This window comes from Callospermophilus lateralis, chromosome 3, assembly GCF_048772815.1.
Source record: "Callospermophilus lateralis isolate mCalLat2 chromosome 3, mCalLat2.hap1, whole genome shotgun sequence".
In the NCBI taxonomy this organism is placed as follows: Eukaryota; Metazoa; Chordata; class Mammalia; order Rodentia; family Sciuridae; genus Callospermophilus; species Callospermophilus lateralis.
Window position 1 is genome coordinate 67,735,945 of NC_135307.1, and position 144,179 is coordinate 67,880,123.

Below are 144,179 nucleotides of genomic sequence, written 5' to 3' on the forward strand. Positions count from 1 at the left end.
AACTTCTATATTTAGTTTCATTAGTTATTTAATATGCATATTAAATGTCTCTGGCTATGTCATGATTTACTATGATATGAAAACTCCTAAGGGCATAGATGATGTCTGCTTCATTGACTTTTTAGAGCAACCAGAAAAATGCCACAAACAAGTAGATTTTTAATCCATTTGCATGCTTTTGTTGCAGATTGGAATATAAACTACGTTCTATACTCACAAAAATTATTCCATTCTTATTTTAACCTTTTAAGACCAGAAATCTAATGGCACATTTCCACTAGAACAATACGTACAGTACAAACACATAAACATTGCTTTATTTTAAGTTAAAAATATTAATACTAATTGACTTTCTATAGTAAAAATTTTGCCAATGTAGAAAATGTGAAAACTACTAAAAAGCATATGGAAAAAATGAAAATTCATATTTTTTTCCTATACGAATCATTTAAAAATGTTATTAATAATATCTACTACTTAACTAATTTTAAGGCTTTCAAAAATTGTTCTCACTGTGATTTTCATCTTCCATTTAGGTTCCCATGTTCTTTCCAGAAAGCATTAATGTTTTTTTATTTTTCAAAGTATTGAAGCACATGGTAAATTCAAGGAAAAAGTTTGCCATGAGCTGCTGGTAATTTCTCCCTGCTTTAAAGGAAACTTTGAAAAGTTACCATGAAGGAAAAGTTAATCCATCATGTCCCGCTGCATTTGTTCTCTCAAAACCAGGTGAACTACCTCTGACTCTTTCCCTAGGATTATGTCACCCACCAGGGCAACTTTCTGTTTCAGTAGGTGATGTGAAGAAACAAAACAACACCCTTTAAGTTAATCAGTTGTGGAAAATAGAGACTGGCTTTATATTCCATGGCTTTGATGTGCTTAGTAGTTCCTGTAAGGATCTGCCTCTCTTTTGTTGTGATTGACAAGACCTTTCCTATATATAAGAGCCACTGAGCAGCCCAGTAACAGAGGGGAGAGACATTGACCCAGAGCTAACTTCACCACTCATTACAACTTTCTAAAACCTTGGGTACAAGTGTCACCTCTAAGTGTCAGAAGAGTTGGCTCCAGCAAGATCAGGTAAGGGCCTCTCCACTTTGAGACTTCATTCCTCCCAATGGGAAGCCTAGAGAAACTACATGGTGACAGGTGGGATCTGGAAGAACAGATTTGGAAGTGCAGTCCATTTTAAGCAATAGGACATGGGGGAATTCTGTAAATGGCTTTTCCACCCTCACTTTAACATCCACATAGGTTCTGTCTTATGGGCCAAGCATGAAGGGCCCTTTCTGGTTACTAGACCACAGGAAACCATCCTAGTCTATCCTAGAGGATCATCCAGATATCCTATCCAGAGAGGATAGACTTGACAGCAGATTGGGCTCATTTTTAAATACTCCAGTGCTTTCTGCATTTGAATTAATTTTGAATCACAACGAGGTGCTTGTTAGAGCAGAAGCATAGAGCAGAGGCAATTTGTTGCCAAGTAGGACACATTTTTATGAATGGCCATCAAGACAGGTGCCTGGTTTCATAAAATCTTCTGCATATCCACGTTGTGTGATGGGTTGAATTAGTAACAACATGTGCAGGGCCTGCTTTTATTACTTATCTATTTCCCAATCATTCCCCATGCATGACACCAAAATTAAAATTTTGATCAAAGCATATAGCATGGGACCCAAATACCCTGGACCATCATAAAAATAACTTATGTGTATTCATGTATTATGTCAAGATATGCAATTCCTTTGTTGTTATTCATGTTTGGTGTTCATTTTGAAGAGACAAATTTCTTTAACATACAAGTCAACTCCAGCACTTGGGTTGCAGTAAGGAAAAGTCTTAGAATGCATGTCTAGGATTGGATATCCAGAAAGGTCCAGGGAATCTATACTGACTCCGTTACAGAGAACTCTGGGCACCTGTCTTGGAGTCTGTAGGTGCTTACTATTTCTTGGCCCATTTTTCCTGAAATGCTAAGAGCAAGGTCCCTTTGATAGCAGCCAACGTGTTCGTGGCTGCCCCACGGAGGGCAGCTGGATTTGTTAAACTTGATTTCTTTTCCTCTTGGGAGGAACAGCATGAAGCTGGCATACCTGTTCCTTGGTGCCACAGCCCTCCTGCTCCTGTGTGGCTGTGGCTCTGTCCTCAGCACCTCCAGTGGGGACCTGCGTACCTTTGTGGGCTGTGCTGTGAGGGAGTTTACTTTCCTGGCCAAGAAGCCGGGCTGCAGGGGCCTTCGGATCACCACGGATGCCTGCTGGGGTCGCTGTGAGACCTGGGAGGTAGGTGGTTCAGCTCGTGACCGCTCAGGCCTGATTCTAAAACAGTGTTCCCCGCTTCAGTGATTGGAGGTAGAACCGGGTCATCTGCCCTCTTCTTACAGCATCTTGTAAAGCTGATCAGGAAAGCATGATGTCGCCCCCGTAACACAGCATTGATAAGATTCATAGCTTTATTTGTGGTCTCAGGGAAGTAAAAATGTGCTCCTATTTCACCCATTTTACAAATCACAAGGAGGGATTGAAGGGATGAGAGGCTCCAAAGTCACGAGGAGAGTCACCGCAGGTTGGGAATAAATTGTTGTCTCCAGCCTGTGACCCAGTCTCCTCCCTGTATTCCTTCATTTGTGATAAAGTCAGCCATTTGCCAAGAAAGAGGCCCTAAGCTGTGGGGCAGGTGAGGGCTGGTCCCAGGCCTCTCCTTCAGTGCTGCCTCCATAGCCCTGTTCCCCTCTGTTCCCTGGGGCCCTCAGGGATCATCACAGACACATCTATGAATCCCTTTTATATTCAATTAGAACTGGCCTTTCAATTCAAATGGGGATAAAAATCTCAAATTAAAATCCTACTGGACTCAGATGAGGAGCTGGTTAAAGGGGTGAAGAGAAGAGGGCTATCGAGCACCCATCAAATCACACCACACAGTGATTAGCTGAGTCTTCTTACCAAGGCCCACATTGGCAACTGAAGGAGTACCAGCTCTGATCTGGTCACCCCCAGCTCTGAAGCTTTAATGACCACCCCCTGCTGTCAATTCAGTCACCAACTTTCAAGGTCCAGCAATACGGCATCTGCCTGCTTTCCCAGAGACTACATGTATTCTTAGGTTTGGCTTTGTCAGGCTGATTTTTAAATGTTTTATTAAACAACCTTCATAAAATCTCATCTTGATCCTTTTCTCATATCCCTTCTCATTTCCAACTGTCATATTATCATATTTATTCCTCAGTGCTGAACTCTAGTGCCAACTTCTTCTCTGAGCCTTGTCTGGCTCCGTGGCAAGTCCTTGACTCTATTCTACCTTTTGTTTGACTTCTTCCCCCACCACACACATGATTTTAAGTGTTTTTAAGGACAGAAGTTCATGGTTGCAACTTTCATAGCTTTGCCCAAGTACCATGCATGGGTGAGGCATTCAATAAATATTTCTTGATCAGAAGGGACTGACCTCTTCCTAGAGGTATCTGTTCTCTGATCTAATGGAAGTCAGCTTTGAAGCATGTGAGCACCACCCAAGGACTCTTCCTTTAGGAAAAACAGGCATTTTTCAGGGACTCAGAGAGCAAACTGCTATTGCTTAAATAAAATTATGACCCTTTGAATGGAATCGGGTTATGATGCAGAAATCTACAAATTAAATGAAACTACCCCATCAAATTGGCTTCATCTTTGCATCATTCAGGAGCTTAAGACCTAATAGCCAAGTGAAAATTCAGTTTTTCTAAGTAACTGTTGCCATCAAATGAACTCAGGGAACTTGGGCACCTTCTCATGTGCAGGGCTTAGCCTGGCAGTGCCACCTTTGGATCACTGCTTGTCCCTGGGCTATTGGCCATTCTTTGTGTACCATATCCTCAGACTCCTGTTTCTCTGCATTCAACCCATCCTCTCTTCTCTCACATGTTGGCAACTGTCTTTAGCTGGATCATGGTCACCCCCAGGAGGTTGGGGACTGTGCTCTCACTGGAGAAATGGAAGCACCAAGACAAAGAAAGGAGAGTGTCCCTAATTTTAGCTAACTTTTGTTTGTGCCTTTACTGTGTTAGGAAAATGGAGGTTACCTAGGGAAATAAATACAGATATGAGATTCATTTTCCTAGCAACCGGAGGTTTCTGAGATAAAAAGCACTGTTTGTTTGTTGTTTGGTTTTTGGTAGCCGTATTGGGAACATGTCTGAATTTAAGGATGTTCATGATAACAAAGTGACTGAACTTGCTTTTGAAGTGAAGCTATTGGTGCAAATAGTGATTTCTTATGACCTGGATTTAGAATTGCCCAATTTAGCAAAAGGAAAGCAAAACAAAACCAAAACCAAAAAATGAATCAACTAACCCAAAATACTCACCAATTTCTGCCCCCCAAAAAACAACCCCCCAAACCCCAGAGTGAGACCAAACAAAAAAACCAGGAAACCCAGATAAATTTGAATTTCAGATAAAACAACAAATACTATTTTTAGTATAAGTTTGTCCCAAATATTGCTTGGGAAGATTTATACTAAAGGATTAATTATCCGATATACAAGGTAGCTGTGTGTCTGGTCTGCTCATGTTCCTAGAATACTGAGGGTAAGAGGACACAGAGTAAATGGAAGAAGGTAGGAGAAAATGTCCCAGGACAAATTTAGCTCTTCTACATGATCATTGTTAAAGGCAAGGTTGTTATTTTCATCATCATGCAAGGACTTCATCTTGGGCCTGTCCATCTATCATCTGTGTATCTATCATCAATCTATGTACTCATCCATCTATCCATCCATTCATCCATTCACATTACCATTACACTTACAAGTGAAGACACTGTCCTTTGACAGGTTGTTATTATTTTTTGCCATGACTTCTAATGACAGAAACAGAGTGCATTTATGGAACACTTACCTGTGCTAGGTTCATATCATCTCACCTTATCTCTATAACAGTCCCATGAGGCGGATGTCTTGTTTCACAGATGGGAATGCTGGGACTTCAAGGAGTTTAGTTGATTTCTCAAGGTCTCCAACAAATTGTAGATCTGGCAATCAAGCTTGACAGGTCTGCCTACATGACTCAAGATTTTTTTCCCCTTGACCTTTTTTCCCCCCATGCATACACACACACACACACACACACACACACACACACACACACACACATTTTCAACCTGTGACACTGGGGATTGAACCCTGGGCCTTGTGCATGCTAGGCATGCACTCTACCACTGAGCCACACCCCCAGCCCTTTTTGTTTTATTTTGGGATAGGAGGTATTGCTAAATTGCCTTGTTAGCCTTGAACTTTTGATCTTCCTGTTTTAGCTTCTTGAATAGATGAGGACCAGAAATGGTGTTTTTTTCCATATTTAGTTTTGGTATATTATAATTATAATTATACATAATAGGGCTACTACTTGTTACATATTTGTACGTGCACATGATGTAAGGGTTGGAGATTTTTAACTATTATCTTGTGCTGAGTTTTCTCTGGCCTATATGCTCTGTTGATCAAAACTGTCTTTGAATTCAAGGTTAATACAAGGTGAAGGAAGGAAGTGAGTCCTTTGCTTATCAGAGTGGCCCAGAGAACATTCAGGAAACTGCCTGGCATTTTTCTTTTGCTGACTCTACAACAGTTAGGAGAACCTCCCAGGTACCTGCCTACGTACCATAGGGAGCAAATAGGCAGGAATCCCTATCCTAAGAGAGCCTACTCTCTAGAGCAGGAGAAATGTCATACAAAGGAATAAAATACCTGAGATGTCATGTAAGGAGACAAAGCAGGAAGGGGAAGAGGAAGCTCTAGGGTGTGGAGGGGGATGTTACAGTTTTAAATAGCATGGTCAGGAAAGGCTTCCCTGAGAGGGTGGCATTTGAACAAAACCCCAAGGAGCAAATCCTATGGCAGAATGTTCCAGACACAGGCAAGAGCAAATGCAAAGACCCTCACTGGGACTGTTCCTGGTTGGGTTGGGGAATGATAGAGCCCACTGTGGCTGGAGCCTAGTGAGGAAGCCAGCAAGGTGGGACTGTCACAGAAGGTGTAGGGAAGACCGATGTAGGTGCTGGCAGGAGATCCCAGTTCTCTGGATTTTACTAACTGAGATGGGAAGTGAGTGGGGCTTTGAGTGGGTGGGAGTGGGGTGTGAGGCCATGTCTGATGTTTCAGGAGGATCACTTGGGTGCTGTTACAGGGTTACAGTGGAAGAAGGGACACTATAGCAGCTATACATTGATCAAGAGTATTCATTTACTAAATATTCACCTAGCACTTTCTGTGTGCTGTAGATTCTTCCAGGAGCTCAGGATATGGCAGTGAACAAAATCGGCTTCCTGCTTTCAGGAGTTTTCTTTGTACTGGGGGGAGGCAGAGCAATAAGTAAACAAATAAAAACCAAGCTGATGTCTGGTAATGACAAATGGTACCAAGGAAATGAAATAGGATGGTATGTTTATGGGTTCTCTCTTTTCTTCCTATGGGGACAGAAACCCATTCTGGAACCCCCCTACATTGAAGCCTATCATCGCGTCTGTACCTACAACGAGACCAAGCAGGTGACCGTCAAGCTGCCTAACTGTGCCCCTGGAGTTGACCCCTTCTACACCTACCCTGTGGCTGTCCGCTGTGACTGCGGGGCCTGCTCCACTGCCACCACGGAGTGTGAGACCATCTGAAGCTACGAGGTCTGCAGGATGCAGCTGGTGGCCTCAAGCCTCACAGACCTACCTGCATGGGTGACACAGGCAGCTCTACCCCTGGCTTCATTCAAGGACTGTTTAATCTGACCATACCTGTGGAGGTGGTTACCTGTCTTCCTTGGCTTAGGCACAAGGCCTGGATGCAGTATACTTACATTGAAAATGCAAAACAATATTTGTTCCTTTACCAGAATTAATTTCTCTAGTTCATATACCTACAAATTAGTTTTTCTTTGCCTTGAGTCTTGGAACATAGTTTGTATATCACAATCATCTTTAAGTCTTATGTTCTGTTTAACCACTGACCTTTGACTAGATTTAGGAAGAAAAGGCTAGAAGTTATCAAAACCAATGCATAACTAGTCTTCACTATCCAAAAAGAAAGTTTTCTTAGAGAAAAATGTTCCAATTCCTTTTTAAATGAGCAATTATCTACCTAGGAAACAGACTGCTCAGATTGATAAATAGCAGGGAATTGATCAAGAGAAGAGCTCAAAGAAGGTTGGATTTGGCTTATTCTTTTCCCCAGAAACATTCCTTAAGTTCCTGTAAGATCCTTACTATAAAGAGCCTACTTTGTGATTTAAAAAAAATTCTAGAAAAAATATATAGCTAGAAGCTATCATTAGGTATAAAAACTTCTGAAACTCATGTTTTTGGATGTGATGTTCTCCCAAAGTGGTGGTGAGATGGTCATTTACAAATATTCTTCCTTCCTTAGCACATTTTAAATTTAAATTGTAAATTATTAAATTCAGAAATCTTACATTTGTAGGGGTAAAACTGCACTGTGGGCTCAGACGAGAAAAGTCTGTGATTGTCTAGCTCTTGCCTTCACCAAAATCTTAAAGCAGCTGGTTCTGTGACTTTTCTTAAACTCCAATTTTATTCAAACGTCTTTCATTCTGTCATTTTGGGGGTTGAATTTAACCTTGTTCACTTTTCATAATATGCCGAGAAAATCGATATTAATGCCAATAAAGCGCATTCTCTGTCTTTTGAATTCATACAGATTTTCAGTAAAAGTCTTTTTAGCTTTGACTCTGCTTGCTCTAACATTACAAAGAATGCTTCGAAGGAACTATGAGGTTTTTCACTGAAGTGTTAATTTCGGATTTCATGGTCAGTTAGGGCCACAGAGAGATGACTCTGGGTATGCCAAAGGTAGTACAATATGCAGCCCTGGAATACAGTGCTCTGGTGTCCACTGTAGCCCTTTAAACCATGAGTCTTCTCGAAAAACGAACCAATGAATCCCCATGAAAATCAGTGGATTTTGAGATTGATGGTCAAGCACCAGGATGTGGGAGTGAACGTCTGAGAACCAAGGGCTCATGCACAATTCACCCCAACCCTTTTTGGTAGCAAAGGAAGTCACTACATAAAGAGGAGTCCAGCCGGGTGCAGTGGTGCACACCTGTAATCCCAGCAGCTCAGGAGGCTGGGGCAGGAGGATCACAAGTTCAAAGCCAGCCTCAGCAACTTAGTGAGGCCCTAAGCAATTCAGTGAGACCCTGTCTCTAAGTAAAATACAAAAAAGGGCTGGGGATGTGGCTCAGTGGTTGAGTGCCCCAAGTTCAATCCCTAGTATCCGCCCCCCACTGTCCCCTGCCAAAAAAGGGAGTCGAGTGCTGTGGTCTTTGCTGGGACCATGGGTGATGATTGGGAGCAACATGGGACGGCACCACTCAAGTGTTTTCAATCCATCTCTTGGAAGCTCCTTTAGGATTTTCTGAGTCTTGTCAGAATTTGAGAAAAGATGACTGCAGCATCGGTGAGTGTCCTGGAGGACATAAGGCATGGGATGTGCAGGAGAATTTAATGAAGAGGCTGTTTATCAGTGTGTGGGCAGAGTAAGGGAACCACAGCAGGGCGAGGCACTTGTGGCTTGGAAGCACTGGGCAACCCTAGGCTGAAGGAATGAGAGAAGGAGCGGTGGTCACACTCCAGGGAGAATGACAGAGAGGGACCCCTGATATAATATGAGACTTTTTTTTTTGTTTTCTATTTTTTATTGGTGCACTCTAATTATACAAAATAGTGAGACTCGATGTGGCCTGTGTGTTCATGTACACAACACAATTGCAGGTCATTGCAGACCCACCTTGCTTGGGGACCATAAAGGGCCCCTGTCTGAAGAGGGTGTTTTTCATGATGACATTTGCCCTTCTCAAATGCTGCCCCCACTTTCCCTATTTTCCCCACCCCCATTCCTTCCTGGACTCTCCTTGTTTCTTTTCTATTTTCCTGAGGTCCCTTTTATTCCCCTTTTTCTCTCCAGTGGAAGCATCTTTTCTCAAATTCTGAACAACCTCAGAAAATCCTAAAGAAGGTTCCTGGAGATGGGTTGAACTTGAGCGGTGCCATCCCATATGAGAGAAAGCATATGACCCTCGAATTCCTGAGTCTAGCTTATTTGCTTAACATAATCCTCTTCCATTCCATCCACTTTCCTGCAAATAACATAATTTTGGTTTTTTTAGGTCTACATAAGTTTTGTGTATATATATCCCACATTTTCTTTTGCATTCATCTGTTGATGGATGTCTAGGTTGGTTTCATAGTTTGGCTATTGTGAACTGCACAGCTATAAATGTACATATGTATACATTGCTATAATATACTGATTTTAATTCTTTTGGATTAATACTAAGGGGCAGTATAGCTGGATCAAATGGCGGTTTCATGCCTCGTCTTTTGAGGACCCTCCATACTGATTTCCTTAGTGGTTGTATTAACTTACAGTCCCACTAACAGTGTGTAAGTTTGTTTTCTCCTACAACATCAGCATTTATTATTTGTATTCTTCATTATTATGGCTCATTTATTAAAAAGACTGAATCTGCCACCCTGGATGAGCTCCTGCACTTATCACATGGTCCTAGTAGGGAAGGAAAGGTGCCCAGAGACCTGGAATGGGGACAGCTAGGTGGATGTGTTGAGGTTTCCTTGTGGAAGGGGCTCACCTGCTCTTCCTTGGAGACCATAAGGGTCCCCCATCTGAGGAAGATGTTTTAGGAGGTGATGCCTGCCCTTCTCAAAAACTGTCTATGGTCCCCTGCCGCAGTCTGGCTGGGCACAATTCAGTAGCCACTTGTCAAAAGAAACGAACTTTATTTTTAGAACCACACACACCAAACAAAACAGCTCCTCAGGAAAAACACTCAGCCCAACTGCCACCACCGGCTTCCCACAAGCCACTCCCTCCACCACCAGCCTCTCCACCTCCCACAATCCTCCTGCTCTTGAGGCCGATTGGCTGGGTCACATGGGCGGAGCCAAAAAAGTCCCCCAATGAGCAGCTCCGTGGCCTGAAAGGGCAGGGAAACAGCCCAATGAGCATCACCGCAGAGGAGCCAATCAGCTAGATGTTGCTGGGGCCGCTGTGAGCCAATCATCAGCTGGTAGTCTGAAAGTTTGCTGGGGCCCCTTCAACTGTGGCTCTCAACAGTCCCCGCTGTTCCAGATGAATAATTAGCGTCTAGTCTCAGGGCGATCAGGCTGGGGAAAGGCTCGCCTTGTGAGGAAAGAAGGAGCTTCTCCACAGAAGGAGCTTGAGGATGTCACAGTGTAACCAGGAGGAATTGGCGGATGCCCTTGGCCATGGATCTTGAGAGCGCACCATGGGGATTGGGGAGGAGGTGGCACAGTCCGTGGCTGGATGAGAGGAGTTTACCCGTAGGGTGTGCCCTCAGCATTTCCCATCATTGGAAGGTTGCAGGACCTTGTCCCAATGTGCTGTTGGAATGGGTCCTTCAAACCTGGGGAAATGGTGGCTGGCATTAACGAAGATGTCTGAGGTGTACTGGAAGAGTATTGGGGAACAGAAGGGGGTCTGCTGGAATGGATTTATTGCAGCTGGCCATGTTCACTGGGAAGGTTCCGAGAACTCGCCCTTCAGTAGAACAGAAGGAACATCCCAGCGGCGGTGCTGAATTGGAGGGCGGTCCCCTGGTGGCTCTTCTCTGTAGCCTGGGGCTGGTGCTGGGGAAGCTGCCAGGGAACTGGGCTTCCTGGTGTCGGCAGAGGTGATGGGGTTCTGGGATAGCAGAGACCACGGGTGACAAGTGGCCGTAGGAGGCAAAGTGGACCTAATTGCTGTAGCAGGCAGCAGGGCTACAATGCAAACCAGAGCTCTGTGACCTGCAGGTTGTGTGGTCCGTGGTGCTCCTAGTCTGTGCCATTCAAAAAACTTTGATAGTAAATATGCTTCATAACCAGAAAAGTTATTAATGAAAAAAGAGGGAAATATCTGTCAGGATTTATATGAGTGCTGGACTTGAATGTCTTCCAAAGGCCCTCTTCGCTCTTCGTTTCTTCTTTCTGCTTTCCCTTCTACAACTTTCTCTCATTTCTGCAAATATTTATTAAGTGTAATTTTGTGCAAAGCACTGGAAAATAAAGATATAAATATCATTATTATTTATGGAACCCCTACTGTAAGCAGGACCCTTTATACTAATTCTTTATTCTTTGTCAACCATACTAGTAAACACTGTTATTTTTTTTTACCATTTTATGAAGGATGAAACCAAAGCCCAGAGAGGTCAAGTAACTTGCTCAAAGTAACACAGCTAAACACTAGCACATGTCAGGTTTCTCTGACCAAGAACCGAACCTTTTCCACTACAGCATGTTGGTTTTTTTTGGAATGCTTCTTCCAAGTCATTCCTGCTTGGGGAAGTCTTGGAACGTATTGATGTTTGATGATCTCACACCATTGATTAGCATTCCTTCAGTCCTTCCTGAAGGCAAGGTTGGGTTGTTCTATGAGGATTGGAATTTTTCTCTGGTTTCTTCTATAACCTCTAGGAAGATGCTGTTTTGCTGAGCACAAATCAAATGTTACAACAGAAGGCAATAAGCACAGAAGCAGAGGCTCAAGGGGGACTCAGAGACGAGGGTGGTGGGCTCTGTGCTTTTGCCCAGGCAGTGTGAAAACTGGGGGGCAGTGGTGGTACAGGCCTGTTAGGATGGCTCTAGATAAACTGTCAGTAACTCCTTATTCTGAAAATATGTTTATTTGTAGTTGATGAAAGGTAAGGAGTGTATGTGTGTAGGGGGGTCTTCCTGGATTTTTTCTTTCTGTGAGACTGTTTTTGAATGGAGAATATAAATTTTCATAGCTGATTCTATTTCTGATTTGATTAGATCCATTACCTGAAGTGGTGATTCACACTTCCCTTCTTCCGTGGGTTAGGAGACAAATGAGCCACTAAAAAAGTACCAAATTCTTCTGCAGTGGCCCAATTAACTCTTCAGCTAAATATATATATATATATATATATATATATATATATATATATATATATATATATATATAAATAAAATCTAGGGGCACTCATCCACTGAGCCACAGGCCCAGCCCTATTTTGTATTTTACTTAGAGACAGGGTCTTACTGAGTTGCTTAGTGCCTCGCTTTTGTGAGGTTGGTTTTGAACTCAGGATCTCCTGCCTCAGCCTCCTAAACCGCTGGGATTATAGGCGTGTGCCACCACACCCAGCCAGATTACTTAGATTCTTAATGTAATAAAATCATTTCGGACATAACAATTGAACTGTATATCTAACTGAAAATAATCTAGTCTTGATGAGAAAAGTTATATTCATAAAATTTTCCACAAGGACTGTTTTCTTCATCCAAGAGACTCTTTCTTCAAAATACTGTGTGCCTTATCTTTTTGGGCTCTGTTCTTTGGAGCATGGAGCAAACTATTAAGAGGTAACTTTTAAACCATTCTTTAGCAAACTCTTCGAATTTTATTTTCTGTTGCAAGTTTCTACTGGCGAAACAGTCTCCTGGATTACAAGAATCAAGTTCCTCAGTTGCAAGATGAATCTTCTGGCATTTCTTTTACAGAACAATCTCCCTTTGGTTTAAGGAGTGGAATTATTTGGAATCGTGAACGGGGAAGTTGGGAAGGCTTGGTGGCTCGATCCTGGAGGGTCTGAAGGAGGGGCCAAGGCCCTCTGAGCAGGTGGTATCTAGAGACAGGAGCAAGAAATAGAGAACAGACAAAGGAGCTAGGGGGGCGGGGGCAGGTGCAGGGCGCTGTAATTGACAACGCCAGGCAGACTTGTCTCCCTCGAGAAGGAATTTAGAGGGATCATTCTATTCTCTTCCAGGTCCTCATTATCAGAAGGAAAGTGAAACTTTCCCAGACTTGTTGGCTTTATTTTTGTCCCTAAGTTCCTCCAGCTGTACCATTTCTTTCATGCACTGAATAATTAAATTTTAAAAAAAGGTGGCTTCCTGACACACAGGATAAGTTATATGCTTTGGCCTTGATTGTGAGCCACTGTGACTTTTGGAAAATCATGTCAAGCCAAAGACAAACAACTTGCCCCCTCCCCAAACCCAGACAGACATTTTCCAGGGGACCAAAAAAACATCTTGCTCTAACCAGAATATTAATAATACCAAAAGCCATCATGGTAATTTTTTTTTTTTTTTTGGTGATGTTGAAGAGAGGATTACAACCAAAGAATAAATGTGAATATCCCCAAGCCACAAATACAATTGAATGATTTGAAAGGACATTTATTAACTGAAAACAAACCCTATATATATATAATAAAAGATACTGTTATCGCTGTTATCTTGAGGAAGTGTACACCAGGATTTTGCACTTGAAATGGGAATTTAATCCTGTTAGCTTTCAATTTCTTTCTGAATGAAATGTGTGAACAGGTGTCATGCTTTCTTGGCTTTCCTGTGTTATATATGGAAAGGTCCCAAAGATGTCCCTGGGTGGAGAGGAGAGCCATCAAAGTCAAGTGACCTGAGCTTCCAGGCTGTTCTGACCCCCCCCCCCATCTTCCATTTCTTCTTGGATTCTGCACATTACAATGAAAATATGTTGGGGCACAGATTTTACTGAGTGGAATTAAAGCGTCCAGCATTGTAAAATACTTTGGAAATGTTTTTAAGAGGAAGATTTTGTTCCGTTTTGGGGTCCAGCTTTTTAGAAACAAAGTCCAATTGAAATGTGCAATTCAGCATTGACAACAGCTCAGCCAACTTCAGGACAAAGCTGAAAGGGGAAGGGACCATAAATCCACTCACACCAGGCTCCACGCTTTAAAGCTGCAGATGAGGGAGAAGGAACGAGAGGGCCCTGATGGGCAGGAGGGGGCGGTGCTTCTCTTTTTCAAGCTTGATCATTCCAATGTGTTTCATTCAGTAGAAACCTTCCTATTGAAAAGAAGGGAGGCTTTCAGATAGCTCAGACTGGGACTTCACTGTCACAGCGAAGGGACTAGGAATCAAACTCTTAAAAATTACAAGTAAAAGGATTCTTGAAGAGAAATCAAGGCTGATGAGAGTTTTCTCCCTTTCCTAGTTTCTCACGTAGAGGCTAAAAGGGACTTTCCTCTGTGGCCTGGGGAAGGAAGGGTGGAAGGGGGAGGCATGTGTCCTGCCAGGCCGTGGAAGGACGTGCAGTCCCTGGCGTAAGAAGTGCTTTTTGGCAGTTTGCATCAGTGGTCACAGGCAGGAAACCAGGGATCCATTTGCAGTAATGGAGAAATAATCTTTGGTTAAGATCCCCCAATTTTTGGCTTTGATCAAAGCTTTGTTGAGAATGTCGGCTGCTTTGAGTAGCCAAGCTGCTCCTAGAGGTAAAAGGTATCCTGTTCAAAAGCTCCTCAGGTGAGGGATCCTCCCAGGACATAGGTAGGTTCCCCATTGCGTAGGGCTTGAAGGAGGACCCCTGATTGCGAGCACTAAAGTGGGGTCTCTGTCACAGTCTGAAGGGAAGCCTGCTGCAGAGGGGGAGGCGGGCAGCCCTTCCCAGAGGGGGCTGTCCCTTAGTGACGTCGCCATCTCAGGGCTGTCAGGTCCTCCTTCTGAGATCGAATCACTGACATCCTAGCCAGAGAATTAACTAGGTAGGCCTTTTGCGTAGGAAGTGGTCACTCTTGTACTCTTGCTGATTTGTCTGAAGGTAGCTGTGATTTGCATTCAGAATTTCTTTGGCAATAAGGAGATTGAAAAAAAAAACATAGGCTTCAGTGGGCTTGTGTGTGTGTGTGTGTGTGTGTGTGTGTGTGTGTGTGAGATTTTTTAAGAACTCTGTACAGCATGGTCCACAGTGATGCTTAGTGAAGACATGTTGAGTAAGGGAATAGATTCTGGTCTGTGCTTAAGGTGATAGAGAGGGGAGTCTACAGAATGGGTCTCTGCTCTCTCCAGAGGATAGGTCCTTTGTCCCGATCTGAAATTTAGAGCTCCATGTCCTAACCAAATGAAGACAGAAACTTTGCTAAATGTTTTATGCCTTAGAAATTTGTTTCATGTTTATTTTGTAAATTTATAATCTCATGTGGTATGAATCTTATTTCTTCAGGAAAAGTGATTTTAGAGGACATTTTTTTTTTTCCTCTTTCCCTTGTAAACACCCCCAAAGACTTTCAGAACAGAAATACTTTAGATTTAGCAGATCTTTCAAACCAGATGCTGCTTTTCTGCTCAATTCTAAAATATGCATCTTCCTTTACTGCAGCTGGGTAGCACATGACAAGAAAAAGAAAGGACTTCTGACAGCCCTTTCATTCATCCAAGAAATGAAAATGACTCAATATTAATTTAGGGGATACCCACATAGCTCTACTCAGAAATTGTCTCTTTTCCCTCCAAAGAACTAACAAACTGAAGACTGCCTTGTGCAGGGTCCAGGGAAGCTAAGCGTGATAAGCAAGGTTGTTGACTATAGGAACCTTCTCCTCGTGGTGCCCTAGACATTACCTTTGCCTGAGAGGCTAAGTTGACGGGGTCTTCATCAGGCAGCTCTGTGTTTGGATGTAGAGACTAATGATGAACTTGACTTTCTCATAGACCAGTTTTAATGTGCATACAAATTACTGGGTCTTATTAAAATGCAGAGTCTGATTAGGTAGGTCTAGACTAGGCCTGAGATTGTATGGCCCTAAGTGCCTCCAGATGATGCTGATGCTCCTGGGCCCCGGACCACACTCTGAGAAGCAAGAGGCCAGACACCTTCCCATTCTATAAGAAGCCTGTAGAAAGCAGTTTACTCAAGTGATCGCCGGAGACACCTTCAAATGACTCACAAATGAGAGTAGGAAAAAGACTATTTAATGATTTGAGAATCAGAACATGACACAAAATAAACTGCAAGGTTAAAGAGTACATGAAATAACATTCCATTAATAATGACCAAGGTACATAGAATAGCTGTTACATAAGACGCAGATTGTAGGAACACCAGCCTGCGAGCGGATCAGCTGTCCTTCCCTTGACGGTAGAGATTACATTGAGTAGAACACGAACTGTTACAGTTGGGAAAAACTCTGCCAAGATGTACTTAAACAGTAATTTCTATTGACTCAGAGAGAAAGACAGTGTAACCAGGTGATGAGAATGTAGAATTCATTAACTTTCTTGCCTGTTAACTCTTTGAGGACAAAAGAGTCTGCTTAAAAAAAAAAATTAAACAACGCTAGGTAGAGGTAATTTTAGATGTGTATTTACAAAGCTGCCCCAAACATGCAGCTCTACTCAGAAGCCGTCTCTCCACCCTCCACCCCTCAAAGAACTCACAAACTGAAGACTGCCTTGTACAGGGTCCCAGGGAAGCTAAGTGTGACTATGGGAACCTTCTCCTCCTGATGCCCCAGACATGACATCCCCTATAACCCTGATCAGATCCTATTCAGCAAACTGTGTTACTGAGAGACTTGGAGGACATAGCTAAAAATACAACAGAATTACTCCAGCTGTGCCTCCACAAAGCTTCTGAGCCACAGCAGAACTCATAGAACAAAATAAAACTTCCAGGGTAGGATGCGTTTAAAACACACATGGACCAAAGCAACCCTGATTCTTGACATCATATCCCCCATAAGGGAGAAGAAATATATTGTGACCAAAATCAATCATGCAGTTTTTACTCTAATTTCCTGTAGTGGAATTTCAAAGGCAAAAACTGTTGGTGACTTGCACCCCACCATTTCACAGATGAGTCAAACTCTCTTTGACTCTTTGTTTCCTTGACTCCAAGGGACACCCAAAGAGCACAGCGGAGCCCCTGATGGCTGAAGTGATGCTGAAGATAGAGCTTGGTGCTCTGGTCTTTGTTGGCCATTGAAGCACCATAAATTATTGCTTTATCATATGCGATTGCACTGTGCCTATTAAATACAATCTTTCTTTTGGAAATACTCCATTGAAGATGCATAAATACTATTCACACAAGGAACTGTCTTTCCAGATATTCCAAAGTCACCCTTTTCAGATTTTAAGTCATGTTCAAGCTCAGGAAAACTTTCATTTGTTCAATCTTATTTCTTGATTTTCCTTTACTGCATGTTCTATATAAACAGAGATGGTGAGAGGCTGAGCTCCCATCCTGCTATTAAAGACCCAAAGGACATTGTCCAGAATTTCACTCATCTGTAGTGAATCATGAGTGGAATCCCCTAGGATTGTGACCCGAGGAGCCCTGGTGATCATGAAGTGCTCTTCACAATCATAGTCCATTCCTCCCTCTGCCTCTAGAGACCAGGCAGAAAGAAGTCAACCACTCTCCAGGAGGATTCTCAGGTGTGTGTTCTGCCTTGTGTTTGGTTGGGGCTTCCTCTCCATCCTGTTACCTTTTTCTAAAATTCCTAACTTCTTTCCTAAGAAACTCAGTTTTCCATGATCTTCTCTTTTCCTTTCTGTTTCTACGGGTCCTGGAAACAACACTATCTTGTGCAGTTTTCTTACGGATACCTGGACAGCCTACTCAGTGACTCTCCAAACAGCTGGTGCCCTCTGGTTCTCTCTGTTGAGAGTGAATGCAGATTTCAAATCCTGGCAGCTAAACAAGGGTGGGTTTTAAAAATGAACATATAACTGGTTAGATAAAAATCTCCAGCATGATGTCAAGTATGCTTTTAAAACAAACCCTCAATTTGGAATCTCTTTGGTGTCATGAATGAGTTTGCATTTATGAATGTCATAGGGCATCTGGGGATGCTTGCCTCAAGTTAAATATATATTTTTTTCTTTTAAAAAAATTTTTATTTGTTCTTTTTAGTTACATGACAGTAAATGTATTTATTCTTGAAGATGCTCAACTTTAAACATTGACCAATTTTTTGTTGGATTCAAATTTTGGATTTAGCTTTCTTTATTTTCTCCTAAAATTGTGAGTGTAATTGTGAGTGTTCTTTTGCTACCATTCTAATACTATTTTCCTATTGGGGGTCTAATGAACATTGTGTGTGGTTGCGCCCACTTCTCTGATGGATTGCACATCTTCCAAAAGATACTTTGCGTATCATAAACAGACATATTGCCATCAAAATCTCAGTACCAAAGCCTTCTTGCCACATGTGTATGACTTACTTTTGACCTCCCAGTTTGGTGCTTCCTAGTTTAATGTTGCTGTAGTTCTCACCTTTAGTAATTGTCTAACTTTTCTTGGCAGAAATCAGACCAGACTTCTTATGTGGACCATGGTTTTGACTTGTGTCTTAGTCCTTCTGTATTTTTGAAATAGCCTAAGGAGTCCATTAATTCCATCAACCAACCAATCAAACATCTGAATGAAAAAAAATCTGTCAAACCCGAAGCAATGGCACATGCCTGTAAACTCAGCAGCTTGGGAGGCTGAGGCAGGAGGATCTCAAGTTCAAAGCCAGCTCAGCAACTTAGCAAGGCTCAGTGGTTAAGTGCCCCTGAGTTCAATCTCAGTCTCCGCGCCCCCCCCCGCCAAAAAAAAAATCTGTCAAACTATTGATTGAACCATTAGATTGGGATTACATTCCTGATTACCCTGGATTCCAGGCATATTAGAGAATAGACTGAATTCTTGTCTATAGTTTTTTAGTAGTTTGATGGCTTATGTTATTTATAGTGGCTTAACTATAAGAAGTTGTGTGTTCAAAATGTATCTGGAGAGTAACCTTAAAGATTTCATCTTCTACTATTATTTTCTTAGCTTGCTTGAATAAAGTACTGTCAAATGCATTCCATACAGTGTAAAATCTATCACATTGGATGCTACCTTCTAGATGTCTTTATAAATTTTGTAATTATTATTAATAATATGAATATTTATATGGTCAAAAAATGTGTCTGAGATCTGTAGGATAAATGATATAACTCCAATGATGTGCCTACAGAACTCCAACTTAATGTGTGTGTTAATGAATCAACTGAGGCTCAAGGGCACTGGATGGGAAGCAGAAGAGCCACGATCTGTGCTGGCTCTGCCACAACACACCTCTCTTAGCCCATTGCAGTAGAGTTTCTCATCTGTGCAGGAAGGACTGGACTACAGTTTCTGAGGCCTTTTCTAGCTCTGAAAGGTTAAGACTCTGTCCTCACATGGAGATCAGCGGCCATTTGTTGACTTTGGGAGACAGCGTGGACCATTAAAGATCCTTCTTCGGATTTCTATGTCTTTTTATATTTGTGGTTTCAGAGCATTCCATTTGATCTTACAGCAGACACCACTTTCTAGTGAAATGAATTAGGTCTTGCCATAAAAGAGGGAATGAATGACTGATTTGGTGGGATGCTAACTTACTTGGGTTGCTTTGTTCTACTTGGTAATTGACTCCTAAGGCCTCTTGAAGGAGTCTGTATTCCATTCCAACACCAATAGTCTCTCTGTCCAGGCTCCGGCTCTGTGTGACAGTGATCTTCCCACTGTGAACACTTTCATCCCAGTGGCCCACTAAGGAGGTGATGACCTGGGGAGCTATGTGCCTGTGCACACATCTGGAAAATTCTCTCTGGTGGAGCTAATGTACTGCTTTCAATTTTTCATCCACATCAATGAGAAGTAAGGAGTGGCCTTTTAGCAAGATGTAGTGATGCAATAATGTAACAAAACTGACTAACAACACTTCCTTTATTACAGGGCTAAATGCTCATTATTGTTTGTAAAGGATGAACTCATAACCTCTGCAGCTATAGTTCATACATGGTTGATTTCCATTTAAAAGGCAGAAAGTCCTCATGTTCTCTAAATGTCAAGCTTTGACTTACAAAGCTTCTGTTTCCTTTTAGGTGGTGTGTGTGTGTGTGTGTGTGTGTGTGTGTAAGAAAATGCTAGCAATTAGATGGGAGAAAAGAAAAATAGCACTTGCAATGTGGAAGAAAGGAAAACACATTTCAGAAATTCTAAACCAACTAACCAATTAACCAATAAAAACAAAAGACTGAAGGGGTATCATGAAAGGTCTTAAGAGAAAAGACTCATAATACAATTCTTTTCTATGTGGTTCTTCTAGGAGCAGAAGGGACAGAAACACTGGATTTTTTCAACAGCTTGAATATGAAAAAAAATTTGACATATTTCATACTGCAAAAACAGGCTTCGCTTATGCAATAATATAAAATGATCAAGTGACTACCTGGGTTATTCCAGGGCACAAGTAGAAATAAGACTAATTAGAAGGCATCTTATTCTCTAATTAAAAGGGAGGAAGTAGCTCCCTGTGACGCAAGAATTTCTGGATGTTTGGAATTGTCATATAGGAAGGTCACAAGATCCCCCTACTGTGAGCTTTTTCTTCTCCTAAGCCAAAGTCCTTGGAATGCATCATTTGGAAAAAGGATTCAGAGCTTGGTATTCACAAACCTGGTTCCTAGACAAACGTTTAGAATAATGAATATGGAGAGAGAGAGGCAGTAATTTACTGCCTGCTGTAACTGGAAAATGTCATTTAAATGGAACAGGATCGTCCATAGTGCAAGCTAGAAACACCTTCGGTCTGTCTAAGCAAGTGGAAAAATCGAGGCACTTTGCTTGAACCAGGAGATTTTTGGAACACTTGCTTTTTCATGTCCAATGTCCAGCTCTTTCTTTTAGGTCAGGTTATGACTGGGAAGAACAAAGGAATTGGGCACAGGAGAAAGTGTAAAATCAAGGAGGAAAAGAACATGCAATGGTGGAGGGGAGCAGGAAGCAGGGAAGTCCATTTTGCTTAATATTTGAAAAGATGGGTTCTGCCATACTCTTCCTTCATGCCATTTGGAGGGAAAGCAGAATTACTTCTTTCTTAACTCAGTTCATTTTTAGTTTGCCCTGGCTGGCAATAGTAGGTGGAAAAAAGCAGGTCACTTATCAAGGTAAGCCCTTTTACAGTGAATTTTTGGCCAAAATGTGGATCTGCAAAATAATTCAGATGGTGTGTGTGAGTGTGTCTTTTTTTTTCTTCAAAAGGTATTGCTCTGTAAATTTTTGAAAAGTTTTAAAGTTCTCTTATAATCAGGCATTCAGAGGTACATGTTGGTTCCAATGACTTTGGTAGAAACATGCTGAAAATAGAAGCGAACTTCAACCATCTTGTCTTTAGGCTGCTTTGGTATGGATTTGTAAGGCCTGAGTGAATTGAAAAAATCAGGAAATTTCTTGAAATAATGCAAAAGGAATGTAACACACATGGGTAGAACAGCAGATTCAGAAGAAAACGTTGTTTTTTTTTAATATTCCCGAGTTTTGTAAAAGATGTAAGGCCACCAATACGGGAACTGAGCTCCTCCTCTCCCATCAGCTTTGAGCTTGTGGGAGGGGCAGGTGAAGGGCGAGATGGCCCTAGACTGTTGCCCACGAGTTCAGCAGCGACACTGTCTGAAATCCGGCTCCGCTTTAACGTCAGGGGTGCGGCGTGGGTGCTTCTGGCCCGGGCGGGGGACGGGGGACCGGGGACGTGGCAGTAGGTTGACTGGGAGGCTGTGCTGGGGAGCTCACGGGTGGGGCGGCCTTGGTGCGAGGGGATTCATTTCTGGTCCCGCCCTCCTTTTTGGCTGGAGCTGGGTGGCAGAGATGGGCTGCTGTTGCCCCCTTGGGTCGGGTGGAGGCGAGTCTCCAGCAGCTTCAGATGATGGAACAGCAGCCGTGACATTCTGAGCAGCGGTTCTTCTTTTTCTTGGGGTGGAAAATGGTGAGGATGGCTTCATCAAAAACCGCTTTGAGACCCTTCTGAGTCAGGGCTGAGCATTCCAAGTAGCACTGTGCTCCGATCTTAAATACAAAAAGAGAGACAGGCCTGAGCAGGAAGAAAAGAAGGGCAAAGCTCTGTGGGTCAACCCTCTGCCCAGCCAGGCCTTACCTCTGCCCCCCCCACCCCCCACGAACAGCCTGGGGATTGTTCTGGATTATGTTTTTTTTTTTTTTCCTCTGCATTTCAATTTGCATCTGCAATCCTAATCTTTTTTTATTTTTCTATTTTTTTTTATAGTCTTGCATTAACAATAAATGGTTGTGGATCGTTTTTGGGAAACAATAATTCTGAAAATGATCTACCAACATTTTTTCCTAACAGGAAAATATAATAGGAGAGGATTTGAAACTGTGATATGATTTAAATGTATGTTGTGAACAACAGGACCACAAGATATTGTTTTTAGCACCCTCTCTTTTGCTTGCAGTGTGGAAGTCAAGTTCAAGTGAAATGATGAAGTAAAGCAGAATCAACCTGGCTGACAAGAGTGCATAGGATTTCTAGGTCATCCTTGATTAAAATACTTTGGATAAGCTATCAAGAAGGTAATATCTGATTGGCATTATCATTTGGTTTCAACATACTTTAAAAATATTTTAAGAATTTAAAAAATGTTTTAAAAATTTAAATTTTAATAAATTAAAATATATAAAAATATTTTAAAAAAATAATAAGATACATTTGCTGAGGGAGACATCTTCCTCATTAGTGCATGGTCTGTATATGTAAATAGTGAGTGTTTGGTACTTGTTTGGGGCTTTACTTGAAAACTTTGTAATGATGTCATTCCATGGTGTATTTCATAATCACAAAATTCCTATGAGAAACAGACATTCAGGCCAAAGCTATAGATTCTCATTAAGAAAATCACAGGCCATGAAGACCAGGTTTGGCAGTCAGCCTCAATGTAGGAGACCTGAGATAGAAATGGCTCACAAGCTCAGAATGAGCCAACAACATGATGTGGGCCTCTTATTATTAAGGACATCTGGAGAAATACATGTGTTAGTTTTTGCTTCACATTAGGAGACCACCTTTGAAAAAAATTAAAGCAGATTCAAGAAGAGGTTGACTGGATGGCAAGTTCCTGGAAACTGTAGCTGATAAATGGCTAAATGGGGCAGCAAAATCATAGGTCTATTAGGACCAATAATTTACATAAGTGAGGAAATCAGGGCTGGTGTGAGGCAATAGGGGCAAGTGGGGACTATGGTGGACTGACTGTAAAGTACACGTCCCCTCTAGGGCAGCCAGTCTTATTCTGCTGCCATGTGAGGATGTTGGGTGATGGTTGCCCATTTTTGTATTTTTCAAGAGGAGTTAGAAATTGGGAATTTTATTATTTTATTTTGGTGCTAGGGTCTTAATCTCAGGGTCTCATACATGCAAGGCCAGCACTCTGCCATAAATCCATAACTCTAGCACCTACATTTTTATTTAATATTTACCAATTTTTAAAACCTTCTGTGTGCTTCTGATATGGGATGTATTTGACTGTTACCAGCAGTGTGTGAACTAAAGAAAAACAGAGGGAATGGGAACAGCCCCAGGAAGGTAAAATGAATCGTTTAAGGGATTCAATTAGAAAGTGAAAAATTAGACCTAAACTCTGGGTCTCTTGATATGTGTTCTTTTCCTTGTTCCATGACCGTAACTGTAACCCTTATGGCTCAGCTCTGCAAGAAGCTGGTCAAGTTGACACTTAGTGAACCAGGTTGCTCTCTTATTTGAAAGGCCACAGCTATAGAGACTGAGAATGAAATGATTTTTTTTTTTTTTAAAGAGAGAGTGAGAGAGGGAGAGAGAGAATTTTAATATTTATTTTTTAGTTATCGGCGGACACAACATCTTTGTTTGTATGTGGTGCTGAGGATCGAACCCGGGCCGCACGCATGCCAGGCGAGCGTGCTACCGCTTGAGCCACATCCCCAGCCCCAAATAATTTTGTTTTGATTGGGTCCAGAAACTATTTCCTAATGTCTCTAATAGATATTAGTCACTGTTGAACCAAATAAAAATACCAAAAGCATGGTATTGAAATCATCAATGGAAAGCCTATTTTATGGCTTTCAATCGGCCTTTAGATTAGGAAAAAACTTTTTAAGAAAATAAATAAAAATAGTAGGGTACAAAAGGGGAATAAAGAGTGAAGAAAATTTTAATTTTAATTGAAAAAATTTAATTTTAATAATGTCAACTTTTTGGGGGGCAGGGTGAATTGTGTCCGTATTTGATATGCTAATTGGTTAAGATGGAAATTCAACCAATGTGCAAACTGAGTTATTGCTTGTAATGGGACAGCTTGTGTCAGTCATGCTGAAAAAATACCTAGAAAGTGCTGTGGTGACGTTCTATCTGGGAAACCTCCCCACTAATGATCACAAGCCTTAGTCTGATTCTGGAAATTTCAGGAGAGCCTGGTTGAGCCAGGTTTACACCGAGGGTCCTGCAAGATAGGCAGGGAACTCTGTCCTCTGTCCCCATGGTGCTGTGGATAAGCTTGTTAGAGTTTGCCTTTGATGATGCAGGAGGAGCCCAAACTTGTCTCTCCCAATTCCAACTTTACTGAAGATAATGAAACAGTAGATAAAGACATTATTGTGTAACAAGGTTAACATAACATCAGGCTGTACGGATAGTTCCAGGAAAAGTAGCCAAGAGATTTGGGGTGTGATTTGGGAAGTATGTGTGAGAAACAGAACCCAGTTATGAGGTAAGTACTGTTACCACGTTTCAAGGACTCTGAGGGTCAGAGAGAAGAATTCATTCTGGTTCAGGGAAAAGGCAGAGCCCCTGTTAGAGGGATTGCGGGGAGGAAAAATAATGTATGTTCTCAAAGGTGTGAAATGGAAAGCTGGCTCATGGAAAAGTCACAGCAGTGACTTCATCTGTTTCTTGGTACAAAATGATCCACTCAGTCAAATATGTAGAATCCATCTGTAAGTGCTCAGGGTCTTGTTTAGATGCACATATTAACAGTCTGGAGCATGCTTTACCAAACTGACATGTTTTCAAGAAAAAGGTGGAGATTGAGGATATCAACAGAGAGAACCCTTTTCTGATACTTTTACAGTGGTTAAAGCTTATTGTTTCAAAAGCTGGGAAACATGCCACAGAGGTACAGAAGATCCAAGAGTCTGACAAGAAGGAATTAAACAACAACAACAAGCCCACTGATGACCCTAATGACTATTCAAGTGAAAACCACTCATTCTTCTGGATCGTCCTGGTGTCTGTGGGGTATGTAGTAGTGTGGGATTGAAAGTAACTGGAAGAGATAAAAGCAGAGAGGCCTTCCCAGCGGTCTGAAGGGCTGCACTGATTTAACAGCCATAGCCTGCTGACCCAGAGCTTGGGGAACATGACTGCATTTCACCACCACGAGAACTTTACAAGGCAGGTCTGTCACCACCCTCATGATACAGGGTCTTGTTTAGATCCACATGTTAGCAATCTGGAGCATGCTTTACCAAACTGACATGTTTTCAAGAAAAGGGTGGAGATGAAGGTATAGCCCGGAGAACTGATGTCCAGAGAAGTTAAGTACCTGTTTATGTCCATACAACTACGAAAGGGCAGAAATTAGCCTTTGTCCATTTTCTGAGCCAGAATCTTAACCACTCAGCTTTGGGGATTGTGGTAGATTGAAGGGTACATACCTTGTCTGACTATTTAAAAGTTTCAGTTGATGAGGAAATACTGGTCCAGAGTTGCCAGGCATTCTGAAAGTTTTTTTTTTTTTTTTAAAGAAGCCAAAACAACATATATTTATGCAAAGTTTCCAAAGTGATTAAATATTGGCCCCTGGATTGCATTAAAAGTACCCATGGGGCTGATCAAGATATTTGTGGGTGAAATTTGGCCCATCAGTTGCCACTTTGCTCTTTGTGCTTTAAAGGATACCTTGCAAGGTACTGGTCTGGAATTTTTGTCTCCTGTCCCCTAATTTTGTCTACTGCACGAACTTATCCTTCATGAAACCTGACAGAGATGTCAACTGCTTCAAGAAATCCTGAATCCTCCTTCTCTGAATGTCAGTCACTCCCTGCTCTCTGTTGCTTTAGAATTTGCATTCACGTGTCTCCTCCTCTTCCAGCCTGTGGGCCTCAGGCGTTCAGATACCAGTGGTGAGGTGTTGGCCTTGGAAGACCGCAGGGCAAGCAGGAAGGCAGGAGCTGTGACTCCTCCATTCAGGAGGAAGGTATAAGGACTCCAGTTGATTAACATTGACTGAACATTGTTGTAGCATTTTTTTTTTTCTGCTTTAAATTCTACCTGTGTGTATCAGAAACCCAACAGGTAACAGGTATGACATTAGACTGACAATAAGAACAAAAGATACCAGGGGAGGACCATGGCAGGAGAAGGCAAAAAGGGGCCAAAGGGAATAAAGAAAAATAGGAACATGTCAAGAAATACCTCAGGGAGTCTGAACTTAGAAAATCCTGCTTAGGTTGTATGGAATGGAACTGAGAAAGAGAACACATGGAGTTACCATAATCTTAGAGCTAATGTGTAACATAACACGAGGCACATAGTAGGTGTTTAATCAATTATTATTGAAAAAATCTGGTAGTAAAATGGACCTTTGCGCATGTGTAGGCTGAAACTTAAGAGACACAATAATTGAAAGACAAGGAAGGATAGAACAAGTTAAAGGGTAACAAGGAATGTTTATTAGAAATTGATGCAAAATATTTATGTGAACGTGGTTGGCTTTGGAGTGTGAAGGATGGCAAATACGGATGGTATGAAAACATCCTTTAAAAATAAAATGCCCTTTGGGACCAAAAAGAGATGATGGATGAAAAACACCAAACAAAAAGAATCAGGTATGAGAACTCTGAATTCGCAAAGCATTTTAAGTTTTGAGGAGAGTACTGCACAGTGAAATCAGAGTCTTCTGCACAAGAAGACAGACGCCCCAAACTCAGGGTTTCGTGTCAGGCTCTAGGAAGGAGGCGGAAGAGACCGAGGTTAAAGCACTGCCCCACGCCCCAGCGCTGCGGCCTCCTAGCTGGGCGCTTCCCTCTCTGAGCCTCAGTTTCCTCCAGGCAAGTAGAGATAATAACACACACACCTCGGGGGGTGACTGTGAGGATTAATTAAGATGAAGCCTGTGACTCGCTTGGCACGTGGCCCAGTGCATGATAAACACTCCATAAACACTAGCTGTTACCATAAACTATTTGACAGAAGAGTCAAAGAGTAGAAAAACTTAAAGCATCTCTATAATTACACGGATTGTGATGAAACAAGTTAAGATCTCGCTTGGTTTTCTTCTAAATTGGGTTTTGTAAGCTAAACACGATTCTCTCTGTACCTGAGAGCAGTTGCTAGGAGAAGCTGGCAGAAGGCGATAGAGTGGTGAGCTCAGCCATTGTTTCTGAAATAAGTCGGAGATGAGATGGGAGGTTTTGGAGCGACTTCTTTTCAGAGTGAAGAAACAACTCGGCAAGTGAGAAGTGGGGCTAGGCAGCTGACAGGACGAAGGTGGAAGACAGGCTCAGAGGCAGGGAGCAAGGAGACCAACCTCCTGCAGGGAGCTGGTGCTGAGCCGCTGGGGACCTCCTGCTACGAACCCACCCAGTTTTTATGGGGCTATGTATTCACACGTGTTAATGAGAACATTTGAAGCCGAATGTTTAGGGAAAAGGTAGCAGAACCTATCCATACTTATTTTCCCAGAAGAAAAGTAAATGGTTGAAGAATGGACAGTTTACACAGGGTCAGGTGCACAGGTGACAATGTCCCCAGAGCTGGATTAGAATCTTTTTCTTTTTTGGAACCAGGGTTGAACCCAGGAGCATTTAACCACTGAGTTACATCCTCAGTGCTCCCCCCCCACCCCCCCACCCCGCCTTTTTGTATTTTATTTAGAGACAGGGTCTCACTGAATTGCTTAAGGCCTTGGTAAGTTGCTGAGTTTGGCTCTGAACTCACGATCCTCCTGTCTCAGCCTCCTGAGCCACTGGGATTACATGCGTGTGCCACTAGGATTTCTGACTTTGTTAGGATGAATGGTGTGAATCAAACACACTTGTCTCTCTAAGACACTATTTCCTCACCTGTAATACGAGAGGAACACTGTCCACTAAAGAGAGTGTGCAGTGAGGTAGAATTTGTGAAATGTTCAGCATCCTAAGAGCTCTGAGTGGCTGGTCCTGGTGACATTGATATGACCGTGCAGGAGTGGGACTTCACATGTTCATGAGACATTTTCATGCATTGCACCATAAAAACACAATTTTCTTTAATTTGCTTCTAGTTAAGTGTATCACATTCCTTTTTGGTGCCTATAAACAAGGTTTAATATGAGAAATGTGTACATTTTTATCGATGAAGAACTCTCATTCTCCACTAGCTTAGAGAGGGTGATGAACTGCTGGGGGCATGTATCTAGAAGGGTTAGTTACTTACAAAGTAAAACAGAAAAATTTAAAGCCTCCTACTTGGGTTGATGAGTTTGAGACTAAATCATCGAGGAAGGGATTCAAATGATGGAAATGTGATTTACAAGCTTTCTCTTGCACAAAGTAATTCCGTTCTCTTGTGTCTATTTTACTGGCTGCTTTGCATACATCTTGGTGATAATGGAGAGGTAGAGATTTGGTGTCTGGCAAATACTTGCTGAAGCATTTCTCCCAACAAAATCACTCCACATTTCAAGACTGAAAAAAGGTCTATGAAAATAGTTCAGCTCTGGGTAAGTTGCCTTTTGGTTGAGCAACTGCTTAGGTTCCCCAACTAGTTACTTTTTGGTGTATGTTATTTTTTCCCAGACGCTGTTGCAACACAACCCAGCCTTTCTAAGTGGCTACTCATTATATAATGAGAAATATTGTATAAATATAACCTGAATCTAAGTCTCTTCCAAGAAAAATCACAAAATACCGTGCAAAGGGTCATTTAGATGAGTTATGTTGATAATAAGCAGTGAGATTTACAAACAGACATCTAATGACTCCCTTTAATTCATTCTAAATATGACAACTATTTTGTAGGATAATCTCTTTTTAGAGGTTGCTAAATCAAAATGGTAAGTGCTTTGGCTGTTTAAATTCACAAAGTTTCTGTCTTAATGAAAAACAGACAATACTGGCTGACAAGAACACTAACCAAATGGCCCCTCCAGTCTTTCTAGAACAGAGGGGAGGATACAGAGCAGAGAGAGGATTCTAAACATGCTGCAGTTTGAAGCACACCCTTATGGAGCCTGCCCATCCCAAAGCACACACCCTGCTCTTTTCTAGTAACCACTTAAAGCTGAATTAAAAATGAACAGTACCGCTTTTGCAAGTTTCACTCCATGCTCGTAAGTGAGCGGCTTCTCCTTCATATATAGCAGGCGGGCCAAGGTTTTGGGGTCATCGCGGAGATCAATCTGGCAAAACACACATGAGACAAAGTCATTCATTTTTTCAGGGCCTGCCAAATACTTTAAACTCTGCCAACATAGTTTCTTTCTCCTGAACATCTTTGAAGTTGCTGAATTTTCTTTAAGAAAGCACGTGTGTGTGCCCAGGTTAGGTGGAAAAGTTAGAGTGATCTGCACTCGGCCACACCTGGATGTCCTTACACTTGCTCCTTCAGAGCAGTTGCTCTGAGTGCAGTGGCCTATTCCAGTGATACTCGTGTCTAGTGATTTTGAAATTGTGTGTTTATTTGCAGTTTCCACTGATAGGACATACAAGAACCAGACCCTTTTGTTACCTTTCAGGGATGATTTATCAGATCCCAATTTCTATTACTCATTATTTAATAGCCTATTTCCTGACACTGTTTTTTGCTTTTCCATATCAAATATTCACCCTCAAATGGATGAAGATTTGCTGCCTCTTTGACTCTTCTAGCAAATATGACTGCCCGCTCAAGAAGGCAGGTCCCCAGGACGAGTTTCCAAAGGGTTAATGAAGCATCTTTTCAAAAGCAGAACTGCCTTGAAGGGAGCATTTGTTAGGTTTAATAGTTTAATAAAGTATTTTGGTTCCTTTAAATTTTGCTGTGGCTGGGGTTGTGGCTCAGTGGTAGAGTGCTTGCCTGGCACATGTGAGGCACTGGGTTCGATTCTCAGCACCACATAAAAATAAATAAATAAGTAAAATAAAGGTATATCAACATCTAAAAAAACACTAAAAACAACAACAACAACAACAACAACAAAAACAAACGATTGTCTTTCAGAGCAGAAGCATCAATTGTGTGCCAGGATCTGTGGATAAATGAATCTTTTACTTTGTCTCTGTTCAAATAAACACATATACTCTGTATCGGTCCATGTCTTCCTTAGGCGATGTTTTTCTTTATGGTTTTTTAAACATTTTTCTTTGTTAAGCAGAATGTAAAGTGAGAAATAGAAAGAAACAGCATAAGAAACGGAAAACCATAAAGTCCCCAGAGTCATTACATTCCTATGACTTTGGAATAGTAATTTAGATTTTGAGAAAGCAAAAAACAAAATCCTTTTAAAAGTACAAAAACTCAGGACAGGGGTTGAGGTTGTGGCTCAGAGGTAGAGCGCTCGCCTAGCATGCATGAGGCACTGGGCTCGATCCTCAGCACCACATAAAAATAAAATTAAGATATTGTGTCCAACTAAAAAATAAATATTAAAAAAAATCAGGACCATCTTTGATCCATTTGTGCAACTGACTCAGAAATTCAAACTATGCAACTTCATTAGCTTTCAAAATACTTTAAAGGTCTTTAGAGTCCAGAAAGGTCTGGCATGTGTGTTTTAGCTTCATTTCTAAGATCTGAAAGATCAAGGGATTTAAAGACAATAAAGTCATGAATTTCTATCTCCCATTTCAAGGAATTCTGTCATAATGTACTTATTTGGATTGCCAGGGTCATTTTGACACCCACACCTATTTTGAATTTTAAAACAATTGTGGATTTTAGCTGCAAAAGTATTAGATATGTGCAGTTACTGCCCTTGTTTTATTACTCTGATTCAGGGCTGGAGAAATGTCTATTAAAAAAATACTTTGTTATTAAAAAACAGATTATTTTTTAAAGAACATATTAAAACAGTGCTTCATATTAAATAGTTGTTCTCTTTTCAACTCCAAGTCTTTACTCATGCACACTTTAAGAACTTCCATTCACATGAGGGACATGTCCCGAGACCCTCTCCCTCAGTGTTTGGTAGAACACAATGTTGGTGATGTAACTAAAGGGTCTTTTCTTCTTGCAGCCCACCCACTCTGCCATCACCCGCATCTTAACCTGGGTCCCTATGAGGACGTAAGGCACATGAGGCATGCAGTCCTTCAGCTCCGGCACCCATTCCTCCTGGACATTGTGGTAAGAGGCAGGATTTACAACCGAGAAGCAGATCAAAAACACATCGGTGTTGGGGTAGGAGAGCGGCCTCAGCTGATTATAGTCCTCCTGCGGGAAGAGCAGATGAGAGTGTGTCCAGCTGTAAAGGTCACAAGTGGCTCCTGGGAATGATACCGTGAAGATTCTACTACAGGCACTGTGATCCCCCTCCTCCCGGCTCTGGTCTGGTGGTCTCTATATTACTAGGAATACAGGAACCACTGGACAGGAGAACACCTTTTTGTTGTAGACAGAGATTTATATTGACCTCATTTAAGATGAGTTTAAAAAATGTTTTAGCAGCTTTACTGAGATATGATTTACCTATCACAAAGTTCATCCACTTATTTCTCACCATTTTTTTTTTTTTTTGGTATCGGAGATTGAACTCAGGGGGCATCCAGCTGCATTCAGATCTGGCTCTTAATTGTGACCACACTATTGCTACAGCTCAGAATTTTAAGTGACAGAATAGGCATTTTCTTAAACTCCGTTATCTAGGAATCAGTTCTTGAGGGATCTAAGTGGTAGACCATGGGGTATGTTGTGTATTTGATAGCTGCATCTGCTCAAAACTACCACACGATGGCAGCAGACACTGTATTTTAAAACCTCAAAGCCTAAAATCCAAACAAAACACCGTTGGGAGAAATGTCTAAAGTAGGTTAGGTAGGAGCAAATAACAGGTCTGAAAGAATCATGTTTATTTGGTTCTTTACTCAGCAGCTACCAGATACATTATGCTTACATTATGCAAAAGTTAAAGACCAGGGTTCGCTGGGCTAAGTGTAGGCGGGAAGGTGAGAGAAGTGTGTTTCTGATCCGAGGAAACCTTAGTCCTGTTGCATGATTCCATGTAACATGGTTTGTTGTCACTGAACGTGTAGCACTGTCAGGGATGCTATATGAACTATACACGGCAAGTGAGAACTAGCAATTGAGTTGGGAAAAGAAATGCATGAATCATCCCATTTATGTGAAATGGGGTGCACTTTTGCTTGCCTTTTGTTAGCTAGTCTGATAATGTTCTAATTGACTGAATTGGAAAAATCCAATGTCAAGGCTGCAGAATGACACCTTAGACATGAGTTAGTGCAGTGGTTTCCAAATTGTGGTCCCCCTGACCAGCAGCCTGGGCGTCATTGGGAGATGATTGGCATGCTTTCTCAGGCCTCATCCAGTCCTCCTGAAGATGAAGCTGGGGGAGAAGCTGCTGTACCTGGGTCATAAGTTGCAGAAGCACAGGTTACTGCTATCCCCACCCACCACCCCTGCCAATTTTATAGTTTCAGAAACTAAGGACTCACGCATTGAATGATTTAACAGGACTACAGAACCAAAATACTTTCTGAGAAGGCTTTACCTGGGCTGGTAGGGGCTGGTCCTAGGCAATGGCTATGAAACATGGTAGGTGTTCAGGATTGATAAAAGGAAGTGTTCCCTTGGGACTGGGGGGTTTGGTGGTGGGAGGTTGGGGTTTTGAACTGATGCCAGATGAGAGCTGGAATGATTTTTGTGATGGAGCACACTTTGACCCTAGGTTGGATGATCACATGGAAAGATGATGTCAAGGGACTCTGAGAAGGGGTTGAATGGTCCAGCTGTTATTAAGGTCCCTTCTCATATTGAAATTGAGAATGAAAGATAGGTTCTTGTGAGCTTCTGAAAGAGACAATGTTTTAACCTGCAAGAGTCACTTGATGGGGCTTTGGAGGGCTAAAGTGGGCAAAGGGATGGGGGATTTTGGGCTTTTGAGTGTTTTTTACCCAACTTTACCCCATGAGCAAGAGAGTGTCCAGTGTGAAGGTGTACCTGATGCTCTGAGGTGGGGCGGGTGGGGGGCTATGGATGATTATTTAAAAAGTTCAGAAGAAGCCTCAGCAGCAGATAGGCTAAACACTTGGGTCCTAAAAATGTTTGAAAATAACTGCATCAAGGTGGTACAGGTGGTGGATTAGTGAGGCACTTCTCTGACTCTACACACATTTGAATCACCTGAGGTCCTTGTTAAGGTTCAGGTTCTTATTTGGTAGCAGGTCTGGAGTAAAGCCCACAGATTTGCATTTCTAACAAGTCTTTGGGTGATGCCCATGCTGCTGGTCCAGGGACCACACTTTGAGTAGCAAGAAGAGTTGCGCTGAGCCCGGCTCCCTGGCCAAGACTCACATTAAACAATTGGGAAGAGAATTCCACTTCCAATTCTTTGTGGGTTTTAGTGACATTTACTCTGGATTTTATCAGCAGCATCTCATTTTCATATTCTCCCATAAGGGAGGCTTGGTTTAGAAAACCTGGGCATGCTGTGTATGGGCTGGGTGCATAGGATGGTGCTGAAGGGCATAAGCTGTGGAAACAAATTCTCCAGGTTCACATGCCTACCCTGCCTGTGACTATGATGTGGTCTTGGGTAAGTTCTGCCTCAGTTTCCTTATCAGTCAATGTGAATGATCATAGTGTTGGCCTCATAGGGTTGTTGTGAGAACAAAGTGTGTTAATATCTGTATGCTACTTGGAATGGTGTCTTGAGCATGGTAAGCACTTTAATGACTGAGTAAAACAGTCCATCCTCCATCCATGTCAACAACAGCTGCAGTTCTTGGCGCTGTTTTCCTACCCTCACTGGATACCAGGGCTGACTCTGAATTGACTTTTTCTGAACTGAGTAGTAATGAGATCCAAATGTTTGTAAACTCTGCGTCTCTCCGTCAACTTCCCTCCAGTTTCATTTTTCATAGTTTGTGGAGAAGTAAGATCTGGTCCTCAGGTTACTTTTACCAATAACCTGTCATGTGGGCTAACTGCTCCCTAATCCTCCGAATGCATCCTTCTAGAAACTGCAGTAAATGCCTGTGGCAAGGAAGTTTGAGTTGCTTATTGAGGGAAAAACATTTATTCTGAGATTTCAGGCAAACTTTCCATAGAGGGTTGAGGTCAGATCCCGTGCTCCAGATGGCTCCATGGGGTCAGCCAATAGCTAAGAGAAAGGCCTGTGTGTGTCCAAGTGGACCTTGGGTTGCCATTAATGAACCCCAGCTGTATTTCCCTCCTGCTGGCCTGTGGGCTTCTTCAGCCCTCAGGGGAAAGAGGAGCTTCAGAAATCAGATTCTGGTTGAGAAGTGCGGCCTCTAGTCCTGGGTGAGTGAGGCTCTGGGCCGATGGCTTCCCGTTCCCACAATTACTGGTGGTAGCACCGCATGCAGCCCCTACTGTGTGAGGCTGGTATGCAGAAAACTCCCGGATTTACCCTGCTGGGAAGCTTGGTGCCTGCCTAGGCTGACAGCAGGCTGCCCCCCACCCCGCCCCCCTCCTGATACAAGGAGATGCTCATTTGCTTCTGGCAGTGCTGCTACCTGCCACTTTTGCAAGTGCTGTCTTTGAGATATTTCCATCCTGGAGTTTGGCCCGAGAGGCCACAGTCTGAGCAGGGTGTGCTCACATTGCTTATCTGGATGGGGGCCCACTGAGAGGGATGCAAGGCATCTTGGTACCGTTGCTGGCTCCAGCTCTAGGTGACCCACCGTGGGTGGGTCTGAAGCCTGACCTAGGAAAGACCCCTCTCCCAGTTTGGCATTCCTCAGGCTGTGAAAGCCCAGGGTTTGCTTCCTCTCTCCCCTTGATCTCTCACGACATCCTCTAAACAAAATGGTCTGCCTAGAGCACATCATGGAAGTCAGCTCTGGCACTCTTTCTGTAGCAGAGTGCAAGATCTGAGCTCTAGAAATCCTTTTCAGAGAGATTTTCAGCAACACACTGCAAGAGGCATGTGCTGTGCAGGACAAGTTGGCCCGACCTAAATAGATTTGACTGGAGGATTGGCCTTATCCCTCCCTAGCATGATCTGTGGGGTAAATCCCCCCACTTCATTGTCTAACCTAATGTTTGGAATCCTACCCAACAGATGAACCAGAGTTCTGAAGACTCTTTATCTTCAAAAGGCTCTGCTCAAAGTCCAAATGTTAGCTTGTTTCAGGGGGTTGAGGAGGCAGCGGCCACGTGCTGACAGCGTCTGTGTGTTGACTTCGTTATAAAATGTCTTTATCAAGTGCTCGGCTGAACTGTGAAGGGGCAGGAGCGACTGGAGCCAGGGCTTTGCGGCAGCCATGCCTGAGGCAGGTGAGTACCTCAGCAGAGGGGGAACCAGGTCAAACGATTTTGTGCAAGGCTGACTTTGTGGGTAGAAGTAATGAGTTCCTGTCACTTTACCTCTCAGAACACATTTGCTTCTTAAGGTGTTTTTTGTCAACTCTGACCCATGCTTAGCTCAAGACAAAGACAAGGGGCACTGCTCTTTGGTTTATTCATGTAAGAAAATCTAATTATTCAAGCAAGATGGAACTCCATAGCCAGATTCACAGACTTATTTCATTTTTTGTGGTTCAGGGATTATCAATTGGTTTTGAGATCATCTCTCGTTCCTCATTAGTAACTGGCCAAGTGCGTAATCTTGAATTAGTTAGAGATTCCCTCGTCATGAGACCTCAGCAACATTCACTAGAATCTAACCAAGGGGGGGTGGATTATCCTACCTAGGACTGGGAATGGAACTTTTGGAACAATGCTTCTAAATTAAATTTGTTAAAAGCCTTCTTGGCTGTATTGTAGGATCACAGGAATCAACTTTGGGAATAGGGCTTCAACCACCAAAGACTTCAAGAGTAAGTGTTTTGCAGAGTTTAATGTGCATATAAAGTGAATTTTCAAATTCAGTGGACTGGGAGAAGTCCCAGAGTCTGCATTTCTAATATGCTGCTGGTGATGCTGATCTGCTGGTCAGTGGATCAAACTTTGGCAATTTTCTAGAACAGTGATTCTCAAAGTATGCTGTATGGATAGTACCAGTACCAGGAATCCTGCTATAAATGAGAATTTTTGGGACTTTACCTATAGAATCAGAAACTCTGGGGGTGGGTCCAATGTCTGGCTTTTTAACAAGCCCTATAGGTGACTTATTTGTGTTTTAGTTTGAGAACCACTGTTCTAGAAAATGACTGATTGGTTATCCTTCAATATAATATCCCAGTATTTGAAATCTACCAAAAGTTCTACCCTGTTTCTGGCCTCATCCTTTTGCTTAATACTCAAGTTCTTTCAGGCTTTCTTGAAGTTATCTTTTTAAAGGTCCTAATCATAGAATTTTTAGGTCTAGAAGGAAGCTTAAGAGCTATTCTGATTCCTTTTTCCTGTGCTTTATATCCTCTATAAACCTTGTCCCTTTCTGAGCTTTCAAAATAACCGGTGGAAAGCATTAAAGTCACAGTTAAGTTGAAGAAATATCTAGAACCCATTTGTTATTCTATTATCAGTATTTATCATTTCTGTGTCAAAGGTTTGGGCCAATCTACTTGCTTTGATTTGGAGTTTAATGATATTTTTACAATGTCTGATAGCTTTGACTCTTATACTAATAGTATTTTTAAAAAATTTATAAAGGACAAGAGCAGTGGGAAAAAATAATTAAACTCCACAAGAGCTTTTAAACAGAATTATTGGATTTGAAATTGCATGGAGGCCTAGAGAGGTGGTTCTTGGGGGCAATTAATGTACAGGAGCAAAAAATTGTCACAGAAAAAGGGGAAAATGGGATGGGTACCAGGGGCACAGAGGGCTTTGGAGAAAGCAAGGGAATCAGGTTTCAGAGTCATGAAATAATCCTCGTATTGAACTTTTCAAACTGGATTATATACATAAAATTTGACTACGAGCCTGGCATAGTGGCACAGGCCTGTCATCCCAGTGGCTTGGGAGACTGAGGCAGGAGGATCACAAGTTCAAAGCCAGCCTCAGCAACTTATTGAGGTCCTAAGCAACTCAGTGAGACCCTGTCTCTAAATAAGATACAAAAAAGGGCTGAGGATGTGGCTCGGTGGTCAAGTGTCCCTGATAAATTGGTATCCACCTCAACGATTGTGTGATTGGATTTCAGTTGGCAATTCCACCCCCCAAACAGTGCATCGCTGCAGTTGGAATGCTTTATGATGAGGAAACAACCTGTTCTGAGGTTCTTGGACTTTTGTGAAGAGGAGCCAAATTGATTTTTCCAGTTTAATGAAAACGTGGCGGGAGGGTAGGTAGGGGAGGTGGGCATCATTTTCTAGCTACGGCTCCTACTGTTGATGTGAGAGGTCACCTCCACTCCCATCTGTCCATGAGGGAAAATCAGATGCTCCTAGGAGCCCTGAGTCTGGTGCTAGATTTCCCAGGTCCCCGTCCTAGCCTGCACCACACCAGCCTTGGATGTCCCACATACCACCTTATACCGTGGTGCTTGCAGATGCACACAGAATTCCTCACAGAGATTTCACTTATTTATTTTCTAGCAGGGAGTTTTCAAGTGGAGCAAAATGACATAACTTCAGATAATCGTACAAAAAGGGCGAGGCAAATGCATAAGTAATCATTACCAGGAAACCCACAGTGGGAAATAACATGGTCAAATGTTTACTCCAAAGGACTTAAAATGTATGAATTTGGACAGACTGAACAACCCGCTGATTTTGACCTAAATCAGTGACCCGCAACATATGATAACAAGCTCTATCCAAGAATTTGGGCCACAGCCACCAACTGCTTATTACCTTCCCCTCCTCCAGCCTATGAACTCAGGGCATCAGAAACTTCATAAGGATGTGTGTGCGGGGCACAAGGACAGTCAGTCAAGGGCATCCAATCTTTTTACCCAAGTGGACGGTGCCATTTAAGAACTGAGGACTCTAGTCCATGGTTTTACATTACTGTTTGCCCAGGTTCTCCAACTTGAGGAAACATTGCTGTCAGAGAGGAAGTATTTCAAGAATCTTAGAGAATTTAGAGTCAACTCTCAGTTCTTCACTTTGGAAAATATCCAGAACCCTGGCTTTTCTTCCAACACTTAATCTGTTGTCTTCCTGCCTTCTGATGCCTCCTCCACAGGCTCTTTTTAGACCCTTTCATAGTCCATTAGTCAATTTGAATGAAGGATGGGCAAAGAAAATAACATGAAAAGACAGTAAAACTAAAATTTATGAGATCATCCCCTTAAGCCTGAATCAGGACTAGGTTTGGTAGGAGGGAACTTTGAAACTCCTGAACAAATATATTATTTTGGTTATTGATGGTCGTCAGTAAATGACTAAATCATTATTTATCAAAACCTTGGCTATAATAATGAGTTATATTTTTATAAATGTAAATTTAAAAAAATATTAGAAATGTGATTTTGGTTGTCATTTAGGTAGAAAATAAATTGGCCTCAAATGATCGGAATGGGTGATACCAGTGCCGTTAGTTCCCATATGCCTAGCCAAATGGACCATTCTTTCTCATACATCCCTTCCCTAGCCCTTAATGGATTCAGATAATAAAAATGTACCTGTCCTGCAGTGTCATAGAGTCCGAGCAGGTGCTGCTTTCCTCCCACGGTCACTGTAACTAGGGGAGAAGAGAAGAGGAGAATCTATAAACACAAGCTTCAATCAGGAGCCTTCCCATTTCTTCATGCCAACATCTCTCTGGGCAGCAAGGATAAGCATATGCTTCACCCATGTTTATTCTAAACCAAGTTGACAGCATGATTTCCAAATGAAAGGCAACCTTGGGCTGCAGTGACAGCAGATGGTCTGAGCCAAGTCCAAATTTCTCCACTGAGATGAATATTATCGGTGCTATGAGGGCCCTCTGTAGGCTGCTCCTTGGTCCTTGTTGGGTTCTAGAATATCATGCTCCTGAGGGAAGAAAAAGGAAGCTGGACGCCTTTGAGTTAGGTCATTGTCTTCTTTGGTTTGAGTCACCTTTCAGGAGACAGTATTGTGTACACAACTCCTCCGTTAGAAATCTCTCAGCTTTTATCTGCCTTTGAAATGTCAATAAAACCCGGAACACAAAGAATATTAACCCACCTCCATATTTTATAGTCTACAAAGCAAAGCAAATAATTAAATGAGAAAAGCTTAGCATTTATTTAAAAACAAATTTCTAGTTAAATATAAACTTGATTAAAAACATAGAAAAAATATCCCTGTGCTTTAGTCCAACGGATTCATTATGATCTTTGAATCTTGGTTGCAGGAGGAGATGTTGTATGGGTTCGATTTCACATACCTAAAGGAAATCTAGAGAGTGAAAAGTAGCCGATTTGATTTACCCAGCAGGCTTCCTGCCTCGCTAAGCAATTGTGTCCAAGAGTGAGAAATAATATAGGATACCAAGCACTCTGTGCATGTCTGGAGATGAAATAAAGTCTCAACTTGAAACTAAACCGAGATTGAACAGATTTAATGCAGAAGTTAGACAATTCTCTTGGTGAATAGAAAGAGCAAATTTAAATTTCTAGAAAAATCAATTTTTTTGAAATAGGAAATAAAATATCAAGGAAAGTGTGTTTTTTTCTCTAGTTGATTAAAAAAGTGTGTAAGTGCAATGATAATATGATTTGTGATTCTTCCATCACTAGCTGTGCAGGAAATGAAAGACAAACTGAATAGCAGTCTTTTATAACCATATCTCTAATCTGTGCAGCCAGGTTCTCTAGTCTGCTGTTCAGGGTTGTTGATTTGGTACTGAGTCTTACTTTTATTTTTAGGTCCATGGGCTTAATGTATGCAAAATACTTCTATTTCTTTTCTTTCTTTCCTTCTTTATTTTGTAGTGCTGGGGATTGAACCTAAAGTCTTACACATACTAGGCAGGTGTTCTACCACTGAGCCACATCCCTAGTCCTGTAAAACATTTCTTAATGCCATTCTTTGAGAAGCACTTGTTTAAAGGTACTGTCTGCCCGGACACAGGAAACTATCTAATTTACTCAGATTAACCTGTATTCAGCTTGATAAAATGACTCTAGTCACCCAAGTGAATTTTTAAATGGTAAACCCAGCTCCACTGAATCTTGGTTACCATGCTGACAGAGGAAAGGCATTTTTAAACATTTTTACTTCTGATCGTAGGTTAAACTGGTAATGGAAATGAAGGTGAAACCACGTGGCCTAAAGTTCTTTGTCCTGTTTTATTTTCCTGTTTGTATATACTTGCAGAAGAGAGCTGGGTCAGATGTTCCTGAAATCTGCCCAAATGATTGTCTTTAATGACTGGTTGGCTGCCTAGTCATGGATTAGGAATGAAGGGAAGAAATCCAGCTATTACAACATGGAATTTCCTGCCTCTAGGGAACTGGGTGCAAGCAGGTCAGGGCGGCTGTTCCTGAGACCCTTAGACTATTGTAAATAGAAGACCAGATACAGTTCCTTCTTTTTCAGAATATGAAGACAGGTGCTTTACTGGGAAGGCCTGGGCACAATGCAGTGAAGCATACACTATGCCAAGGGCAGGTGGAGGGGTGTGAGAGCCTGCAGCAGGAGAACTAGTCTGTGTGTGTGTGTGTACACATGCAGGATCAGAGAAGCTTTCTGGAGGAGATGACTGATCTGAGTCCAAAAGGATCACCTGGAATTACAAGGGTGCACTGAGGGAGAGGGAGCTGAAGAGCTGGGTATATAGGGTGAGGTTGTCTTGGATCACTAATCCAGGTTTGTTCAGATACGAAAGTCCCAAATTGTTCTTTTTTTCTCAAAAGAGTAAAGGAGAAGGATTTAAAATAATTCTTTGGGAACTCAAAAAATTAAACAATAAGAAAACAAATAACCCAATCAACAAATGGGCCAAAGACCTGAACAGACACTTCTCTGAGGAGGACATACAATCAATCAACAAGTACATGAAAAAATGCTCACCATCTCTAGCAGTCAGAGAAATGCAAATCAAAACCACCCTAAGATACCATCTCACTCCAGTAAGATTGGCAGCCATTATGAAGTCAAACAACAAGTGCTGGCGAGGATGTGGGGAAAAGGGTACTCTTGTACATTGCTGGTGGGACTGCAAATTGGTGCGGCCAATATGGAAAGCAGTATGGAGATTCCTGGGAAAGCTGGGAATGGAACCACCATTTGACCCAGCTATTGCCCTTCTTGGACTATTCCCTGAAGACCTTAAAAGAGCGTACTACAGGGATACTGCCACATCGATGTTCATAGCAGCACAATTCACAATAGCTAAACTGTGGAACCCACCCCGATGCCCCTCAATAGATGAATGGATAAAAAAAATGTGGCATTTATACACAATGGAGTACTACGCAGCACTAAGAAATGACAAAATCATGGAATTTGCAGGGAAATGGATGGCATTAGAGCAGATTATGCTAAGTGAAGCTAGCCAATCCCTAAAAAACAAATGCCAAATGTCTTCTTTGATATAATGAGAGCAACTAAGAACAGAACAGGAAGGAAGAGCAGGAGGAAAAGATTAACATTTAACAGAGTCATGAGGTGGGAGGGAAAGGGAGAGAAAAGGGAAATTCCATGGAAATGGAAGGAGACCCTCATTGTTATACAAAATTACATATAAGAGGTTGTGAGGGGAATGGGAAAAAAATAAGGAGAGAAATGAATTACAGTAGATGGGGTAGAGAAAGAAGATGGGAGGGGAGGGGAGGGGGGATAGTAGGGGATAGGAAAGGTAGCAGAATACAACAGTTACTATTATGGTATTATGTAAAAATGTGGATGTGTAACTGATGTAGTTCTGCAATATTTGTAATGTTTTGAATAACCAATAAAAAAATAAAATAAAAAAAGAACTATGTAATGTTTTGAACAACTAATAATAAAAATTAAAAAATAATAAAATTAAATTTAAAAAAATGCAAAAAAAATAATTCTTTGGGGTTAATGCAAAATGATGGTAGCAGGGAGAATACCATTTTTGGTGAGGAAGCCATGTTGCAGTTTCAGTATGATGTGGAGTGACTGTGCATTCTGTGTGGGGTCAGCCTTGCTGAAAGAATCCCAGAGGAAGGGTGTGGAACTTGTGCCCTGTCTCTAGAAGGCACATTACACTTTCTTCTCTGCCTCTGCATTCTCCCATTCTGTTGAAAGAAAAATAAGTGGATCATAGTTTATGCCAGAGGACATCAAGGGACCGCCAGAGATGGATTTAAGCATACCTGTGGGTTGTGTGCATCAGTCGTGTCTTTGTGAGTCCTTATCTGGGACTAGCAGTGGATGCCATGCTGTTTACCAACCTGTGCCCCTTGAGGCCCCCTGGTTTGGAAAGGCATTGGCCACAACTGCATAGAGGGAAGCTGCGTCCATAAAATGCTAATGGGAAATGGAGTAAGGTTGAAAGAGGAGCATCTTTCAAGTCAGACATGTCTGCATTTGAATCCTGTTTACTAGTCACCATGTAAGTAACTTTGGGAAAGTCATCTAACATCTCTGAGCCCTCATTTCCTTATCTGCTAAAAGAACTCGAGAGGAAGAAATTAAATGAAAGAAAATGCCTGTTTATTATGGGTGCTAAACGATTTTTCAACAAATGTTTATCGAACTCATTTTAAAGGACAAGGGCACTGTCCCTTGCTTTCCACTGAATGCCTGGTTCATATGAACTGACACTTAATGGGATCTGAATATTTGTGAATGACTAGTCACTTTCTACCCTATGTGATCTCTCTTATATCCTTGCTAGATAGAAAGACCCTTGAGGGCAGAATTTCCGTATCCAATGTGCTCCCTACTACACAGCACGGTTCCTTCTGGACAGGGTCGATGCTGAATATAAAGTACAGAGACGGAGCACCAGGGGCAACTCGGGCAGACGGAGCCTTTCAGAAGGTGCAGAATGCAGCTTGATACTCCCTGGCAAGAATCTAACTGCTGGGAGACGCCTATAGCCAGCAAAACTGCCTGGCAGACAGTGGTCAGGCTAAAATCCCAGACCACCTTCTATTCTGGGAGCTATCAGAGTTGTTTTCTGAGCTCAGAGAGGTTTTAAAGAGAGGAGGTCAAATGACCTGCTAATAGCGCAGATGGTTCTCTCAGTAAAGTGTGAAGAGTTGTCAGTGACCTGTTAAGTATGTAAAATAAAGGCCTTCTTTCTCAAATCCCATTAAACTCTTTGCTTCCTTGTGTTTTTTCTTTGAGTGAAGTGGAGTGGTTAATTTTGAGGCGCTATGAGGGACTAATGAAGCCTAAGTCATGGGTTTGCTCTCTGGTGGATCAATCAGTTTTGCCCAGAGGAAAAATATCCCAGGCAGGAACTAAGCCTCCTTCCCTGAGCATTTCAGTGAGCTCACAAAACTGGGCGTCATTCGCAGATTGGTTGAGGCGGTGTTGTTTATGCCCTGTAGGCAGCTCAGACCATTGGTCCAGTCTGTCGGCTGCACAGAGAACGGTTCAAAGACCCTTTCTCATTTGGTGGTGGCCTGTCTCAGCTGCCAAGAGCAGGATTTTGAAGTCAATGGAGGAAATAACATGCTGAATCCCAGGAAAGCCCTAATGGTGGACATGTGGGTCAGTGAGGAGGAAGCCCTCAAATACTCTTCAGTTTCTTGCACACAGTCCATTGTCTGTATCACTGTGTCCAGTGGCCCCTAGGAGGGGTATGTCGTACCATAAAGAAGCTATTTTGGAGGAAGAAATGATAGCCTTCTAATGTAGCAAGAAATAGAATTTTTAAAAAGTTAAAAACTTGACTGTCATGCAAATATAAAAGAAGCACACGCCAAAGATTTATGAACTCATTAATGAGTGAACCAGTAAGATGGCAAATCTTGTCCAAAGAGCGTTTTGAGGAATTAGGTATTTATAGGGACATAAAAAGTAATTGTAGAATAAAATAGCTGGGTTCAATAGAAAACTGATTATTGTCCTATTAAAAAGATAACCTTTTGACTGAATAGGAATTATTTGCTTCTCTTCCCCCAAATATTTACAAGTTAGCATGTAACCTCACAGACGAAATTTTAGTCATTTAGCAGAATGAAACAAGGTTAGTTACCTTCCCCTAGATAATTAATTAATCCTGGAGGCAGATGTGTTAAACAATACCCAGCAGGGCATCTAAAGGCCATCTTCAATGCTCATGGCCTTATATCCAACTTGCAGATAATTTTTCCTAATGAGATGCTGGGCAAGCAGTCAGTGGGCCTGTGTCTCACTTGAAAATGAACCAATCATCTTTACTCTAAAGGGGCATAAAAGTTGTTCAAAAGGCAGGGACGATCATCCCAACAGGTTATCTCTGTCTAAGGGGCTTTAAGAATTGGGGAATTTAAATGAGAACTCATTTTTCTCCCCGCCTCTTGCTGTCTGGAGACCTTCAGCAGCATCCACTGCCCCTTTCCCATCTGAACTCACCCTCATTCCAGCTTTCTGTCCTTCCGTGTGTTCTGGAAGATCCTGCCTGGGACAGCAACCCACCCTGCTCCAGTGTCCACCCCCATAGGCTGCTTGGGCATGCTTGCTACCTGTTTGAAGCCTCACAAATGTGTGTGTGCATTTTATCAAGAATCCATGCAGAAGCACCGGGGAGGAAAGTCCCCACAAATCACAGGAAATTAGAAAGCAGTTCATAGGAAACCAGAAACACTGCATCTTCCTAAATATGAATGGGGGCAAATTCCTCCTTGAGGGGGAAACACCTGTGTTCCTCTTAAACCTGTTCAAGCATCTTCTTGCTCTTCTAAATCAGCCTGCCTCAGCCAGCTCCTTTCTTGCAAAGGATTTCTCTTCTGTGTGTGGTGGGAAAAAAGGGTGACCTGGGAAGTTTCTTATTTAATGTGCTGGCCTGAGGTCTGGATTCCAAATGATGACGGGAAAACCAAACAGGCTTCTTGAGAATCCACTAGGGTGCTGAGCTGAAGGCTTCCTCTCCTTAGGTCTGTTTATTCATCCCACGATGGCACAAGTCCTTTGAACAGGCAACATAACTGCCATGCACCTTCTAGCCTTGGTCCTGTTTCGTTTACCTGTCAGGCACCTCTGTTGGGACCAGTAGGATTTGACTTGATGTCGTACCATTTTCTAACCTCCCTGAGTTTTAAGGTGGATGAGTAGAATGGCACCCTGGATTTATTGTGAACAAACTCTGGGACCTTGGGCAAGGGACAGCTTTCCCTAAGCCACTGTTTTCTTATTGGCAAATTGAGGTTTATTTGAGGAACAAAGAAGATGGTGAATGTGAACATTTTGTACACCAAAGTGGTGTCACTGAGCAAGATGGCTTCTGGATCAACAGTATTTTTTTTTGATGGACCTTTATTTTATTTATTTATTATGTGGTGCCAAGAATCAAACCTAGCGCTTCACACATGCTAGGCAAGTGCTCTACCACTGAGCCACAACCCCAGCCCCTGAATTAACAGTATTTATGGGAATAGAGTTTCCTGGAAAGATGCTACCCTGGTTTGGGTGTGGGACAAAGTTCAGGAAAGGTCTTCCCTTGTTAGTACTTGTTTGATGATGGAAGGGGAGTGGGGAGAGTTTTCTCAGTTCTGGACTCTTGAAACTGACTGGGGATGAGGCCAAGCCAAAGAAAGAGCCACAATATTCCAGGACAACCACTTTCTGGAATCTCAGTCTTGCTTGGCTCCACGTTTCCTTCCTCAACATCATTTTTGTCGATATCCTGCCAATTCTACCTGCTAAGTATCTTCAGAATCTCCCTCCTCTCTGCCCTCCTAGAGCTGTCCCCGTATAGCTCCCAACTTCCTCAGCTGGAAAAGGTTCCTAGTCTGCTTCCTTCTCAGTGTCACCAGAGGCAATGCAAGATAAAAATCCAAATCTCTTCTAAGAGCGTACAAAGTCCTTGGAATCTGGCCCCTGGTTTGCCTTTCTCGCTCTCTTTTAGATATGTATTTTTAACCTTCCTAGAATCCAAACTTTCTGCAACCCATTATATTGATGATGTCTTTGCTTAAACTGTTCCCTCTGGAATTCTGGTAAAGGAGTTCTGGGAAACCTTCTCCACACTTGGAAAACTTACTTCCATAATCCATCCTTGATGCCCACCCAACTGTCTCATGCTTACTTTCCCACAAAGAGGCCGCGTATTATTTTTTCTTGTGTCCCAGGGTCTAGTAGTGACTGGGCATGCGCTCCTTAAACATTGGTTGAGTGACTGACATGTACATTAAACTCCTACCAAAGGGAGTATTTTCTTTGAAGCATCTTTATCTCGGGCAAGTCTTTGGTATTTCCCAAAAGGTCACCATTAGCTTTTGCAGACACTAAATGGCAGAATGGGGTTCCCAGTCAGACCGCCTACTCTAGAGCTGGTGTACCTGTTGTGAGGGGCACCAGGCAAACATGGCTCTGCTGGGTGGCATCCATGCTCATGGCTGTCCTCTAGTCAACTTCACTAGCTACAAGCCTGCCAGTCTCTGGGCCAGCGAGGCAGGATCTCTACCTCTTGTCCTGAGGTTCCCATAGCAACCAGGCCAGTCTGACATTAGCGTTGGAGTACAGAGAAATTGTTTTTTAAGTAAGACTTTGGGAAAAAAATGATTGGGTTTTAATTGAAATATGCTCACAGGGGCCATGGCCCACAAACCAGTGTGCTTTTTGTAAGATCCTCTGCATAAATATTTTAAAGACTCATACCAGCTCCTGTAATCATATTTATACATTGCTGTAAACTCAAAATAAATAAGTTGTCATTGAGGTAGAGCAGAGTAAGTACCTGATTTAGAGGCTAAAACTTTGCATGGGTAACTTTGACTTTGATTTGGTGATGTAAATGTTTCATAGCACTCACCAGAGGAAGCTAGTTAAAAATCAGCTTCTTGGTTTTAAACCTCCCCTAAGATTCTGTGGAAATAGGTCTGGTTAGGGCCCAGAAGTCTGCATTTTTATTAAGTGATTCAGACCTAAGTCTTAGTTCCTGCATCTTTAAGATGAGAATCATAATAATCTGATGAGATAACTTCTGGGGAGAAACTGAAAATGTATCAGGTGCCACTCAGACACTTCTTCTCTTGATCATAATCAACAAACGAAGCAAGAGCAAGGCAGCCTGCAGGGAACACTGCTTGCTGTCCTTGTCCAGAAATGGTCACTAAGGAATTCAAACACCTAGGTGATGATCCAGTAGGCCAGTAAATTCCTGTTAAGATTTTCAAAGAATTATTAGGCTCATAAAAATTCTACCAGGTACCTGCTATAACTACTGAGAAAATATCCTTTTCACAATAACAGCAAAAACTATAAAGTGTCCCGGAATGTTCAAGACCTTTATGGAAAAGGAGCACAACACTTTGCTGAGATACATAAAAGAAATGTTAAAATAGCTCCTGTTCTAGGGTGAGAGCTCTATATTTGAAAAAAACCATAAAAAAAGATTGATATATTTGACTTAAAAAAAGGATGGTATATATTCTGAAAAAATAGTCACAATATATGGACGGTCAGAGAAAGTTATTATCTTTGATACTTAAGCACATTTTGTAATCAATAATGATTGCTTCAAAAGAAAATAAGGGAGCTGGGATTGTGGCTCAGCAGTAGAGCGCTTGCCTGGCATGTGTAAGGCACTGGTCTCAATCCTTGGCACCACAAAAAAATAAAAATAAGACAAAAGTATTGTGTACATTTACAACTAAATAAAAAAATTAAATAAAGAAAATAAGAAAACAATACAGTCATTTCACACACACACACACACACACACAAACATGGCATGCCAATAAATATTGGAATAAAAAATATTTTAAATTAAGCTGGGCATGGTGGTGCACACACCAATCCTGGCAGCTCTGGAGGCTGAGACAGGAGGATTGCAAGTTCAAGGCCAGCCTCAGTGAGGCCCTAAGCAACTTAGTGAGACCCTGTCTCAAAATAAAAAACATAAGGGCTGGAGATGTGGCTCAGTGGTAAAGCACCCCTGAGTTAAATCTACAGTACAAAAAAAAAAAATTTAAATTAAACAAAGACACCATCTTTGGTCTATCACATTGGCAATGATAAAGGAATGGTACCTAGTACCAGTGAGTGGATGAAGATGTGGGCACTCATATATGGCTGGAGGAAATATAAATTTGCTCAAGTTTTCTGGAAAACCATTTAGTAATAAAAATTAAGAGCCTGGACGTGACATTTCCCCTCCCCCATTGACTCAGCAATCTTTTTTGTATTCTAAGTAATAATCATACAAGTGTGCAAGGATATATATATATATATATATGAATATTCATCATCAACATGTTTATCATAGCTGATAGTTGGAGGCAACCTACCATTCAATAAGCAGGATAGGTCTTGCCAGTTACAGAGCACGCTTACCATGGGACCTTTTAAAGAATGAGGAACATGGTAAAATATTGAGGATATCATGTCTAGATATTAGGAAAATATTCTGCATTGTGTATGGAAAACTGTGTTCCCATAGTTTGATACCACAAATATTTAAAACAATAAAAAATATTGCTCAAAAATTGTGTTATTATGTTGCTATTATTATTGTTAGCTATAGATTGGATTAAATGTCATCTGAATGAATTCTGTTGTTTCTCTGGGGTTCGCTCTCTGAAGCTTTTGTGTTAGGCTTATCCAGATTTATCTTAGGTTGTAGGACCACATTAGTGGTTTTACGAGGAGAGAGTGTGATGAATAGGTGTGCAGCAGCGAGGGTTCATAAACTGTGTTGCAGAGAAACTCATCTTTTTCAGAGAATTATGATGAACCACTAATGTTCTACCTATACTGGCTTTTCAAAGGTACCAAGAAAATATTGTGCATTTGAGAACGCTGGAGCCTACCACAATGTATTCATTGCAAAGAGAAAGAAGGATATGGCCTGTAAAGACAACAGTAGTAAATTGGTCCCAGATACAGTCCTTTATTGACAATGTCTGGGCATAGGGAGATAAACTAGCCAAGTGATATTTAGAGTGTGTGTTTCTGCTCGCAATAACTTCTTTTCCAAAGTGTTGCAAGATAATTTGGAGAACATTAAGTGATTTTTCTATTTCTCACTTTTGTGCATGGCTGTTAACCTAAGATTGTATGTACTCTCCTGGCTTTTTGTCATTCAGAGTCCTAGGAATTTTATGTAATTGTGTTTTTTTCCCATTTATTTCATTTTTCTTCATCTAATATCCCCAACCAGAAGAGAAATTCTTTTCAGGTAATAAATAGGAGTTCTTTGCAGGTAAAAATAAGATAGCCTTATTTTTCATTTCTTAATGTCTATCAAGAAATAGTCCATCAAGAAATATTTGATTACTATTTGATAACTAATCGTGATCCAAAAAGTATGTGTGGGTATGCATATATATGTATATATGTATTATATGTATTTATTATATACAATTTGAGGTAAAACAGTCCTTGGATCTTTTCTGCAATAAATACATGCGAGACTATCTTTTTCTTGTAACTTAATTATTAAGTATGTGCTGATAGTTTGTAACTCCTACTGCTTTTACCTCCTTGTTCACATATTTTTCCCTAATTGTTTTTCTTCAAACCACCTTTTAGAGATGCTTATCAGCAACATACGATGCCTGGTTAGCCCATCCTATCTTTAAGGTGAGGTTCAAAGCCATAAGGGACACACTGAATGTCACCTACCATCAGAGCCTATGGGATGCACTGTCATTCAAAGCCAGGAAGATACCTCCTGCAGTGTTTGACACCTGGGGTCAATTGTGTTGATGGATTAGTAATCTGAGGCTTTGAGTCGTTCTTCTTGGTTTTTGCTGATGCTTTTTTGTTATTGTTGCTATGTTTTAGGTAAAGTTTGATTTATCTGTGTGTTTAAAGGAATTTCTAAAACGTAACTCGAATGTAAGTGGGGATCCATGCAGTACAATCCCAAGGTGTTTCTACATTCAGGGAGACATAGGACCAATGGCCCAAAGTGCCTATAAACCAGTCTGATCTTTCCTGAAAATAAAGACACCAAGGGAGGGTTCAAGTCATAAACCATCCCACGGCTTCTGAAAACCATCTTCTCCCCCGTGTTTTCCAAAGCCTGCCACCGCTTTGGCGCCTCACCTCTACCCTCTGTTCCTTCCCAGTCCACCTGTCAAGGTTCTCACCTCTCTGGCAGCACAGTGTAACTGAGGGTTAGTCTGGTACTTCTGTGTTTTCCTTTGGGCTTTGGGAGACAGGGAACCTGATGTATCTTCTTTCCTCAGCAGGAATACGTGGGGTGGGGGCTGGGAAAGATGATCACCTTTACCATTTAGCACCCTTTCTTGTGTTTCTAACACATTTATAATACAGCCCCCCCTCCAAAAAAAAAGGGTCAAGGGGTCATTTGCCAAAATCTTTTATACTAATAGTACAACTCTCTCTTAGAGCCCAAGTAGTTGAAAGGATGCTGTCAAGGCCAGCTCTCCTGCAGGCTCTGCTTGACCTGAGAAAGGCTGAAGGTAGAAAAAGGAATTGGAGATCGGATGGTGCCCTCTTGGAGCTGGTCACTAGTTGGTCAGAGGCAAAACCAAGTTATGCCAGAGGAGCCATGTGGATGTGCGTGTGGGGGACTGCCCTGTGTGGAGGGTGTGGAATCATCTGCTCTGCCCTTCCTTGTGAAGTCTGTCACTCAGGCCCTCAGTTAAGGTGGTGAAGGGTGGTATCCAGTGGCTGCCAGGACTACGGAGGAATGACAAGCTTGTGAAAAAATCAGGGAGAAAAAAACTTGCTGGAAAAAAAGAGGGGGTTAGGGAAAGAAGAAGAGGAAGGAAGGGAGAACAGGGGGGGGGAACGGGTTACTCTGAGTCAATGGGTGGAACCTGGGTGGCCCATTGCAGGACAGACCCTGTGCTGGGCAGTTTCAGCTGGTTTAATCTGGACACTGGGGCTTCCTGGGCCTGGCTCACAGCTTTTGTGACCTCTGCATTGTTATACTAAACTGACCTGGTGATGGACTCTTGGACGTGTGGCCCCTCTGGACATCCCTGAATCTTGATCTATGACCCTTCAGCTAGGAAAACCCAAATCATTTTTGTAGAACTATTAAACTTTTGGAGCTGGTTGTGGCAGAAGAGCATATGGCCCTGGGGTTCGCTCTGGTGTAGAGAGCTCTCAGGGGTGCCTGGGACTGGGTGAGGAGAGAGCAGAAGGTACTCTGTTCTTTTCTGGCTGGACTCTCACACCACTGAACCCTGTCCCCTAAGAAGGAGCTGGGAAGGGGTCAAGGTTAGACCAAGGTGTCAGGGAGGAGCAAAGTGCTGGTACGGTGAGGAAGGCCACCGTGGCACATCTGTTACCTTCACTGTGGCCAGGCACCCCTACCGTGTGAAGCTCATGCTTCTCTCTCCCCTCAGTCACTGGTCTCTAATGGGGTCCATGGTGCGACTGTGCAGTCTGAGCCACAAGCTCTCTCCCAGAGGACAGATGTGGAGTATGGGGCCTGCTTTAGGGATTCAACAAATGGATAAGTAGAATACTTTTAGTCACAGAGTTCATTAGGTAATGACAAATGCTAGCTGCCAATTGGTGGATAGCATAGGGGGTAAGTGATACAGGGCATTGCCGGAGTCTGGCTGGGCACAAAATAACAGAGCCACCACAAAAGCCTTGTAGAGTCAAACAGCAACTCTTTATTCCCGAACTCTCTTCACGCACGTTCTGGGAAAATACACTCCCTCCACCGGGCTCTGCATACCAATACTCTCAGAACCCCGCGAGAACTCAACGGAAACTCAAGGAGCGGGTGCCTGAGGCAGCAGGATATGCCCTATTCCCAGCAGGATCCACCTTAAACCTGGAGCTGCCCTATTCCCAGCAGGATCCACCCTAAACCCGGATCCACCCTAAACCCGGAGCCACCCTAATCCAGCAGGATCCACCCTAAACCTGGAGCCACCCTAATCCCTGAGCAGGGTCACCTTTCAAAGCAAAATGCTATGCGTCATTCCTCCTTGGCTATGGCTCTCAGCAGGGCATGGACTGGAAGCATGAGGTTGAATAAAAAAATCAAGATGCTACATTGATTTGCAAAGACATAACCACCCATGCCACAAAGCATCCTTCTATTAATGGTGGAGGAAGCATTCTCGTTGAAGTTCAAGGCAAGAGCCACTTCTGAAGATGCCAAGAGATGTGGCTCCAAGACAAGGGTTCCAAGAACCCTTGGAACAGGGGTCAAGGAAGAATCTTCAGTGGAGTCTGAGAGAGTGTGCCCCCTTAACTACAACCTCTCTGAGCCCCCCAGATGGTTGGCAGATATGTATGAAAGTGGGGAGTACAGTCCACAGAGGAAATGCAGACAGGATATTGGATCTGGACATGACTGAAGTACTCATTCTTATTTGCCCCTTCACTGGTCTTCAGAAACTAAGGAGGTGTGGGCATGAGTCCAGGAGGAGCCTGCAAGGGGTTTTAGGGGCCGCTAGGGAACGCCTCCTGGGAGGGCTGCTGGATTCCCCAGTGGGGACTGGAGGCATGGGAGGGACTTTGGCCAAAAAGAGATAAAAGAGATGAAATTATAAACAAGCCATCTTGGGGCTTGGACTGTTTCACTCCCCTGAGTCATCACGGAGGGGATGTGGATCTCAAAGTCTGAGAGCATGAATCGAGAGAGGGAGACAAATGACAAGGGCAAAGGACCCCGTGGGAAGGGCCGCTTTTCTTAGTTGTTTATTTCAATATTTCAGTAGATGGTACCCAGCAGGCTGGATGGTCCCTAAAACCCAACAGTTTCTTTTATACGGAGACTTCTGAGTATCTTTTTGAAGTTCTATGATCTAATTTTTAAAAATGTGCTTTTGGATCCATGGGAATACCTGCTTTGGCTGTGTGTCCATGTGTCCACTGTAACGGCTGTGTGAACATGGCTATAGGGACAGGTGGTGATGTCAACTAGTTCATCTTCTCTGGGTGAGTTTCCTCACCCTATTTTCTCTTTTGCAGTCTGGAAATTGGCATCTTGACTTCTTCTTTACCCAAATCTCTCCTGTTTTCTTATTTCCCACCCACTGTGGTACCATATAAATGGCTAGTGACTCACTGGACTGTGTACTCCTTACAAAGACAACCCCCCCACCAGGCCCAGCTTAATGCTTTATGAGTGATGGATGATCAGTCAATGGGTATATAAATGTCCCTCTGCAGTCTCCAGGAGGGCATCTGCCTCAAACAGGATCACTGCAAACTGATCAAGCGCAAATAGTGATCTCGGGAGCATCTGGTGGGTGGGAGGGGAGTGCGTGGAGTCTTATATCTTTCCCAGCACTCAGGAAATCGCAGCAGAAGGTGCTGGTGATACTTTCTGGTGTGGATGCCAGGAGAGACAGTTGTTGAATTGAAACTGATCAATTCTAGAAAACAAGAAGGCCATTGAGCCATGGCTTGGGCACACTCCAAGATAGACAGTGATGGAGTGTTTGGCTAGATCCCTGCACGGGAAGCCTAGGCGCCTCTGACACAGCCTTGTGGGATATAAGGCAGCCATTGAAATGGTCAGTTTCAGGGTCTGAGGGGAGCAACGCAAGCCCTTGACCCCAACCTCTGCAAGGGGTTGGCTCTGCCATGGCTCCGCACTGTGCTGCCCACTGCACCACAGGGAACAGTGCTAGAGCTAAGGCCACTCTGCTCCCCAGGCAGGAAGCAAAGAGAGAAATAGCGGAGCACATCTGCTAATTATGTTCCAGACTTTAAAAAAAAATAGTGAGTGTAAATGAACATCTTGAGACAAATTCAAACTTTTTTTTTAAACTATCATATTCTGTTGATACTTCAAGTGTCAGCAAAACATTTTCTCTTTTAGACTTTGATGCATGGCTCAGGTCTTCCAGCTCACCACGAGGTGTGGCATTTGTCGCTACTTGTTTTCCACATGTGATCTCAGAAACAGTAAGAGGGGAGTAGCCTTACAGATCAATAAGTGCTGACCTGCCTAAAAATAGAAATGGCTAGAGGGATGCAGAGGATGGCAGGAAAGAAGGAAAGCAAAGAATAAAAGAGACTACTAAAGAAACGATTTAAAGTATTATCTAAACCTGTGTGCTCTTGTATTCAGGGAAGGGCACTTTTAGCAGATGGGTGAATTATGAATCAGCACATGCAGGCAAATGCCAGCCTGATGCTCAGGGATAAGGGTAAAAACGCAGCTGAGTGACCCTTTGTGTGACATGACCCTGGATCCTGAAGGGCATTCCTCTTGAGAATGATAGAGGTCTAGACTTTTTAGAGTTTATTTAAAAAGTAAGGAAAGGCAAGAGGAATATGCGATGAATATATGTAAATACCTGAAGCTGAAGAAGGACTGGAAAAATTGTCTAAAAATCGTCAAGTTCCATTTGAAAGGTTACTACAATTTCCTAATCTTTCTATTAAATATTATCTCAGCTTCACGTTCTTAAGAGATGCTGCTTATCTCATCTTCATGACTCTGTTCTGCAGTTTTGGGTGGGTGGGGAAGGTTTGAGGGACATCAGAAAGGGTGGTGGATTCCAGGCAGGAGAAATGACAGTGCATGCTAGAGATCTACTGATTAGGAAGCAATGAGGATTTTTTTTTTAAAGAGTTAAAAAAATCAGCATTTGGAAATAACCTTTGGCTACTTTGCCAGGGTTAAAAGTATTTTATATCATGTCTTTGGGTTGAATTGTTTGAATTCATGAACTGGCTTAAATGGCTAGTATTGAAAGCAAAGATACTTCTTTGCTAGGATTTTAACCACATCCTAAGTTCATGCCTTGGCTTATCCACAGACACCTAATTGTTAAGTGCAACTGTGCTGATAGGTGAATGATCCCCAAGGATGCTCACATCCTAATTCTCAGGACCTAATATAGCAAAAGGGAACTATGAAGGTGGTTAAATTAAGGATTTTGAGTAGGAGAGATTATCCTGGATTATCTGGTGAGTTCCATGTAAGCGAAGGAAGGAAACAGAAGTATGAAGAGTCAGAGCAGGTGATATCAGAACAGAAGCAGAGGTTGGAGTGATGTAAAGGGGCCATGAGCCAAGGAATGCAGGCAGCCACAAGAAGCTGGCAAAGACCAGGTATAGATCCTCCTCAGAGTCTGTAGGAATCCAGTCTGAGGGCACCTTCTTTTAGCCTAGTAAGACACATTTTGGACTTCTGACCTTCAGAATAATAAGATAATACATTTGTGGCAATTTGTTACAGCAGCATTAGGAAGTAAACACAGTGACGTTGTTATAAAATACTTCCTAGCTGAGATAAAAGAATTATGAAGTCAATGAGATTTGGGAAGAGAGGACAGCTTTTCTCCTGGTTTCATGCTTTTAATGTGTAAAGACATTTTTTGGTTTGACTTGCCCCAGGGGAGTAGAGAGAATTATCTGGTGGTTCTGGGAGCAGTAACTGGTGTGTACAACTCTCAGTGATGGACCAGGAAGCCCACTGCTGCGCATGTGCCCAGGTTCACACTGTTTCTGTTTGACGCTGTTTTCTTTCTCTCAAGCAGGGGAAAGAGATATTATTTCTTGAATCCCCTGAAACACAATCTATCACACAGATATGTCTTCTCTTTTCCCTGAATAAGTTATTTTTATTACTTATTTATTATGCCTCACTTAGTTCCAGAGAGTATATAAGATGGCTTATAAATATATTTCAATTAACCATAAGGAATAGAAGGCAAATAAAGGCAGGGTGGATTAGATGGAACTGGAGAGAGGTTAGAATGCAAAATATATCACAGGAGAGCCTGTTCTGGTGCTGTCAGGGGCTGGGGTAGGTGAGGTCCATGAATTTGGCTCTGAGCTTCCTAATCAGTCAAAGGAAAGAGAGAAAACTGATTGGTGAATGATTTATAGAATCATTATGGAATCAGAATCTCATGATTTATGAATACGGTAGCAAAACACCAACTGCATACACAAGAAAAATAAAAATTGTGAAAAGCTCCTTTCAAAGATTTTTTTTAAAAGAGAATTCTTATATAATGTAGTGGACAATGTTCTAAATATCTTGAGTGAATACGGCTAGATATTTCATAAGCTATTTCTTATAATGTTTCTCAGCAGAAGTAAATGAATAGAACATTACTTTCATGTAAACTAAATAATTATTTTTTGAGCCTCTGCTGTGGGCCAAGCGTAAGGTTGGGCCCTCGGGCATGCACAGGTGAGCAGGACAGAATTACCCTTGTCTTTAGGGTAAATTAAGGATTTACCCTAAAGACAAGGGAGCTTACAATTTGAAGGGGAAGCTAGATACTGTACAAATAACCTCTCACTAGGAAAGTATGAAGAGGGCCATGGGAGTGTCAGGAGGCTTACTCTTTTTTTTAAATTAAATTATTGATTTATTCTAATTTGTTATATATGAGGCAGAGTACAATTCAATTCATATTACACATATACAGCATGATTTTTCAAGTCTCTGGTTGTACACAAAGTAGATTCACACCATTTGTATCTTCTTACATGTACTTAGGATAATGATGACCATCTTATTCCACCATCTTTCCTACCCCCGTACCCCCTCCCTTCCATTCCCTCCCCTTTGCCCTATCTAGAGTTTCTTCCTTCCTCCCATGCTCCCCCGCCCCATCCCCATTATGAGTCAGCACAGGAGGCTTACTCTTGATGAGATACCAGGGACAACCTCTTTGAGGACGTGACATTTAAACAGAACCCTTGAGCAGTAAGTAGAGTGAGCAAGGTGAAGAGCGTTTTATGTTCAGTGGGAAGAGGTCAGGTGAGTGTTCATAGAACTTTCTGGGCAGAGGAAACAACATACACAGAGGCCCTGAGATGGGAAAGATGTTGATAAAAAGAAAGGCTGGTGTGGCTAGAGTGTAATGAACTAGGCAGTGAGCTTGCATGCTTTATAGCTTGGGTGCAGTAAAAGTTGATGGTAGCTCAGACCACCATCTCCAGTGGAGAGCAGGAAGGTGTGTCTGCTGGGACAGAAGTGTGCACAAGAGAGGTTGGCTTGCTGTTGTGGAGAGTATTTCTCTTGATTTCTGCATTTGATTGGATCTTGGGTCAACTTTGTTTCCTCACTGATTGGCTGTAGCATTTAAAGTAGTTGCATATGCAAATGTGACATGTTGCCGAGGAGACATCTCCATCTGTAACAAGGTTCTGCTTGTAGCAGTGGTTGTTAACCTTGGCAGCACCCTGGACCCATTACAACAGAATCTGTTGAGACCCAGGCATTGATATTTTCTAACGCTCCCTAAATGATTGCATTGTGAGACCAAGGTTGAGACGCACTGACTGAGAGCATCAGATGATGATGAAGCATAAAGTGTGAGGTTAGAATTAAAAACAGCATTCAAGGTGGAATACAAGGTAGAGGAAGAATATTTCTACTAACAGGAAGTTTGAATCCAGCTATTTGCGATTTTCTCTAACCAGCACTACATGGGAAAAATTAAATCATGATTAATTGAGGAAACTAACATCCTTGCAAACACTTTAACTTTCAGCAGTTCTTGTCAAATTTATCTGAAACACTGAACTTTATAAATAAAGATGAATTCTTAGGCGCGACATGAATCAAAGTGTAGGCTAATTGGACACGAAAGGTTTCACCTCTAAATCATTGCCAGAGGCCAGCAGCTTTGAGCATATGGTGGCTGCTCAGTGGTAGTTTTTAACAGAACTCCAGTCTGCATCCTGTTGCTCTGGGAAGATTCCCAGGGCATCAGATGTGACTCACGTATGCACTGAGTTGGCGAGTTCCCATCATCCCACCAACTCTTTAGAGGCTATTAGCTCTGTAAAGACAGGGACCCTACATATCTTGTTCCTTTCAGCATTTAACTCTGTACCCTCCTCTCCTTCCTAAAAGTGCCCAAGCTTCTCAGTAGGAGAAGGCTCTGACTGGTTGAAAGGGTAAACTCTGATTAACTTATACCTTTCACATATCCTATGTCCCTGATTGGTTAGGAGTTGGGACATAGCCCAAGTCAGACCAATACAGATCAGCAAGATTTTGTTCCAGGTCCTTTATTTGAGCCATGGGGGGGCGGGGGAGAGGTGTTTTTCTGAGTAGAAGTGAGTGAGTAGCTCCAGGAACTTCTGGCAGCCATCTTGGAACTGTGCAAAGAAACCCAAGAAGGCCAGGGCAGAAGGGTGTCCTGTGAGCAAGGCACCAGTCTTCATCCGAACCTTGGACTACTCCCATAACTCACAGTAACAGATACTGTGTCTGCCTCATTCACTCTGTGGCACCAGTAGGCCAATAAACATGTGTCAAATGAAAAAATGGCGAAGAGAGGAAAGGACACGATGTTAGGAAATAGAAGTCAGGGTTGAGTTTATATAACCACCGAAGGAAAAAAAAACCATTATATTAACAGCCAAACTCCCAGGATTTTTCTGTCTCTGAAATCTACTCAAAATAGCAAAATATGGAATTCCCTTCTGATTACCTTACAATGACAAAAGGAGCTAAAATGGAAAAGTGCAGTAATGAATAATGTCTGGCTATGGATGGATGGGAGAGAGCAAATTCTTTTTCCATAACACTAGTACCCAGGGAAGTCTGACTCAGGTTTAAGGCATGGAAGTCAATGAGTTCCCAGACCTAAGTATTTTATTATTTCCTCAGCTTTACAAATGTTCCTCTTTATTTACCTTGACATAAATATTAAAATTTGCCCATATTTGAATTTGTAGAAACAGTGGATCATGAAGGAAAATATGTCCACATTGAGACGCAAGACTCAAGACTGACATACCTCATCCCAGGTTCACATTACAATTTATTAATTACTCATAAGTCCTACCAGAAGTCTGATGATCACGATGAAGCCTGTGTCACGATTTTACTCAAGAACACATTCAGATCACAGATAAAATTCACTTTTTAAAGAATAAGAATAGTTTGCACTTTCTAATAAAAAGTTATTAGTTTCTTCCCAGGCAATGAAAAATTTTAATTTCTTTCCTTAAGGTTAGTTTCTTGAGTTTTCAATCCCCCTGATCACTCCCCTTGCTCACTAGAACATACTAGAATCTATGGCTAGACTATGTATGGCTAGAACATACTAGAGTCTTGCTCACAGAAAAGAAGGAAATAGAAACAGAAGAAAAAGAAAAGGTTTTAATTTCAGATTTATTTGTCTGAAAACTCAGGAACTTTTGGTGAGTAGGCAGCCATGCTTGGAGACACAACCTATCCTGTCATTTCCACCACTTCGGAGACTTACCAGGGCTGAGGAGTCTACATACCACTGAGTGTGTACAACAGGAAAACCCCGCATTATTTCAACATAGTGCCACCAACTTTTGCTTAGTCTTTATTTGGCTGCTCTCTTCTCCACCACACTCGTCACTTCAATCCACATAAAGGCCAAGATTTGTATGTCTCCTGTAGGTCACCCTGATTAACTATGATTCTTCCTGATCCTAGACATATTTTGCAGCTCTTTCCAATTCTGTCTTGAAACTTGTAACATGGATCTGGGTAGGAACCCAGGGAACAATTAAAATAAATGAATGTGTTTATTCCACTAAGGTCTGCCTCAAAAAATTGTTTTATAAATCCCTAAACAGGCTGTGATCTAGTTTGTCAAATTGAACTTGGAACCTGGAATATGTTCATCCTCCTACCCCACCACGGCTCAGTGATGAAATTTCAAGGCTAGCCCACAATAGCCCATGATAAACATGACTTCTTATAAATAAATATAAAAAACAGTAGGAGATTTTTTTCCACATATTGTTAAAGTGGAAAAATTATTGAAATTTAATCTTGAAACCTAATGGTCAAAGAAAAGCAAGGTGCAATAAATCAGAGGAGGGAAATAATATTTATAAGGGCTAACATTCACGCATTCTTTGTACCATGAAGTCATTGCTAACTGCTTCATGTAAATTATTTTGTTTACTTTCTCATTTTAACAGTGAAGGAAAAAGGGGACTCAGGCTTCATGACATTTCTGAGAGTGTACTATTAGTAAGAGTTGGAACTGGAAATGGAGCACAGCTTTGTCTGGTTTCAGAGCTTAGGTTTTCCCTACTATGTGGTTTTTGTAAAGATTATTAAAAAAAACCTCTGGATATTACAAGGCTCTTGATGTCACAGGCTTCTTACTAAGCTCAATTTCTCTAAATACCCAAGACTTTAATTGTTAATATTTTTATTATTTCAGGTTGTGCTTTTCACTTAAGAAATGGAAGAGAAGGTAGATTGCCTGAGACTAAAAGAAAAGTATTCTGCAGACTGAGTAGAAAGGTCAGGGGTTTAGAGAGGTGTGGTGAGCTATGAAGACAAGGGGGAAGGGAGGGGGACCCATGATTGAGCAGGGGGTGGGAAGCAGACGTGGGGTGTTGCCCTTCCCTGGAGCCTGGCCCAGGCTGTTGGCTGTTGCCAGGAGAGAGCTCGGGAAGGAGGGAAGCAGGAGACACTCCTGAGCTGGCTCTTTGAAATATCAGGAATCCTTGCACTAGGGGTTTCTTTTGGGCTTGTGAAGAGGTCATAAATCATCTAATAGTAACATGGATATTAGGTTACAGAACTAGAATTAGAATCCTGATCTGTTTGAGTATTCAAAGCCCGATTCGAATCCCTCCCTTCTTTTGATGTCTCTGATGGTCTGAGTTACTACAACTGTGGACATCTTCTATGAGGTTCGTCCTGAGGGTGGCTATGGAGCTTAGAAGAGTTCCAGATCCTTCTCTTTGTAAGCATTTATCCATGAAGAAATCAGTTCTGGTTGATACGTAGGTCAGATTTGTACAGTTTTAAAAAACCATTTTTCGTCTCTAAAAATATGGCTCTGTTGTTGATGGAGTCATCTGTTTTCTGACAATCTTTTTAATGAGGTAAGCCAATCTTGAACTTTTTATTGAGAGGGTACTGAGATAACTTAAAGGTAAGGCAAAGTAAAGCTCAGAAACAACAGTGTTGGAAAGTTTATGCACACAGAGTTCTTTAGAACAAAATGGATGCTTTGGGTTTTATATTTCCAAAGATGTGATGGGAAATGTTTGGCTTTTCGTTATTCAGTGACTTTTATAACTCAGGATGTTGATATACAAAGATGGTCACACAGAAGTAAATCCTGGACACTGTATTTAAATTCATGTTTATGTTGAGAGCCACAGCCGAAGGGGCCCCAGCAAACTTCCAGCTGCCAGCAAACTTCCAGCTGCCAGCTGATGATTGGCTCACAGCGGCCCCAGCAAACTTCTAGCTGCCAACTGATTGGCTCCTCTGCGGTGATGCTCATTGGGCTGTTTCCCCGCCCTTTCAGACCATGGAGCTGCTCATTGGGGGACTTTTTTTTGGCCCCGCCCACTCGACCCAGCCAATCTGCCTTAAGAGCAGGAGGAGTGGGGGAGGTTGAGAGGCTTGTGGCAAGCCGGTGGTGGCAGTTGGGCTCTGAAGGAATTCCTGAAGAGCTGTGTGGTGTGGTGTGTGTTCTGAAAATAATGTTCGTTTCTTTTGACAAGTGGCTCCTGAATTGTGCCCAGCCAGACTGTGGCATGTTTATGTGACTCCAGAGCTCAGGCTACTTTCAATGTGCTCTGCTCTTGGAGTGTGTGACACATGTACACACAAACAACTGTGTGTGAGTGGACACAATCAGAGGTTAGTACAATGACACCAAAGTTAAGACCTGACAACTACTTTATTTATTTGTCGAAAATTAATTTTAAGTAGTTCTATGACCTTTAAATTATTTAATATATTTGAATTTCACTTTTCTTGATTTTGAATTGGGATATTAATACTTACTGTGATATTATTGTAAGGATTGGAGATATTGGGTACAAATAGCTTAAGAATGCTTGAAACTTGATTGGTGTTCAAAAATGGTAGCCATTGTTAATTTATAAATCTCATCATTGTCTACTATACATTACTTTGATTTGATACCTTGATAATGCCCCTAATAGCTTCATGAGAAACCATAATAATAATAATAGTGATAATAGTTGCTAAAATTTATGTCTTCTTGCAATATGCCAATTGCCAAGCATTTTTTTCTGAGCACATTGTATCTTACATATTCCTCCCACTAAACCTACAAGATCAGAGCTCTATCATCTTGATAGAGACTGAGAATGAGAAGTTAATAGAATCACCTGTTTTAGAAACAAATGCTGTATGTGTTCTGTTAATCAACTGACATTAGTTACAGAAATTCATTTATAAAGTGTGCTTTTTACTATGTTAACCATTGACATAGGGTCAGAGATAGGCATCATGTACATTGTGCAGAAGGCACTATTTGCCTTGGAAGAGTTATTGGACTCTTACAGCCTAATGGAGACGACTCATGATTATGTGTGTCATTGGGTCAAGTCCTTTCTGGTTCATCAGAAATATTTTTCCATGTCATATGTCACTCCAAAGAGCAGAGGAATGGGAGGGACTAGCCATGATACTTGCTAATGGGTCCATCACTACAATGAGGACCTGTTGATGGTGATGCCTACTGGGTTCCTTTAAGACCTAAGAGAAGAAATACTTTTCTTGGATTTTAGAAAGACTTGTTCAGATTAGGATGGTGAAAACCTGAACTTTTATTTGGTCACTTTCTTCCTTTGAAAGAAAATTGAATTGAAGAAACATTCAATTAAAAATTATGAGAAGGTATAGTTCTCTATTTGTTCATCTTTCCACCTTAAATATTTCTGGGCCCACAGTATGCATTCCCCAGGGTTCTAAATCTAGTAGTTTCCTTGTGTTGGTGACATAGATAATCCAACATGTAAACTGTAAAACTCAATAGAAAATGGGAGCTTTATTATTTTAGCCATTTTCAGAGTTTTCCATTTATATAAAGAATATTGCATGTAGCAAACAGTTGAGACCACTCCATTTTACATCTTTGGGTTATCACTCAGCATAACTTCTAACATTGGAAGAGCTTATAAATTTTTCACTTAAAATGGGAATAGGGGATGGCCGAAAGAGAATCATGGCACAGAAACCAATGGGGAATAGGAGGGACTAGCCATGGAACTTGATGATGGGCCCATCAGAAATGGACAGGGGACTGGGGCTATGGCTCAGTGGTAAAGCGCTTGTCTAGCACATGTGAGGCACTGGGTTTGATCCTCAGAACCACACAAATAAATAAAATAAAGGTATTGTGTCTATCTACAACTAAAAAAAATATTAAAAAAAAATGAAATGGACAGGGCTGGTGTGCACTCTCCTGTTGGAACCTGGCTTTTCAAACTCCGTCTGAATGGTAAGAAGTGGAGAGAGTGCGTCTTCCTGCTACATCAACACCACCCAACAATACCTCCAAATAGCATTTCATTTGACATTAAAACAAAGATGGAAGTCTTATGGGATAGAATCCCACATTCACAAGACTATTAAAGATAATTTTTTTTTTGCAACATGCCAATTGCCAAGCATTTTTTCTGAGCACATAGTATCTTGCATATTCCTCCCACTAAACCTACAAGATCAGAGCTCTCATTCCCATCTTAGAGATGATGAGACAAAGGCTGAGAGGTTAATAGAATCACCTGTTTTAGTAACAAATGCTACATGTGTTCTTTGAACTTTTGTCCGTGCCATTGCTGAGTACATTCTCATCCATTACCCCTCTCCTCCACCCCCACCCCCCGCCCCCAGTATTCCAAGCCACTCACTTCCCTTGGACTTACTACCACAGGATTTGTTTTGCAGTCATTTTCCACCACAGAATGGCATTTGGTGGGAAAATTCCAGAGGTGCTGGTGATTTCACCCATGACCCTTTAATTCACTTGAGGGTAGTGTGGTCTTTAAAAATGGTATCCTCATCCCATTTATTAATTTTTCTTTATTCCATGGAATCTCCTGGCCTGAATATAAATTAGCTTGACATTTAGCTACTGGATCAACCAGTTCCTGTAGGGACTTTTCTCCTGAAGATACTCTGCAGGCCTCAGGCTGATTTCCTAGTTGGCTTTGGGAGCTGGCCTGCACTTTTGTCCTCTTAGCCCCTTAACAATGCCACTAACTGCTTTGCAAAGCTAAAAGGATATTGATGTCCTTGTCGTCTGTAAAGCTGCAGAAAAGCACAGGACAGTAGTTAATAGGAGTGTCCTTTTCTTATACTTGCTTTCCTTTATATCAGTAAATCCTAAACTCTCCCTTGAAGCCACCAAAAAATACTGGCAGGTCATCTTTCTGAATGTGTGCCAAGAGACAGGGGAACAAGTATTTGTTTAAGAGATAAAATAAAACGGGCAAGTTTGATGAAATTAGAAATCTGTTCCTTTCTCCCTGTCTTGGAGCTCTGAGTATTTATGGCTATATTAAAGGCTCAGGAGGATGCAAATGATTTTTGGTACTTGCTTTCCCAGAAAGCTTAGAGGATGGATGATCAATACTATTAGGATGACATTGTATTTTTAACTTGCTGCTTAAAATCCATATTTTATTTATGTTGTCTTCCAGTGACTATGGAAAGAATACACACATGGTGGGACTTCCTATCACACTTGACTCCTGCCCCTCAAGTAGCATTTTGTGAGCCACTCCAGAACGGAAAATACCCTCAGAGGAACATTGCTGGGCAGTGTTCTCATCACCTGGCATTTCTTTATATTAGTTATTATGTCTCATGAGCTCTCTGGCAAGAAAGCAAGGGAAATATTGGGAGAGGGCTTGCCAGGGGTTGAATTTGTTATCGAAAGCTTTATTTTTATATTTAGTCCACTGTTGAACACATTCTTAGCAAATTACAGTTTCTACTTCATGGAACTATTATAAAAAATAGGAAAACAAATGCAGTGGAATCCTGTTATGATGTCTCAGTTTATATATTAAATGAGTTGAATAATTTTTCTTGAAAAACCTAATTTCCTGGGGAAAAATCCTGACATAACTTGATTTCGATATATTTTTACTTGTTCTGTAAAGACCAGTTGGCATTTATGAAGTAGTTCTTGGGTGACCTAATAACAAGAATGTAAAAGAAATGATCTTGTAGTTTGTGGGGTTGATTTTTTTAAATTTTATTTTTGATTTAGAATTTTTTAATTAAAAAAATTTTCCATTAAATTTAAATTTTATTTTAAATTTTAAGTTTATCAATGCTGGGTATTAATCATCCATTCCTTTCCCTCACTGTTTCTACCCTGTATTCAGTGTGAATATTCTAACATGTATTTATTCACTGTTTCTTTTCTGTGGCTTGGAGCCTTCTACTTCTTCAGCCAGATCTTTTTTCCCCCCTTCTCTGAGATCAATCAACCAGCAAGTATTTGTTATGTTATACTGTAGCAGGATTTGCAGGAATTAGACTATAATTCCTAAAGGAATGGAGAAGATTTCAGTCCAAATTGCTGTGCAGAGCAGTTAATATAGAAGTATCTCATGCCAAAAAGCATTTAATAGTTTTGATTACCATAATAAATATGTGTCTTTGAAATGGACAGGATATTTACCTTCTTTTTAAAAAATACAACTATGCTTGGACTATTCTAGAAAGTCTATTCATATCCTATTTTTTAAAAAAAATTTTTAGTTGTAACGGACACAATTACCTTTATTTTATTTATTTATGTGGTGCTGAGAATAGAACTTAGTGCCCCATGCATGCCAGGCAAGTGCTCTACCACACAGCCCAGCCCCAATATCCTATTATTGTGAAAACTTTTTATGATTTTGTCTGATCACCAGCTTTCACTGGTTCCTATTGATCAAATCCAGCTTCTTACTCTATTTTCAATGTTAAACAAATTATTCATTTTTATCAATGCACCAAATTTTTTGGAATACTTATCATATGGGATAAAATATAAAATTTTGTGATACTTTACACTGGAAATATAAGTTGGAATCCTTGCTTCCAAGGATTGAAAGTAGTGAGATTCAAGCCAGGTGTGTGGTGGTGTACACCTGTAATCCAGGTGACAACAGAGGCTAAGGCAGGAGAATCGTAAGTTTGAGACCAACCTCAGCAACTTCAGAGTCCCTGTCTCAAAATAAAAAATAAAAGGGACGGGGACATAGCTAAGTGGTAAAATGCCTCCTGGGTTCTATTCCCAGTACTAAAAATAAAAGGGAGTGAAATTCAGATATTCACAAGGGTTGACTTGGTTCCTAACCTCCTCTTTTCTCTGCCCTTAATTCCAGAAAACTTCACAATACATTGGTAAAAAGCCTTCTCTTTCCCTTCCTCTAATCGTCTTTAGAGAAGTCTGTTTCTCTGTCCTACAATAGATAGCTGTGGCTACTGCAATGCTGCTTACAGTCAAAATACCCTTGCCTGACTTTCTTTCCCTTGAGCTACTTAATAAGTGCAGTAGATCAGTCAAATCAAGGTCTGACAACCCAGTTAATGAGTTCTAGTCAAAACAACCTTAAAAAAAAAGCTGAAAGCCGTTGAAATTTCCCAAAGGAGTCAATAATAAGTATTTATATTCCCAACTTTAAATGTTCTTAGAATAATGTGGGAACCATGAAAAGTCCATGGGACATCCTAATTTTTCTCTAATAACATGCGTCCAATTTATTGCATGAAAGTTCATTTTAAATAGGTTATGCTTGGCCATGTGTAATAATCCAGAAAGACCCATGGGCTAAGTTTGGACTTCTACTCCCCTAGCACCCAGCTTAGGGCATGATATGACCGTTTGGTTTTATAGTTGTGAGCATGGGGTATAATTCACTCTGTTGCTTGCTCATATGCAACGTAACCATGTCATGTTTCCTAGTTGTGCTGTATTGTTTATTGTATTGGAGAAATGGAGAAATGAAGAAATCACTTCACCTACCAGGACCTGGAGGAATATGTACTGATATATAGGAAAATCCGCCTGATAGTTCCAGAAGCACTAGCAGAACTTTATAAACTTCCTGCCCGTAGAGGTTGACAATCCCTGATCGGAAACACTTGGAACCAGAGGTGTTTCAGATTTCAGAATACTTTGACATATATAATGAAATATCTTGAGGTGGGGACCCAAGTCTAAACACAGAATTCATATGTGTTTCATATATACCTTATATGCAAGCCAGAAGGTAACTTTATATGATGTTTTGTAGTGTGCCTGCATTTTGACTATGATCTGTCACATGAGGCCAGGTGCTTCAGAATTTCCCACATGTGGCTTCATGTAATGTTCAAAAAGTTTCAGATTTGGGAGCGTTTCTGATTTTTGACTTTTGAATTAGGGATGGTCCCTCTCTCTTCTCCCACATGCAGCTACATGTAAATGGCTTAAGACTTTCTCCTGAATCTCTTAGAGTTAGATTCATACCAGGCTGCTGATGACTTTTACTTCAACAATTTACACAGCTTCCTAAAATTCCTCTGGTCTTAACTACATTTTTCTCATATGCCTGAAGAAAATAAGGAAATAAAGCAAGTGAGCAAGAGAAAAAAAAGCAGCATTACCTCTTATAATACTTCTAAAATCGATTTGACTTCAGATTTCTAAATAAACTTGAACTCTACAATTTTTTCTCATCTCTCACTTATGAGTTATTCAGAAAAATTTCTTCCCTATGTGAAAGATTCGCTGGGTTAAGCCAAGATTCAAGGCTGGTGGAAACCTGAGCCAAGAGGTGAACTCATTAGCGTGACTCTGGAGTGTGGCGAATCTGGTCTGAAGCCTGCCAGTGCTCGGCAGCTGCAGGACCAGCAGGACAGAGCAGGGTGGGAGAGCAGCCAGGCTTAAGTGCGAGAAAAATTCCTTTCACATCTAAGTTGTACTTGCTAAAGAATGAGAAGCATGTGAAAATTCCCTTTATCTCACTATGTGGACCAGGTGTGATGGAGAGAGTCTGAGGCTACACATCAATTAATTCAGTCTAACCTTCAAATCCAGTAGAAATCCATAATAAAAATCAGATTGATAAAAATGTAGAGCTAAAATTTCATCAGCATTTCTCAGTTCTATCTCGTGTGTGTACCATATTTGGATGCTAATTGGAAAACCAGATGAAGAAATTGCCCTTTGGAACCATAAGGTTTTAAGTTAAAGGGAAACTTCACAAGTGTGTAATTGGAGTTTTTGACTAATAGCTAACAGAATGCACGTCACACACCATTTTCCTGCTGTTGGCCTTGGAGGAAAACTATGAGGATTTAAGAGATGATAATGACTCTCAAGAGCAGACACTTTTAATACTTAAAGTTTAAAAATTTCTAGGACTGCAATTGATCTGACATTCATACTGTTTCAAGTATTGTGCAGAAGACTTTGGAAACCAAAGAAAATTATCCTTTTTACGTTTTAAAGTCTTTGCTCATGAAATAGACTTGAGCTGGTTAATGTTTTGTCAGATCATACTTTTTAGATTATGTCATCTTGTTTCCCAGTAGGGACAAGCTCAGTGTTAAAAAAAAAAAAAAGGGGAGGGGGACTGAATTTTTTTCTCTTGTTTTTATAGGCAAATTATATCTCATGAAACATCTGCTAAAAGTCTTTTGGGATAAATTGTGTGTGTGTGTTTCAAACCTCTATTAAGAATTCTGTGCAGGGTGAGAGGGGTTAAATTTCATTCTGCTACATATGGATTTCCAGAACTGTTCTCTCTGATATGCAGATGCTAACACAAAGAGGGTGGGTAGGATAGATATTCCATGGATTAGATAAAGGAGAATGAAAGGAAGGGAGGGGAATGGAAATAGGAAAAACAGTGGAATGAATCAGACATAACTTTCCTATGTTCATGTATGAATACACCACAGTGAATCTCCACATCATGTACATCCACAAGAACAGGATCCTAATTAAAATAACTTATACTCCATGCATGTATAATATGTCATATATACTATCAGGTATACCTAAAAAGATCAACAACAACAACAACAACAAAAAAAAAGTAAAAAGAGAATTCTGGACCTTTCAATGCTTATTGGCTACTAGAAAATGTTCATGCCACATATAGACTTGGGAAAGAATATTCCAAAAGGCATTAGCTGGGTCATGTATCACCACAGCTGGTTCACACAAGCAGACTTTGTTGAGGAGGTCTAATTCATAGAAAAGATACTATAGTGCTTCATGAAACTTTCATCCTCTTTTAGAACCTGTAGCATCCTTGGAACTTACTGGCCCTAGAGGAAAATTGTGGGGTCAGAGTAAGAAGAGATGGACACAGAAGGAGAGATTTGACATATGTGAAAAAATCCAGAAATGACTTAAAACTCTGTGAATGCCATGTTTAGGTTTTAGAACATTAAAATAATGAGGTGTATTTATGAAGGGGAACTTCTTCCATGTTTCCATATGTACATTTTTCTCCTGGGGAATACTTGTTCAAGCAAAAAAAGCATTCATGAGAGAAAGTCATAAACTTGCCTTTTGCTCTTTCCTCTGTAGGAGAAAATAATTCTAAACTCAGGTCTGTTTTGATACACTCTAGAGTAGGATTATAGAAGGTACTTTTCTGATCTAAACATAGTGCCAAAGTTAATAATCAGAAACAAACCCTGGCATCTCTGTACCATTAGTCACCAACAACAGACTTACCAATACCAAATGAGAGTCTCGAGAAAGTGCTAGTTGTAGGACGGGCACTTTATTTTAAAAAATCTTCCTTCAAAGAGGATTTTTATTCCAATATTTTGTTTTGAAAAATTTGAAACACACCGAAAAGTTAAAAGAATGTTAGGAATATCCAATACCTTCCTACCACTTAGATTCAGCAGTTATTTTGCTACAAATGCTTTCTCTCTCGAAACTTGCACACATCCAATACCCGCGCTGTCTCCTCACCACTCTGAACAATTTGAAAATAAATTATAGACATGGTGACATATTCTCCATAAATTCTTAGTGGAATTTCCTAAGAATAAGATCATTCTCTTATATCAGCACAATAGCATTAACATATATCCAAGGAAATTAACATCTATTTCTTAATACAATCTAAATTATTCCATCTTAAACTGTCCTTAGTTGCCTATAAAATATTTTTAATTGTTTTTTTCTTTTAAAGTCAAAATCCAGTCCAGTATGATGGCACATGCTTGTAATCCTGGAAGCTTGGGAGGCTAAGGCAAGAGGATCACAAATTCAAAGCCAGCCTCTCTCAGCAACTTAAAGAGGCCTTAAGCAATTTAGTGAGACCCTGTGTCAAAGTAAAAAATATAAAGGGCTGAGGATGTGGCTCAGTGTGGTTGAATACCCCTGGGTTCAATCCTTAGTATAAAAAAAAGTCAGGATTCAATCAGGTTAAAATATATAGCATTTAATCTATAACAGTCTCTTCACCTTTTTTTTCCCCTATGACATTGCTGTTTTTGGAGTCCAGGCAAGTTTTCCTGTGCATTGTATCATGTTCTTGAACCAGTAATAATATCAATATGCCTTTTAAAAAATATTTTTAGTTGTAGAAGGATACAATACCTTTATTTTGTTTATTTAGTTTTTTTTTTTTTTTTAAATTTAATGTGGTGCTGGGGATTGAACCCAGTGCCTCTGGCATGCTAGGCAAGCAGTCTATCACTGAGCCATAATCCCAGCCCTTGATATGCCTTTTTGATAATTTTAGAGTTACAAAAGAAGAGAGAGCCCTAAGAACTTAGTTTGGTATATTAGTAAAGAGATACTCACCAAAGCGCTTTCATGTTAGCATAGAAACCCCAAGAGATTTAGATTGGACAGAAGGAATTTGGCAGAAAACAACTATTTTGGGATCATAATTTTTCCAAGATTACTGTTTTTTACATATTCTAAAATCAAGCAGAAGGGGACTAACTTCTTTAACAGGTCATCGTCCTTCAGTGGATATATTTAGCCAATGATCTGGAATATTGGTTTGGGACTTAAATGAGAGATTGTGGTTGAATTAAAGAGTTATCTACATCATAGTGTGATGGAGATCTGTGCATTCTTTTCATATGTATAAAATCACATTTATTATTTTTTTTGGAAAAAATATATGTGAAAACTCAGAAGTGGACAAATTATTCTTGTATATTAATGGTTTATTTTATATGTTTTTAATGTTCAAATATGAAAGTATAATAACTCACATGTACAAATATGTGTGTGTATATGTGAATATCACATATCCAACTACTTTGGCTTTTTTTTAGTACTGGGGATTGAACTCAGGGGCATTCAACCACTGAGCTACATCCCAAGCTCTATTTTATATTTTATTTAGAGACAGGGTCTCATTGAATTGCTTAGGAACTTGCTAACTTGCTGAGGCTGGCTTTGAACTCGAGATCCTCCTGCTTCAGCCTCTGAGCTGCTGGGATTATAGGCATGGGCCACCTTACTTGGCTACATATCCAGCTACTTTGGATCTGAACAACCATAAACTGGCATTCTGTTACTAACACAAAATGTATATCGTTCTGTCAGGTTTTTTTTGCACGAAAGCAAAAGAATAGTTTGAAGGTAATGCTGTCCATATTTAAATAATCTCTTTAGTTCTCTCTTTTTTAATTTATCCAAGGAATTCTTCAGTACCTACAATATGTCAGGTGATATACTAGGGGCTCAGTGCCAGGAGGAACAATACAACACAATCCCTCTTCTTGAGGGGTCACAATTTAGCTGAAAGAGGCAACAATGTACAAAGTTCTAGCTGAAATGAGCTGTCATAATAAAGAGATACATAGGAGGTGCCATGTGCTTGCCCCACATCAGCCACCCAGTAAATATCTGTGGAATCATTAGATGAGTAAAGATCATGAACAGGAATCACCTAGGAGAACATCTGGGGAGATAGAGAAGATTGCACAGAGGAGTGAAGTTTAAGTCATGTCTTAAAGGATGTACAGGAGTTTTACAAGTGGACAGTTACACATAGTAGGCAGTTTGTCCACGTGGATGAAGCTAGAATTAGACAGGCAGTCAGTATAGATAGATAAATCGAGTCAGGTCACATCAGGAAGACCAATTTGAGTGATTTGAGTGAGTCCGGGGAAGTTGGAGACCATCCCCTGAGGGACTGACATGTTAATTCCTTCAGAGCCCTTCCTCCACCCTTATCAAGAACCTGCCCCTGCTCCAACCTGTTGCCAAGGTAACTTGTCCCAGGGATTGTTCCTCCCTCCAGGGAGTTGTCAATTATGCCCCTTTCCATCTTGGCCCCTCTGGCCCATCTGCTTCTCACCTTTTGGCCATCCAACCGAGCATTGCTCTCCTGGGCCTAGTCACCTATGCAGGAAGGAGAGAGAGAAGGGGACAAGAGCAGAACAAAGGAAGTCTAACACCTATAAAAAAAGGCAGAATGCACTCACTCTTTGTGATACCAGGATATCATCTATGACCCCCTTCTCCCTCCCAGGAGAAGTCTATGTTACCCCTTTTTAAATAAGCCCTGCTTTATGTGCTTGCCTTGGGGTGCTTCTCTAACGTCAGACTTCAATGTGTGAGGAAGCAGGATTCATCACCAGTAACTGGCAGCATCATGGAGTCAAGAGCAGCAGATGACATACCCTAGGGTTCACGCTGGGTGGTGGGCAGGAATGTGGTGAAAAGAGGAGCACAGAACCTATGGGCATTTTGAGTCTTTCTAGAAATTTCTACCTCTACTCTAGAAATGGATGGGAGACACTGAGTGCTGTTGATTGGAAGGTTGATGTACTTGGTTTATTTAGAAAACCTCCCTGAGAGTGATTTTGGAGAATGGAAAGGGAAAACACGGACTGGTTAAAAGTCTATTGTAAGAGTCTGGGAAGTGTCTGTGAACGTCAGGACAACAGAGGTGGAGATGAGGACAGACCCAAGAGCGATTTGGCCTGGTAGCCAGCTGATACCATAGCTGTTAGGTAAAACCCTGCCTGTGCATTTAGAAACTGAGAACTTAGATGAATTTATATAAGGGGTTGAAGCAAACATTTCTCTAGCATTATTTCAGGTATTAGCTATGATTTGGTTTGAATTTAAGTTTTATATTCAAAGGGATCTTATCATCTTCACTTTCCTTCATTTCCAATTTCAGTTTGCCTCTTTATCCACAGTTTTGCTTTCTGTGATTTCATTATCTGAGGTCATCATGATCTGAAAACATGAAGTGGAAAATTCCAGAAATAAATAATTTGTAAGTTTAAGTAACCATTATTACACTATATTTTTAGACTTATCCTATTTATCACTAGTTATTATTGTTAACCATTCATTTTACTAATTTACAAACTACTTTATAGTTATGTATATAGGTAGGAAAAAACGGTATATGTAAGGTTAGTAGTGGCTGTAATTTCAGCTTCTCCTGGGGGGTTTGGGAGAAAATAGGAGAGGACTAATACTTTTTTTCAGTTTTTTAAAAAATTGAGATATAATTCACATACCATACAATTCATCCCTTTAAAGTGTCCAGTTCAATAGTTTTTAGTATAGAGTTTGAAACCACTACTATAATGGATTTTAAAATATTTCAGGAATTCCAAAAAGAATCTTATACATATTAACAACCGTACCACATTTCACCTTTCCCTAGTCCATGGAAATCCCTATAGAGGGTCCCTGACTTAGGATAGTTCAACTTTTGATTTTTTGACTTTATGGTGCTTTGAAAGCTGTATGCATTCAGTAGAAATGATACTTTGAATTTTGATCTTTTCTTCAGCTAGTGACATGTGGTACAGCCTTCTCTCTGGTTGCTGGGCTGGGGCATAGAACTGCAGCTCCCTGCAGCCATGAGGTTGTGAAGGTAAATAACCAACACTTGGGTAGCATGTCACTAATATGTTTAGGATCCAGGTATTCAATAAACTACATAAGCTATTCAACACCTTGTTGTACAATAGATGGGTATCACTTGATTTTTGCTCACCTGTAGGCTGGTGTACTGTCCTGGGCTTGTTTTAACTGGGTGTGGCTAAGCCCTGATGTTCTGTAGGTTAGTTGTATTAACTACCTTTCAACTTGTGAGGTGTTTTTTTTTTTTTTTTTGGAAGCAACTCCATTGTGAATTGAAAAGCATCTGTAATATATTTTCTGTCTCTGTGGATTAGGCAGAAAATTACTTATTTCCTGAGTTCAAAGGCTATGCTTTTGGCCATGTCTCATGATCCTCACATTCTTCTCAATTTGTAATATCTTATCTATCTTTGGCTACTTGCCTTGCCTTTTGAAGATTTAAGAAAATTCATGAGACTATGTCCTTTTTAAGAGATGGTAAGACTAGTAGTAATTCACTGTTTCCTTGTCCATCACACAGAGCTGGGGATAAACTCCGTTGTGAAAGTGGGTTGAAATGATTCCTGTTTTATTACAACCAACTGAGTAAGCCTTGTTACTTGAAAAGTATAGATATTTAAATAATTATTATAATTACTGAAATCATAGTTACTATTGCCTTTCAATGTTGAATGAGAAGCATGATATTCTGAATTTTCAACCAACTGCAGTTTATCGAGTTTGCACATGGCAGTAGAATATTTGACTCCCATTTTTGTCTTACATTTTTGTCTTACATCACTGATTAGTGTGGTATATAAGCTTAGGCATATTCCTGGCAGTCATTCCTACACTAGGAAGATTAGCAATAACTGTACATTAGACTGGCTAACACATACACAGAAGTGATTCAGCCCAAATTTATTAAGCTGCAAACTGTCTTTCCCTTAGCTGGATTCTAAAGCATCCCATGAATTCAAGGATAAGAAGATGATAAAGTAAGAGGGGCAAGAAAGAACTATCTTAGAAAACTTAAAGTAGCTTAGAAAGTATCTCCTGCAATTGTTACAAAGGCATATGGCCATGTGAGCACCTTTCTAGAGCCATCAGACCTTGGAAGGTAGCCCTGAAATGAGGGTCTCTGCAACTTAATCTTCATTAGCTTCACTATAAATTTATCTCTGGTGTTTAATACTTTGCAAGTTGAGTGAGTTATTAAGCTAAATTTGTTAGATCTGGTGGTCCAAAACTATTTGTTGAGTAATCTGTTTTTCCTTCACTAAAGTCCCATTTGTCAGTTTTGATTTTCTATACTACACTATGAGATGTCAGTTGATGTGTCAGTTCTATGCTGTTTAATACTGAGACTTTATAATTGTGCTTGAGAATTTGATAGAGCTATTGTTCCTTTTTTTTGTTTGTTTTAGATTTTTTTGGTGGCAATTTCATTTTGTTTTCCTGTATCAACTTTAATGTTAGAATTTTTATTGTGACATTGTTAAATATATAAATTACTTAGTGAGGAGTACACCTTTGTTGTGTTGGTAGACATTTCTATTTGTTCTAATTGTTTTGATGTCTAGGGATATTTTAAATTTTCTTTATAAAGATCTTATACATTATTTTTAACTAGCTAGTCCTTTTTGTTTAAATGGAGTAATTTCTTCTACATTTTTCTAAGTGATGCACATATATGAAAAATGTATTGGCTATCGCTTATAAATTTAATATTTCCCTAATTGTAAACATTTAAAATTATTTTTATAGTAGATGGACACAATACCTTTATTTTATTTTTATGTGGTGCTGAGGATCAAACCCAGTGCCTCAAACATGCCAGGAAAGCACTCCACCAGCTGAGCTACAGTCCCAGCCCAACATTTTTTGTAATAGCTTTTAAATTGATTTTTCCAGGTGTACTATTTGCAAAAAGTAGTAGTTCTAGCTCTTTCTCAATCTTTGTTTTACCCTTAATGTTGCATTCTTGTCCAATGACATCTTATACCTCTCATAAAATGTTTACAAAGATAATAAGGGGTAACTAATTAAAACAAAACAAAAAAGATAATAAGGGAATCCCATCTGTATTTCTGAATTCAGTATTTTCACTAATTTCTAGCCTTTCTCCATTAAGCCTGATCCTGGTTTTTGGACTGAGATATGTCAAGAAAATATCCATACATTTAAATTGTGTATTGCTGCATAACAAGCCTCACCAAAATTTTTTCTCTCTCATATTTCTGTGCATTGACTAGATTCTGCTGGGCTATTGTTTTCTGTCTCATGATAGATTGGCATGCAGTTGTGTGGAATCTCCCAGATAGCTGACTACATTGACTCAATTCTCATTTTTGTCTTTCTGTATGCCTTGGATTTCACAGGATTGACAGGTGAGTTTTGACATTTAGAAATCTTTATAGTTTTGTATAAGGGATTATTTCGTTATTGTTAATTTTATATAATATAATCTTTTCTTCATCTATTTTTTTAGAGAGCACTTATTATTCCTTGTCATTTTAACATAATACAATTAACATACTTCTTTGTTTTCTTCACTACCTTTTTGCCTTGCCCAATTTTGGTGGATAGTATTATCTTAGGATTTATCATATTTCTTTTACTAAATTGGTACTAAGTTGGTTAGCTTTCTGTTTTTTGTTTGTTTGTTTGTTTGACTTCTGGTTTTTATGGAGAAAGTAATTGAGATACATCTCTGTGTGTGTGTGTGTGTGTGTGTATGTATATACACACACACACAAATATATTATATAATATATATGTATATGTATGTATAACTCCCACTTATTTCTTCTTTCTGTTCCCAATTGTTAATTGTGTCATTTCTACATTGGAAAGGCTATTATAGTTACCTTCTATTCTGCCAGTTGAATCTCCACATCTGTTACATCAGTTTTTTTTTTTTTTGCTAAAAATATGTATGATAAACTTCTAGTGCTGTTTTGCAGATTCCCTAGTCTTTGTTGCCTGAAATTTGATCTATAATCATTTACTCCCTCAAGAAAATCTCATGACACCAATATTCCTGAAATTCTTTTTTTAATATTTATTTTTTAGTTTTAGGTGGACACAATATCTTCATTTTATTTTTTTTATATGATGTTGAGGATCAAGCCCAGTGCCTCGTGCATGCCAGGCAGGCGTGCTACCACTTCAGCCACATCCCCCACCCTCCTGAAATTCTTGCACATTAAAAATCAGCTTATCCTTTACTTGAAGTGTTGTTATTGGACTGAATATAAACATGGTTGGCTCATACCGTCTTTCTTTGGTTATCCTTAAATGTTACTTCACTATCTCCTAGCACTAGGGAGAAAACTTAGGACTACATATTGTCTCCCTTTAGTTAAGTAATTTGATCCTTTTATCTTCTTTTCAAAGCAATTCTTCTTTGGCTTTCCTAGGAATTCTATCAGTGTTGTGTTTCATGTCAATTGTCCTAGAGTAATCCTTTCAAAATGTAGATTTGTGTCTTCCCTTCTAGGAAATTTTTATTCAATAATATTATTCTTATCTGTTCTTTGACATTATTTTGCTTTTATTATTTAAAAAAAAATCATTTGGAAACTCCAATTATACATATGTTGGATCTCTTTTGCCTAATTGTTGATGGATCATTTTATTTATGATGTATGCTTATATTTACTTTGTATACTACTTCATATATAATTTTCTCTCTAATCCTTTTAAACAACTTACGTTAAATTTTGCTTACATTTCATATATTTGTGTGTTTTCTACAGGGTTTTTGTTTCTGTGATTTTTTTCTAATTTTTATCTTCGTTTCTTGATGGTTTTACTTTGCCTTCTAATTTTTTGTTTTCTGGGTTCTGATAGCCTACACTCCAGTTTCTTCAGCCATCTTTCCATTTCTGCCTCAATTTCCTGCAATTTTGTCTTCTGATCTTTTATAATAGAGGTGATCTTTTCATTAACTTTTTCTACGTCAGAGCAAAGTATTTGTTCACAATAACCATCTGCCAGGTGGCATTGCTTTCCTTACGAGTAAGCCTCATCAGATAAGAAATGTGATGCTCTTTCTCCTCTTTATTTCTTCTGGCATTTATGATTTGGTGCAGTGCTTGTTCATTTTAAAAATGGATTATTATATAAAGAAATGAAGTTCCCTGTACCAGCTATTTTTAAGTGGCTATCTGTAATGGGCTAACCTGGTATTCCAGCTGTCCAACGTTTACAATGAAAAGGCTTATTGTTTCAGTTTGTATAGAGACCTACATCTTCCAGTAAATATGGCTTTATTTGCATTATTCTTCCTGATACCCTTAGCATCTGTGATCTGAATCAGGCAGATGGAGGCTACTGATACCTCTAAGATTAATCTTTTTTCTCCATATCTCTTATGTACATGGGATATAGTTCTTTTCCCTTCCAGAAAAAGGATTACTTTTGTACATAGTTTCCAAGTCCTTCCCCCATGGAACTCTGTCTCCTTGGCTTTTTTTCTACTTCTTCTCATGGTCTCTTCTGTGAATTCTTCTGGTTTTGGCCTTTTTTTTTTTAAAAATATCTTAGAATCTATTCTACTTTTACTGAAAATATAGTTTATATTTTTTCCTATTTTTTTTTCTTTTAGATAGTTTTTAGTACAAGAAGAGGAGAAAACTAGATTTGGATCATCATCATCATATCAAAAGTCCCAGTGAGATATTATTATTTTTATAGAGGTAAAAATGAAAACATGAAATTGATTTTCATAAATGATCAAAAGGCATTTTTAGAGTTGAAATTTCTTGAGAGATGAGAAGTTTCAATATGTTTGAAAATCGAGATATTATTTACAAGTGATTTTTCTCTCCTTTTCTTGATAGTAAATGTAACCATTATCTAGAAAGCTAGAGGCAATTTATATTGCTCTAAGGGATTTTTCCCCCTTGTCAACTTCTACTATTTTTTAAAAGCATATCAGTTGTAGTTGTATAAGTGGTAAGGATTGTTTAAGTGATAAATGGCTTTCCTTAAAAACTGATCTCGGTCACTTTCAAAATTTCAAAGGGGCTGAGAGGTTAAGGAGGTTGGAGGTTAGTGAGATTCTCTGAGTGGGGTTGTAGGATAAAACTAAGCACTAACTTCAGAAGTCACAGAATGCTAGGGAAATCATGAAAGAAACAATCACAACAAAGATCTTTCAACCAATCAAATTCTGGTCTGTTCTAGTAGGAACTGCTTATTTATAGTAGTCTCCTTTAATTAATAGTTTTTCTATTTGTGGTTTCAGTTACCTATGGTCACCATAATCTGAAAATAGTTAATGGAAAATTATAGAAACAAACAATTCATAAAATTTGAATCGGATACCATTCTGAGTAAGAGAAATCTTATACCATCCCACTCTGTCTTTCCCAGGAGGTGAAGAACACATTTGTCCAGTGAATCCATAATGTCTATGTCACCCTCCCATCAGTCTCTCAGTAGCCATCTCAGACTGTTGTGATATTGCAGTATTGTTATTCAAGTAACCCTTACATAGTAGTCTAATGCTAAGTCACAATACTTGCATCATTCCCTTCACTTGATTGCATCATGTAGGCATTGTATCATCTCATATCATCCAAGAAGGGTGAGTATAGTACAAGATGTTGAGAGAGAGAGAAAGAGAGAGAGAGAGAGAAAGGCACACCACATTCCCATAACTTTTATTATAGTACATTATTATTATAATTGCTCTATTTTATTATTAGTTATTATTAATCTCTCAATATGTCTAATTTATACATTAAACTTTATCTGAGGCATGTATGTATAGGAAAAATAGTATTTATAGGATTTGATATTATATGTAATTTTGGGCATCCACTGGGGGTCTTGGAATATATCCTCCATAGATAAAGAAAAACTACTATAGTAAGTACTCTGAATTTGGTATAAAGCAGGCCTAGATTTTTCACTAGGCAACACATTGCTTGAGGTATAGTATCAACAGCAAACAGTACAATTACAATTATGACTTTAGAATAGAGTGTTTTAATATCCTAATGTTCTTATTGTGAGTCTTCTTGAGGTCATAAAAATGGATTTACATGCTTGATTAGGAACGATTCTTAGCACTGCAGCTGGGTGATCTGTGCTGTGGAGATCCCCTCCCCCAACCCCACTGCTGCTGAGAAAATGCCAACAGCTCTGAGGCATTTCTACCCATAAAAGGAACCAAAAGACCGTGTGTAAGTTACAGCACACAAAGCAGAGACCTTCAGATCTGAGCCCCTATTGCTTATGCATGTGTGAAGGAACAAATAAGATTAACCACATTCTTAGGGATGTACTTTGGAAAAAGAGGATGTCTTTGGTTTTATGATTTTACAGTAGCTTGTGGCTGATTATACATTATGTCATTCTACACTCATGGTGCATTTAACAAGTAAAGTGATTTATTACTAAGAAGAGACATAATATTCTATAGTGCTTTCAAGCACACAAATGCTTTCATGTACATTATATAATTTGTGATGTTTGGGTGTTTTTGGATAATGCAGGTAAGTTGCTTGGGGACCCCTGCAGTATTGAGTTGTCACAGAGACAGGTAATTTCCTAGAAACTTGATTTCAGTGCAAAATTACATTAGAGAGAGTTGTGGTAATAAATTCAACAAAATGTTTTTAGAGGCTCTCAGGGTTGAGTGAATATGGACTATGAAAAGAGATTATAAACACTTTTAAAAGAGATTTCATGGATTATACTACCTTTTCTTTTCTTTCCTTTTTTTTTCTTTTTATTACCAATGATTGAACCCAGGGGCAATTAACCACTGACCCATATCCAAGCCCTTTTTATTTTTATTTTGAGACAGGATCTCACTGAGTTGCTGAGGCTGACCTTGAACCTGCACTCCTCCTGCCTCAGCCTCCTGAGCTGCTAGGATTATAGGCTTTTGCCACTGTGCCTGGCTTCATACCAAAACAAAACATGTTGAAGTCATCTTTTAAGAATGAGGTTGCACCCTAATCTGAAAAAACAGAGCTATGTAGGGGCACTGGAGGGTAACACTTGAGGAATACATTAATATATCTCCTTGTTCTGCCAAGAGATCTACAACTCCTGTGTTTCTGTGTCTTTGTCTCTGTCTCTCCCATTCATACTCAGGAACAACAATGAATTAGATTGCACTTATTTCATTCTTTTAAAAATAGCCTTAAAATTCAATGCTGGAATATTTATATTGAAATCATCCTTCCCATTACCAATCTGCGGAGGTTGTTATAGAAGTTAATCACTGTGAATATTTCACAATTTTTTTCCATGAAACTCTGCAGGTAGTAATCTCCCTGTAAGAGAAACTCTGATAGAGTGGGTGATGGAATGAGTGGGATGGTTTTTTGGGTAAATACTCAACTCACTGAATGTGTTCCCCCTTCTGTTCAACTTCATGGATCACTTAAGATGATGGCAGCAAAGGGCAATGGCTAAATATATCATGCATAAATGTAGAACTTGAATGAAGAGGAGATAAAGATGATCTGTGACACCAAGGAAGGGCTATCTATCCATGGAGACATAGTTGGCACAGGGAAGATTGGTGGGGCCCTAATGACAGGGGATGATTGGACTTCTTTCCTACATAATAGGTCCTTCTAGAACCAATAATCCAGGTGAATGACCTTCAATTTTTACTTCTGAACCATACCCAACAGAGTATATGAAACCTGGAGTAAGTACCTCCAAGATGGAATACCACAGGTGACTTGCACCTTTGAGTTCTATGGAAAATAAATCTCAGGTCTATATAATTGTCCATGAACCCCAAATTCTGCTCTGGCTCAATCTTATCACTTGTCATTCAACAATTATAGATGAGATGAGAGCAGGAGGACTATTCTGTTTCTTCACCTGCCTTTTACTCCTCTGTGTTACCCAGATAAAGTTGACAAGGGCAAGATAACAAATGCTTTTTGAAAGAATTGCGTGCTTCTGCTTTTTTTTTTTTTTTTTGAGACTCACACCAATATCATCTCAGATCCTCTGAAAGGAGATGCTGCCACCATTTTGGAAATTACATGGCAATGTCATCTTCAAACCTGTCTAGTTTAAATCCCTCATTTTATATTAAAATTTTTATTGATTGATTTATTTGGGAGGATGGGGTCTTGCTAGGCACCTCAGCAGGTGTTGAACTCATGAGCTCAAATGATCCTCCTGCTTCTCAAGTAACTGGAACTATAGATGTGAGCCACTATACTCAGCTCAATACCACATTTTGTAGTTTAAGACAATATCCTTGGTGAATCTAACCAAGAAGGTGAAAGACTTCTACAAGGAAAATTATGTAGCACTGAAGAAAGAAATAGAGGAAGACACTAGAAGGTATAAAGACCTCCTGTGTTCATGGATAGGTAGAATTAATATCATTAAAATGTCCATACTACCAAAAGCAATATCAGATTCAATGCAATCCCCATCAAAATACCAATGGCATTCTTCACAGAACTAGGGAAAAAAGTCTTAAAATTCCTATAGAAGAATAAAAGACCCAGAATAGCCAAAAACAATTCTAAACCGAAGAAAGCAATGTGGGAGGCATTATAATAGCTTATTTCAAATTATACTGCAGAGTTGTATTGACAAAAACTGTATGGTATTGGCATAAAAACAGACAGGTAGACCAATGGAACAGAATAGAAGACACGGAGACAAACTCACACAGATACAGTCATCCACTCCTTGACAAAGGTGCCAAAAACATAGATTGGAGGAGAGACAGCCTTTTAAACATTCAGTGCTGGAAAAACTGGATATACATATGTAGAAGAATGACATTAGACCCACATCTCTCATCCTGCAGAAAAATCAATTCAAAATGGATTAAAGACTCAGGAATTAGAGAAGAAACTTTGCAAATGACAGAAGACATGTAGGGTCCACATTCCAACATATAGGTGCAGGCAATGAATTCCTCAAGAGGACTCCTAAAGCTCAGGGGTAATACCAAAAGTTAATAAAGGGATGGCATCAAATTAAAAAGCTTCTGCATGGCAAAGGAAACAAGGGTGTAGAGAGAAAGTTTATAAAACAGGAGAAAAATCTTTGCTAGCTACCCTTCTGACAGAGGATTAATACTCAGAATATGTAAAGAATACAAAAAGCTTACCACCAAAATGAACAAAATAAAACTAGACATCTCAAAGGGCGAATGAACTAGACAACTTCTCAAAAGAAGAAATACAAATGGTCATATGAAATAAGTATTCAATATCTGGCAATTATGGAAATGCAAATCAAATGGCATATTACTCAGCCTTAAAGAAGAATGAAATGATGGCATTTGCCAATAAATGGATGCAGCTGAAGAATATCATGCTAAGTGAAATAAGCCAATCCCCCAAAGGTCTATTTTTTTCTTTGATATGTGGATGCTAATTCACAATAAGTGGAGCGGGAGGGCGGCTAGGAAAGAATAGAATTGCTTTAGATTAAGTAGAGGAGAGTGAAGGGAGGGGAGGAGGAGGTATGAGGAAGGAAGGGTAGTAGAATTAATCAGACATTATTATCCTATGTGTGTATATGGCTACATGACTGGTGTGATTGTACATCATGTACAACCAGAGGAATGAGAAATTGTACCCCATTTATGTATGATGTGTCGAAGTGAATTCTACTGTCATGTGTAGCTAATTAGAACAAATAAAAAACATAAGAAAGAACAAAAAATACACTGAGGCCAAAAGAACCTTGACCTTGAACAATCACAGGAAAAATTGTTACTTAAGTTTTTCTTCCGTAGATTTGATAGACATTGCTCTGGGGCAGGTTCATGTTATATCTTCTGAATTCCTGATTAATTCACCAAAGAAGAAATATGCAGTCCTTCCTAGTTCTCCTTGCATCAGAGCATAATTTCTGAATTTCTATGATTCTCACATATACCATCAAAATGTTTTCTGAATATTTTTTTTCCTTGATAAAGGAAAAAATTTAAATAGCATTAGCATGAAATTTGGCATATCAGGAGCTGCTCCTCAAGTTGCTATACCACCACCTCTCAGTTGCTGTATCACCACCTCTCTCTCAGACGACATGGAATTCAGCTAGAGGAAATCCAAAGGAGGAAAACTCTTTAAGCACATATCAAAGAAAATTTAGGAATCTTTAGAAAAGGAGCAAAAGAGCACAAAAAGACCAAATAAGAACAAGCACAATCTTTCTTGATTAGCAGGTTATTGATTTTAAGAACCATGAGGGAAAACAGTTACCATCATCAGATACTTTGTTTAAAGGTTGTTGGTGCCCATTTTTAAAAAAATGCTAGCATATTTCAATGAACAAATAGATTATACTGTGGATTGAGCCTCCTTTCCCTCCAAATGCTTCATGTTCCTTTGGGTCTGAGTCCATTGCAGGATTTGTGGCAGTACCTGGACATGTGTCATAGTGGAGCTAAGTGTCTCATCCACCAGAGGTCCCATTCTCATTTCACGGGAGAAGGGCTCATGAGTTACCCATGAGATGGTGAAAATGGGAAAACTGTGGTAGTAGTGATACCAGAAAATGAAACTGGGGTGGCTTTGCCAACTCCTTGTGACATGGAAGGCAAATGAAATATGTTTTTCCAAATGTATGAGGCATTGAAAGCATTTATTTATCTATATCCCAAACCCCCTGCTACTCTTTTCCACTACCATAGAATGAACACCTGGATATCACTTGAAGTTTTGGAAATTACTCGAGGGCCTGCATATAGAAAAAGATGCAATTTGAAATGATTTTTTTTTTATTGCAGGTGTTACTATACCTAAGGTTAGTTGATAAAATAGTAGGGTTCAAATAATTCATGGTCTCTTGTAAGTGCCTCTGGGTTGTCTATAGTCTGGAGTGCAAGATTTCTTCCTGGATCCACAAAAATGCACTGAGTTCTAGATCACCCCAGTATAGAAAATATATTTACTGTACTATTGAAAGTCTGTAGTAATGATGAGGTTGCTCAATAGGATGCTTGGCTGGAGTACAATATCCCTTAAGAAGCTTTTAATGTGTTAACCAGTGGGAAGTGAGTGAAGCAGAAGAGTAACTCAGGGTGGTTTGCAAATTACTATACACGAGATCCAGTAAGACCAGAGTATCTGTTCAAATGACAAGAGTATTCAGTACGGTAAAACACAGTGATCCATGGTAACCATGGTGACCACAATGTCTCCTATAACATAAAAAAAAAAAAAAAGCCTCAACTGAAGGAGTCAAGATTGAGTGTCCTTTCAGGTTTGGCCCTTGTACTTATATGAAGGTCTCACAGCTACATTAATTCTAAGATCCACACAAATCGTGTCTTTGGAAAACCTTAGCATGATATTACAATGTAGATAGACCTGGGGATAATTTGATATTTATTAAAATGTTGGGAGAGAAATGTAAAACTCTCATATTGGTGACTTCAGTTCGCTACCGTTGGTTAAGCTGACCTAAATTAATTTGAATGCCAAGAGAAAAAAGCAAAAGATAGAGGTGATCTAAAAGATTGTTTAGTCTAGGCTTCACCATCCTGTTAGGACTGCACCTCAGCATGTTGACAGGCTGCCCAATCCTCCCAAAGAGTTGCAGAAGCTATGGAAGTGCAAATTGTAAGTCACTAGAAGTAAATTCATGAGAAGCTTCCCATTATAGAAGGGAAAAGAATAGATGAAATATAAAGGGAGTTGGAAGAATTGGGGTGTATGGTCTGAGGATGACAAAGATGAAAATTTCCTTGATATTCAAATATATGAAGAGCCATTATTGTGGGGATAACAATGAGGTTTTGTCTATCACTGCTGAGCTTGAGGGACAGGAAATGGCTCTAGTCTGCAGCCTTGATAGGTTCTGTTAATCAAAAAGAAGGAATATAGCATGGGAGTGTTATTAAGGGGATAAATGAATGGAATGAATACGGCAGACCTTCTACCACAAAGTAATGCCTAATACTGACACTTGAGATTTAGCATCCATTCTCTGCCTTTTTTGAAAAGTTTGGTTAAAAGCATGTTTAGGATGGAAAATTCTTAGGGCTCTTATTTACCAGCTTGAACTATTACAAATGTCATCTGAAATTCATTTTAGCTGAGGAGAGAAGCATTTAGGGCTCTTAGTGCATACTAATCCAATATGAGTAGAGGGAAGGTATTCTGGGGAGAGAGAGCACAGCCTCTTTTCTCCTAATAACTCTTGCTTTGACAAGTATAAAGTGCCCCATTATTAGTGTAGATGAACATATTCATTGCATTTCTTGCAAGCATACTAGCTGAAAATTGCTATACTTTCTAAGAAATGAATAGCTGCATTTTATAAACATCACTCATAATTCTTCGGAGGCTTGTACATGCTGAATATTAAGGAGATCACTTGCTTGCTATTTTCTTCTTAATTAATCTCATTATTTGAAAGAAAAGTTATATAGCACATACTTAAGGAATTAAGTTTCTTTTTTTTTTTGCCTTAGGATATAGCATAAGAAAAACAGAGAAAAAAACTACTCCTTAATAGAGTTAGGAAAACAACTTTATGCCTATTTAAAGCACACAGAACTCACAAGTTTGAAATTTGACTGGAAGCAAAATGTTTTGGATTTTTTTTCCCCTAAAGATACCAAAATTATTTTTTATGAATTTTAAACAAGGCCAATGCAATCTTTTTGAAGGTATGTTCTTGATGGTCAGGATGTATCTTTTTAGGATGTGGGAGAATAAAATAATTTATGTATATAAAATGATCCTGACTGTTCATTCAGGGTACTAACTTCAGTGAAGACTCATGGCCAAGACAGTGGGGCTGTTGGCTTGTCATTCATTTGCTCATTCAATAAACATTTCTCCATGGCTATTGTATTGGAGGCTCATTCCCAGGCATTTGGGACATAAAAGAGAACCTTGCCTTCAGTAAGTATATATTTTAGAGTAAGAATAGCATTGGGCAATTTAAATAAGCAATATAAAATCTAGAGAGTACATAAACAAGTTCTGAAAAGGAACCCAAATTCATCACGGTGGTCTGGCCTCACTGAGGAGGTAACACTTGACCTGATAGATCTGAATCCCAATTCTACCACTTCTTAGCCATGTGATGTAGGACAGGTGGCTCCTCTGAGCTCCAGTTCCTCCCCTGTGAACTCTACTACTCAGAGATAATACAAAGCTCAAGCGTGATAGCAGAGGTCAGAGGGACCTACCCTGCTATTTAATATTAGCTAATTAATATTTTTATTTGTTAACTGTGAGCATTACTGCAAAAAGATTAGGCACCAGTTTTGTTTATTATGGAGCATTCGGCTTGGGCCTCAAAGCATCGTTGCGTTCTCTTGCTGGCAAGTAGGGTCATGTTTGGAGGCCTGATTTACCAATTTGTATGAAGATGGCTTGAGAGACTCCAAAGGAAGGCTTGGTCCCCACCAGCAGCAGGGCTTGTCATCAGTTGTCCAGAGAAGGGTGGCTGAGTTCCAGTTATGCAATTTCTGCCTCTTCCAGGATTTGTTCACTCTCTCTTTCAGGAACCACATTGGAGCATATGTGGAGGCCTTTTTGGACTCAGAGAAATTGTGTTGTAGGAGGTTTTCCAGTTTTGTTTTTTCCTCTTTTCCCTCCAAATGTTAGGTCAAAGCATGAAGCAGAACAGAAGGGTTTGCAGAGGGGAAACAGATGTTTACTGTTCATTTCATAATCACAGGGCTGGATGGATATGGAAGAACAATAATAGTTTCCAAGACAGAACTGCACTAAAACTGCCCCAAGGATTCCAGACTCTTTCCTGTTGTTTAAGACTGCTTTGCTTCTTCCCAGGAGAGTAGGTGTTTTCTAACTTCCCTTGGTGACCCCTCCAGAGGTTTTATAGTCATCCTGATTTTTTTTTATGTGCAGCAGTCTCAGGGAATAGGAATCCACACTCATGTAGCTTTGCAGGTCATGCTCAAGGTCAACACTTACTCCAAGCGCCCAAGTTGGCCTGATCACTCTCCCTCTGTTAGGCTTCATGATTCCCATGTGCCCTATTCAGAATTTGGAGGCTTCTCTACCCTCCCTGCACCAGCCCTCTCCCAATACTTGCTGATTCTGTTTTCTGAGTTCACTTCTTTCCAGGGTCTCTTTCCATGTCCCAGCCATGGGTACAGATCTTTTTTGAGAGCACCCTGTTTCCTCATTTAGGAATCTGCTAGCTGTTTCTGTCAGACTCTAAAGGCCTCTTCTGTTTCACACAATCTGTTAGAAACTCCCAAGTCAAGGAGTTTTATATGCATCTATGCTTTTAAATTGGTTTTTACTGATTGGTGGTTGATTATAGAATTGCTCCTTTTGGCTTGATTTATAGGCATCTTCATAGCATAAAGAAAGGTTTACCAAACTTCCTAAATTATACTAGCTTGAACTATATAGATTTATGATATTCAATGGGTTTGAACTACAAAATGACAGTTTCACAGATTCTACCTAATAAGAAATGCTCAAGATGCTTACTGAAATTCATAGTCACAGCTCTTTCTCTTAGATAGTCCGGCTTAGCAGTCTGGGTATGGATCTAAGAATCTGCATTTTTGACAACCATTTTTTTTCCCCTCATGACCAAGTAAGTCTAGGAAATACAATTGTGTCATCTATATTGAATGAATAGCTAATTCAATATGGTGCTTGGGGCAGTTTTTCTTGTTTATATGTGACTATTGTGTTTGATAGAAGCAATTTCAACGTAGTGACTGTGGTGAAGATTACTAAGTGTCGATTAAAATCTGTTTGTCCCTTCTTTGGATATATAGCTGGCCTCCCTTGAAATATGTGGCCCACATTCTCTTCAGCAAGATGTGAACAAAAGGGAGGCATGTCATGTGTGGGACTCCATAGTCTTCCGGTTTCTGCTATCTAGATACAGAGAAACTTAAGGACTTGGTGATGACAGAGTCAAAAGTCAAAAATGGAAAGAAGTAGATCCCTGAATGACCACATGGACTAGAACCATCTCTCTAACCTGAATACTTGCCCAGGTCTCTTATATGATCGAGAAATAGGATTCTAACAGTTTGCACCATCATATATTAGGGTCTATTTGTTATAGCATTCTCGCTTTCCTGGTAGGGTGATACCATCATTACAAAAACCTAAAAAGTGTGCTGTTGGCTTAAGCTGTTATGTGGCAGATGGTTAGAAAACAGAGCAGGTTGGATAGATGATTTTGTAAAACTATTGTCAGTGAAACCTGGATGATTAACTTAGTTCATACTGAGTTCAGAGCACTCTATGAAAAGATTGAATGAGCCAGAATGTCAGTGTATGTTAGTTGGTACTCCATATGTTTAGTAAGACATTAAAGAAAGGTGAGAGCTGCATTGGTTGCTTTTTTAAAGCAGAGATTGATAGACATTAGTGACCTTACAGAGTTTAAAGAAAAAATCCATTGTTTCTGAATTCCTCACAAATAGAATATACAATTAAGAAAGAATTTGAGCAGCAAATATCCATGAAGATGTCTGTTAAATCAGGGGAACCTTCTGTCTGTCAAAAATGGTTGTTGCACACCCTCTAAGCCTACAGTTTCAGACACCATGTAGCTATTGTTAATTTGAGAGCAAAAGGAAGCAGGCTAAACATATTTAAGAATCACATCCAAAAAAGACACACATTGGTCTTAGATGCAGTTGTCAGCACAGTAACTTATCAGAAGCTTGGTGAGCATTATTTTCTTTTTCTTCTTCTTTTTTTTTTGGCAGTTCGGGGGATTGAATGCAGGACCTTGTGCAGGCTAGGCAAGTGCTCTATCACTAAGCTACATCCCTAGCCCTTAAAAAAATTAAAAAAATTTTTTTCCTCCGTGGTATTTTTATTGATTTAGCCATGTAGTCAGAACATCAATTCTTTATGTTACATTTAATTGTATCACATTTAAATTGAAATTTAAATCTATGGTGCAATGTAAAGGGATTATTTAGGGTCCTTATTTCTTAAGCAGTTTTAGTAAGAGGAATTGAATTTAAAAAATGCTATGAGAAATTGTTTTTTAGGAACATCTATTTACTCAGTAGATTTATTTTATTGTACAAATTGCTTATTTTTTACCTTTTTAAATTTTTATTTTGAGACAGGGTCTTGCTAAGTTTCCCAGACTGGCCTGAAATGGTGAACATCCCACTTCAGGCTCCTGAGTAGCTGGGATTACAGGTGTGGCCACCATGCCCAGCTAACCTAGTAAGTTTTTTCTTTCTTTAAATTTTTTTTCTATATTTTTTTTATTTGTGCATTACAGTTATACATAATGGAGGGATGCAGACCATATAATAATATAATTTGGCCAATATCATTACCCAGTAGTTCCCCATTTTTCTCCCCTCATCCCTCCCCTTGACCTGATCTCTCTTCAGTTTTCATGAGACCAGTCCCCCTTTTCTTTTCCTTTTTCTTCTCCACATATGAGAGAAAACAGATGATCTTTGACCTTATGAGTTTTAGCTTAGTAAGATTTTGAGGAAGCTGTGTTTCCTAAGAAACTCCAAGATTGGACTGAATATGCTTATAACTATAAAATGACAGTTGAGCCCCCAAAATTACACAAGCAAGAAGCAGGCCGAGAAAGCTGTGCAGCTCCCAAGGCCCAATTCAAATGTGGATCATGGAGGGAAATGGACAAGGAAGAAAGGTATTTCTCCCAGACCACAGCATCAGGGTCAATTCAAGAACCTTCCCAATGAAGATTCCCAATGCTTGCCATTAGGATTCCATTATTGCTATGTGCCTTCCAGTCTTTTCTTTCTAAAGGAGCGGGGGCACTGGATATTTTGGTCCTTCCATTCCTATTCTACCATTGTATGAGTGGTGATTGGGCAGATGGCCTAGATAAATGGCCTCTTGTTGGACAACAAGGACCCTCCTCTTGACCAAATCGAGAAGATGATGTACCCCTACTCACGCCGGACTTTGGCATGGTAGCAGTGACGCAGTGGGATTCTGGGGAGAAGGGTGAATTTGTTTTACAAGTGAGAAAATTGCATAAGGACATTTGGTGGCTGGAGAGAGTGCTCATTACCATTAAAATCCATTCTCTCCTTTTTTTGGGCATGTAGGTTGTCTTTTTCTTGGCCTTCCTTAAAATGGGGTGTGACTTTCTGACTAAATTATCTCCCGTGGAGAGGGACTGGAAATGATGTCTGTTACTTCCAGGCCTGGTCCACAAAACTTTTCATTCCATTCCATCCACATTCCTAATGTGCTCATTCTCATTAGGATCATTGGATGCAGATTAGCTATACCATCCTAAAGGCTGGTGTCTGGTCACCAAAGGCAAATATTCTGAGTCCTTAAGTGACCATATGGAGGAAAGTAGCCCTGCTGACTTGGATACTGGACCAGGAGCATAATGTTAGCAAGGAATACCTTCCCACTCAGTTAATCCATTACGTGTTTGTGTCTGTTTGTTATAGTAGGTTAGTATACTTTAACACTGACTTTTAAATTAATGTTATTAGTTATAAAAACATAACCTATACACTGTTCATATCGTTTATTATTATTCTGGTTCCCATTTTCTCCATTAGAAGTTTTAACCTTTGGAAAATTGATTAATATTTATATATGCTGGTTTCATCAACAGTAAAACTGAGAAAACAATGGTATCTCAGAGGATCATTGTGAGATGGCAATGAGTTAATGTATGAAAAAAATACTTCAAATATGCCTGAATCCATAGCAAAGACTGTGTAAGTGGATAGCTCTTGTTATTTGGTTGACGTATATTCTAGTGGCATCTCATGATTCAAACCATCACACTGCTTGTGTGTGCATATGTGGCAATAATGAAAGGGATACTGTTTGAGAGCAAAGAATGCCATAGATTAAAGCTGTGCCATGGGCCAAAACAAGAGGCTGAGAAAATGCACATGAATCATATCCTTTTGTTTTGTGAAAATTTGGCACATCTAAGAAATCGATGAACTTCAGAGTGGACTCAGGGACAATGTCAGGCCTCTCTGTGATTCAGAGTTGGCCCCTATTGAATTCATGATGAGATTTATCCCCAGAAAATATTCGGTTTCTGCTAACTAACCCAGAAAGTATTCGTTTGTGGGAAAGTAAAACTTCAAGCAGATGAGAACCTGCATCTGAACACCGAGGAGTAGGACTTCCATAGAATCCTTGTGGATTCGTGCTTGGGATTAATGAGGGAGGCTCTTTCTTTGAATTTTCTTCCCTGTCCTTATGTTTGTTGCCTTCCTTCATGTTGCCTTTGTGGAACAGGATATTTGGATCCCAAAACATTGGGGTTCAATGTACTGAGCTGACTCGGAGTGATATTTGCTGTTTGCCCCACAGGAAGAAGAGGGAGACATGGGTGGTTTCATAAAAGCTGTCCCGGGAGTTGTTTACCTAAGATCAGCTTTATGAAGCAGTTCCTAACCTGCACAGCGAAGGGAGCCAGGCTGGATAGAGCTACGTCTTGCTCAGGGGGCACCTGTCTACCAGGTGTGAGTTGGTTGCTGCCCTTGGTGTGCTGCTGGCTAAAGCTGAAATGTGGGGTGCAGGGGGGATGAGCAAATGCAGTGTCCAAACCCAAAGTGGTTGCTCTTTCCTGATGCTACTTTGGTCACAGATATGTACTTCTCTTTCTGTCCTCATCATTTGTTAGTCTTTTTTTCTTACTCCCAGGAAAAGAAGCTCACAGAGTATCATCTCTGCAGGACATTTCACTTTCTGAGTGCATTTCCCATTCTGGAAGACTCAGGAGAAAGTTTGCCCTCCTAAGCATCACAAGGTAGACTGTGGACGGAACTATAGAGCAGCTATGATTCCTACCATTGTGCATCTTTAGGGTCGCTTCCCAGAGACCAGAAACAGCCTTCACCCACATCACCCTACCCCAGGAAGAGACACTGGGAGGTGGGGTGGGATACCTATTGGCTTGGGTGTTAGAAGGAACAGAGTAGGTGATGCTGGTGGCCCTCTCCTGTTTCTTCTTTCATGAACTTCTTGTATACTTTTAATTAAGGTTAAGAAACTGGTGATTTATTTCACGGCCCCGTGAGAGTTGCTTTAGGTTTTCTTATAGCTTACAAAAAAATAAGACTCATTCTTTCTTTGGCATCTTCAGAAAGAGGAAAGGAGAAACTCCTGAGTCAATTTTCCCCCATGGGCAGTACTGTGTCACAGCTTTTGTAGGCCTGGGACTCTGTTTTTATTCACTCATACTTCTTTTACGTCATTTCCCATACACTCCCCACCCCCACCCCCTCCCCCCAGCCTGTGGACTGGACACAGTTTTCCCGCCTGCTCTGGTCACTGTGGTTGTGACTGTATCCACCTTGGCTGGTTGCTGTTCAATTTTGTGGAAAAAGTTAGCCCTGGTTTTCAGTTCTCTAGGAAAGCAGCTTCCTTTGATACCTCACTCAGCTGATAGGGTAGCTGGATTTTCCTCTTTTCCATGAATTGTGTTAGTTTCCTGCCTAGGCTTTCTGGGTTCGCAAATATTGGCTTAAAGTGAATTTTCAAATTTGACGGTTTTTGATAAAAGAGCTGTTAAGAGGGATGGGTTTTGGAGAAAGATCCTTAGACAAAATACATTTTAATTCAAAGGATGGTAGAAAAGTTAAGTCCGACTACATCAATAAATGGCTTTCAGCTGGATTTGGCTTATTTACACACCTGTATGCTTAAACATAAAAGCCATGTGCTCAACCTCACTTATTCAACATACAATCCCACTAAACGCAAAATGCAAGTCTTATGTCATATGTTACATGAAACACTAATAGATAAAGAGACTTTGTCAGGAAAAGCTCCATGATGAAATTCAAAGCTATTGATCAGGATAGGATGGGAGGAGAAATGTGACTGCCCATGGTAAACTGAAGGCTTAAAGTTGTGAAGACATCTTGCGTCCTCCTGGGAGCAAGTAGGAAATGTGGCCCAGAGATGTTTTTTAGGTACACATATAACAAATGTGAGTGACCTACTGCATCTAGCTATTTTGTAGTCCTAGCCCTCAGTCAAATTTGGGGTGACTCTGAAATGTGCTCTCTATATAAGAACTACAAGAGTTTGAGTGGTCTATTCAAAGTTTAAGCTACCCAAAGTAATGCAAATGGAGGAATACCAAGTGACATTTACACATTATGGAATTTCACTCTTGACAGATCTGTCAAGTGTCAGATCTGTCAAGGTATTTAATACCATTTTACAGTTACAGTAGGGATAAAATGATCATTCAAAATAGCTCAAAAAATAGAATCATTTAATAAATGTTTTTATAAGTTTATTTCTAAAGAGATATCTGTTGGACTACAATTTGTTCATTTTTCCTCAAAGTCCATATATATGGACCCAAACTATCTAAATGCTGGAGGGACCAAGAAAATTAAGACATACTAATTAATTTATTCAATGACTATTTATTGAGAGTCTACTATTTGTCAGATGGCACTTTTTTAGAAGCTGGGGATAGCAAATAAATATATAATGTCTTTGTAGGGTTAAATATCATGAAGAAAGATGCAGCAGAATAGGAGGTCAAAGTGAGAGTGAGGTCAAATAGAAGGTCAAAGTGAGCCACATGTATTAAATAACTGAAGCTAGGGAAGATCTAGGGGAGTGTCAGGGCAGGGTGAGAGCAAGTATAAAGTCTTCAAGGAAAGCAGGAGTTTGGCATGTTTGAGGAATAGCGAGATGGCTAGTGGGGGGAGAGTGTTCGGAGATTAGGTGGGAGAGAAATCAGGGACAGAGTCATGGGGTGCCTTGCACACCTGACAAAAGATGGGCTCTGAGTACTGAGGGAATCCCTGGAGGGAGCTGAGGCTCTGGATAGTCCCTCTGCCAGCTGGGTGGAGAATTGACTATAGGGGGAGCATGATTGTAAGAAGGGGACTGGGAGGTGATTATTGTAGTATGGATGAGAGAGGAGGTGGTGGTGGCTGGTGATCAGGTTTGAGATGTACCGTATTTTGAATGTTGAATTCAGTGGTAGGAGCAGGGCATAATAATTAATGATTTAAATGGAGAGATATGAGGGTGTTTCAAAGGAAGAAAGAAATAGAGGATAACACTTGTTCTCAGTCACTGCATAGAAGGTAATGGTCATATTCTTGTAAGGCAAAGAGTAGGAAAGAGTGAGTTGGAGGCATTGAAAACTTCTGTTTGACAGATGCCCATTAGATATTCAAATGGTCAGTTGGGTATCTGAGTGTTCCCAGTTCTGGGGCTACAGATATCAGTTTGGGAGTTATTAGTATGTAAATGAATTTTGAAGTCATCCACTAGATACCATCAACCAGGCATGAGCCTCAGTTGATAGGAGGACCAAGGGACTGAGTACTGAAGTATGCTAATATTTAGTGGTTGGGAAGAGGGGAGGTGGAGGCAGAGCAGATGGAGACAGGTTGTTGGTAAGTGGGCTACACACCAGTAGAATGTGGTATCTCAGAAACAAAGGGCAGAAAGTGTTTTAAGAAGGAGAGTAATAAGCCGCACAAATGGCTTCCAAGAGACCACGGTGAGGACTGGATTTGGCGAGGCACGGTCCCTTCCTTCAAGGGGCTCACAGCAAGTGGGGGACGGGAAAATAAGGAAACACATAAATTGGGATACAATGGTGACGTGCCCTAGAGATGTGAACACACTTCCGGAGACGGACTGAAGACAGAGCAGGGAATGTCCCTAGAGAGTCAAAGAATGCTACATGGAGGAGAGGTATTTTTGGATTCTTGAATTTAGGAAGAAGAGATTCAAACCAAGGATTCATAGAACTTAGAAATTTTTTTTCTAGTTGTTTGTTGATTTTTCTCCATCACTTATGCAAAACTGGTATTTCCACCCCCCACAAGTTAATATTTCACTGCTATCACTGCTATAACTTCATGCACAATTACCACTCATCAGCACACATGGTAATTGTTTTGTAAGGACAATAATGCACTCCACCGTACTCTACTCTTCTATAGGATATTCTTGATATTACATCTTCCCTTGTCAGAGCCTTTACTTTTAGTTACATTTTAATTCACTTTCATAGGGGGTACACAAGTGTACAGAACTTCTTTTTTTTTTTTTTTTTTTTTTTGAGAGAGAGAGAGAGAGAGAGAGAGAGAGAGAGAGAGAGAAATTTTTTTAATATGTATTTTTTAGTTTTCGGTGGACACAACAGCTTTGTATGTGGTGCTGAGGATCAAACCTGGGCTGTACACATGCCAGGCGAGTGCGCTGCCGCTTGAGCCACATCCCCAGCCCCAGAACTTATTCTTAATAATAACTGCTGAAAAAACTATTGCTTTTTACATGTGAGGTTCTAAGAACTTCACATGCTATAGTTCATTTTGTTTTCACAAATAATTTAAATACCTTTATTGTCCCTGTTTTTACTCTGTCACAGCTGAGATACAGAGAGGTTAAGTAACTTGCTCAAAGCCCACAGAATAAGTGCCAGAGCCAATATTAGAACTGGACATCTGACTTTGGAGTTCATTATCATATTGTATCCAGAATAGTATGTTGTACTTTTATCCTTACTGTTATATTTCTGTGTTCCTGGGATGAGCCGTTAGTTATTAGGGAAAAGTCTTTAAGGGATAGGCTGATCTTTGATTTCATTTGCCATCTTTTTTAAGGACTCAGAAGCCCGATTACAGGTTGTCATTTCAGAGTGGGTCAGAAGAACCCAGGAACTGGACACTGGATCCAAATGGAGAAGAGTGCCTTTAGATCTTTAACAATCGGTTGTAGATTGTCCTGTGACTGTGCATGGATTTATGTTCAACCAGAGCATGTGTGAGGAAGGTGGTGGCAAAAGCAGCGAGAGTGTTTGTGACAGAGAGTGTCCTCTGCTAATAGAGGTGATAAGTTCATTATGATCCCAGATGCATGGGGCACACACCTTTATTTCCTTTTTCACCTTACGGAAAGTGCAGGAGAGGATTTCATATTTAAGGAAGTACAAAGTGTAAGGCAAAGCCATCGTGGTTAGGAATGCCTGCAATGCAAAGGATTGCTCTGGGTACAGTAGTTGTGGTTTTCTGGGTGCTCAAATAATTCAGTGGCCAAAGTCTGAGATGTTTTGATGCTCAAACCCCAGTAAGTGTGTACATAATTGAAATAGAAAATAATTGGATCCTAGCAGAATCTAGACATAGTTCAGCCTTGGTTTGATCTCTGATGTGTCTTTTAATAGGCCGACTTTATTTCTAACGATGGTTTTATCTTCTTCCTGACACCACTGTAATTGGTTCACCCAAGAGATGAGGATTTGGATACATAGTTTTTCTAAGCATTTGAAGTCTCTCCTTCTAGAAGATTTTGAGTTCTACCTTTGATCTAAAGGTTTCTGAAATAAGGTGCTAGCCACTTTTCCCTTCATGGTAGAAAGAAGATATAGCATAAATAACTTTTGCTAGGATGTTTTCAAGAACAGTTTCTGAGTAAGTTTCTGAAGGTACAGAGCCATAAATTTTATAATTAGTTTTTTTTTCTCCCTCAAGATAAAAGTATATCTGCTCTTCTCTTTATTCTGCTCTTATTAAAGTGCTCTTTTCTGGGCATAGTTATTAAATTTTCAGCAAAGCTTAAGGGACCCAGCATTAAAATTTTCTCAAAGTTTCAACAAGTGTAGAAAAGTTGCTGGGAAATGGATCCTATACTCACTGTGGCTTTTTTCCTTGTCTGCTATGGGGTAATATTCTTGCAAGTTATATATGTGCCTGAGGAAGGGAAGACTTAGGTGACCATGTAGCTCTGGAAGAGAAGCTGCTTCCTACAGAAGGAGGATTTTGAATGGCCACAGAGCCAAGCAAACACTCAAACTGGCTTCCTGTGGGCCATTTCCTCTTTGCTGAAACTGATCCAAAGCCAAGGCGAAGAAAAGAAAAATTTTCCTCTTATGAACTCTCAAATCTCTGACGAGTCACCATTCCGAACACTGTGCAAAAAACCAACGCAATTGTACATTTGAAGTATCTCACAAATTTGCATGTGAGAAACTTTATAATATTTGTTTTGAAAATTAAAGGAACAAGTCAGAATCAAAATCGGAAAATTCAGATCACACTGACAAGTAACATCTATTAACTTTAGAATAACAAAAGCTGAAAGTCCACTGAAAGAAATCATGACTATGGTATCTTAACTGTCATGCTTTAAAAGATCTTATGCTCAATTTTGTCCTTTCAGGACGTGCTTTAAGAGATTCAAATTTTATGTGTACTTTTATTTTTTAAAATGTATCAATTAAAAATGTTTCTTTTAGTCTGAGATACAGATTACCTAATTAATATTTTAAAACTTCAAAACCTTTTTCTTTTCATTTAAAATCCCAAGAAAATGAAAGTACAGTATTTTGGTACCAAGTACTATAGAAAAGTTAAGTGTTTTATTTATTAATCTAAGCATTTTCATTTCTAAACAACATGAGATGAAGAGAGGAAACATAGCAAGACATTTCTTTCATCAGTTGTGTGTTTAGTGGTGTTTTTTTTTGGACAGGAAAAATTGTGTTGCAATTACATTATATCTTAAAATGTTCACAATAAAAAGTTGATGAATCTTCAAGCAAATGACTAAAATCTCTGGCCCAAAGTCTAGAGGGCAGTTCAGAGTATTTTACCAAGGGTTATTCATTTGCCTTGATTGGGGGTGGTGCACAAATCCTTCTCCCCACAATTCTGGCAAAGTCTTTGATTGTATTTTTTGGTGATCTCCACAGTGCCTGCCAGGACTGTGCCTAATACTGACACCGAACTCAGCCAGGTCCCTCTGAACTTGGGGGTCTGGCCTCCCACGCTGTGCATCTGGATGCACGAGTCCCACTTTTTCTTACCTGCATAGTGGTCAAACACAGTGGGCACGTACTCCTCCGGGAAGGCATCATTGGCATAGCTCATCAGCAGGCAGGTTTTCCCCACGGCACCGTCCCCAACCACCACACACTTCAGCATCTTTTTCTCCTCGTTGCCACTGCAACTGCAGCTGCTGTCATTTCCCTCTTTGCAGTTCATTCTTGCGGCTCCAGCTGCTGCTGCTGCTGCTGCTGCTGCTTCCAAAGCACATGAAGCAGTGGGAAGTGAGCGCCAGGCTGGAGTTTACCCTGCCTTACTTTGGCTACCTTGGATCATGCAGGCATGTCTGAGGCGCGCGGATGCCCTGTTGCTTACCATTCTAGTAAAGTAAGGGAGCCCACACTTGGGGGAATTATTAAAAGGGTCTATTCCTCTTCCTTATCAGTTCCACTTAGGAGACGCTCCTTCCCGTAGAATTCTAGAGGCTTCCCTACACCTCAGAAATTTCAGCAGCCTGAGGGTTTCACTCTGCTCTTGCCCTCTCCAGCCTGGCTGAAGGCACGGAGGAATTTTGCTAAATCTTTCCCATTTTCCACCTCACATCTAACATGGAGGAAAGCTGCGCTTTTAAATGGAGATTTCCCCCTGCTTCCTCCAGCTTGCCGAGTATCAGGAAATCATGGGTTTCCTGCTGCATTCCATATTAGGATCAGTGGGCTGGGGAGGGCTGCAACAATGGGAGCTCTGTGTGTGTGTGTTTGTACTTCTGGGGAAGGATGCCAGGACATGGAGTGGGAAAACACTAGGGGTCCCACTGCAGACTCGAACGGTCAGACTTCCTGTTCTGCCCGCTGCTAGTCAGGCTGTTTGCTTGTGGCTGGCTGGGAAGAAGCCGACGAAAGGATGGAAACCCGGAGAACTGTCTGCCACAGAAACAGGGGGAAGGGTTTGAGTGAGCAGAGAGAACCACACCAGCAACTGAAGGATAACATATGACATCATCCCTCACTGAGTCACCAGTGAAAAGCTCTGCAAATTAAAAACGGACAGTTTTTTCTTTTACTTTCTTAAAATGAGAACCCTCAAGAGATTTCTTTTTGCAATAAAGAAGACAATCTTCCAGAGTTACATAGTTTCAAAAGCAAAATTTTATTGTAGGTCCTAGGTACCTATAGTACATGTGATCAGGTTTACAAGCTGCCACATTGGAGTGCAATGCTCAGATACATATTCCAGACACTAACATTTTTTATGATTGTAGCACATAAGAAATCAATTAGAGGTGGGACGTTTGCATTTTCTTATTAGTAAATAAACACACATGTGCTTGGCTCCTATTTAACACCCTTTGGAAACAAGAGGGTGAAGGATGGCTTTTTGATTTGGGTCCCCAGTGCTGTTTTTGCTTGGAGGATCCCGTGTTTGATTTAGTCCTCTCCCCTTGGGTCAGGCTGGCCCTCTTCAATTACAAAGGAGTCATTGGCAGCTAATTTATTTGTCGGTTGGGTCTCTCAAAATGAAGCCCCTTTGAAGTTCTGCGTTTAATTAATGTACTTGGTCTTGGAAAAGAAATGGCACTCTGCAAATGATTTTGACAAATGGATTTCTCTGAGATTTTGAAGGATTCACATTATTTAATTGCTTTGAAAATTAAATAAAAAAGTTTTTCTGGGTGGGGGCAAGGTGGGAAAAGTCTGTTTTCATAAGTGGTTATCTATAATATTTATATATTAGATGATGGTATCTATCATACGTATACCATCATCTAATATAGTACCAAATGTCTTCTGTTTTAGATCAGAGTAGCATTTTCCATAATGTGTAGTGTCCCAACATTTCTTTCCTAAAAAGGAATGGTGTTTCAGTTAGGTTATGGTATGTTAGCTAGGTTATATTGCAATAACAGACAATCCCCACACCTCAGTGGTTTAAAATAACATGTATTTCTTTGCTCAACTTGTATTTTTGTTTTGTATCACTGTCATCTTTATTCAGGGATCTAGGCTGTTAAAGTAGTCATGCTGAGAATATTGATGTTCAGTGAGGCAGAAGAAGAAATGAGTATGGTAGAGGCATTGATTCTTAAATCTTCTGCCTGGACATTACTCTTTTGCTCATATTTATTGACCAAAGCCAGTGATATGTCTGTGCTGGGTTCAACAGGAGGATCAGAAGTTTAATCCTATCATGTGTTGGGAACCATATATTGGCGAATAGTCTGAATGATAACCAGAGAGTTGCAATATGAGAGTTGAATATTTGCAATATGAAAGTTGAATGGTTTATGTTTAGTGCCATTCTGAAGCATTTGAAGACATGTATGATTACATGTGATTTACAAATTTTTCTTTAATTTAGTCTTCCTAGAATACTTGGAACATGTGATAATAAAATTGCAATTTGAAAATATGTGTTTTATTTCTAGAAAAAAGGCTTGAGTATGAATGTGGTAACCAAATCGGTCTGTGTAGGTGAGGAAGTGGTTGGCAGTGTTGAGGATCCCTCCTGAAGATAAACAAGATCATTCTGAGCACAGTGTGATGATATGTGTTTGGTGGAACTTTAACCTTACTCCCGAGGTTGGGCAGTAAATGTGGTATGATACCTCATTCATGGAGCACTGAAACATGATTACCCAGCCTGGCCAACTAAAAGCCTGTGTCCCTACACCACAAACATGCTCCTGTACACGGAGAACTTGGTCTAGGAAAAAAACCTGAGAAATTGGATTGAGGTGAGTTTTTGGTATATCTGTGTGTAACCTAAACCTTGTACCATCAGACAAGAATATTCAAGTCCATTCTGGTTACTATGTGGACAGTGATTTGAGGCAGTTGAGAGATTTGAAGCAGTTAATTATGGGTCCTTTATCTAGAACTCAAAGGATTGGCAATCTGCCAAATTGGATTATATACAAAGATTGGTTATGGCTATAGAGAATGTTAGCTCTATTTCTCAGATTAGACTTGTTTTTTTTATCATTGTTTACTGCCTCTTAAATTCAATATTTATGGAGAAAAAAACTTTTTGAGATATCCTAGTAAAAATGACAAAAGTTAAAAATCTTAATATCTCAGCCTGCAAAGGGGATCACATTGTCCTTGAGAATAAATATTTTAAAATATTTAAATATCAAAAGACTGGCATGAACCAGAATAACAAATTCTTAAAAACAATTCAGCATTGTTTTCAGAGGTATTGGAGTCCATAGAATTATGTTTGCTTGCCCAGGTAGAATGATCAAGAATATACTTTGATTCCAAAGATTTAAACATATACTAAGTTAGGAAGTGGTATGAAGACCACTGTGTAAAATACTCTACCAGATGCCTGTACTTTTGGGTCTTGGGCCATGTAAATGATTGAGTGGTGGTTACATAGCCATTAATTATTTGGTTTACTTCACCACCAAGTTTATACAAGCTTACCAGCATGTGGTGAAATCTTGTTGGGTGATATTTTCTGCTTTTCCCAAGAGACCTTATACACTGAATCCCTCTTGTCCTCTGAGCTTTGGCTTCCCATGAGTTTCTGCAAATGCCAGCAGTTTTTTTTTTTTTGTATGAAATTCTGATTCCTTTGATTGCTTCCAGTTTTCAGAGAAAACTCAGTAGAAGAGCTTAAACTTCCCTGGTCTTTCTTTTCTTTTATGCTTAAATCTAGAAGTTACATGGGGGAAGTAATGCAACTGGATTAGAAACTCGGATTTTGGACTGGTCTGTATGGAGGAGAATGTTTTGATTTTATTTTTAGGAATGTGGGATGTGCCATGGTTTCCATGATACCAGGATGCTCAGTAGAATCGGGTCACCTCCACTTGAGGGAAGACATTCTCTGAGGCTAAATCTGAAGTCAGATCTCTGATGGTGGTGGGTATGGTGTGAGTTGAGAGGGGCAGTGTTTTCAAGTTCTAAGGGTGCTGATCCACCTCTCCTTCTGAGACTAAATTTCAAGATCAGTTGAGGATGTTAAACTGAACAAGATACCCTAGGACTGCCCTGGACTGGAGCTGCCCCTCCCCAAGGTGGGTGAGCCACTACCATCAGGCATGCTCATGTGTCTATTTGTCATCTGTTAGGTCACATGTACTCAGTCTCTGGCTATTGCCCATTCCATGTACTTGTATAATGTCATTATATATAGCATATCAGCCACAGTTTCTTGGATAATATCTTTTCATAATTCTAGAAATGGCTTTCTTTTTCCTATTTGGAGGACTTCTCTTTTCTCCTCTAATATATTAATTCCAAGAGAAATAGGTTGCTCACCAATCTTAGGTGGTGGGACTTCTTTCCGTCCTAGGAAGAAAGAGGCCCATTTGGTCAGTAATGATAAAGAACTTTGTGTGTGTTTCTTGTATATTGCAATATTTCATAGCTTAACTCTGAATACCAAAACTTGTCTAAGAGGAAGAGAGTCTTGTGGGTTATCCATTGGGTGTTTTTGGTCTTCATAGAAAACCAGAGATTAGGGAACCATTCAAATTCCTCCTATCCCAGAAAATATGGAGATGAATAACAGTTTAGAGAGAACTTTCCACTGATTCTTGATCTTCCAGATTAGATGTTTTGAAAGGCAGATTTGAGGTTGAGATGGTGATGGGTTGTTTCTCCCTCAATGCCATGTATAGAAATAGCTTGTAGAAATAGCTCTCTTGGACATAAACAGAGATCTTCGGTGTTTGCTTTTCTATTTAGTGATTTGAATCCAAGAAGGCTAGGCTCATTGAATTGGTCATTGTCTGGGTGGGCAATGGTACAATTGCCAGAGATTGAACTTCTGTGGGCACAGGGCCATGCCATAGTCTACTGTTCTTTTTTGTATGTGGGATATATTTAAAAAGTGAGAAAGATTGGTGAAAAGTTTCTACTTTTGCTAGAAAAACAGCTCAAACTTGCCTTTGGCTTTGGACATATTGATAGCATCAATGTCTTTTAAAAATAATATATAGAATGAAAATTTGAAAACCTCAAGCATCTCAACAATGACTGGGAAAATGGGGCTCTCTGGTATGTAAGTATGCATTTTAGTTATGACGGGATTAAATGAAAAAGGAGTCCTCCTGAGAACCTGCATGATACCTACTAACCCTCTGGTAAAACACTAAATAAGGAAGAAAACATATTCTCTGTGGATGGAAATGTCTGGTTAGTCTATCTGAACAGCTCATTTGCTGGTTAATCTATATCTACAATTCACTTGCTTCAGAAGAAAGAGAGTCAAAAAGACAATCTGAATTTAAAGGAGATTATAGCTCAAATCTCAGATTTCATACTTGCACATGGTAGGGACTGTGAGAAAAGATTTTGGAATTGACTCTCAGTGGAATAAGTGGAAGAAGAAGGTAAGCCAAGAAAATACCATCAAACAAATCTATTAAAACTCCCAGGACAAAAGAAGGAGGAGAATTAAAATCTTCCAGAGAGAAAGAGAGGATGGATGAACTTTTAGTATGGAAGAATGAACAGTGTTCAGGCTAAGTCCCAGAGAAGATTCCCCTACCCTTTATTGTCAAGATGGAGCATTCTTGCAATGTGTATATTTTCCAGTCAACTTTATGATACTTCCTTTTTTTTTTTTTTTTGTTTTTCTATTCACTATTGTGCTGTTTTATTGAAAGCATTCTGGGTTTTTCAGTGTTAAATAGTCGTTTTTTAAAATTTGCTTCTATTGTTTTAGACCATATTATATTTGGAGAGTATTTGGTATTTTTACCTCCCTTTTTGGAAAATTAAAAGAAATTATAATTGGTTTTGTGAAATGTATCTCTTGTCTACTCTAAAAGTCTGAAGGTAACTTCTTTTTGCTTTAATTATGTTTGATAAAACAACCTAATTTTTAGTGACTGTAACGATAGGACAGGCAATATGCTATAAATTTTTGATTTTTATAAATTTCACATATACTCTTTTGTCCAACCTTCATTTCACCCTTCCATATCAAAAGGAAGATGATCCTTTAAAACGGCCCACATCTATAAAGCATTCATTAGCTAATGCCAAGTGTAGCAAAACCCAAAGTAGCATCATTTGTTATCTTGAATGTGGAACCTTCATAGTAATAGGTACCCACTCTGTATGTAGATACCCAAAGATTTATTTCTATTTTTATTTATTGTGTTTCAAAATCTTTCTAAACCTCAATGTCATTCAATCGTAAAAGAACTTTTATAATTATTAAATCCATGTTCCCAAGCAATAAAGGAATTTTTAAAAATAGGGCTCATAGGCTGTGTCCTTTTCATGAATACCATTGTTCACCATGCAAAACAGCAACAACCATTATTTACTATTTTAGTAATCAAGATGTAGTTGGCTCTGTAGTGGATGTTGGTTGTTTCTGCCCATGATTTCTTCCTCCTTTTTTTTTCTGGTGATAGCATTTCAGTTTCTCTTTGAGGAAGGGATTTTCAGTTCAAGCTGTTCAACTGGGGCTGTCACCCAGCCCTGCAAGCTGAGGGTGGGCACACAAGCTAGGTTTGACAACTTAGAATTATATCTGGGGGTTTTCCTGAAATTCTCCGGAAAGAGATATTCTTGTCTCATGGAATTTCCTACACTGAGGATCACATAAACTTATTGTTGGGGGTCATCTTTGTCACCAGATGGAAAGTGCATGCCTGAAGTTGATAATCATGAGTCACGACACAGGAGTTTATATTTTGGAACTCATTTAATCTTTCCCTCAAAACCTAGAAGGTAAACATTATTATTATTATCCTCGTGTTTTTCCCACATTTTTATTGGTGCATAATAGTTATACATATTGATGGAGTTTGTTGTTACATATTTGTACATGTACATGATATAATGGTATAATTTGACCAATAACTCTCTTCAGCATTTCCCTGCTGCCTCCCTGCAGATTCTTGCCCTTTGGTCTCTTTGATTTTTTTTTTTAAATCATACATGTATATAGGGTAATAATGTCTGTCTTATTCTACTGTTCTTCCCATCCCCAGAGCCCCACCCCTCCCTATCCTCATTTTATGATTAAAAATGCACAGGTGAGGTTAGGTGATAAGATTTGTATAAAACAGCTAGCAGGTAATGGGCCCAAGATTCTAAACCTTGCAGCCTGCTTCCAGAGTCCATAATATTTACCACTACGCTACAGAAAAACACAGCTGAAAGAGAATGAAAAGCAGATCCTGGATCACATCATTTGAGCCCTTGACCCAGCTATTTCTTATATAGTCTGGGGTTTTCCTTTGTAATGAGCCAATGCATTCCCTTTTGGTTTAAATTAATTTGGGATGGATTTCCATTATTTGCACTTGAAAGAGCCCTGAATAATGCATGAAAAAAAATGGGAAGTCTTGGGTAAACTGTGTTTTTCCGTGTGATATTTGAGACAATGCATGTAGAGATGACTCTCTTAACAAGTTTATGCTTGCTTAAGCCAGCTATGAAAGCTGTGGGAACATCCTGGCACATGTGAGGATGGTCTGTGTTGATTTTCTCCTCAAATCTACTCTTTAGTATTTAATGGTTAAGACCTAGGTCCAAGTCTCTTGAACCCTGGCTTGTGTGGGCTCCTGATAGATTCTCATTAAATAATGACTTTTTTGTCTTTCAAATAAAAGCATACTAATCACATCCTTATAGAATATAGTCATGAATATATAAAAAGAAAAGATAAAAGGATCTAAATTAGCTTAAGTTAAATGAGATTGGCTTAATCCATTCAGGCTGCTGTAACAAAATACCTAAGACTTGGTAGTTTATAAACAACAGAAATCTATTGCTTATAGTTCTGGAGGCTGGGTAGTTCTAGATCAAGGTGTAAGCAAATTCAGTGTCTGGTGAGGGCCTATTCATCATGGGAGGTACTTTCTATGAGTCCTCTCACGGTGGAAGAGAAACCAGCTCTCTTAGATTTCTTTCTCAGGATGCTAATCCTGTTTATGAGGACATGACCTAATCACCTCCTAAATCACCTCCTAAAGACCCCCACCTCTTAAAACTACTGCTTTGGTGATTGAGTTTCAACATATGACTTTGTGCATATGTGTGGGGGTGAACAGAAACATTTCTACAATAGCAGGGATTTATGGTCCTGTGACTGGACAGTCCAGGGAAGCTGACTTTGGGTTTGGCTGATCCAGGACTCAATGTTGCCATTAAGATCCATTCCTGACCTCCTATTCTGGGCTGGCTCCATTCTCAGGTTCTGCAAGTGGACCCCTGACATCTCTAGGTCACCCACAGCCACAATGGAGGTAAGCTTTGCATCTTCAGCCCAATAAAGAGGAGAGTGTACATCTTGGCATTTCCTGCACAGAACCAGATTTCTTTGTTTTGGGTTGAGATATGCTGATGGGTTTAAGTCAGTCAGGCCCCACCTCTGGTATCCATCAAACTTCAGGGCTGCAAATGATGGATGGAGATGGGAGAGGAAACTCTCATCTCCATCTCTCATTCTTGATGATATTGAGGTTAGAAGAGTGAAAAATAGTCGAAATTGTACCAGTAATACTAGTCCTTGCAGTAGTAGTATTCATAACAATGACAATCATGATAATGGCTAACAATCCACTACTTAACTATGTGTTGGCATTCGTTAACACTTCTAATCCCTATCAAAAGTCTATGAGATAGGTACCCTCAAGTCATAATTTCACAGATTAGGTAATTAAAACAGAGCAATTGGATTTATACAGCCAGAAAGCAGCAGGCCAGGGCTCAAATGTTCCCTCTGGCTATAGAACTTGCACTGTTCCATTGGCTAAGTTAATCTCTGCAGCTGATGCCAACCATTCCTTAATTAAGGATGACACTTAAATAACATTTCCCCCAATTTTCCTGGCTATCTTTTACATAATCAAAACAGGGTTGAGCTTGTAAGTGTGAAACTTCATTGCTTGGATATAATAACTACCTCTTTAACTACATATATCTTGAGATGATATAGAAAAGGAGCTATCTAACCTTTTGTTTTGTTTTGTTATTCCTGGTAGGTAAATTTGACACATGATAGGAAATGTTTATTTCCTTTTATTTGGGATATAAAAGCTCATGACCAGATAAGTTGACTACCTTTATTACTATTGATGGGGGTAATTAAATACCATTTTATCTACTCTTATTTATTCCAAAATATATTTTGGACATAATAAATATTTTAAAAATTAAGCCATCACCTCCTTTGCAACATGAAAACATAAGAGGTACTGTTTCTGGGCCAAAACAACTTGACGAATATTGTGGCGTCTTAGGAGAATGATTATGTTCATGTCTGATGTTCTGTTCTTCAGTTAGTAGTTGTCTCAGGTACTTGTTCTTAGTATTTCTTAGACCACCAGAATCAATATAAACCTTAATCTTAAATTATTCTGGACTGAATATCTTTTTAAAAAGTTTTGGAATTCTCTTTATGTCATTGAGTAAAGCTTCCTTAGAATAGATGGCCTTTCAGATCTTGTGGAGAGCATGGGATTTGTGAAGCCTGATTAGCTAGCCTTCTGTGGTCTTAAATCCAGGGCTGAATAAACTGAAAGAAGGTACTCCATAAGATGAAGTGACAGCTCAATTGGTTTGATAAGCTTTTGTAGAAATACAGATTTTCCACTGTCTTTCCTTAAGCCTTTCTGAACCTCAGAAATGATTCTACAATTGATGCTGTTATAACACAGCTTCCCTCAGGGTCATGCACAGAAAAACCAAATGAGCATTTTGAGACAGAGAAAGTTCTTCTAGGAGGCAGTAGGCTGAACCTTTAAATACAGTATGGTAGATTCTGCTCAGATGTTACCATCCTCTCCTTCAATGTTAAGGTAGTTATCATGGCTGAATCTGGACCTGGCAGCCAAACCCTTCTCAACTTAGTAAAATCCTTTTCCAGCCTTGCTCAACTTTCACTAGACAGAATAACTGTGCCTGGAATCAAAGAAGAAGGAGAAATGGGAAATGAACCTCACTAACATTTCATGAACAACTATTAAGTGTTAGGAGATGATGTTGAGAAATTTTATGCAATTATCACATTTAATCTTTTCAGTAATCAGAGAGGTGAGGGTCATGATTTTCATTTTTCTTAAGTGGAAATGGAAGCTCAGGCCCTATGACACACAACTGGTGGGTTAAATGATGGAGCAGAGATTCAAGTTCAAGTCCGAATCTTAAGCCCATATCTCACTTGTTCTTCAAGTCTTTATAAAATTAAATATTGTTTATTTGATTTAAAATATATAGTATAAATATATAGTATAGGTTCAGGAAATTGTCTAGAATAGTTTATTATAGGTCTGTTGATTTCTGTAAGAGATACTCATTGAGTACTCCCAGTATATTGTAATGAGCAAATCATATAAAAAAATCACTGTTCTTTCAAAGCTAACATTCTAGTGGGAGGAGATAAATAATGAACATAGTAAACACCTAAATTATTTTAACGGTGATAAGTGCTATGGGAAAATAAGAAGCCTATATAGCAAGGTAATGATAACTGGCCGAAGAGAGGAGGGGTTTTGAAGTCTGAACTTTTAATGAGGGTGAAAGGCCCTGGTTGATCCCCAGCACTGCAAAATAAAACAACAACAACAAAAGAGAAACCTGAGCTACCATGCTTACTCTATCTTACCAGATAATACCCTCTACCATGTTATGATGCAGCAAGAAAGCCCTTACCAGATGCTGAACTGATGTCCATGTTCTTGGACTCCCCAGTCTCTAGACCACAAACTAAATGAAACCCTATTATTTATATATAAATCAGCTGATCTCAGGCATTTCATTATAGCAACAGAAAGTGGACTAAAACTCCAGGTGAAGGAAAATGTTTCTTGAAGTAGGTACTATATATTTAAAAAACACTAGAAGAAAGGATTTTTAATATTTTCACCACAAAGAATGATAAATATTCAAGGAGATAGATACACTTTTATTGATTTGAAAATCAAGTAATGCACACATGCATCAAAGCATCAGGTGATTTTCCATAAATATGTACAATTTTTATGTGTCAATTAAAAAAGAAAATTCCACCCAATGCTGCTGATGTTCAGGAATGAGGGGGAGCTGACCATTGGGATTTCGTAATGTGGAGGTGACTGGTACTTTTGACAAGAGTGGTTTTGGTAAAATTGAGGTGTAAGGAGGGATCAGAGTAATTGGATTTTTTTTTTGAGGAAAAAATTACAGCATGTTTTTATGCTGATACGAATGATGTAATAAAAAGGAAAAAAATAATGACACAGGAGATGGAGAATTGCTGTTGAGAAGAAAGGTGCTGACAAGTTTTGCAGTGAGGGAAGAGATAAAAAAATATTTCTTTATGATCATCCGATGACAGCATTGTGTCACTGGAATATGTTTCAAAGTGGTTTGCTCAAGTGGTGTGTTTCAGTCATCTCATAATCTCAAACAACCTGATCTATTGGAAAGCTGGCACATCATGATTTTTAATGTAGAGGGTAAAATAACAGGATTTGTTACAAAGACTGTCCTAGAGTGAAAAGTGACCTTGATTGCTAAGAATTTGGTTATTTTCCCCCTAGCACATGATGATGTACTTCTCTTGTCCCAGAAAAAAAGTGATAATATATTATTTAGGGAGAGTTGAAAACTGTATCTAAATGCTACTATAGGCCCAGAAGAAATGCTGCCAAAATTGAATGTTGTCAGAGTGGATTGGGAGCTGATTCATATTGCTCACCTTTCAGCTTTTTTGTGTGATATGCTCCTTGACTCAACATCTGACAGCTTTGAAAGTGAACTTCAGTGAAAAATTACCCTGTAATTTTTGGATTATCTACTTAATTATGAGCTCTCTGAGAGATTCACTCTAGATTGGCATTCCTGATGATCTGCAGTTGTGATTGAAGATTTTGTAGTTTATTCAAAATAAATCATAAGAAAATAAACCATCTAACCTGTGGATGGAAATTGAACTAAATATATGTGGAGCTGGGTGCCTTGGGTGAAGATGTCAAACCATATTCTCTCTCTCACTTCTGTATATCCACTATCATTTTTATTTTTAAACGATGTTTTCATTACTTAATATTTGGATGAGACTTTAGTTCTCTCTTTTTAACATTTTGATAGCAGTGTGCCAACTGAAGGACCCACAATATGTTCTTCAGTTGGAGAAATAATAGATTAGTTCATGCAAGGACATGGTGGCTTTGGGGAAATGTTTGGATTTTCTTCAGGAACAATGGGAAACTGCCGAAAAGCAGTAAACAGGGGAATGCATGCTTCTAATAGTGTTTTGTGAAGATCTGCTAGTAGTTGTGTAGATTAGAGAAAGACAAATGTGGGATTAGGAGACCCAGAAAGGCTAGTCTGGTGAACAGAGGATGGCTGGACTAGTGGTGGCAAAGGAGGCAGTAAGATTTATGACTTGTTGAGGACTCACTATAAGAATCCTATCATATAGATATGATTATTGGTCCTAATTTTACAGATGACAAGAGGCAAAATAACTTGACTGAGATCACACGGTCATGAGGTCGCAGTTTAGATTTCAATCCATGTCATTTTATTTGAGAATCTGTGCTTTCAATCGGCAAGATTAGTTGCCTCTATTAGATGGAAATGGTAGAAGTTAATAGATCACAAATATAGTTAGAGATAGAATCAGGAGGACTTGACAACTCATTGCATGTGGGTGGGGGGGAAGATGGCATATGCAGAAGTGACCCTGATGTTTCTCTCTGAATTGATCAGAGAGGTTCAATATGTACTGCAATATGGAAAGGCTGAAGGATACATGGATTTGGAGGAGGGAGATTAAGCGTTCAGCCTGGCAGGTACAGATGCAGATGTTCATGCAGCATCCAAGTGAACTATGCAGTGGGCTGTGACCCCTGTGGATCTGCAGCTCAGGAGAGAGGTCTGGGCTGAGAAACATGTCTGTATCAAAAACTATGGTTGTGATTTAGATTGATCCACAGATAACATGGTACCAGACATATAACAGGGATCCATTAATACTGAGGGATTAAATTCATGGGAGAGCCATGGATCTTCAGATTTAGAGTGCTTATTATAGTAGGCATTTCTGATATTCAAAGGTTAGCTTTCTGGATGTTTGAGGTTGATAATGTCTATTCAAAACTTCCCTCTTCTTAGATATTTCCAGTGAAATTACTGTGAAAGAGAAGCGCTCTGAAAAATATCTACTTCGGACAAATATAACAACACTTAAGATGGTCAGTTTAATGCGTAGTTCTAATTATCTGTGTAATTAGTTTACTAAAAAATAAACATCTTTTTTTTTTTTTTTGCTCCAGAACTGGTAAGTTTATTAGCCAAGATAGTGGGTATTGGAAGCTAATGATAACTTTTCTGATCTTTTGAGACTTAAAACCTCATATTTTAAAAGTTTAAACACTTTTTAATGTAAAACAACTTTAAAATTAAAGAATTGAAATAATCATACAAAGAACTCTCACAAATTTTGTATCCAGATTCATTGATTATTAACATTTTGCCACATCTTCTTTATCATACCTACTTCTTTACATCTATTTAACTTTTCTGAACCTTTTGAGAATATGTTAAAACCAGGTGTTCCCTAACTCCTGTTTGAGCTTGTATGTCCTTGTTCACTAACTCCTAACTTGAGCTTGTATGTCCTAGGAATGAACACATTCTCTTATAAAGCCAAAGTACTACGATCAAATTTAGTAACTATTACATTTTTATCATACCATTTTATCCTGTACAATTCATATTTAAATTTCTTTGTAGCAATTACCCTCTCAATAGAGGATCTAAACTAGGATCATGCATGGATTTTCTCCTTCATGTCTCCTTAAGCCTCCTTTAGTTTGGAAAGTCTCTTAGCCTTTATTTGTCTTTAAAGACATTTGTCATTTTTGGAGAATGTAGGTCAGTGTTTTATAAAATGTCTCTAGGTTTATCTCATGTTTACTCAGATGCATAATAAGGTTATCTTCAGGTCTTGTATTCTTGGTAGCATTCTTATGAAAAAGATGTTAACCTGTGGTCACTTGATCAGATGATATTTGCCAAATTTCCTTACTATAAAGTTATAATTTTTCCTTTATAAATATTAAGTGAACTGAAGAAGTTTGTTTTTAAAGTAAAACCTTTACCCCCAAAGCAACAACTCCAACTTGAAAGCTGGTTTGCTAATTGCCAGGAGAAGGATGCATCAGGAGTCTCACAGCTGGTGACTTAACCTGGTGTGGTGATTTGTTCAGCTTATCATGAGCATTGTTTAATCATATTGAGGTGTAGGTTGGAAGGTAGTGAGATAAGACCGTATTCCTGATGTGTTTCTAGCCCATTCTGGTAGACATAAGAAAACATTTAGTCTTTGTACCATCTCTGCTCTCCCTCATGACTCAACTTAAAAGAGTTTATTTAATATCCAAATTATTTTGCATAAATTGACATTGCCTTCTCTCCCCTCTTCACAAGGATTCTGGAATTAGGTATTGACTTTTCTTCTTTATCTCTTAACTTCCAAACTTATCAACCTTAGGATACTAAAATGGACCTTAAAATATCAAGAACCTATATCCACATGTGTCTAGCTATTGGTGTATCTATCTGAAGGAATAAACAACTTAGCTTGTTTTCGTTTTATTTAGGCATGGCATCAGTTACTAAAAAATTTGTAACAACCACAAAAACATGAGAAAAAACAACATACTTGTGGAAGACTTTATGCATGTTTTACCCATTTTTTTTTAATTTTATAAACTTCTAGTGAATCACCAAATATGAATTTTGGCAGACGAGTATAAATTAGCACAATTCTGCAATTTTCTTGTACTCTGGTAACATTGGGTCACATTTTGTCTTGTCTCACATCTGCTCAAAGCTTGCACAAAGTTTACCAAAACTCTGCTGTGTAAGAATGATGCTAATACAAACAATAATAAATGTTGGAGAGGAGTGGAGAAAAAATAACACTTTTATACTGTTAGTGAGATTGTAAATTAATACAACCACGATGGAAGATTAGTAAAAATAGTTAAAAATAGAACAACTATATGATCAAGTCTGGAGGTTCCTCCTAAGACTAGAAATGGGACCACAATATGACCCAGCTATAAACCACTCCTCCATATTTATCCTAAAAAATTAAAGACAGTGTATCGTGGTGGTACATGCATGCCAATGTTTACAGCAGCACAATTCACAATAGGCAAACTATGAATTCAGACTAGGTGTCCATCAGTGGATGAAAGAATAAATAAAATATGGTATATATACACAGTGGAGTTTTATTGCCAAAAAGAAGAATGAAATTGTGTAATTTGCATGAAAACGGATGGAATTTTACAACATTATGTTAAGAGAAATAAGCTAAACTCAGAAAGTCAAGGGTAGTATGTTTTCTTCCATATTTTAAAGCCAAAGAGGAAAAAAGAAAAGGAAGGTAGGGGACAGATCTCATGAAAATTGAAGGAAGATTAGTAGAGTGGAGGAAAGGGACTAGGTGGAAAAGGAGAAATACTGGGAAGTGATATTGGCCAGATTACATTGTTACAGTGCGTGCATGTATGAATAGTTAACAACAAATCCCATTACTATGTACAACTATAATGCACCATTAAAAATATGGAAAAAGAAAAAAAAAGAATTATGCTAAATATGAGATTTCAGAGAGAATTCTTTTTAATCATGAATATTTAAATAAAGTATTTGTGCGTAATTCTCTCATAAAACAATCCATTTTTTCCTTATATTTCCAGTTGTTTAATTATCAAATGAGTGAGATTGTTTAAAAATAGTCTCCATGATTGACCCTTGAGATACTGGAATGAGCCAGAAAATAGAGAGCAAAGTGTCTTGATGCTCTTGAATGATGTATCAACTGGTAAAAGCCAATCACCTTATTTAGCATTAATAGATTTAAAATATTGAATATCCTAATTAAAACATCACCTCATTTGGTCAAGTATTAAGACTGGACACTTCAGAAATATGCATTGCTAACATGAGCAACTAATCTTAGCCTAATAATAGGATGAATTCTTTGAGTGCTCTTAGAATATTTTTCAACTAAAGTCAAAATTACAAAAACATTTTATTATGGAATACATAAAAAATTATAAGAAATTTTCTTGCATAACATTGTTATATTATCTTATTGTGTTCAATTGAAATAATATACTTTTACTGTAGGGGAGTATTGAAAACTCTAATAAATTTATAATGTTCCTATTATTTTCTACTCTGAAGAGAATATCAGTCAATTTCAAGTTGACCTCAAGCATTATTTGAAACCAAGGCACAGAGAGCATATTAAGAAAAAAATAAGGTTTTATAACATCAAGATGGAATGATACTGTGGCTTAAAGGGTATAGAGACTTATATCTCTCCTGTAGTCTGGTGGGACTAGGGTGGGCAGGTCTATTCCATGTAGTCATTCAGGAATCTATGTCCCATTCATCTCCATTATCTCATGATTAAAGGTAGGTTGTGAACATATCCATTTATTTACTAGTACTTTGAAAGTGGGAGAGTATGAGGAGGTACATGCCCAACATCTTAAGTCTAGACCAAGAAATGTACACATTTGTTCTGCTCACATGCCTTGGTCACATGATCACTAGTATAAGAAAGCTGGGAAATGTAGTCTACCTGGGCAGTTGTATTCCCACCAAAAATTGTGGGTTTGGAAGAAGTGGGGAATTTGAGCTTTACAGAGATGTTGGATAACTTGCTTATGGTTGTGTAGCTTGTAAGGGGAAGACCTGGGATTCGAAACCAGAAAGTCTTGTTCCAGAGAAGCTGACCTCAAATGCTGTTTCAGTTTCTATTACCGTAAAACAACCATTTCAACATATAGTTGTCTTGCTTCTTTAGGTAGTCTAGGTGGTTCTTCTGTCACCTGGCCCATGCATGGGGCTGTGTTCAGCTGTCAGATTGGTTAAGACTGGATTCATCTGGAGCTGTCAACTGGGGAGACTTGATTCTTCTTTTTGTGACTTGTTCATATGATCAGCTTGGGCTTCCCCACAGGATGGGGTTCTCAAGGCAGCATTGAAAGAGGGAGTGTGCTGGGGGCATAAAACCAATAGTTGCAAGACCTCTAAGAGCCTGCATTGGCAATCAGATATCCTCACTTCTATTGCATTCTTTTAGTAAAATCAAAAGTGCAGATTTCGGGGGAGATTCCACAGACTTATGAGAATAGTGGGAAACTCTAATTGCAAAAGGTATACAGGATGGGAGTTACTGTTGAGGCCATTTTTTAAAACAATTTACCACTACAAGGCAATTCTACTTCTCAAAATCATTTAGGACTAGGGAGCACCTAGGGAGATTATAATCTGAGAGAGCGTCTGATCCAGAACTGAAATTCACATGGGAGCTGTAGAGGTTCTGTGATCTCTTCCCATTCTCATTCTACCCTAAGGGAAGGTCAGGACGGGAAGTGTGCAGGATTAGACTGAGACTAAATAAGAATGAGTGACACATACCCTTGGCTTCCTGTGGTATAATGTGTCACATTTGGTGTGTTCAAAGATTTAAGAGCCTAATTAGTTAATCTTGTTAGTTGTGTTCCTGAGAGGGTAGCTGAGATTGGGAATGACTTCATGGAGGATATAACCAGGGGAAGATCTTTCTTAAATAAAAAGACCTGGATCATAGGGCTGGGATGCCTCTGAGGGGACAGTTGGTGAGAAACAGGGCATTTGGACTGTCTAGGGCAAGACAGAGGAGACAGTGTTGTATCAGATAGGGATGTGAGGGCAGTTCATAGTGGAAGAAAGGCTCACTGGGGATGACAGGGGAGGGGGACTATTGGGTGGGAAGAGAAGGACATTGAGAAGAAGTGAAAGTCCAGATGGAAACCTGAGATAAGTTAGTCCCCAAATCCTCAAGGGTAAAGAGGGTATTCTATTTATTCTTATATCCCCAGATGCAAATTGATGCTTTGCGTACGGTACTCACTCATAAATGTTTATTCAAGAAATGAATTTTACAGTGAAGAAGAAAGAAGTTTTCAATTGATACTGTCAAATTGTAGTGAGTAGTAATGAAAAGGCCAAAAGGTTTTTTTTGTTGTTGATCATCAGAATTTGTGATTTTGAAAACCAGAGTGGGATTTGTCTTTGCCCATTTTATGGAAAGGGGTATTTAAAAGAGCACTGGTACTTCTCTGCTACAGCCTCTGATCTGACCAGAAATGAAATCTCCATAAGTGTATCCCTGGGCATTTCTACACATAATTCTACTCTCAGTGAAATACAAATGCTTCAAATATTGGCACATTTTAAAGAGCTTTTTCTAAAATGTACTGATAAATTCCCAAATTTTGAAGGTGGCTAATCCCAGTTGTGGTGAATTATTGACTTTCAAAAACTACTTCAGTATTTTAAAGTCTTTTTCAGTAATACAATGTTAAAAAGGCCTTTTCTAAATATCAGTTCTATAGTTCTTATCTATCTTTAGTTTCAAGCCTGCAATTGAATCTAACTTTAGAATTTCTCTTTTCTTTTTGGTCACTGATGTTTATCATTTTATGCAAAGTAAAAAAAAAATCCCTGTGGAGTATTAGTGATTGACCTTGCTAGGAGCTATCAATAACCCTTAACTTATACTGTTGAATGTTTATGGTTTATTAATTATGTCAAAATATTCTGTATTGTTGAACCACAGCTGGGTACATGCACCCAAGAACATTGGTGCAGCCCTTGAATATTTGTATATAATATCTTTGGAATCTCTATATGTTATTTTGCAAAGGTGTCCATCAGAAAGAATCAGGATTGAAAATCTACTTCTGATTATGATTGAGAAGAGGAAAGATTCATTTCTATGGCAACAAAAAACCCAGGTAAAATTATTATTTTTACATGAACTAGTGAAGAGGGGGAGAACAGATTGAAGCCCTGGGTAAATGAGAAGTGAGGCAGCTTCTTACTTGGGGCAGGTCACCACCCTAGGTTTGGGAAAATGGAGCAGAAAACCTGCCAAATAAGAAGATGTAGGCATGGGGAGAAATCAGTCAAGCACTACATGACTTTGTGGATTGGTTAGGTGGATTGGAATCTGGGAAGAACCCTAAAGACAAAAGCAAACTGCAAGGTCCAAAATTATGCCCTTATCTACTATCCTTGGCATTGTTAAGAAAGTCACAGTGGATGAAAGGGCTAGAAAGCAGAGAGAGGTTGAACTGTTTTACACATAACTGTGGGACTGATTCCAGGGCTCAACCAGTACTGAATGGTGGATAAAACATATTTGAAAGTGAAGCTCAAACACTTACTTGGTTGTCTAAGATCTTAAAGTGTTTGAGGTTTTCTGGTTGCAAACTACCAAGTTAGTCTGCCACAGCTTCATGGTTGCAGGAAGGTGACACGAAACTCCTTGATCAAAGATGAAAGATAATTTATTAGTTGCAGCAGTAGCAGTATCCAGAGAATCAGCACGTTTATGTCAGTTTACCAGGTCCCAGTACTCACAGGGTGATGCACAGAGAGTGAGAGGATGTCTGAACATCCAGTAAGTTCTGTTATAGGAAAGGAATCCTGAGCTGAGGGAATCCACATAATTTTATGATAGGCTGTACATACCTGCTCTTAGCTCCATATGGAGATATTATCTCTGTCTTACAAGGATGTTTGCTATACAAGCAATCTTAAAAAAATAGCCTGGAACAAAGAGAATCAGTATCTCTCTTTGCAAGATGTGAAGAAGTGTTAGAGACCAACAGAAAAATGTCTCACAATACTGATGATCAAAAGTACAGCAGGCTAGGGAGAAAGGGTGGTCTTGTATTTGCTATGTATGCTGTGTGGATTCTGCCTGATTGTTTTGAATATACATATTCCTGGCTAGGAATTACCTTATAGATCTGAAATTTGAGCGAGATTATGCTTTTCAAAGTGCAAAGAACTAAATGCATGCTGGTTATTATTGTTATTTTAAGTTTTTATTTATTTGTATGATTTCATCAGTAAACCCTGATGTTTAGTGGTATCAGTTATTGTGGGACAGTTAGAAAACCACAGATAAAAAGTCTTTTCCCCCAAATCTTTGTGGTAGATATAATATAATATAATAATATATTAGCCAACCATAATGTCATGTTTTGAAAATTAATATCACTGCCCTATTTTCATGTTATTCCATATCGCTTAATGACATGGAAATATAAATATAATGACACAAAATAAAATATTGTGCTACAATATTATTTAAAGACTGCATAGTGAATCACTGCACAGATGGACATTAATTCATGAAATTCTGTAACCTTGAGCATTTAGTTTGTTTTATATTCCTTCTCATTATTCACCATTGTGCCTCTGTGTGTGCCCATTCCTAATTGCTTTTGTAAGATTAGTTTTTTGGGGGGATTGCATTTACTCTTGCTACATGCTTCCTAATTGACTTCTCAATGGCTATCCCATTTCATGAACTATTTCTATGTAACTTTTTCCTCTCTAAAGTGTACCTGGAAAAAATGACAGCCTTTCTATTGTTCTGGAGGCACATTCCGAACCAGGAAATGTGCTGTTTTGATTTTTTAGAAAATCAAATCCAAGACAAAAGCTTTGTTTGAAAAAGAAAAAAATAAAATAAAAAAAGCAAGGTGAGGCTCCAGTGGAGAAGTCACAGCTCAGGGGCTGACCCAGAATGCGTCCTTCTTCCTGTTTGGCTCATGTGTGACTAGAATCATGCCATGGTTTTGTTATGAGGGAAAGAATGAGAAGGACACAGTGGGTCACAGGATGAAGGGAATATATTGATAAAAGTCCAGGAACAGGGCAAGGAGATAAAGGAACACACCGTGGCAGGCAGATTAATGGTCCCTGGGAGAACCACATCCTAATCCCCTGAAGCCGTTAGTAATGTCACTACTCAAGTCAAAAGGGATTTTATAGATACAATTAAATTAAGGATCTTGAGATGGAGGATGATCCTGGCTCATCTGGGTGGGATCAATGTAATCATAGGGATCCTTATCGATAAGGGAGGGAGGCTCACGAATTGTCAGAGGAGATGTGATGACAGGAGTTGAGATTGGGATGTTTAAATGGCCAGTATAGGAAGGCTACAAGCCAAGGGACCAGAGCAGCCTCTAGAAAGGAAACCTGTCCTTTCCCAGAGCCTCCCAAAGGAGCACAGTCCTGCCATCACCTCGCTTTTAGCTCAGTAAGATCTGTTCTGGATTTCTTGTCTCCTAAACTAAATAAATAATAAAAAACAATAATAAATTTGTTTTATTTTTAACTCAGTAACCTTGTGGTGATTTGTTATAGCAGTGGTAGGAAACTAGTATCATTCTTGAATTTAATTGGAGGAGTTAGGCATTGGAAGAATGTGAATATTTGCAAACAGCGTGGTATTTAGGTGAAGAGGCAACTGTGGAAGAGGGTGAACTAGGTGTGAACTTGGAATTGAAAATATGCTTGTGCAATTATTTATTTAATCTGCCTTTCCTCCTAGACTGTAAATTCTATAAGCGCAGAGACTTTTTAAAAAAAATATATTTTTAGTTGTAGATGAACAAAATACCTTTATTTCATTTTTCTTGTAATGTAGTGCTGAGGATCGAACCCAGTGCCTCATGTGTGCTAGGTAAGCGCTTTACCACTGAGCCACAACCCCAGCCCCAAGAGATTGTCTGTTTTGATCATCACAATATCCCGAGTAATCCCATAATAACTAATTATGGGCAGGATAAAGATTAAAGTGAATGAGTAAATTGGGAGCAAATACTGAAGTAGAAAAGAGAAGCCCCATAGATTGATGCTTAACATTTAGCCAACTCCTTGGAGAGGTAAAACTCATTACAATGTCTGATAATGATTTTTAACTATTAGGCACAATACTCTAGTGTACTGTTTTCCTTTGTAATTCTGGTGTAGTGATTGATTAAGAGCAAAAGAGGTCTTTGAAATTAGGCTTCTTTGATTCAAATTCATATCACTATGCATACTGTCTCTAGCATGATTAAGTATTTTCTTAACATATTGAAATGTGCTAACTGTCAGTGTAACTGAGAGGTTAAAGTGTAGCAAAAGGGTCCATTGATCTGTCTGTCTGTCCATCCATCCAGTTCAGTTAGCAGTTAGGAGAAAAGCTGTGGAGCCAGTCTTCTGAGATTCTATCTCAGTTCTGCCAGTTACTAACCATGTGACTTTGGTCAAGTTATTTGAACACACAGTTTTTTGATCTGTGAAATAGAGGTACTGGCTGGGGTTGTGGCTCCATGGTAGAGTGCTTGCCTAGCATGTGTGAGGCCGTGGATTCAATTCTCAGCACCACATATAAATAAATAAAATAAAGGTCTATTGACAATTTAAAAAATACTTAAAATTTAAAATGAAAAAGAAATAGAGGTATTAATATGGTTGTTTAAAAGATTAAATATAAAACAATTAGAATAATTTCTATATAAAGCAATTAGAATAATTTCTGGTACACAGTAATTATAAATATTTCCTCTTCTCCTCCTCCTTCTCTTCTTCCTCCTCCTCCTCCTCCTTCTTTCTCTACTTCTTCCTTCTTATTAGTTGAATAAGAAAAATTTTGATTTAGTGGAAGGAAACAGAGTCCATCTCTGCTATTTAGCTGTATAATTTTGGTTAGACTGTATCTGTCTGGCCAGGGAAAGCATTACATTAGACCAGTGAGTCTCCTCTTTATTGTGCATATAAACTAGCCGAAGGTCCTTTTAAGGTGTAGACTCTGACTCAGCAGGTCAGAGTGGAGGATGAGATCCTGCTTTTCTAATAACTCCCAGGTGAGGGCGATGCTGGTGCTGATTGCTCATGGACCACACTTTGGGTAGCCAGGAACTAGGTAACCTTGAAGGCTCCTTTAGGCCTCAGTAACTCTGCCATTGGTATTGCCATACCCGCAGTCTGCAGGTGATATAATCCTTTGGATTTAGCTATTTTTTCCTTCCTATTGTTCAAACCTAATTATTTTTATTTTTTTCTGATTCTGTTTCCTCCTTTAGAAAGTCTCTTTAATGTTCATTAAATCTCACTTAGAATGATGTAGAAAATTGACGTAATTGCTTGATTAAGCTTCCATGAAAAAGTGTTACAAAGAATGTGAATAACATGGCAAAAATTATATAATCTAATATCATGTATGATCAAATCTAAGAGGAGAAAGCCCTATCATTCTGCAACCTAGAAAAAAGGGCAGGAAGGAAATGTCCCCAAGGCCCTCCCTCCCTCTATAATACACTCACATACATACACATGCAGCGCACACAGACACATGTCTTTTTCTATGGGTACATATAATCTGAAAAATGAAGACATTGTTTTCAAAGAATTACTGGAGCTGAGTCCTTCCAATCTAAAGGTATTTCTGGATTCCTTTGGGATTATTGTCTCCTTTCTCTCCTAAATATCCTTGTGAGCTTCTTTCTTCATTTTTTTTCCCCTTCTGGCTTCAGTGACAAAAAAGGCTCCACTCTCGTAAGAGATTTTTATTTTCCTCTCCCCTGTGAAAGGAACCTCAATCACAGCTCCCCTGGGTCCTGCCTGATGGAAGGGATTAAACCTCATCTCCCAACGACAGCTCGGTGACAGAATGCCAGTTCCCATGTGGCCAGGTCTCACTTCAGCGTCTACCAAGGGCCGAGGGCCAGAATGCTGACACCATCCCATCTTTTCCAGAATCTTCCTGTAACTTCTTTGGGGTCTGCCTGAAAAGACAGGTGGGGATGTGGAAGGATGAAGTCAGATGCTGCGCAGCTGCAGCCGATGCCAAATGTGACTTGGGATGCAGCCCCGCAGCTGCAGAGCCAGCCAAGCAGCCAGCCACATCCACAGCCGTGGAGTCTCCAAGGGTATGAAAGTCACAGAACCAGATGTTACTTCTAGAAAAAAAAAAAAAAAAAAGTGCCGTGCACAACTTGGCCTCGGAATGGTACTTCTGTCCAACTTATCTTCCACTTGGTCTCAGATAACAAAAAACTCTGCTAGGCAGGCCTGGAAAAAACAGCCGGAGCACAACTCCGCCATGAGAAGAAAGTCATGAAGTACTAATGTTTTTGCCAAAACATTTATTCTGGAGTTTCTCAGATTTCTTAGCTTAAAGTCAGATTGTACAAAACTTCCTGGGAAGAAAGAAGCCCGGTGATTAGCTTCGAATGCAGGTTCTGCTTGAGTCTACTTTTCAGGTCCCAGAGGGCTTGAGGGGGAGGCCTTGGACTTTAGAGAAGTAACACCTTCCCCTGCCCTTTCTGGAATGAGCTTTCTTCCTCTTGGATCCACTGTCCCCTCCAGGTCTACCGGGGGTGGTTTGGCAGGTTGTTTACTGACCAAGGGAGGCTGGTTGAGGAATGTGTAGGAGGCCATCATTTAGCCTGCTATCCACACATTGGGCTATGCCTCACATAGGCCTGTGCCCCCCGGGGGGAGTGGTATTTATTTCTAAACAACAAAGATGCTGTCTACTTGCCAGACCCAGTGTCCACAAGATTATTTTTGCCTGGATAGGAGGAAGTCTTTTGCTAAGTAGCACGAAGGGTCATATGGGCTCTACCTGACCTTATCTCAGACCTCTTCCCTGGAGTTACTGCCTTCTCATTTAGGCCAGTCTCACCCAGTCTCAAAGACGGATCCGTCCTGACTGCAAACCATAAAGTCTGCAGGACTCTGTCCAGGGAGGGTCAAAGTAACAAGGCTGGCTCTGAACTTGTATCTCCATCCTAATCAGGGAGGTCTTTTTTTTTTTTTTTTTTTTCCTTGAGACCCAGGCCTTCCATTTATACTCAAGAGATAGATTCTATTTTTTAAAAAAATTATTTATTTTTTATTTGTTCTAATTAGGTATACCTGACAGCAGAATGCATTTCATTTCATTGTACACAAATGGAGTACAACTTTTCAATTTTCTGGTTGTACACGATGCAGAGACTCGCCATATGTGCAGTCATATACGTACCTAGAGTAATGATGTTTATCTCATTCTACCATCTTTCCTGGCCCCATATCCCCTCCCCTCCTTTCTCTCCTGTTTGCCCGAAGTTCCTCCACTTCTTACCCCTCCCATTATGGATCAGCATCCACTTATCAGGCTTACTTCACTTTGTATGATATTCTCCAATTCCATCCATTTATCTGCAAATGCCATAATTTTATTTTCTTTTAATGCTGAATAATATCTCTATCTCTATCTATCTATCTATCTATCTATCTATCTATCTATCTATCTCATATTTTCTTTATCCATTCATCTGTTGAAGGGCATCTAGGTTGGTTCCACAGTTTAGCTATTGTGAATTGAGCTGCTATGGACGTTGATGTGTCTGTGTCCCTATCTTATTTTATTTCCTTAGCTAAATTCCTATCTCTGGTATCTGTCTGGTGTATTGGTCCTTTTTGAGCCAGGGACTTGTCTTGGTCTGGCCACGGGTGTGCCAGGGGTTCCAGCAATGCTCCAGCTCCCTAGCCTGGCTGCTGTCCCTCGTTTCCCTGAAGATTCTTTTCCACTTGGATCTCTGCATGTGCCCTGCTCCAGGGTGAATCTCCTTATTGTTCCACCTGCCGCCAATTGGAGTGTGTTCCTGAAGTGGACAGCTTGCCTGGATCGTTTCCTTTATCTGATGCCTCGAATCTTCTGGACGCTCGCTTCTGCATCCTGGGCTGAACTTTTTCTTGAGTTCTCTATGGTGGGTGGGTCATATTTTCTTCTGCTCTTTCCTTGATGTTGCTTCATCCTGCTGCAGGGAAGAAGGCACACACTGGGCCATAGATGTTAGCAATTAGCCCTAAGAAACAACAATCTGTGTGAGCAAATGATCACTTCCTATCACAGTGGACACTCTTTCTTGAAAATATCTCTCTACCACGTGTCCCATATCTGAAATTCTACCAATATCTTTACTTCTCCCAGGAGTCCTCTGAAGGAACAAGGGACAGGGACAAATAAGTCCTAGCACATATGGTTGTAAGATAATAATATCATTCTCTTACTAATTGCAGGAACCCAGGGCAGGATGGAGGTGTAAAAAAGGACCAGGAAGAGCAGAAAAGAAGAGGCAGAGCAAGTAGGGAGAGACAATGAAAACAAACCCTCCTGTCTTCTGACTTGACTTTGTCCTGGTCTTAGGGTGATAGCTTGTATAACTGATGTAGTCTGGCAATTCACCGGCTCTGAGAGAGTTCTAAACAAAAGCATTGTCCTTTAGAGTCTTAGGAAATGGGAATGGGGAGAAAAATTGAAGAATGAGCCATAACTACACCATTTACTAGATTATAATATAAAATAAAGACAAAAAACGGATAACGTCAGCAATGAGTTAAGAATGAAGTTTGGGGAAAGGATGTAGGATCACAGGCAAGTCAAATAGCAGTGCTCATGTTACTACATTAGGCTTTGAGTGAAACTGTGCCCTTGCACGAGCATTCCGCTCTGGGACAAATTGGGACTCCTCACTTCCTCAATGTCATTTAATATATGGGCAGTGTGGACCAAGGGGAAGAACTTAATATGTGATTGGACGATCACTAAGTAGGAATTTGAAGAACTCCTGGTGATTTTCCTGAAGCATTAGGGTTGCTTTATGGAAATTAACTCACCCTGGGAGGTGGTGGTCTAGAGGGGACGGAACATGGCTTTGGGTTCTCTCTAGTCCTGGCTCATGCATATACTAGTAGTATGTGCTTGACCACTTAACCTAAGCTTCGCTTTCCTCATCTATGAATTAGGTGTAATAGGACTTTGCTATAAGGTATTCTGAGGATTGCAAAAGGGATCATATAATACTGTATGATATGCTCTTACAAAGCTCCAAATAGAATGTGTAGTGGAATGGTTTGTGAATGGTTCCTCTGTTTTTATTAGAGGGATTCTCTATTTTCTCACAAAATATCTAGTTTACATAAATGCATGTTAACAAGTGAATGCTGTTAACGTATAGGCTGACACACAAAGCATCACATGACATGATTGTGTTATTCATGAAATCCTGGTGCCCAACAGGGGAGTCTGGTAGGGACCCAAGTTCAAAGTTGTATGGTCTTTTGGTCTTCTTTCTATCTTTCTGTAACTAAATGTTTAACCTCATTTGGAGATAAAGTGAAAAGTCTAAATTTTGAGACTGGGCTAATAACTGTCCTAACCTCTCATATAAGCCCTGACAATGACAGATCAGTATTTCAGGAAAATCTTGATATAAGACAAGCATGAGGAGTGATGTTGGAAGCCATCAACCATCGTTAGGAGACATGGATGAAGGTAATTCTTTCTCCAGGCAGAAGTGTCCTATACTTTGATGACAGGACCAGAATTCGATTCTTTCTCACTCAGTTGCCTTTTTAATATTTATCATCCCTCTTCCTAATGTCATTCATCCCTTCTTAAAACTTTTATCTTTTCAGTTTTTATTAATGTAAAAATGGAATATTGTTGGGCAAGAAGATAATCATATCTGTGAAACAGTTATGACTGTTCGTTTTCCTCTTTGCCAATGTTGATCAATAGGAAACCAGGAAAACATTTTTCTAGTAAAAAGTATACATATTTGGACATGCCTAACTGTTTACATGAGGGATAAGAAAATATATAAAAATAATAAGTATATTATAAGAAAATAATAAGTATATAAAATTTTATTTGAAGAGAAGGTTAAAGTCTATATTGAAAGTCTTTTGTGAAAGTAAGTAAGGCATTAAAAACAGGATAGATGTGTAATCAGGAAAAGATTAGAAAAAGAATACAAGAGCATGCTCTGATCTAAAGAGTTGAGAGAGAAAACCTATAGCAGAAGGTGTTTCTTTATTTTCTCAAATTTGCTTGAATATAAATGTCTTTTGAAACAGATGTTTTTATAAAATATTATTTGTTTAAGTTATTCAAAGATAATGGGCAATCTACTGATTGGAAGTAGGTCTTAGGATGGGTCAGGACTGTTGATCCTGGTTTTCTCAAATTCACTCTTAAGAGTTTTCTTCCTTTAGGTCCTAAGACCTTTTGTCCTCTGAGGTCCCATTAAGAATGCAGCCATTCTGGATGGTATGGTGGGTTCTTTATGTTTTCTGAGGGCAAAGGTGGTAGCTGAGGGTGGTGCAGTGACTTGAGGAGGAGATGAAGGGGCAGAATCTTATTTCAAAGACATAGCTTGAGCTGCATTCCCTGTGGCTGTGCGGGAGGCTAAAGGTTGAGAGACACAACAATAAGACTCATTAATTCAGATTCTGAGGGTTATCTTGCTCAGAAGAGCACAGAACTCATTCTTGGAAAGTGAATGCATAGATTCCAGGGAAAATAGTAATGACCCCCTGAGTGCATGGAATACTTGCCATCTCCATTCATAGAGATGCCTTTTGTTCACGACTGAATCTAACCTACTGTGTAGAGAGTTACTAAGCGAATCTGGGGAGCTAAAAATTCAATTCACGCCTTTGCCTAGGGGGTCCCTGGGTATCTTTCTCCACCTAGTGGCCACAGCCTCCTGACCACAAAGCTAAAAGACAATTGGTTATTATGGCAATGAAACAAGTGAGGCTTCTTGTTTTGCAAATCCTAGAATGAAGAAGATATTTAAGCATATGTTTGGAAAAGGCAGTGGGCGTATTAATAATGATATTGGCTTGCATTGAATCCATTGTTCGGATGACATGCTTAGCATTCTAGCAGAGAAAGAGTGGTCAGGAATGCTTGCTGACCAAGTAGTGTGCGTGACTGGTGAAACCCATGGTCAGCTTCCTATCACACACCATTCACATATGGAACCTTCTTTTCAAGAAGCAAAAGAGATGAGAAGGACAGATGTAAAGGATCGTTATTAATTTTACATGATTTGTAGGTAATCGGTCTCAGTTATGCTCTGGGCCAACTACAGGTGTTTAATAAAAGTGTATTGTGTTGAATTGAATTTGATAGGTCTTCCTGTGTCTCAATTTTTATGCATTGCTCTTTTTTGTGTCTAAAGTTTCCAATTAAAATAATATTTTTTAAGAAGATAAATACATTTTTTTTAAATGCATGCAGTGAGAGTTTTTAAGTTGTTTTCATGTTGTTTTGTACAGCATTTGACATTGTTGAATACTCCCTCCTTCTGGGAAGTTTTCTCTTCATCTCTGGTTTCCATGACATCCACCCTCTCCTGCCTGCCTCCTGCCTCCCTGATAGGGTTGTTCTTTTGCATTTGCTTCCCAGTATCACATTCCTTCATGGTCCCTTAAATACCATTATTGTCAAAGGTTCTGCTCTTAGCCCTGTTTTCTCCATTCCATTTGTCTTCCTCACATGTCAATATTTGAACTTTAATGTAGATACTTATGTTTCCCAAGTCTCCACCTCTGGCTTTCGCTCATTCTCTCCTGAGTTCCAAACCAAATTTGTCTTCCTGTTTAATATCTCCAACACAATATCCTGCGGGCACCTGGAACCTTGTGCAATATTAATTGAGTCCATTATTTTTGTGCCTTTCTGCTCCTTGCATGCCTGAATTTCCAGGCTGGGTGTTTGTCCATATTACTCAGTTTTCAAGACCCAAAGGATGCACTAGGATCGCCTTTCTGACACCTCAGTGTTGATTCTGATGCTACTATTACTACTAGTTACAATCTGTTAAGCAGTCACTATTTCCCACTCCTTAAGCTTACATCACACCAGATAATTGATGAACTCATGCCACATCGCCTAGCTCAGCTTGATTTTAGTGCAGCTGTGGTGAAAAGTTCGGTGCTGATTGCCATCATCCCACCTCGAGGGACATGTCTCCGCTCTCCTGCCTCAGTGATTCCTCTGAAGCTGTGGAAGGCTGCTCTGTCAGCACATAAGCCTCTGTTGTGCAGAGAAGTTAAGGTTCCCAGGAGTGAACCTCAGCAAATGGGGAGTGGAAGTTAGTGGATAAGTGCCCCAGCTCCTCATCCTTCTGAAGCATGCTTTTGAGGGCCATTGTATAAAGGTTCCTCAGAAGTCCCTCTGGGAGTGAGCTGCAGTTGCTCAGAGTGGTAACCAGTCTAACAGTGCATCTTCAGTAGGTGTGGTGTGCCCCCACCCCAGCTACCTTACTCTTCCATCTCCCTGGAGCACCTCCCAAAAAAGCCATCTGAACTGAAGTCCCACTCAGGCTTCTCAGGATCACAGAGTAATCCTGTGTGATAATGCTATCCTTAACCTTTGATGATGGCGGAACCCAAGGCATTGCAAAGGTGACTTAACTTGTACAGGGTTATTCAGCCTACTAGTAGCTGAGATTTGAGCAGAGGTGGTCTGGCTTCACAAGCTGCTGAAAACCCGTACACTGGCCTGAGAGGAGTAAATTACCAGCAGGGCGCTAGGCAAGTGTAACCGATAGGCCATGTGTCCATATTCTGTCTCTTCAATGGTGGGAGATGATTTTTATCAGTTTTTTTCAGTATGATGAGAATTTTCAGCAAGTTTTTGGTTTGGTGTCCAGTAGACAGGAAAGATTTACATTATAAAGAATAGTACATCTTAAAAAAAGCCAAGAAGACTTATACTTTCAACAAATTTAAAGGATATTAATATTTCATTAGGGGAGTATGCATAATTTCTGAAAACTCTGACACTTTGTACACTTACTTTTAACACTTATATGTTCTTATGAATTCCTTTGCATAAAGGATAGATGTATCCAGAATGTTTTCATAAAATGACCACTTAGCCTCATTTTTAAAAAATAATTGGTTTTTAGTTATAGGTGGACATAATATCTTTATTTTATTTTTATGTGGTGCTGAGGATCGAACCCAGTGCCTCACCCATGCTAGGCAAGTGCTCTACCTCTGAGCCACAACTCCAACACTTAGCTTCATTGTTAAAAGGCAGGTTTTTTTTTTTGGGGGGGGGTACTGGGGATTGAACACAGGGGAGCTTAACCGCTGAGCCACATCCCTAACACTTATTATTTATTTATTTCATTTTGAGACAGGGTATCACCAAGTTGCTTTGAGCCTTGCTAATTTGCTTACCCTGGTCTTGAACTTGCAATCCTCCTGCCTCAGGCTCCCAAGCCACTGGGATTATAGTTAGAAGGCAGTTTTAAAGATAGGTAAATGTGATAATTTATATTAAAGTATGATAAGAATTTTAGAAACATTAGTGGGTTTTCATATGATCATACTGATGGCAAACAGAAGGAGAAATAAAAGATGGAATTTCACTTTGCAGTTACAGATGGGTTTTGAGTTTTTGAAACTAGAAATAGAATGAGGACAAGAAACCATGTGTTGCTGTAGGTGCTTTATCTATGTGATCTTTCACTATTCAATGACCATGCAAGTATTTTTAATCACTTTATTCACTTTAAAAATGAAGAATTAAGCTTAAAGGATCTGACAAGATCCATATAAGTCACACAGTTATTAAGTGGAAAAGCTGGGAATTAAGCCCTGTCTTTGGGTGGAAATAAAGTTGCATGTGTGTATAAATAATATGGTAGCTTTTAAACAACTAAAGTCTATTTCTCTGTCCTAGATGCTGGAAAATTCAAGGTGCAGGCAGATTTGGTGTCTGGTGAGGACCTGTTTCCTGGTTCATGGGTGGATTCTTCTTGCTGTGACCTCACATGGTAGCCAGGGCACTCTGGAGCCTCTCTGCCCTCCTGCCTCATCACCTCCAAAAGGCTTTCATCTACTAAGGCTGTCTAGGGTGATTATATTTCCACTGGTGATTTCTGGAAGAAGAGTTCAGAACCTAGCAATCCTGGTTTGAGTGATTTTCCAAACCATACTCTTTATGTTCCCTGGGAAATGGAATACATGACAAGCGTGCAAGGATTTTGCAGATGCAAATGTATAATAAACATTTAAAATTGTAACCCTTTCCAGGGTCTGTGATAAGCCGCCCAAAGGCAGATGGTGCACTATAAGATATGCACAAATACCACTTTGGTGGACCTTGAGTTAATACAGATGATGACTTCCATTAGAATCGTACCTCCAAATTTTTCTGGCAATGCTCCCAGGAGCAATCAGGAATTTTACTTGTAATATCATCTGAAAACTATTCTAATTTAGAAAACTACCAACCGTGGCTAAATTACCACAGCAAAAGGAATTAACTTGCATTACTTTTTTATCATGCAAAAAATGTCCCAAAATACAATATACGGTGTTATTTTTATACTGGGATTTGGCTCACAGGCTAAATCTGATCTGCTTGTTTTTGAATGGCCCACGAAATATATGTTTTCACATTATTAAATAATTGAAAAATATCAAAATGAAAAACAATATTTCATGACATGTTGCTGTGGTCTGAAAGTCTGTGCCCCCCCTCCCAAATTCATATGTTGAAATTTGATTCTCATGTGATGAAGAGATAGGGCCTTTGGAAAGTCATAGGGTGGAGACCTCATAAATGGGATTAAGATTCTTATAAAAGAGGCCTTAGAGTTTGTCTGTTCTCTCTGCCATGTGAGGGTTCATTGAAGGAACTGTCCATGAGGAAGGAGTCCTCACGGACACAGTCTGCTGTCACCTTGATTTTGGACTCTAGCTTCTAGAACATAAGCAATAAATCTCTGTGGCTTATAAATAACCCAGGCCAATATATTTTGTAGCTTGATCAAAATATGTCTCAATATGTTGTAGTCTGATCATACTAAGATATGTGTGAAAATTACATGAAATTCAAATTTTAGTGTGCATAAATAAAGTTTTATTGAAACACATAGTGATTCATTTGCATATTGTGTGTAGCTGTTTTTGCACAATGGCTGAGTATTGTGATAGAGACCATATGGCTCTCAAAGCCTAACAAAAATATTTACTATCTGGGACTTTACAGAAGACCTTTGCTGACCCTGTTCTATATAATTTGGTGACTTGGAGTATTGATTTCCTATGACTTTGTTTTTGAAAAATTATTAAAATGTCTAGTGCAAATACAAAGGACATCTAAATGCTAATTTGTATATCTGTTTTTTTTTTTTTTTTACACACTATGTTTTTTTTCTCTTTCAAGACAATGCCACTTTTAGCCTCCAGAGTGAACTCTAGCAATAAAGGGGCAGAGGAATATGAGAACCCAATTCATTTGGGAAATGAGTCATTCTCTGGAAAATGATTTGTCTGGTAGGAATAAAGTAAACAGTGGTAATAATGGTCATCTAACACTTTAGAGTTTAGCATTCATATACCAAGTCACATTTAATCTTGATATTTAACTTCCAGAGATCAAATTATTATCACTTTCTTTTTGTTTACATGTAAGGAAACTGAATCTTTGAAAGATTAATTTGACTTATCTGAGATCCCCAAATTAGTGTCAGAGCCCAGACTCAAACATGATAGTTTTTTCCCCTTTCTTTCCATTTTTGGAGGACATGCATTATTGTTAAAAAGAAACATTTATGTTTTAACATCTATAAGCAATAAGAATATTTTATTATTAGAAAAGTGACAAGAACATTTTATAGATAGGAATACTTTTTGGAATTTGAATTTTATTTTTGAATTGCTTTACTATTTATAGTGTTCTTCAAAGCAACTTCCTTTTCTTTCTATAATTGCCAATATTTACTTTATGCCAGTTAAATGTTCAGTACTGAAATAGATTTTGCAAATAGTGACATATGTGAGTGTATACTAAAATTATTTTTGCTCATAGGGGAAAGATGTTCATTTAATTATAGAAAATTCCCATTCTATATTTTTCTGAATGTAAACCACTATTTTAAATGAATTAAACACAATAAAAATAGTAAAAGTCTCAAGGCATCTGAATTAATTAGGTAACCTACCAATAGCTCATTTGGATTTATGGTTTATCCTAAATTCCATAGAATTATTTTAGCATATTTATTTTATATTTAGAGATATTAATATAGCACAGTTTTAGTGACTATGTCAGGTTCTTGTGACAGGGAGGTGATGCTATACCTTCATTAACTTCATGGTCTCTGGAGACGTTAGCACAAAAAGAAACAATTACAATATAACTTGGCTGGAATGCAACAGCATGGAAATCTATATAAGATGCCATGTGTGTTAACAAATTATGGTTGGGAGATCAGAAATTTGTCAAAGGATGTGCTAAAAAATTGAGTGAATAAATGGTTCCATCTAAATAGAGAATATTGATGGGAAGTTTGGGTGTTGGAGGGTGAGTGACTGGGTAAGAGACTGGGATGAAGAGAACTTAGTGGGTTTGGTTTGAACTTGTTCAATCTCTGATAGTCTAGTTGGTGCTAATATAAGGAGAGGTGGTTACAATATTTCATAGAAAGGGCTGTGATTATTAGCATGGGGAGCCAAAGGAAGGCAGAAGACAGGATTTTTTTTTTTTTTTTGGTACCAGGGATTGAACTCAGGGGCACTGGACCCCTGAGCCACATCCCCAGCCCTATTTTGTATTTTATTTAGAGACAGGGTCTCACTGAATTGCTTAGTGCCTTGCTTTTGTTAAGGCTGGCTTTGAACTTGTGATCCTCCTTCTTCAACCTCCTGAGCCTCTGGGATTACAGGCATGCACCACTGTGCCCTGCAGAAGACAGGCTTTTATTTTGACCAAAAGAGGAGTTGAGAAGAACTGAAGAGAGAAACTTCTAAGTAAAGACTTAAAAGAGCAAAAGGCAGTGTCGACTAGGGCTATCATATGTAACTGCAGATACTACACAACTCCAGGGATTCTGGTTGTGTGGACAAAAGTGTGACTGGAGTCCCCCAAAATTCTTAGTGCACAACCTGATCGACCACGCATAGTGGCCCTTTATGGAGTGGGGATTAGATGTTCAATGTAGAGAGGAATAAAAGAGGGAGAGTTTCCAGGCATAGTTGGCCAGAAGAAAAGATAAAGGCTCTGAGGCAAGAACATGACATGACTAAGGAACCAAAATCTGGATTTTAGTTTTTATTGTGCAGTCAAGGCTTAGGGGAGGGGTGGTAGGGAAGAAATGCCAGAAATAAAACCAGAGAAAGAAATATGGCCTGATAGTTGAAATAGCAGACAGTTGGAAGTGGATAGAGTATTGGCACATGTGATGGAGAGAAATGAGTGTATGGGAGATGGATTTTGTAAATAAACTTGAGCTGTTTACAGGAAATTCTAGAAAATGATGCCAATTAAAAAAAATAGCAAACATATCATGCTTATCATATTTCACGCACTATCTTAGGTATTTTATGTATACATACTAGCTTAATCTGAACAATGATCAGATGAAGTGGGTACTGTCAGTCCGCCCCTCTCCAATTCTCACAGAGATTAGATGACGTCTCCACAGCCACACAACCCAGGCATCGTAGTCCAGAGTCTGTGCTCTTAGCTACCATGCTCCTATCTCTTTCTACAGGAGATCAAAATGATGGGATTAAAAGGAAATCAGGCACAGGGGGATGCAAATTTGGATATCATCGACAGGTAGGTAGCTGGAGTCATCAGAGCAGATTAAGGACATGGGGTATCCTGTGTGCGCTTGAGATTCGCTAAGAGGGTAGGTCTAAGTATTTATTTATTTATTTTTTAGTTATAGGTGGACACAATATTTTATTTTTATGTGGTGCTGAGGATCGAACCTGGTGCCTCACGCATGCTAGGTAAGCACTCTACCTCTGAGCCCTAGCCCTAGCCCGAGGTCTAACTATTTTTACCACACACACATGCACACAAAGAGACACTGGTAACTATCTGAGATGATGAATGTGTTAGCTTGATTGTGACAATCACCATTTCATAATGTGTGTACATATCAGGCTATCATGTTGTACACCTTAAATGTATTTTGATTTGGAATGATGGGGGCAAAAGCTAGCACATATCAGGTAGAAAAGTGAATGAGAACCAGAATAACAGAGATCCAGGATGGATGCTGATGGAAATGGCACAGAGGGTAGTAGGCTGAGAAGAGGTTCAGCCCAGGAGGAAAATTATCTGTCATTTATCTATCTATTATCTCTCTCTCTCTCTCCCCCTCCCTGTCTGTCTCCCTCCCCCTCTTTCTATCTACCCATCTATCCATCATCTACCCATGTGTTCGCCTATTGCTTTATCTCTGGACCCCAAGGCCTACAGAGACTCTGAACCAGCAGGTGGGGTATTCTTGACATTATGGTATATTGGTTCTCCTGAAAATCAGTGTGCCTTTTCCTGATGCACCAGACGGAAATGAGGAGTCCTTTAACTGCTTTCAGGTGCCCCCGCTCCAAGCATGCCATCCTAGAGGGGGACATGGTACCTAGAAAGCTGTGGAATGCTCCAGAATCTTCTCAGTGAGTTATTTCTACCTCTTACGTCTGCAGACCCACTTCACATCACTTCCTGTCTTCCTTTGAACCCGTTGGCTGTCCTGGTTGATCTAGTTTGGAACCAACTTGGAAACTCTGTAGGATATACCAATTTTTGGCCCCTGGGCACTGCTTGCCTTATACATGGTCATGGGACTGCTGGTAGGCTCATGGCAACCCTTGTAAAGACAGGAGTGACTCACCGAGTGCATTTCTAGGCATGCCTACCGACTGATGGGAAAAACCCAGTGGGAAGGGCATGCTTTGTTTTCTTGATTATTGAGTTCGTTTCCAGGATCTTCTCAAATCCTTACATTTTTTCCTCCTGATTAAAAAGAATTGTATAGCTGACTCATATTCTTTCAGACAACAATGGAAAAATAAAGCATGAACAGTAAATTTGTGCCTCTTCTCCAACGCTCTATCCTTCCTTTCTGAATCCATCCATCATTCTTTCCAACTCACATTAAAGTACTGGAAAGCAGGAACTTTTCCCCCATGGGCAATAGCCAATTTTGTGTTTTTAGAGAGATACTTTTGTTCCATATATTTTAACCATTGAGGGTAGAAAAAGGGAGATTTATACAGAACCTATGATTCTGTCTGGGAAGGCTGATATAAAAGTTTACAGAATCATCTCAGAAGTATTTTACAGTGACGATCAAAACAAAGATTTTTTGGTGGCTATTAAAGTTATTATAAAGTGTCAAGTATCAATATTTGTTGCTTATAAAACATATCCATGAAAAGGAACCTAATTAGGAAAATTCCATAAAGTCAGGAACTGTTTTGCATTTCTGAGCTCCCAGGGTTGAGTATAGTACTTATAAATAGTAGCTCTTAATATTATCATCATTGTTAAGTATTAGTTCAATCGATATTTTGTTCCATTTTGCCTTTGCCTTTTGTTAATTTCACCCCATAGCTTTCTTTTGGCTTATTTTGCTATTTAAAAATGTTTAAGCTGCAAGCTATAATTATTTTAATGATTTAAGTATTAAGGCCATGGATTTTTTTTCTAAGTATTACTTTAGTTCTTTTGTTTTTTTCCTGAAGTATCCTTAAAGTATCCTATTTTCATTACTATTATTTTGTTTTCTGACTGGAACAGTCTTCTCGTTTTTTTTTTTTACCTTTGTAATTAGCATCCAGTTTATAAATCATTATGAGAATAAGTTTTCTGTGCTATTTCTTCTCTTTGGGGACTTTTTAAGGTTTTCTTTGTGGACTGATTTGTAATCAATCTTCATGAATGCTCCAGGTACACTTGAAGATAAGGTATGTTTTCTATTTTCAGATACAAAAGTTGGTGTATATCCATCGGCTCTACATGATAGATGGTGTTATTAATATATTTTCTAGTCTTATTTTTTTGCTCCAATTAACTATCTTAGACCATGAGATGTAAATTGTCTCCTCTCATTAGTGCCTTAATATGTCATTGACCTGTAATTTCTGTTTCATGAAAGTTACTACTGTGTTTTTTAGTATATGCATATTGAAGAACAGCAGTCCCTATTAGATGTTCAGTTGGTACCTGTCCTTACCTGTCTTGCTTTGAACGTCCCTAGTTTCATAGATTATCCACATTAGAGTGGCAAAAACAAGGCCACTCTGTTATTATGTGAGAGCAATGATAAAAATAAAACCCTGTGCTTATAAGAAAAATGATCACAGGTCACCTCTGCCCACTAACATGAGTGAATGCTGTTTTACTGCTTTTTATACCTTTAGCTCTTCTTGGTCCTCCTGCCTCCCAGATAAACATCATCATGATACCTGGTTACAGGAGCACCCCTGCCCCACTTTCTGACCTCACCTGGTTCAGATCAAAACACACTTTCTTGAACCTGCCTCCTGATTACCTAACAGACCCCAATCCTCTTACTTACATAGTGCTCCATGGAGTGTGATCTCCCCTACAACAGTGGTATCAATAAACTCAACTTGATTGCTGAGTATCAAACATTCGTGGCTACTGTCTTCATTGTGAACTGTACCCTTAGTAATATGGTGCTGGTTTTTGTCTCTTTGGATGCTTGACCTGGATTCTACCTTGTTTAATATGACAATCTCAACCTTTGTTTTTTTTTGTTGTTATTGTTTTTGTTTTTCCCTTTGAACGGTAGAGCCTTACACACACTAGGCAAGTACTCTACCACTGAACTTCACCCCCAGCTCTCTACCTCTGTTTTTAAATGTGTATTTTTCATTCTATTATCTGTAAGCTGTAAAGTACTTAGTTTTAGGCATGTCTCTTATATATGGTACAGAATTAGATTATATTCTGTGGTCCTATCTATTAAGAGGAAGAGATCTTCCTTCTAATAGATTACTAATGCTTCGACATTTGTGTTGTTTAGTTATGTTTTCTGTGTTTATGTGTAAGAGTTTAAAAGGATTTTACTATATATGCCTTTTCAGTTTTATTTCCTTCGCCTCCATATACAGGCAGTGTTCATTTTAACCCAGGGATTACCTTTACTAATGGCTTCATTCCTTTCTCATTTAAAACAGTAACCATTCCCACATGAGAAACAGCAAAATTAATTTTTGTTTTCTTCTTCTGCCCCTCCAATTACCATCAAATTTTAATTAATCCAATTTATATTTTTGTTTGCTGGAGTTTTCCCTCTAGTGGTTTCCTTAAGACACTTTCCTGCGAACAGTATTTCCTGAGCTCCTGAATTTTCAAAACGCGAGTGGATCCTCATAGCTTGTGGATTCTGTATTTGAGGATGAGCTGCTTTCTGAAGTTATTTGCAATCTTCAAATCCATCCCTCACTCACATCTCATCCATCACTCACAGACACATTCAGAGTGGCAGAAAAATCTAAGTTGCCCAAGGTACCAGGGTGCATTGTCTCAGCTGAGGTCTGCATCCCCTGACTCATGCCCCTAAACTCTTGTATTGTAGGTAAATATCTTTTGCATGGTCAATTTAGTGATAACTTTTTTTTTTTTTGAAGTTTTGTGCTTTTGTTGGTGATTTCACTGTTTAAAATGGCCCTCAGGCATAGTGCTGAAGACCTTGCTAGTGTTCCTGAGTACAAGAAAGCAGGGAGGTACCCTATGGATACATGCGTTAGATGAACTTAATTCATCTTGAGTTATATGGTTGTTAGTTATGAGGTGATGGTTAATGAATCAACTATACATATAATAAGGTGTCTTTAAGCAGAAACACACAGAAAACAAGACTATATATTGGTCAGTTGATGGAAATGTGACTGGAGGCCTTTAGGAACCTAACCCTGTTGGGAATAATGGTTCAGTATTTGGTAATTCAGTGTTTGCAGCAATTTTGTCAAATAGATCTACTGCAAAAAAAAAAAAAAAAGTATGGAAGATTAACTGTTTCTATGGTTTGAATGTGGTTTTCCTCCAAAGGCGCATGTATTGGAGGGTGGGTCCCCAGTGTGGTGAGAGTAGGAGATAATAGGACTTTTGAGAGGTGGGTGCTTCATATGAGGTCATTTCTAGCCATTACCTACTTTCTGGCTTCCTATCTCATCAAGCAATTTCTCCAGATCACATACACTCCTACCATTGGGATGCCATTCACTGTGAAGTCTTCACCAGAGCCAAGCCTGTGCCAGTGCCAGGCCCTTGAACTTCTAAACTGTGAGCTAAATAATCCTCTTGCCTTTGTAAAGTACTCAGCCTCAGGCATTTCAGCATAGTAACAGCAAACAAATTTTAGTACAACTGTAGTTGTTTGTGGCCTTTGTACTTAAAAGAGAGTTGAACTGGATTTTCAATCCTTGGCTTTTACCCTCTTAATTACAAATATCATAAAGGTGCTGCTCTCTTGACTTCTGTAGCTTTCACTGGATGTTATTTTTATCAATAAATCTGAACTAGCTTGATTTCTTTCTCTTATAATTGACTTGTTCTTTTTACTTGATTGCCCAAGGGATTATTTTTCTTATTTTAAAATTCAAATAATTTTATTGGGTATGTCTCAGTGTTAACCATTCTGGGTCAGTTTCCCTTGATTCTTCAGGTACCCTTTCTATCCGTAGAGTCAACTCAGTGTGCCAACTTCTTTCCCTCTCTCCCTTCCTTCCTTCCTTCCTTCCTTCTTTATTTCATTTCAGGAAAGTTTTTTTTTTTATTGAAAAACTTTATATATATATATATATATATATATATATATTATATATATAAAATATATATATATCTTTATCTCCATTTATATTTGTATATAAATAATCTCCTTCTTGTCATATTTTTCTATATAATCTAAAAAATCATGTAGTACTTTCCTGTCCCTATTTCTATTTTATTTGCGCTTTGATTTTCTTATTTCTGTTCTCTATATCCTTACTGTGTTTTCTAAGGTGTCTATTCCTTCTTGTATTCCCTGTAATTTAGTCTTTCTGAAATAGTTGTATATTTTTCCTGCCCAAGTTCTTTCAGTTTTTTATCTATGGTCAGTTCCTCTGGCCTAGCTGTCTCTTTTGTTTTGCTGTTTCTCCTTCATAGTTTGAGTTGCAGTGATATTGGACTTCACATTTTATCTGCTTTTCCTCAGTGCTTTCTCTGGCATTTTCACTATCTGTAAGAAGGTGATATTGTTCTTTTTCATCTTTTAAAACAATTTCCCTTGCAGTGTCTCTGTGTCAATGGAGGCATACTTCTTTTTGCTGTATATATATACAAAATGCTATATATATATATATATATATATATATATATATATATATATATTTTAAAGAGAGAGAGAGAGAGAGAGAGAGAGAGAGAGAGAGAGAGAGAGAGAGAGAAGAGAGAGAATTTTAGTATTTATTTTTTAGTTATCGGTGGACACAACATCTTTGTAGGTGGTGCTGAGGATCGAACCCAGGCCACACGCATGCCAGGCGAGCGCGCTACCGTTTGAGCCACATCCCCAGCCCGTTGTTTATATTTTAATGAGATGTATTTTTGTGATGTTGAGCTAGAGGTTCCTATGGAGGGTAAGAGCAGAGTAGAGTTCTAGGCTTCAGAATTTCAGGGCTTCCTCTTTGGCTGCTGCAGCAAAAGACATAGCCCATGGCCTTTCTGTGCAATCCACCTGTATGCATGGGTCTAACAGCCAAGATAATCCAACAAGAGATAGAGCCCAAGTCTTCAAAGGCCACTCCCATTTTGTGATTTTGTAGATTTCCTGGCTCTTTCTGAGATTATTCTCTGTAGCCCTTCTTTATACTAACATTCCTCACTTTCTGTTCTGCTTTACCTTTGGCAGTGATTATTTGCAATTTGGAGTTTTCTGAATTTTTTTTTCTCTCATACTCTCTTGAAAAACAGGGTTTGAGAGTTCATTTTTCATTTCCTTGCTGGTCTTTATAAAGGGAAGATTCAGAACTAAAAGGCTGCTGTTTTCCTACCAAATTCAGAATTCTTCTGGGTTGCTTATTCATGACAAACAGAGTCAGTGATAATGTGGTGCTCATCAATTTTCAAATATCACTTCCATTTCCCAGAACTGTAAACATATTCCAAAGACCTCAACTGAGGTGAAGAGCAACAGTTATTTTTAAAAAATGCAGCATAAGGGTTCAGAAAAAAACAGATTATATCTCAGCTTTTGGAAATGCAGGGAACCAATGTATATATACTTTTTTTCCTATAGAAACTAAGGTATAATCTGGTAAATATGGAATTGATTTTAAAATTGGGATATTATTTGCATACTATAAGTTTTCTTTTATAAACTTATTTATAAAGTTGTGCACTTGTCACCACTATTCACTTCCATCATCCCCCAAAGAAATCCTATGCCCATTAGCAGTCACTCCCCAATCTCTGCTCCTCTGGGAGTTCCTGGCTTCTGCTAGTCTACTTTTTATTGCTGTGGACTTGCCAGCCTGGATATTTAATGTATATGGAATCATATAAGATGTAGCCCTTTGTATCTTTTAAATTAGTATGATATTTTCAAGGTTCTCCTGTGTTCATCTTCCTTTCACTCATTTATTTATTTAAGAGAGAGAGAAAATTTTTTATATTTATTTTTTAGTTTTTTGGTGGATGCAACATCTTTATTTTTTTTAATGTGGTGCTGAGGATCAAACCCAGCGCCCCGTGCATGCCAGGCGAGTGCGTTACCTCTTGAGCCACATTCCCAGCCCATTTATTTATTTTTGATTGGTGCTCTATGCATACACATAAGGTGGAATTCCCTGTGGTACATATTTATATATGCACATAATGTGATTTTTAAATTCATTCCACATTCCCCCCCTTTCTCATCCCTCCTTTCTCCCTCTTGATCTCCTTTTACTTCACTGATCTTCCCTATATCTTTATAATATCTGATCCCCCTCCTCCCTGTTCCCTTATTTTGCTCCAGCTTCTGAATAAGAGAGAAAACATTTGGCCCTTGATTTTCTGAGTCTGGCTTATTTCACTTAGCTTGGTGTTCTCCATTTCCACTCATTTACTAACAGAAACCATGATTTCATTCTTGTTTATGGCTATGTAAAACTCCATTGTGTGCATTCCACATTTTCTTTATTCTTTCATCTATAGAAAGGTACCTTGGCTGGTTCCATGATTTGGCTATTATGAATCGTGCTGCTATAAACATTAATGTGACTTGTCACTATAGTATGCTTTTAGTTATTTTAGCTGTTGTGAATAATGTTGTTATGAACATTCACATACAAGTTGCTGTGTAGACAAATGCTTTGAATTTTCTTATATGTTTCTAGGAGTGGAATTGCAGGATGATCATGTGGCAGCTCTGTATGTTCAACTCCCGCCCCCCCCCCCCACCAATACTAGAGATTAAACCCAGGGACTCACACATACTAGACAAATGCTCTACCACTGAGCTACACCCTTATCCCTTTCCAAAAATTTTATTTTGAGACAGGGTCTTGCTGAGTTGCTGAGGCTGGTCTCAAACTTGCAATCCTCCTGCCTCAGTCCTTTTAGTAACTGGGATTATAGGCTTGTATGACTTGCCTGACTTCTGTGTTGAACTTTTTGAATAACTACCAAATGGTTAGTTATTAAAAAAGTTATTATTTTTCATTCTGATCAACAATATATGAGGGCACCAATTTATCTATATCTTCCACAATACTTTATTTCTATTGTGGTCATTCTAGTGGGTGTGAAGTCATATTCCAGAATTGTGATTTGCATTTCCATAATGATTGATGATGCTGAGCATCTTTTCATGTGTTTATTGGCTTTTTGTGTATCTTCTTTGGGAAAATGTTTGTTCAGATCATTTGCCTGTTGTTTAGTTGTGGGTATATATTTTGGATACTTTTTCCTTAGCAAATGACTTAAAAATATTTCTTCCAATTCTAAAATTGTCTTTTTATTTTGTTGATAATATCTTTTGAAGGACAAAAGTTTTAATTGTAATAAATTTCCATTTATCTATTTCTTCTTGTTTGTGCTTTTGTGTCATAACAAGATTAAAAGGTCACAAAGATTCATGCCTATACCTCTTCAAAATTTTTAGTTTAGTTCTTACATTTAAGTCTTTGATCCCCTTCAGTTAATTTTTGTATAGGTTTGAAGTTGAGAGTCCAAATTCATTCTCTTACATGTGGATTTTCCAGCACCATTTATTGAAGACATTATTCTTTTCCCAATTGAATTATCTTGGCACACTTACTGAAAATCAGTTGACCATAGGATTAGAATACAACATTTCTATATTCTAATTATATCCCTGTGATCTGTATGGCTATCTTTGTGCCAGTACTGCACTGTTTTTGTTATGGTTGATTGGCAGTAAGTTCAGTAATCATAGCATATTGACATTTAAGTGATGGGAAGTGTATACAATTGCATTACCATCAGGTTTACTCACTTAGTGATGTGGTAGCTATGGTAGCTCAGGCAAGTACATACTATGATGTTTTGCACATTTCTCAGAATGTATCCCTTCCTTAAGCAATATGTGACTGCACTGATAACAGGAAATGTGAGTCTTCCAAATTTCTTCTTTTTCAAGATTGTTTTTGCTATTCTGGTTCTCTTGCATTTTCATATGAATTTTAGGATCAACTTGTGGTTTTCTGCAGAAAAAAATGCACTTGGGAATTTACAAGGGATTGTATGAATCTACAGATTAGTGTGGAGAATATTGGCATTAACAATGTTTCATCTTCCTACCCATGAACATGGATGTTTTCCCCATTTATTTAGATTTTATGTAACTTCTTTCAGCATTTTTGTAGTTTTCAGACTGTAAGTTTTGCATGTTTTTTTTTTTTTTGCTAAAATTAATCACAAGTATTTTATCCTTCTTGAAGCTATAAAAATGGATTTTTAGAATTTTTATTTTTGGATTGTTTCTTTCTAGTACACAAACACTATTAGTTTTTGTATATTGATCTTGTGTCCTGCAACCTTGCCAAACTCATTGGTTCTAATAGTTTTTTAGTTGATTTCTCAGGATTTTTCTAAACATGTTGTATTGTCATTGAATAGAGATGGTTATACCTCTTTCTTTCCAATTTGGATGACTTTTTAAAATTTTTCTTGCCTATTGCTCTGGATATAACCTCCAGTTCAATGTTATATGCAATTGGTGAGAGGGACTTCCCTTTTTCTTCCTGATTGTGAGGCAGCCTCCAGTCTTTCACCGTTAAGCAAGATGCTCTGTATCAGGTTAAGGATGAAATTGATTTTTAATAAAGAGAAGTTATGATATATGGGCTTCAAAGTTCTCAATTTATTTTCATTAAAAAAATGTTCCAAAAAACCTGGCAGTTTCAATGCCTCAATATCCATTGTTCAGAAAATCTAATCAATAGTGTTCTACTCTTGAGAATCTATATAGTTCCTTTCCGTTTTTCTTCCCTTCTTCTCCCCTTCCCTCCAACCCTTCTCCCCTCCCCCTTTTCTTCCTTTCTCCATCCCTATTTTATTTTATCTCTAATTTAAGATTCCCTTTCTACATTGTTTTACTTTCTAGAAGATAAAAGCTTGGAAGAGTCCATAAGCTTTCTACTAAATTTCTATTCTAAAAATTGGCTTACAGTCTTATATGAATGACTTAATTGTTCTCATTTTATGGTTAGGACAGTGTTCACTTTTATGTAGTTTAGTACAATGTAATAATAAATGCTATTACTTTTTAAAAATTCTATATTAATAGTAGTATTTTTTACATTTCTTTATATTATAAAACAACTTATATTACTTTTAAATAATTTAATGTGAACATTTTCAAGCACACACGAATAGAGAATATAAAATAATAAAATCTCTCAGATTGGCCATTATTTTTTGAAGTGCTTTATTTTCTTCCTACTTTTTTGATGAAATATTTTAATATTAGTCCCAAATATTATATCATTTAGCCCCAAATGCAGTATTTTTAATACACTTAATAACATAATTGTGCATTTTTGATAAATAAGGATAAAAAAAAAAACCCAAACAGTATTACAAATTTTTGCAATAGACATTTTCACTCTCCACAGTTCTTCCCACGGCTGTGTTATGCCTCGCTCCGCCACCAGGGGTGCTCATTGCTACTTGGTTTTCTTTATAGACCTGTGCTGTCTGCTGAGGTTCAGTACAATAGTCTCTACCCACAGAAGTTTCTTTTTTCTTGGGTGGGGGCGGACCAGGTGTTGAACTCTGGGGCACTCGGCCAGTGAGCCATATCCCCAGCCCTATTTTGTATTTTATTTAGAGACAGGGTCTCACTGAATTGCTTAGCACCCGCTTTTGCTAAAGATGGCTTTGAACTCAAGATCCCCCTGACTCAGCCTCACGAGCCTTTGGGATTACAGGTAAATGCCGCTGTGCCTGGCCACAGGTGGTTCTTGATCACTTGAAATGTAGTTAATCCAAATTGAGATGTTTTGTAAGTTTAAAAATATACACTGGGTTTTGAAAACTTGGTATGAAAACATCCATTCTAGGGCTGGGGTTGTGGCTCAGTGGTAGAGCTTTTGCCTAGCTTGTGCCAGGCCCTGGGTTTGATCCTCAACACCACATAAAAATAAATAAAATAAAGGTATTGTATCCAACTATAAAAATAACTAAAAAATAAATATTAAAAAATGTCCATTCTAACATTTTTACATGGATTATATGTGGGAATGAGAATATTTGTGATAGTATTAAAATGAATTGCACCTGTTTCTTTTACATTTTTAAA

At 39.4% G+C, this 144,179-nt stretch overlaps 2 protein-coding genes across 2 annotated transcripts; one reads left to right on the top strand and one right to left on the bottom strand.

Moving 5' to 3' along the window:
- Positions 1–2,087: 2,087 nt before the first annotated feature.
- Gphb5 (glycoprotein hormone subunit beta 5) lies at positions 2,088–6,654 on the top strand. The gene is made up of 2 exons (XM_076848334.1): positions 2,088–2,291; positions 6,466–6,654. Exons 1-2 carry the CDS (start codon positions 2,088–2,090, stop codon positions 6,652–6,654), a joined length of 393 nt encoding a protein of 130 aa, XP_076704449.1.
- Positions 6,655–19,528: 12,874 nt separating this feature from the next.
- Rhoj (ras homolog family member J) lies at positions 19,529–98,577 on the bottom strand. Its single transcript, XM_076850391.2, has 5 exons — positions 97,978–98,577; positions 38,320–38,378; positions 30,876–31,040; positions 28,933–29,028; positions 19,529–21,664 (listed from the first exon to the last, which is right to left on the bottom strand). The coding sequence occupies exons 1-5, from the start codon at positions 98,153–98,155 to the stop codon at positions 21,518–21,520; spliced, it is 645 nt and encodes a 214-aa protein (XP_076706506.1). The 5' UTR covers positions 98,156–98,577; the 3' UTR covers positions 19,529–21,517.
- Positions 98,578–144,179: the final 45,602 nt, after the last annotated feature.

Coding starts and splice junctions, on each gene's coding strand:
- Gphb5 (XM_076848334.1), top strand. CDS start 2,088: ATGAAGCTGGCATACCTGTTCCTTGGTGCCACAGCCCTCCTGCTCCTG. Junction 2,292..6,465: donor GTCGCTGTGAGACCTGGGAG/GTAGGTGGTTCA, acceptor CTATGGGGACAG/AAACCCATTCTGGAACCCCC.
- Rhoj (XM_076850391.2), bottom strand. CDS start 98,155: ATGAACTGCAAAGAGGGAAATGACAGCAGCTGCAGTTGCAGTGGCAAC. Junction 38,379..97,977: donor TGTGTTTGACCACTATGCAG/GTAAGAAAAAGT, acceptor CTTCTCCCCTAG/TTACAGTGACCGTGGGAGGA. Junction 31,041..38,319: donor TCTATGACACTGCAGGACAG/GTACATTTTTAT, acceptor CTCTTCCCGCAG/GAGGACTATAATCAGCTGAG.